This window comes from Trachurus japonicus, chromosome 8 (genome assembly GCF_045865225.1).
Source record: "Trachurus japonicus isolate A0001 chromosome 8, Traja_1.0".
NCBI lineage: Eukaryota > Metazoa > Chordata > Actinopteri > Carangiformes > Carangidae > Trachurus > Trachurus japonicus.
The window spans coordinates 10346292-10490123 of NC_140914.1; the positions used below are offsets into that span (position 1 = coordinate 10346292).

The window sequence follows — 143832 nt, forward strand, 5'->3', positions numbered from 1 at the left end:
TGAGCTCAGGTCACATCTGCCCTTTTCTCACTGTTGATCCTCCGAGAAGAACATCAGACATGTCGTAGAGTCTTGTTTTAAAGAAGGAGCTGGAGAATGTGTTTTTTTATTATTATTTTGAAGACAATTTTCTTTTGAAATGGTGTTTTTCTTAAAAATGAGATTGTATATAGTACAGCTGTGTAGTTAATGACGAGTGAAATGAACCAACAAGCTTTTTTTTGTGTAATGGTTATGCCGTTTGCATCACTGCACACTTGAAATAGTGTTTATATAGGCCTAGTGTTACTATACAGTGTGCTTCATGGACATCTCCCCTCAGTTTTAATGTAGCGTGGTGGAAACGTTTGCTTAAATGACTCCATCTGCAGCTGAAGAAATAAATAACATAATACATAAAACTCAAAGAATTACATAAGAGATATACAGTTAAACACTAACATTAACAAAAATAAACACAGCAAAAACAAATTTACCAGTTATTCTTAACGTTTGCAAATTAACTGTCTGTGGCGGATTTGCTTTTGGCAGCTCTTGTTTGTTTTGTGCCACTGGATCCATGAATTATTCTGTAGGATGTAAACAGAGACTCACTGAAACGTTGCCATCAACCTATGTTTGTTTTTGTTTTGACATGTTACCACCATCAGGAGTTAGATTATGCTAAATTAGTATTGGCAGTTCTTAGCTGCAGTGTAGCCTTTGATGTAGAGACAAGACTTAGAGAAAAGTTAACCTTTTTTTCCTAAGTGAATTTATGGACGTTTATTCATGATGGATGCCAGAATTTATTATTTTATTGGAAGGAAGTCACAGATCTGCACACATCAGTCACTACCTACGCAGTTAAAGGAAAAATACCCCCGTGAGGTGAAGCTTTGAGCTAAACGATAACATGCTCTGATTTAGCAGTAATAACATTTGCTAATTGTCATTAAACACAAAGTGCAGCTCAGAGTGATGGGAATGTAATTAACTTTTGCAGGTAAAGTAATTAGGATTCACCCTCTGGGGACGACGAATGTTTGCACCAGATCCATCCAATCATATTTTTTAGGCTGTGGACCAAAGCCATCTACAGCTAACAAGGCTAAAATTACCCCGAGCAAAGGCTCATTCATTTATTCCGCTTTAATTTCTCAGTAGATGTGACACTGGGTGTGTGTGTGGGTGAGTGACCCAGCTGTTGCTTTAGTACAGATGTTTGTTTAATGTGAGTGTCCTCGAACCACACGCAGTCATCACACCACCCACCCACCTACAGTACCCACCCACCCCGCATAAACGCTCAGTTATTAGTCAGAGTGCTGCTGGGTTTCTGATGAAATGTCAATTACCAGCGTCGCCCATGTGTGGGAAACACTCTGTTTAATTTGTCTGCCTTATCGATACAGGACCAAATATAGCCGCTGTGGCTCAAATCAATCTATCTGCAAACAAGGATCCTTGCATCAGCTTTAATTGTTTCCTCTCTGACTCATCATCTCATCATATCCACCTCGTTTCTATTTGCTCTTCGTCCTCTTATCTGTTTCCTGTGTTTTTCTTTTTACCGCCACTTGTCCTGTGAGTGTTGTCTCAGCCGATTCTCCGTCTTTTTCTTTGTAAACGTGTTGTTGACCAGCATGAGACATTGCAGCTTTTGTTTTTTTTTTGGTTTTTACAGACGTGCTTTGACTCATCTCTCAGATCCAGCGAGACTTCACACACTGTTTCCGACAAAACACATTTTTTTAATCCATATTGCAAATGTAGATATATTACACATATGTTTTCCACTGATTTGACCATGTTTACCCTGCAGCACAAAATGCAACTTTACCAGCTGCCCCTGATACTTCAAATATTTGAGGCAATAGAAAGTGCAGTGGAGGAAACAGACGAAAAGTAAATGCAATTTCTTTTCTGTTCGATTGTTATCAAAATTCTGCAGCGTATTTCCACCGGGGATGTGGAGGAGGCTCCATACAGGCTGTTTCCACTTGACTGGTGAAGGTTATTGGCACTGTATGGAGGCTGAATGAAATACCGGCAGACGTTGACGAAAATCTCCATTTTGCCTGGAATATATATACGGTTGAAAGAACATCAGCTGAAATACAATTTAATGTGTGTGATCAGAAAAGGCAACAGGGATTTATAAGAGGGAAATAAAAATGATGTAATGTGCAGTTCGTAGCTGCTTTAACAACGTGGCTTCTTTGACTACTGTTATTGTGAACAGTTTCATCATACAGTGATTGGTTGTGTGTTAAAATGATTTAAATGGGTTGACAGTTACACCTAAAATGAAAATGTAGTGGAATGAACATGTCTCACAAACTGAACTGATCTTTTTTTTTCACATGACTGTTATTCATTTTGACTATAAAAAAGTATTTAATATTGGTTTATGAAGTGAGAAGAAGTAATTAATCAATTCATGAATTAATCACCTGTGATGTGTGTGTGTGTGTGTGTGTGTGTGTGTTCTGTTTGTATAATCTTGAAGGATCTTTGTCCTTTTGTGTTGATGAATTACTGTGTGACAGCTATTTTAATTGAAAATGACACACCGCAACAGTAAATAATCAAAAGCTGTAATGCTCTGATAGTGTAGTGAAGAGGGGAAAAAAAAGTGTTTTAAAAATTGTTAGTGTTGTGAAAACTGAGACGAATCAGGTGTAAGAGTAAAAATGCCCAATAAATTTCTGTAATGGATGAATGATTTTGTGATTATTAATGAAGGCAAGGCAAAGAATTTCCTGTTGATTTTATAATATAATAATAATACACTTGTGTAACACTATCCAAAATTAAAAGTTTAAAACATAATCATGAAATCATAGTGAAATAAAAGTCTATCATGTGTTTGTGTTTGTAGTTGTAGCATCTCTTTGTCCTGGTTTGTGTTTACCTTTAGGCAAATGAGAAAATGGAAAAATAAAGGAAATCTGTCCAGAACATCAGCAAAAACTCCAGAGCACATTCACAGTGTGACACAAACACCTTGAATCTGTTATCAGAGAGCTGTCAACATGTCTGCCCAACGTTTTCACAGCTGACAATCACTTTCTCACGTCCTTAGGAAACAAAGGCATGTTTACTTTACAGCTCTGTTTCTTTTCATTTACTTCAGAGACAAAAACAAAGGTAGAGAAACACGTCAGCCGCTCGGTTGTGTAACTCTGATTTCTCTCTTTCACCAGAACAGATGGGTGGGAGCTGAGAAGAAGCGCATCGATGGGTGACGTCTCGCTTCCCGCCGGGCTGGACATGATGACGGATGAAATGTGGGAGAACAGCAGCTTCGCCAGCCCTTCGTCCGGGCTGCCGGTGTTTCTGCTCATGTTCAACGGCAGCGATCTGAACGAGACGCTGCTCAACTCCACCAACGCCACCGTCTCGGACGAGGCCTCGGGCCCCAGCGTGGAGGGCATCCTCATCCCGCTCATTTACATCATCGTCTGCGTAATCGGCCTGGGCGGGAACACGCTGGTGATTCACATCGTGCTGCACTACTCGAAGATCGAGTCGGTCACCAACATCTACATCCTCAACTTGGCCATCGCCGACGAGCTCTTCATGCTCGGCCTGCCCTTCCTGGCCGTGCAGAACACGCTGCAGTCGTGGCCCTTCGGCTCCTTCATGTGCCGCCTGGTCATGACCGTCGACTCCATCAACCAGTTCACCAGCATCTTCTGCCTGACCGTGATGAGCATCGACCGCTACCTCGCCGTCGTCCACCCGATACGCTCCTCCAAGTGGCGCCGCCCCCAGGTGGCCAAGATGGTGAACGGCACCGTGTGGGCGCTGTCGTTTCTCGTCGTCCTGCCCGTGGTCGTCTTCGCCAACATCCAGAAGGCGGGAGGCACCTGCAACATCACCTGGCCTCAGCCGGCGAACATCTGGCGGGCGGCCTTCATCATCTACACCTCCACCGTTGGGTTCTTCTGCCCCCTTCTCATCATCTGCCTCTGTTACCTGCTCATCGTTTTCAAGATCCGCAGCTCGGGCAAGAAAGTCCACGCCACCTCCACCAAGCGAAGGAAGTCGGAGCGGAAGGTGACGCACATGGTTGTGATCGTCGTCGCCGTGTTCGTCTTCTGCTGGCTGCCCTTCTACGCCCTCAACATCATCAACCTGCTGGTGTCCCTGCCCGAGGACTACCAGGGCCTTTACTACTTCGTCGTGGTGCTCGGTTACGCCAACAGCTGCGCCAACCCCATCGTCTACGGCTTCCTGTCGGACAACTTCAAGAGGGGCTTCAGGAAGGCCCTCTGCCGCTCCACGAGGAAGGTGGAGAACCACGAGCCCATGGAGCGTCAGCAGCAGCAGCAGCAGGAGGAAGGAAGGAGGGCGCTCATGCCCCGGGAGAGCCTGAGACGGGCCATCAGGAACGAGGAGGAGGACGATGAGGAGGACGTCTCCGAAATGACTGAGATCTACAGGATCGCCCAGAACGGAAACGGCAGCTTCCAGCCTCAGAGCTCGCAGCCGCTGTTCTCGGAGAAAGGGGCGACGCCGGGAGCAACGGACCTGTCTTCACCGGACAAGAAGGACAGAGTCGGGGAAGCAAAAGGGAAAGATCCGGTGAACGGGTCCATGTTGACCGTCCCATTGATTCTCAATGGAGCCAAAAATGGGAGCATCAAAACTCTGCCAGAGGAAAACCAGGAACAGAGCACCTCACTGGAGATAAGTTATTTATAGTGTACAATATGGACTTTAAGCTTATGTTACTTGAAGTGAACTCAGTATTACAATGCAGCCTCTAATCCACAACACAAAGCTGTTTGTAACAAAGCAAAAAGCTCATGAATGAAGATTTACCTTCATACAGAATGTATGAGTGTTTATAATGTTTATATTTTGTGTGTGTATATATATATGCATGGCTGAATGTACAGATCTGTGCCTTTATCTACTGTTATCAAGTATCTTTGTATTTAAACACTTTTTATTCCATAATGTGACAATCATTTGCTCAAATTGGACTGTATTTAAGCTTCACAATCACCACATATTAGTTAAAGACCACACTGACAACATGGCTCTAACTTTATGTTAGATAGAAATCCCATGTCTACAGCATCTGCCTCTTAAAAATGTAGATTATATATTAGCCTAATGTTAATGTTAGATTTATGTGAATGTCTCAAGTTTTGTGTTGGTGAAAAAAAGACTTTGGTTAAGGTTGGAGAAAGATTGATAATGCAACAAATTAATTTGGTATCATTTTGAAACTGTTCTGATGTGTTCACTCACAACTTTATGTCATTATGTTGATTTAAAAAAAAAAAACATAATCAGGGCAGAATTATATTTCATTTGGAGCATACTGTACTGTCTGTGGCTAATGAATATATTTTAAATATAATTTCCTTTACACGTTCTCATTATTTCCAAACATACAGTATATCATCTGATGTACATTACATTCAAGCCCTAATATTGGTTCAGATGTTAATGTAAGTTTTGTTGTTGCTAAAATTGGGACGAGTTGATTTCTCCTTCCTATGTTATAGTTGGAGAACGCACTAGGCTACTTCTGAAAAAGCTAATCTGAAACACATTTTACAAAATTATGTTATGCAGCCTGTGGCTCCAACATCAGGGTGGATTAAGAAATAGCAGCAGTATTGTTTTTATTTGTCTTAATTGCACTCAAAATTAAAATACGATGTTCTCTGATGTAGGCTACAGTGCTGCTTGAACCATTTGTAAGTTTATGCTAAATTGCTACATAGCAAATGTTAGCATTATCAGCTCTTTAGCTATTTAACAGTTTATAAGAAACTTAATTACTTTACCCACTAACATCTGGCTTATCTGAATGAACCTCTATGGAAAACTACACATGGGTGATTACTATTTTAGGAATGTGAGTTATCAAGCAAAACAAACTCTGACTATAAATGACAAAGTGTTCAAACCATAATAGCTTTGTGTGCAGATATGGACCTGATTGTTTCCTCTGTCACACAGATAAAAACTGACACATATTCCCAAAACGGCCTACATACAGTGCATTGTTTTTCTTTATCAGGCGTATTCACCTTAAATGTGTTCACAGCTTGAGGTCAAGGCCACAGCTTGTTTGTATTGTGCAATATAAGCAGGGACGTTTCTAGACACTCTGGAGGCCCTATAGGCAAGATACTGTATATTAAGATAATAATATCTTGAAATATAATATCTTTCCAAATACAAATAAGTAACAGTTTGGACAGAACAAGCATCTACTGACAGCAGAATTGGTGATATCAGTGTTACCATTTGACAACAAAGAATTATTCTACTGCTAATGGGGCGAAATTTGCATGCAGTTATGCAGTGTGCAGCCATTGGCAACATCATGTTGTCACTGATATGAACCAACGTTAGCCATCTCTGGGGACCCCCTTCCAGCTCATGGCCTTAGGCAATTGCCCTGGTTGTCTGCCCTGTTGCAACGCCTCTGCATATAACATGCACAATATGATAACAAAACCCACACATGAATTCAGGCACTTTTTTCAGTCACGTCATCATGCTTTAAGAAGCCAGAAAAACTACATGCACTTTTGAACTGATGTAATTTTTATCAGCTGTTGACACTCATGTTATTCTTTATACATACAGAAAAGCTGTCACACAGTAGATTAACATTTGCACATGACTGAGTGAAGAATATGTCTCACTGCGGGCGCCGTCAGGCTCGTCAAGATCTAGTAGTATCATTATTGAACGTTCTCTGTGTCGTTGATGCAACACGATGAAACACAGGACGGCCTCCTGACGAGCCTGCTCTCATACACTCACACAAATCCACATTGAAACCATGTACTTTTCATAAGTGAGACAGGTCATTACATTTTTCTTACACTAGAGAGATGAGCAACAAATGAGACAAAATAAAAAGTTTGGTATAGGCTAACTTTTGGTGAGAACTGGTACTCAGATCAAAATCCCTATTAAGCCAGACACAGATTTAGGCTTAAAATGTGATTTAGCTAATGGTTATACTGTTTTGTTATATTGAACAAGCACAGTATTTTTTTGACATTTTTTTTCTGCAGTAATAGGCTACATCCATCACTCAATGATAGCAGCAAATCTAGCAGCATCGCAGCATATACCACTAAAAAACATAATGACTATGAGGGCCATAGGTGAAAATAGTTGTTCTGACTTGAATCTGTCATTTTTCTCTTCAGAAATCTCTGTGATCTCACTTTGTGTTTATAAGTAAAAGAAAACTTTTAAAACATTTTTCTGACTTATAATGGAGTTTACAGTCAGTCAAGAAAAACATCTTCCCTGTAAAATTCAACAAAGATATCAGGTTGTTTTTCAAAAAAAAAAGAAAAAGAACATGATGTGCTACTGAGAAAAGCACCGCTCGAGGCTAGATTTTAATTATTTGTGTGAAATATCAATATGTTTTTGAATGAAGTTTACCTGGAACCTCCCCCTCTATAAGGCCAGGTCGGTCCGCTGAGGCCGTGCTCTTTGCTTTTATTGATAAAGGATTTGACAGCAGCTTACAAGTGTGCGTTATGTCAGGGCTGGAGAGCGACGCTTCCTGTCAGAGGGCTGGTTTGATTTACTACAGCAGCTGCCCGTCTGCAGGGGTTACTACTTATTGGAAAATGTCATTTTAAACATGGACGCTGGGCCTCCACTAGACTTTTGGCACATTTTATCTTCCGTACAGTACTTGATTGAATTTCCTTCACTGTCACTGTTGAGAGCCACTGAGATGAATGTGCAGGTAAATGTGACAACAACTCTGCATCATTCATCAAAAACTCAGCTTCCCGCCACTTACTCATGAGTGCTAGCACATCACACACACACACACACACACAGATATCAGTGTGTTATATTTAGCTGGCTGTAAATACAGTGAAGTGATGCCTCTGCTCCGTATGACTGTAGTTGCTGCTGCTGCTGCTGCTGCCGCTCTCGGCTGGTCCTCGGCCCAGACGCCCACACACACCCTTCTGCTCCACTGAGGAGCATGAAAACGTCATTAAAGGCACATTAAAAACAGATTTTCCTGGCTGATACCTTATTTGCCAGGCCCCCGGGGTTTGCAGTTTGATGAGCATGGAGATTTGTTCAGGGCAAGTAGAGCCTCTTGTGTTTGCTTCTCTGTTTACTAGTGGTTTTGCGTGTGTGTGTGTGTGTAGATTGTGTGTGTGTTCAGCTATAAATATGGCCAGTTGGAGCTGCCTGTGTGATCCCCAGGCTCCCTGCAGTGATTACCCACCTGTGCTTACTGTGCATGGAGAGGTGATAGTCAGTTGATGGGTCTGCTGGTGGCACCGCTATGACTCAGTGTGATTCTCTGCCCACAGGCTCTCACCCACATGCAATATGGACAAGGCTCAAGTTAACTCTAATAGCCTATTATTCACCTTTTTTTTTGGCAGGAGCAGCTATGGAAACCTAGAGAAAACACTGCCATCAGCTCAAGAGGATGAACACAACAAGGTCCACACACACCACAACACCACAACAGACTAATGAACACTAATGCGTCCCAATTGGATCGGTTTAAATATCTCCGTGAACCTGCTCATTGTGCTTCACCTTCAACACATTGTACATGCACAACGTAATCAGAATAGTCGATGAATTATCCCACAGGTAAAGCAAAACTGAGTGGGAGTATTCATTAGCTCCTGTTTTCAAAAGGCAGCCAGCAGCCTTAACTCCATCTGAATTGAAGGCTGCTGATTTAAGGACAAACGTCCTCGTCATTGTGGCTGCAGGAGAAAATACACTGTAAAAAAAACAAAAAAACAACCTAAACCTAAAAATTGAAAGCATCACAAGAAAACATTTAAATAACTGCGCCAACAAATGTGAAACTACTACCCAAGGTCCTCTAACCTGAACAACCGCAAAGGTCTTTTATTTCAATTTCCCCACGCCACGGGTGCACCGGACCTGGTTGTCATAGTTACGTATGATGGAAACTCTAGTGAGAGCAGATTGTAGTGGCATAATAATAGGTTATAGGTTAAGAGTTATGAATGATGATTATGTGGGTTAGTAGCCGATACGTGCGGTCCTTCACAATAGAAGATCGTGGCTGCCGTGGTTATACATGGGAATCGACCACTGCTCGCCTGTGTTGCATTCCTCCATCCACCACGATATCCACCTCATGTAGACTTTTATACTACATCACCACTCATTTCCATTTGCTCCTGTCATAATTAATACGACCACTAGGTGTCCCCTCTTTTCTTTTCTTTTTCTTTTTTAACAGGTGCACAATGTTGAGACATAAGACTATGCTTGATGTCACTTGTAGGGTGGTGTAGATTTTGTGTATTATAGCCTACACATTGCTGTTGATGTTGTTGTTGCTGTGCTGCTGCAGTTTAAATATTTTACGCCATAATGACAAATCTGTCATTGAATGTATAAAGGTGACGTACAAAGAAATAAAAGATTTGATTTCAGTGAAACGTCTACTGTAATGTTCCATATTTGATTTCTTGCTAAGTTAGTTAGATAAGATCAACAACAGTATTACGTCTGAACGGTAAAAATCGACAGTTGATTAGCCTAGCTTAGCATAAAGACTTGAAACAGGGGGAAACACCGAGCATGGCTGTGTCCAAAAGTAATAAAAATCAGCTCAAGCTCCTCTAAAGCTCAACCAATTATTTATATCTTGTTTATTTAATCCACATACACCCCACTGCACAACTTAGTTATTGTTGCCATAGTTTTTTTGTGTGTGTTAAATGAGCTGGCTGTATCTTAAACCCACAAAGGAGAAATTAGATATTTATTATCATCTATCTCTGAGCAGGAAAGAGATTTAATCTGTTTCCCAAAGATGTTATGTAAGTTCTTTAATATTTAACAAATACATTATTACAGTAACTAGACTAATTCAAAACACTTAGACTCACAGAGCTGCAGAGTTTAGAGGATTCAGGCTCCTACAGTCTAAAATTATGATGTTTCATCAAACGCGTGAATGAGTAACTCCCCCCACGCCCTCCCCTCCTGTCTGCAGTTATTAATAGAGGTAACAGCAATCAGTGCGAGCAGGGAGGCAGCCCCCTGATTGAACACAGGTGTTGGTAATTTCCTCCCAGTCTCTAATTAACTTTCAGATACATGTATTAAAGAAACACAGCCCCAAGAAAACTGCAGTGAGATGTAATGATTCAGAGGTGGTTTGACCGAGAGGCAGAGTTGACTAAATGCATGTTTTGCTTTTTGTGTTTTTCCCCCAGTATGAGGTCTCACTGCTTGTTTCTTAGGTTTATAGCTAGAGAGATGAACACCAACATGCTGAAACTCGGGCTTTTCCCAGGGACACTTCTGGTTGATTGTCTGGTGGAAAATGAGCTGCTCCCAGTCACAGTCCCTGGAGTTCAACTAAGTCTGCTGCTCGCTCCAAAAGCTGATGAAGCACCCGGTCCCTGCACTGATTTCAGGAAAGTTAATGCAGTTACCAAGCTACACTCCTTTCCCATTTCCCCGTGGCAGACTGTATCCATAATAAAGGTCCCACAACAGTTATTACCAAAATAGATTGCCTGAAAAGATACTGTCAGGTTTGAACAGCAGCTTACCAATGCAATTTAACATTCAAGTTTGACAAATACTGTGACTCAAGATGAGTCGGAGACAAGTAGTGTTAGAACAAAACACCAGATGTGACCTTTGTCAGCTCTTTTATGACAACAAGTTACTATCTTTGTTTCTGCAATAACGCTTTCTGCTGGTCTTTGCCACCCCCAATAGCTTTATAATAACTTTTTTCCTTCAGTGTAGAAGTTGACAGCCTCTGCTTGTGCTTCATCATCTGCAGGAGCACAAGCAGAGGCGGTAACTGAGCCATTTGATTCATCATGTCATGCGTGACTTTTACCAATAATGAACATATTAGTGGTGGCCGTGTGTGGGAGCTCATCACCTCTTGTCTAGATGATCTCACCCTCCTACATATCTGTATATCAGGCATGTGTATATATATAATAATAACACATAATGCATACAAGAAAAAAAGTATTTGCATAGAAGATAATAAATAGAGGATTTGCTTTAAGAACCAGAGGAGACTGCAAATCGAAGTGTCCTTGGGCAAGATGGTGAACCCCAAATCACCCCAATGTATTACGAGTGTATGAATGAGGGTGTAGAAAGCAGTGCTGCTCACAAAGAACCAGTGCTGTGTGAATGGCTGAAAGTGGCTCGCAGTGAAAAGAATAAGTGGAGTCCATTTATCCCCATTGTGAAACAATATCATATCTCAACAGTGAACATATCTCACTATGATTGCTCGATTTTCATTACACCGTGAAGTGGACTCATTCAGAACAGCTGGAAATTTCCTGACGCAATCAGACAACATGTCATATAAATGGCCAATTATGACACAAGTGAATATAAATAAAGCAATTCTACTGTTTCTCAATGTTATTGAGGGAAATATCTTTTGGAGATTGGGGCCATTTTTACATTCATCATGGTGGGAAAGTTTCCTTGGCCCAGATTTATCCAAAAGGAGAGGATCTGTACAGCTGAAGCCATTTCACATTTCAATTCAAAATCCACAAATATGAACTTAATGTGGTTCTTGATCGAGAGTCAGGACTGAGCGAAGTGCACAAGCATTTTTGATCCAACATGGTGGAGCCACTGACTAATGAACACATAATGGCCATCTATAGTGATGCTGCCAGTGCGACTTCTCACAAAATGAGAATACATGAGTAGTAAATGAAAATTACTCTACATTAATCTTGCAATTCTTTACTTGTCCACATTCAAGCCGATGTGCAGATGTAACCAACATTTGGTCTATTCGACAGAAACAATCAGTCACAGCCATATCCCCTTTCAGATACATGATGATGATTATGACTTATGCACACACCGAGTTTACCATCTGTTGTCAGTGCTGCTCCAAAAGTCCCTGAAGAACAACAGTGGGCATGTTTGACATGACTCACGGCCCAGCTGCCACGTGATGATGCAACACGGAAAACATGTAAAATGTCAGAATATCACACCGAGTTAATAGCGGTTATATGCAGTAAGGGTTTAATGTTATTCCTCAAGAGAAAATGTTGATTTACTGTCGGTCAGTGCACATGCCGAAATGACCAGATGTGCAGAGATGTCAGCAACATTCATCAGTCAGCTGGCTAAAACTGACAAACAACTGCTGTTGGTGAATCCCATGAGGAATATTTCCTGTATATGTGATCGACATCCATTACACAGACAGACACCTTCACGGCTATAAGGCCACCTTTGCATCTTAATTAGATCCACAGATTGGTTTAGAAGACACACTTGGTGCTTCAAGAGTGACGGCAGAAAGGATCAGTGTGCTGTGATGCTCAATTATCATTCTGGAAATGTACACAGGTGCTGTGTCTGATTTACACTTCTAAAGCTCTTTTGACTGGACTGTGAGCCTATGTGAACAAGGTATACACCCTGCTTGATTATCTGCAACACAAAGAGTGGATTGGAATTCACTTCACAATGGGCGAAGGTTGAACTGACTTGATTAAAGGACATAAACACCAAATGTATTCAGAATATACCCAGAAAACACTGAGGCTGCACAGTGGAGCTGAACGTTTGTTCTCAGTGCCGGAGCCAGTGCACTATGCAGCAAGTTTTATCAATTAGATCAGGGAGTTAAATAACCTCCCACCCAACACAAACTCGCCTGTAAGCCTTCTCTGCAGAAAAGTTAAGTCATTTACAGAGAGTACGGAAAAAGTTAAGTTTATTGATCAGTTGCCTCAATTTGGCTTTGATAAAATGTGTGTATTCCTGCCATCTAGTGCCAATTACGACTAATCACAACTCTGCCTTTGAACCGATAGTAGTGGTTAAAACTAGCAAAGATCAATATTTTTTTTTAGATAATTATTATTTAATCAAAACTATCATATCTACAAAATGAAATGGCTTGAAAGATAATCCTTTTGTCCAATCTTTAAAGGAGTACAGAGTCAAAGATATATTTGACTTTTACCAAAAAGTAAAAAACTGAAATATAATGGCAAAAAAAAAAACTAGATTGGATGATTTAATCATTCAATTTAATCCTTTTCGATTATCAGACCCCAAAATTGTAAATTCATCATAAACTGTGCCCTTTTTTTATTATTATTGTTGTTGTCAGTGTTTGCTGTTCTTTATATTGAGATGTTATAGCAGTGTGTATAGCACAAGTGATTTTTGTATTTTGTGTTCATTGTGAACATGGTTATTTCTATATTTTTGTTATGCATATTTATTTGGCACAGTTTCCCCTAATTTTAATATTTTATCTCATAACATATTAATGCACATGATTATATGGATGTATATAGTGTGTTTTTTTTTTCTTACGTCTTATCTCGGTTTTGCTCTACCATGCCCTTATATTATATTATTTTACTTTACTTTACCATTACGACAGCTCTAGTCGCCATACGGCAGGAACAACCTCCGTCCTGCTTTACGGCAGTCATCCACTTCCTTTGGCCCCAGCGCTGAGTCCGCGGCTTCGTAACGTGTGGGAACCGGCGAAACTCAACAGCTCGGCTCGGTGACACATCGATCACGGTGAGATCTCGGTGAAACGTGTTCAGGTGTACAAAAGTCTTGTGTTTTTGTTGCATGTGTCGTTAAAACCTCAGATAATCCAGTGAGGCTGTTAGCGGCTCTGTTAGCCGTTAGCTTAGCCCCGTTAGCTCGGCCACCTGGCAGACTGAGTAGCGTTAGCATCATCTGTAGCCACCGGCAGCTAACTGAGTCACTGCCTGAGGAAAAAATGTAACAAAAATGCGACACAAAGGGAGAGACAGAAACGTTTCGACTCTTTTTTCCCCCATTAATATTATGTTATGAGTGCTGTTCGTCAAGTTTTGTGGCGGAGTCTAGTTTCTTCACAGGCCTGGAGGTCGTTAAAGATGCTATTTTACAAGACAACACCCAAATACAATATCAGTCAATATCTTATAGGCCTCACACACTCGGGGTTCACTCACTGTGTAGCTGTCCAATATTATCACTATTACTATATTCTGTGGTTCATTTACCATATGTCAAGAGGTGGTGTGTCGTCTGCCTGTGAGTGTTTGATAAGGCCATTAATAACAACTAATGAATGAGTTACTGACGTGTCAGTGTTGAATTGACTGGTAGATCAAGGCTCCTCCTGAATAACTTTGTTTAGTAGAAGCACAGTGGCCCCTAACATCAAATTTTAAGAGCACAAGCAGAACATTTAGGGGCGTAAATCAACAAGGAAAATATTCACATTTCTTTTTCATTCATGATCCTCACACGCAATGGTCACCTGTAATGACAGATTACACATTTTTTAGTCAACTCTTTCGCATTTCACCAGTGTAAAAAAAAAAAGACAGAAGGTAAATTTACTGGTCGAACATGCATAAGTAGATGAAAAAATTAGTTGCACTATCAAAAATTATGTATAGAGGGTTCAGGTATTATGTGTTTATGAAATATAAACCCTAATTATTTTGTCCATCTGTATCAAATGTTGGATGTACTTGCTGATTCTCGTTCACTGAATACATTTATTGGCGAAGCCCTTATTTGCTAATATATTGCAGTAGTATAGTAGTTGTCAGTTGTATCGCTGTTGTTGGATGATCACGGGTCAGTGATGACTAGCCCACTGCGCAAGCTGATCAGTGCCTATCTGTTGTAGTGCATTGCTGAAGAGCTTAGTGCTGTTCATAGGCTGAGACCCTGTGCACATCTGACGTAAATATAAACATTGCAAACACATAGCTACTGCTTGGCCACATAAGTTTAAGTTTTTGTCTTCTTCCTTTCTCTGATCTCAGGAGATGGCGAAGTTCAACGCCCCTGTGATCCAGGACAATCCGTCCGGATGGGGCCCATGTGCAGTCCCAGAGAAGTTTAAGGACATGCCTTACCAGCCCTTCAGCAAAGGAGATCGTCTGGGAAAGGTTTGTTCTCTCACCTAAAATACCCTTGAATCAGATTATCCTGTGTTTTTTGTTTTTTTTTGCCTAATGCTGTGAGTTGTCTCTCCTCAGGTTGCTGACTGGACTGGAGCAACTTACCAAGACAAGAGATACACAAGTGAGTGACATGTCCAAGATGTTTTCTTTAGGAATATCTTATTTGGTGTGATATATCAGTGAGGATCAATTATTCTGAACCTCATTACTTTGTATGTGTTTTGTCTTCAGATAAGTATTCCTCTCAGTTCGGAGGCGGCAGTCAGTACGCCTACTTCCACGAGGAGGATGAGACGAGCTTCCAGCTGGTGGACACCGCCAAGACCCAGAAGACGGCCTACCAGAGGAACCGCATGAGGTTTGCTCAGGTACGACAGAGAAAATCTACAGAAACATTCAACACTGAAACCTTGAGATGTGTTAGTTTTTATTTCTTTTAGTCTTTTATTTGATTTGGTTGGCTTAACGGGATGATAATTTTTTTTCAACAGAGGAATCTGCGCAGGGACAAGGACCGCAGGAACCTGACCCAGTTCAACATGCAGACCCTCCCCAAGAGCGCCAAGCAGAAGGAGAGGTGAGAATCTGAAGGACAAATGTTTCACCTGCTCGGCTCCACATGTGAAAAAAAGATTTCAGCTAAACCTCAAGTCTTTTTTTTATTTCTTTGTTCTTTCAGGGATCGTATGCGTCTGCAGAAGAAGTTCCAGAAGCAGTTTGGTGTCCGTCAGAAGTGGGACCAGAAGTCTCAGGTGCGTATCTATTGGCTGACTTTATTTCAGACAGAAAACTAAGATTCAATTTCAAAGTCTCTGAAATCTCTGAAAGGAAGTGTGGTGGGAAAACAAAGTTTATGTTTTCTTTTGGAATCAGACTATTTTATGCAGCTAAAACAATGACGATCAATCATTGAGACACCCCTAGAGTGGCTACTCAAAATGAAATGGATTATACTGATTGTGAATGGTTGTTGATACGGCACAGCTGAAGCCAAGAGACTCATCTGTGGAGGTTAGAAGTGACTGGGAGGTGAAGGAGGAGATGGACTTCCCCAGACTGATGAAGATGAGATACATGGAGGTGGCCGACCCCGTTGACATGTAAGTGAAACCGGCCTGCTCTCCGTCGCCTCTCGTTCAAAATGTGTCAGAGATGAGATACAGAAGGTGATTTTTTTTTCTTCTTCCTCCTGCAGCGAGTGCTGCGGCGCCCTGGAGTACTACGACAAAGCCTTCGACCGAATCACCACCCGCAATGAGAAGCAGCTGAAAAGCATCAAGAGGATCTTCCACACTGTCACTACCACCGATGATCCAGTCATCCGCAAGGTCTGAGGCTTTTTAAAAAAAATTATTATACATATAATCAGCTGTTCCAGTAACACAAGTCTTTTTTCAGACACAAAAGATAATAATTAATAATAAACTATTATTTCTATAGCACCTTTTCAAAACCAGGGCTTCAAGGTGCTTCACAAAATACTAAATACAATATCATTGAGATAATAAAGCAATTAAAGCAGATATCAGTGGCACGGCCGTTTCGGCTAATGCTGTGTTCAAGGCAGGCTTTTGAAACCGTAAGTTACAGCTTCAAGTCACAACTACGACTTGGTAGCGTTCCAGGTAACCCGTAGCTCGTGTTTTTACCGTCCTGTTGTCTGTGAAAGTTCCCTATAACGGCCACTCGTAACTTCCGACCCGTGAACTCGTACCAGATCGAACTGGTATGACTTCACAGGAAGGAAAAACACAAAGTACGAGTTTCCTTGAACGCACCATGAGTTAGCAGCCCCCGCCCTTGTCAGGCATCAATTGGTCCTCGTGCTACGTCACCACATTCACGCGCATCCCTTGGCTGCACACACAGCCCTTCATGCCGTTCTCTCCCCTCATTGGATAACACTTGTATCCCACAAGGAAAATTTTCTCCTCGGGTTACAGCAGAGCAGAGTGACGGAGAGACTCGTGTTTAGGCTGAAATACTTCATGTAAGTGATTGCTGACGGAAAATAGGACTATTTAGGACTTATATTAACAAAAACATTCCACTGAATGCTTTAAGACAAAAATGAAGAAAAAAATAATGGAAATAGATAAAACAATAGAACACAAATGCCAGTCGGTACATGTGGGTTTTTAAAAGCTTTTTAAAATGATACACAGACTCAGCTGGAGCTTGTTCCACAGCATCGGAGCTAAAACAGAAAAGGCACGATCTCCCTGTGTCCTGAGTCTAGATTGTGGGACTTTGATGTAATATGTAATATTGCTGCTGGTAGACAGACAGACAAGTGTTAATGTTCCTCATTAAGTATTTGGATCTTGTGACTTTTATGAAGAAGTGACACCAGTTTTTCTTTAGACACGAGACCAACATGTGAAAATGTTAAATTGTCTGAAAAGAGGTTATGAACTCTCTGCTCAGATTTCTAATGCATGGACACTTTTATTTTTAAATAATAATCGTCTCTCTGTCCTTCTCCCCCCAGCTGGCTAAGACTCAGGGTAATGTGTTTGCCACTGATGCCATCCTGGCCACTCTGATGTGCTGCACACGTTCAGTCAACTCCTGGGACATCATCGTGCAGAGAGTGGGCAACAAGCTGTTCTTCGACAAGAGAGACAACTCTGACTTTGGTGAGGCCCGGTTACATCCTGATGGCTTTTCACAGTAAAAGCCTTTCAACTTAGAGTCATTGTTATAAGGAATAAAGTTTTGCATCAAGTGGATAAATGGGGAAAATTTCTGTTCTTGTTCACTGTGTTTAACTGATCGTCTGTAACTCTTCCTCTCAGATTTGCTCACTGTGAGCGAGACGGCCAACGAGCCGCCGCAGGATGAGGGGAACTCCTTCAACTCTCCTCGTAACCTGGCGATGGAGGCCACATACATCAACCACAACTTCAGCCAGCAGTGTTTACGAATGGTGAGAACATACGTGGTCTAAAAACCCCTGTTATACATACAGCGTCTGCTTCAAGATGTTTCTGTTGGGAGAAGGTTTTTTGTAGAAACTTAAACTTTTAATCTCCTGTTTGTGGCTCGTTGACAAAAGTGCATCTAAAACATCGTAAACTGAATTATTTCACAAGGATATATTGTGTGTTTGTCTCTTATTCAGGGTGGAGAGCGTCACAAGTTCCCTAACTCCAATCCATTTGTGGAAGAGGACATGGACAAGAGTGAGGTGGCCTCTGTGGCCTACAGGTAAACACACCGGCTGGTTGGTTGATTGACTGTTTTACATCCATGATTTTCCGGTCTGGCCTTGAGGTCCAGGTTTTATTGTAGACACATGAGCTCTGTCTAAACACTGACATTTATTTTATTTTACAAAAAGTGGATTTTAACCCTAAATCAATTCATGCTAAGATAACAAGTTCACACAAGTTAATTATTATTGTGTTATTTGTGGTTTATATTAACATTCAGTCTCATTAAAAGTTTCTGTTACTGTTTAAATGTTTTATATCTGAAAGAAAGATACATGATTAATGATCGTAGCTCTTCGCTGATCAATGAGGATAAATGATTTACTCTGACACTCACGGCAGGGTCATCGCTTCCTTCAGGCTGACGTGTCGACCTTTTGTGTTTCAGGTACCGTCACTGGAAGCTCGGGGAGGACATCGACCTGGTCGTCCGTTGCGAGCACGACGGAGTGATGACCGGCGCCAACGGAGAAGTGTCCTTCGTCAACGTCAAGACCCTCAACGAGTGGGACTCCAGGGTAAGAGGAGGCGAGAGGGGGGAGCAGGTTTAATGGTGGCTGGTGTTTTTTGTAATCCTTTTAAAGGGATAGTTCAACATTTTAGCAAATTGGCCCATTGCCATAATCCCCTATAGTCATAGCAACCTACCTTTAATTGTCGGTGCAAGCTGTTTTTAGAACAGCGGAGCAGAGCCGTGAGCTTCTCAGAGCTACGCTACGGAGGCTCATGGGATTTCTTGGTTTCACTCATCAAACTCATCAAATACACAATCCAACAACTCCAAAACGCTCTGGTGGACAAGTTGTGACCTGCACATTCACCACACTATGAGATAATAACAGAACGTTACGAGACAGAGTTGTTTTCGAGGTAAATTCATGCAAAACCGCAGATGCGCGTTCCGGTCTGGGGCAGTTTTTCGGCAAGCAGTCTCTGCATTTACCTCGAAAACAACTCTGTCTCGTAACGTTCTGTTATTATCTCATAGCGTGGTGAATTTGCTAAAATGTTGAACTATCCCTTTAAAGCTAAATCATCCATATATGTATGTTTGTTTGTTTGTTACACACACAAAGTGAATGATTGGACAGTAGCAAGATAGAAAACACCATAAGAGAAATTAATAAAACCGACTTTTTAAGTTTAATTTGAACTTGAATTGGGATTTAAGTGTCGACTCGTCTTGTAGTGGTGGAGAGTTTCTCTACAGACTGTTTTACGTTGTTATTAAAACGCCGTCCTCCCTCTGTGTAATCATCAGTATTGTAACGGCGTGGACTGGCGTCAGAAGCTGGACTCTCAGCGAGGAGCCGTCCTGGCCACCGAGCTGAAGAACAACAGCTACAAACTGGCCCGCTGGACCTGCTGCGCCATGTTGGCTGGATCGGAGTACCTGAAGCTGGGGTGAGAGAAGTAGCAGAATAACGACGACGTGCACACACTCGTTCTGCTCTGTTGTTGTAAGGACGAAACTCTTGACGCAGATGTTTATATCAACCATGCTCATCACATCTCTGTTCGGCAGGTACGTGTCTCGTTACCACGTCAAGGACTCGGCTCGTCACGTCATCCTGGGCACGCAGCAGTTCAAACCCAACGAGTTCGCCAGCCAGATCAACCTGAGCATGGAGAACGCCTGGGGCATCCTCCGCTGCGTCATCGACATCTGCCGCAAGCTGGACGAGGGCAAATACCTGATCCTGAAGGACCCCAACAAGGTGAGATAACAGGTGGTGTTGAGTCACCGCTGCTGCTGCTGCTGTTGCAGCTGTGAAGTGGCGGCGCTGAGGTGGTGACGCTCTGTGTGTGTGTTTTTTAATCAACAGCAAGTGATTCGGGTGTACAGCCTGCCTGATGGGACCTTCAGCTCTGATGAGGAGGAGGAGGAAGAGGAGGATGAAGAGGATGAGGAGGAGGAAGGTGAGGTTCAGTGAATCGAAAGGACGTTTGAATAAGACTACAGCTTTTATAACCAAGGTAAAGTGTAAAAGATGGCTCCCATAAAAAGAGACATTTACAATCTGTCTCAATGTTGCTGCTCTCTTTCTGTTGCACATTGATAATATTAATGTAATAATTTGAATTTCCTGTCTGACAAAACAATGTGCAACAGAGTTGCTCAGCCCCGATTCTCTAGAGTTGAACATTTTTAAAAGTGTTATTTCTGAGATGAATTGAGTCTAAAACAGGTTTTCCATCAACATATAGATTATAGATACATTGGTTGTGTGTGTATGTATACGTAAACCGTTTTCTCTTCTCCTTGTTCTAGATGAAGAGAACTGAAGCGTGGAGTCGGCTCCAGTGACCAAAGCAGCCTGCGCCACATTCAGAGAAACAGTTTAATTCCTTTTGACAGTAAATAAAGACAACAGATTGGCCAACGGCTTTCATTTGTGTTGTCTCTTCATTTTTCCTCATACTTATTAAAGGCTACCTGATTATGAATGGTTGACTCATCGGCAGCAGTTTTAGATGTAAGGTTTGGGGCTTTAAGCTTTCAATGAAAAAATGAAAGTGAAAAAAATAATAATTTGTGTCTGTTTTTCATGTTGTTTTTGAGTCAGATAACACTTGAACTTTACTTAGGGCAAAAAAGAGCATATTTTTTCAAGACAGTAACACATGAGGAATCAAAGACATGACTAAATATGTACCAAGTTAACGGGATATATAATTAAACTTAACCCCATTATGATTGGGTTTTAAATATAGATATGCAACTATGAATATTTGTGAGTAATTTCAAACGTAGTATCACTTAGTGGCAAAAATTTAGCACGGAAAACTTTTAATGTGTCTATTGTAAATTATCTTTCATGGCCCTCCTGCAGTATACCCGCACTGCCCACCTTGGCGCTGATGGTACTGACGGCTTCTTGTACTCTAGTGGAGTTTATTCTGCAGCGCCCCCTGCTGTGCGCGGTTGGAAAAAGAACTACACTTTATTAAAGGACCCTAAAGCAGCATATGAACAGCATTAAATGAAATGAAACGCATTTATTAACATCTTAATCACTCATGAGATCATGTTTTGTTTTGTTTTTACAGGCGTTAAAAATCTGTTTTTGTTATGAGGAAAACAAAATCCTGATCCAAAGCCACGTTTCTTTTTTTTTTTATGTTTATAATAAATCTTAAAGGGGAAGATCGAAATAACATCAACAAAAAGCTTGATGGTTTCTATGACAGACGTCCTGATTTGTTTTCCTCACATTGTGACGTGTACACTCCAGCTCCATGTCGGAGTAAATCTGAATGACAGGCTGCGCGCGGCTGATCTGACAGCACTGAATGAGCGCGCGTCAGACTCGGACGGAGCTGTACTGTGCGCATGCAGCAAACCGCCGCCGCCGCCGCCGTATAGACGTCGGTGACGCAGTAGCACGGAGAGGCACGTCTGAGCGGCCCGGGGACAATCCTCCAGATTAGCGCTTGACCCGCAGGATTTACCGGAGAGGCACCTGATTCACCGGAGCGACGCGCCGAGGCCGGGGCAGACGGAATGATCTAGATTCGGTTTGATGCTCCACCGGAGCCGGTTCCTGAAGTTTCTCCCCGTCTTTCACATCATCACCACCACCACCACCGGGTGCACTTTGCGCACATGACTGCAGGACGGGACACTTTCAGAGGAGCCGTCTCCAAGTCACCAAAGTTGACCCATGGCAGGTTTTACGCAACATGCAAAAATGGAAATTAAAGTGTTTGGGAAAGTTTTCTGTCAGAGTCTGTTTTCTTCACCAGTCTTCTGAAAACGGATCATGTGTGTTATTCTCGCTGCCGGTGGAAAGGTCTAATCCCCTCCTGATTACCACACACACAGATGGATTGTATCCTGTTGGCCAGCCGGCTGACACCACCAGGGCCTATAGTCACAGCAATTCAGTAACCGCTATGCTCGCGTCTTGATCGTTGAATTGCAGCCCAGCAGCATCTTCTCATCCGCGGCCTCTCCTCCTGGAGCCAGAATGAGGAGAGCGGTGTTGAAAGAAGCCGCCAAGCGCTTCCCCTGGCTGGCCAATGTCACTTTGTACGGGTGCTTGTTCGCCGGCGGTGACCTGGTCCACCAGCTCATGGCTCAGAAGGAGCGCATGGACTGGAGGCACACTCGCAACGTGGCCATCGTGGCAATTAGTTTCCATGGTAACTTTAATTACTTCTGGTTACGGGCCCTGGAGAGGCGCTTCCCGGGGAAGTCCGCCGGGATGGTTTTCCGCAAACTCCTGCTGGACCAGAGCTTCGCGTCGCCTTTGGCCACCAGTGTCTTCTACACAGGTGAGATAACCCCGAATTAACCTCACATTTATTCACCATGCAGAGATTAGAGTTAAGACTGAGGCTCCTTGTTAATGTTGTCTCTCAGTCAAACACCATGTGGGCCAAGGTGAGGAGTGATTACACATTTTAGTTCGTGCGTAATTACGCACAGATAGTGATCACTTTCCAAACTCTGCGCTAACGTCTCCTCTGTCCTGCAGGTGTGAGCTTCCTGGAGGGCAAAGAGGACGTCTTGGAGGACTGGAGAGAGAAGTTCTTCAACACCTGGAAGGTAAGGAAGGCCTCGGCAAGAAGGAAAGTCACCTTCTCTCCCTCCCTCCCTCACACTGGCTGCTGCTGCCGCCGCTGCTGCTGCTGCTGCTGCTGCGAGCTCACAGCCAGATTAACCTAGATTGTGCCACTGCTGCTTTAGCGCAGTGGGCACGGCGCCCGGAAACAAGCAGGGTAATTCAGTCGTGACCAGTGCCAGAGGATAAAAAAGTCAGCGAGTTTCAGGACGTTTGGGAGCTGAAATCCTTCCAAATGTAAAGCACAGTGTCATGCAAGCTGTGGCTGCCGTGTAATGCTTCATGATCCCGGTAAATGTACAGCAACAGTAACAGCTGTTTCAAGGCTGGACAGGAAATTAATCATCAATCTCTCAGTGGCTGTATGAGCAACTCAAATATTTCAGTTTACTGTAAAGTATTTCTATTGTACTCTCATTGATTTTGTTTGCTATTAATTACTTTCAAACCAGGAAACTACACAGAAGAGAACAAACATCTCTTTTCTTTGAATGTGAAACAAGTCTGATGTCTGGATTGAAGATTGTATGATTTGTTAAGACTTAGTTTAATGTCATTCTTAATTGTTATTTGTGTATATTAGTAAGTTGGGACTTACATTGCATTGTAATATACATACATATCAAGCTGTTGTGGTACTGTGCAGTGCTCCTATATTTAAAAAGGGAGCACACAGTCCATTTAACAGCAAAATAATTTGGTTTACAGGACTTGAGATGGATGAGAAGGTTCCCAAGATCAGTGCTGTCAATCTAAACTATAATTACCTTCACTGAAGCTAAATTAAAAACTCAACATTGATGTTGCAAAACAGGGGCTTTGCAGAGCTGTTCAAAACACTCAGTATGTCCTGTTTTGTCTTCCAGACTGGACTCATGTACTGGCCGTTCATGCAGGTAAACAGTTTTTATTTTATTTTAGAAATGTATATTTTCATTGTGATTTTTGTTGAGAATTAGAGACAGATGGTGATAAAGACACAATGTTTCATGCTAATACTTGATACCTGTGTTGTAACTGTTAACTTTAAAGGTGATTTAGTGCTACATAGAGTTTTTTTTCCTATGAAGTCTGATGCATGTTGTTTGACATTGTCCAAGTTCAATCTCGAATACGTCCTTTATTTTAAAGTGACCTCATATCAGAGTTCAATATTACACATTTTCATGGTCATGTTTACTCAAGTGGATGTTCTCCTTAACATCCATCCATGCCAGGTCACATTGTTTGAACATAACTTTCTGTACATATAACAGCCCATAACAGTGAGGGAAGCTTTGAGGATCCTAGTCTATATAGGAAGAGAAGTGTGTTCCCATTGGATAACCTGTGCTGACCATTTCCCTGTCCTCTTCACAGTTCCTGAACTTTGTCCTGATGCCGTTGTACATGCGGACGGCCTTCATGGGCTGCTGCGCCTTCCTCTGGGCAACCTTCCTGTGCTTCTCTCGACAGAGCGGCGACGGCACGGCCGGCGTGGCTCTGGCCTTCGTCATGGACCCACGTAAAACTTTGGAGGAAATGCGTGAGGCCCGGCTCGCTCGGAAAAGGCAAAAGGCCCAGAGGCAAAACTGAAGGGACCAAGATGTTGGGTGGGGGGGACAATGTGTCAAGTCATTCAGGCCTTTGGGCTTCAACAGGAGGACAGATAAACCAGCAGTGAGGAGAGCTGACAAGCTGAAAAACATCTTTCTGGTGTTTAAGAAAAACAATGTGACAGAATACATTGACAGATTTGTCACATACAGACACAACTGTTTTACTTACTTTTGCTTGTGTTACTGCACAGTTCAAAATAGCTTTGGACCCTTCAACCACTGGCATGAAAATAAGACATGAACGTAATTAGCAGAAAGTGTCTTACTTTAATATATTTGCATTTGATTTGAGAGAGGTCCCAGTCTTGATTAAATATCAGAAAAGTGTGTGAAACAGTTCAGTAATTATCCTGAACTACAATCTTTTAACATTTTCTTCACTAATCCAAACATAATTTCTAAACAACTGGGTTGCAAATGCAAGTTTTGCTGGTTCAAGATGCCAGGTAAACCTAAGGCAGTGTTCAGTCAGTCCGCGATAGGGAGGTGTTGAAATGAGCAAACAAGTTAGAGAGGGTTCCTCTACTGAGTGCTGGAAAATGGGTCGTTTAGTCAATTAAGTAATCAGGGCTCATCCTCAGGGGAGCATGAAGATGCTTAATAAATTTCAGGATAGACCTGGATATTTTCGGTATGCAGGTTGAGTCTCGGAGGCCCTGGAAGGTGTAAAAGCCAGAGAGTCACCAAAATCATTACGATTCCTTGTCAGAGGATCATGAATATCCACAATTGTTCTTATAGCGTCTGGCCCTTGCTTCCTCAAAGGATGTAACAGACCAAATGCCGTAGTTACTGTAAGACCCAAAGCTATGAACAAAGTGGAATTCATTAGTGGGCTATAAGTGCTTCAGGCTGACACACATTGTTTACAGTTGCAGTGATGAACAAACGATGATCTTGCCTCCAACCCACAGCGGTTTTGATCGGCCTGGATCTGTGTGGACTTCTTAATCTAATCTAAACGGGCAGTGGTGTTGTGACGAGGAACTGTGGCTGGTTATTGTGTTGGTGGCAGCGGTGAGTCCACAGCACAGTGAAGCTCCTGAGATGGGATTTAAAGGCTCAGTATCTCTGCTCTACTACACCAGTCGTGCCTTCTCTCGATGACGAAACTGCCCTGACCGCTGGTCTGCAGGCTGGCAGCATTTGGCTGACTGGTGTTGGTCACTAATCAATGCCATCAGATACAGTATGTATACGCATATATATTGTGTGTACAATTTTAAATTCCTGCATTTATCTTGGGATGCACTGATGGATCAGTCTGATTGATCTAAAGATGTCTGGTGGTGGTGCTAGAGTGGGGGTCTCTGATCTAGTTGCACTGATTATATGGTGCTGTCTCTGTATTTGATTTAGTTGCATTGACTTGGAAATGTGTTGGTTGGAGTTGCACTTTGGTGGTTTGTACAGAGAAGCTTTGGGTGGCCTCTTGGGTCACGACTCGCTACCATGTCGGAGACCCCTGCACTAGATTAAAGGTCAGTAAACATTCGGGGCATTGTAAAGAGATACAGCAGGTGTCATCATGGTAATTAGTTTTCAAGACACTTTGTCAGAGAACGATGTTGTTTAAGGACAACATTGGAGGCGTTGATGGTGCTACAAGATGGATTATGTTACCAAAGGGTTACCAAAATAAGATGGAAACCACTTTTGGGGATGGTGGAGAGTTTCTGCAGTGTCATTGGCAATTGTAGATATGCTCCTCTGAATCAAAGTATTAAACATACAGGTGTTGAAGAAATAGTTTGATTTATTGGGAAATTAGCTTGTTTGCTTGCTACTTGTTCAATATCTCTCTTATCTCTAGACCAAATTATGGAGGTAGAGTCAACAGGTGATTGGTGAGCACAAGTGAGCTGTAAATAGGTCCAAAAGTATACAATTCACATTTTTAGGGCATCATCAGCTCCAATAAAGTATCAATAGTTTATACTTTGATAAAAGAGAAAGTTATTGAGTCTTAGTTGGGGAAAGGTCTTTATGCAAGGTGAAGCTAATTGCCTGCCTCCTAGCTGTACAGCCAGAAGAGTTGTATTGATCCTTTTGGGGAGTGTTATTTGGCAATTGGAGGATGTTCCACGGGATCAACTAATGGATGTTGAAGGAATAGTTTGATTTATTGACAAATCATGTTGTTTGCTTACTTGTTGACAGTTAAGTACCACTCAGCAAACACTGTCTTTTTGATAAATTAGAATAGTTTTTGCATTTCAAAAAAGAAATCATTATGGAGTTTCATTAATTGGGAGGAAGATTTTTTTTACCCCGTAGTTTCTGGTCTTTGCATTGCTAAGCTAATCACCTGCCTGCTGTGGGTCAATATCATATTCATAAGAGTGGTATTGAACTTGTGTGATTCAACTTAATTAGCAGCAAGTGAGACAGTGAGAGAGCACATGTCCCAAACATTGTTGAACTTTAACCTCAAGGATCGTAACAATGATGCTAAGCTTATTAGCCAGTTGCCAGGCAAAGGAGCTCATTAGCTACAGAAGGACATGTATCAGTGCATCCCACTTGTGTTTTGTGTCCTAGTTTGACCTGTGTGAAACTACACTATCTCAATCCTGTCCTCTTACTTGAAACATCCCATAGGTTGCCATCAGCCCAGATACCTTATCATGCATCACTCCCAGTTTCCTAAACCAGACCCATCATTTACTCTTCATAAGATTTTAGTGAAGTTGAAAGGTAAATGTCATGTATTACTATTTATCCAAGGCATTTGGATATTCGATTGCTTCATACAGTAATGCACAGTACACATATTATATCAGCAATGAAAACTTTCTGTATTGTACATAATATTGGACTTTTATGGATAAAATATATGGATTTACCTTTAGAGAGGTTCACATGTTCAGTAGTTTTACTCAACCCCCCTGTAGATTTACACAATAACATAGAGATTTGTTTGTCCATGTAACAAAGCTAAAACCTCAAAAAGTATTATGAAAGTCCATCCTAATTATTTTTGTTGCATTAGTACTGTGATATTTTCAGCAATGGGGTGCTTCTATGTTGAGTGAACACAATTGTGTGTCCAATTGTCGAGGGATGGGAACGTTAAACCTGACATGAATAAACCAGAGTCAAACAGCTTTCTGTTGTCCTGCTGAGTTAATGTGATGTTAACGCCACCGATTTTAATAGGATTTGAAGGGAAATTGTGTAAGAGTTAAAGCGATAGTTTGGGTTATTTGATATTTGACAGGTTGTATGAGTTATAGTCACGCATGGTCAGTGAATTGTAGATTTTCTAGTTGTAGCACTGAAATTAGCCTACTATGGAGGTCAATAGGGACCCGACTCAGTGTTTTTGCCCCATTAAGAGGTTAATCCAGCCTTGAACACCATTGAGGTGTTGAACTAGTGCCTGGAGCAGATTAAGACTGATGGAAACAATGAGGCAAGTGAAATCAGGCAATTAGAGTAAGAGTGTAAAGCCACGCCAGCAGCTCTGTGACGCTGTAGTCAGGCACAATGAATGCTCCATAGATAAATGTGTGTACACCGTCATATTTGGAACTGACACAAATGTATTTATGCCTAAATCATAATATTAGACTGATTTTATTTTGATCTAGATGAAAAGTCATGGGGCTAAATAAAAGCAAATAAGCACATTTCTTAAAAATACTAGTCCTTTCAACCAAATTCCCTCTAATATCACCAAAAGTCACGAGAGCGCACGTTCGTAATCTGTAGTCCGTGTGGACAAAACTCTGTAAAAACATGTAGCTCAGATATGAAGCAAGGACAGAGTGGATTGATGTGTGTGTGTGTGTGTGTGCGCATGTGTATGTATGTGTGTGTAACAGCTTTATGCTCTAATGATGGTGCGTGTGGATTAACCAGGATCGGATAGGCCCGGTTAATCCCTCTGAAAAGGACAGAATTGACCCAATGCCACCTCTGACCCCACTAACAGGAAGTGAAATTCCACCAATGGGAGCTAAGGAATTAGTCAGGTGCCATTTAACACGCCCTCTTTACCCTTTTGAAACACAACCACCATACTATACATTATGTAAGAGGCCAGATGCAGAGCAGCAGGAGGAGAGCACTTAAACAACACTTTCCTGCATTCAGGTCTAGAATGAATATTCATAGAAAAATACATAGAAGATAGAAATAAAGTGTGTAAAATGTTTGATTCTTTTCAGTTTTCATCCCTTGGAGTGAATAAAACACTGTGTATCAGTGTTTTGTTTTGCACCCTGTGTACTAAATGGTGTTTGTTGTGTTACTCTATTTCAAATACAACTGTAGTCTAAGTCTAACCTTTTAAAAAAAAAAAAAAAATCTTCCACACATGGAAAAAGGTATTTCCTGGTGTGTATAAATTTTTAAATAATTCCTTTGCTTCTGTTCCCTGTAGATAACACAAGCACATGAGCATAATTTGGCTGCACACTGCAGACTCAACTGAATGACGCATGTGCCCTCTTGTGTTTCACCCACAGCATTACTTAAAGAGCAGGAAAAGCAAATACAGAAATTTCCCTCAAAACATGTAAAAAGCCTTATTGCCATTCATCATTTTTTCATTGTGGAGCTAGGCTTCAGAGGCTGTGTTTTGAAGCTTTGAAGCATAATTTTATACTTAGCAACTTCTTTTATTCCTTCAAATTTGACAGGGTGGCTAATAATATGTTTTTCTGTGGTATTATAAACTCAAAACACATATTTATTTTTGCTTTACCTGGTTTTTGAATATTTTCAGATAAGTAATTATTCAGAACACTAGATTTTTTTTCCCATGTTTATGTGCAATAACAACTTACCGGTATATTAGGGGGAAACCGTGCAGTTGTAGTGTGTAGAACTCACACAGGCATTTGAGGTGTATTTTAAATCTCATGAATCCTACTCATCTTGATGAATGCTAAAAGCTTTTCTCATCCTTAAAAATGTAACAAACATAAATTTAAAGTGGTCTTTAAATGATTTTAAGACACTTTGTTGTTGTTTTGGGTCTAATGAAGTTCCTCCCTTTTTTGTTTGTGTCTTCATCTTGCATCTATTTGCAAGTATTTTTCTCTGCTGTTGGTTTCAGTCTCTCTGGGATTGTTTTGCAACTATTTGTGGAGACTTGAAACAACCCTAATCCTAACCCCACCTCCACAGTATGACCTCACAATAAACTGCCGGAATCCCCTCCTGCTAATGGTTTTTTCCGACACCACCTGAAGGCAACGCCGGCCTCTGGTAATCCATCAAACCCGTCTAGACTGTGCCGATTATGCAGATACAACTATCTCTCCTCCGATTGGACAAGAATCCTTAATCCCACCTCTCAGGCATTTGATTGACGGACAACTGGCCAATAGCAGCGGGAGACACGGCTGTCATCTAACTCGTGATTGGTCAATTGATCTGGACGACTTGAATGGCAACAATGTATTGTTCGACGACGTCTTCCAAAGGCAGCAGCAGCAACTTTGTGGTGGCTAAACTCCGGCAAGTCCCGAAAAACAGTTTTTTCTTTTACCATTTTTAGGTTTTTCCGAATTAAGTTGACAAAGTTTGTCGGTAGTTGGATCAACACATGAGGAGGATTTAGCGACAGATGAACTCGGGTAACTTTGCGTCGAAAGAAGCGAACTGCTGAGGGTAAGTTACAGCTGTGAGTGTATTTATTATCAGAGCTGGGATTTAAATGGTTAACGCTGCTAAACTCCGTCTCACTCTATATTACCTTGCTGTTAATAACGGTTTGTAGATAATAGTTGGGTCTTAACCATGTGTAACGTTTATAAAGCAGGTGTTGCCCGTGATAAACCACACGAAAGTAGAAGTTCCCCGTTACTTTTTTTTTTTAAGGTTAGGTTCCTGTTTTTGAAATGCAGCTTGTTGCAACCAGACTCCATGCAAATCTTATATATAATTTACTTTATTGGGGACTTACGTTTTAATTAATTGACTCTGACTAATTTTGAGGATGTTTCATGAAACCTTGTCGTCTATTCTTCAATTCGGCATTGAGTTTATGTTAACAATAATACTTTTTTTTTTGAGGTTGATACTTAGATAGATCGATATACTTTACTAGATATCCCAAAGAGAGGCTTCTCTCGCACTACGAGAGTAAAACACATAAAGGATAGAAACATCAGTAATATACAATCAAAAACATGAGAATAAACAGGAAACCTCAATATAAGGCCAGACCATTAAGACAGTTATATAGCTATATATTTATAGGCTTATGTATCCTTGCACTAGGGTATCTGATACTTATTCTATTGATATGTCCGTTTAACTTTTCTAACTGAACTCCCCTTTGTCAAAATCTAGGCTACAAACCGAGATTTTATCTGAATTATAATTTGCTGAAATAACCTCAATGTTAACATGAATCATTTGAAATGAAATCCTGTTATAAATCGTTTTGTTTACTTAACTGTTGATAATTAATTGCTAGATGTTTGAACTATTAGTCCTTGGAGGAGGAACTTGTCTTTGAAATGCCCTGTGTTTTATTTGCCCCACAGACAGACAGAAGAGGAGTTGGTGTGTGACAGGTGTGGGTCAGTCCTCCTCCACCTGTCCTGGAGATGGGGGATCCAGGGCCTCCAGAGTTCGGGTCCCTGGAGGAGGAGCTGCAGTACTGGAAGGAGCAGGCTGCCAAGCACCAGCAGAGGTGTGTGTCCTTCCCCCATGTTCATGTTGTTTTTGTGAAAAACAGACAAGAATAATCTGTTTTCACTTCTTCTTTGTTTGGGTCCTTTGTTTGAAAATCGTAAAAATAAAGAAAAAGTTTTTATCTTGTGCACACATAATAAAGCTGGGATGTTTATTTACACTGTATCTTTATAAGAGAATTTACATTTTAGTTAATTTATCTACAGTCTAGATGTTTTTGTGTCCGTAGATAACCCGGCCACTCTTTTTTCTTTGTGTGTAAGCACTTAATAAAGAAATGTATATATACCCTCCATGGATACAATGTGAAGCCCTTATATATGTAACCTATTTATCTTGTTATGAAAGATGATATCTTGTTTGAACAAGTTGCAGCTTGTGCCAACATGAAAATAACTTGTGGGCAAAACACTGAGTCTTTCATTGTTTCTTGGGCTTTAAAGTAAAATCTCCCAAAATAATCAGTGATTTTCAGATTCAGTTTGCAGAAATGTGAGTCAGTAGACACTCCTGCAAGAAAAACTATCAAGACCCTGAATGTGTTTTCCTATTAAACACATTTCTGTGGTGTTAAGACTTTGGTATGTTATCCATAGTACCCACAGGTTGGTGTGGTTTGGTGGGAAAATGTTAATTACATCCAAACAGGTGTGGTTTGGAGTAATTCTGGCAAACCTTCTTCATAGACAGCATCTTTTTCTTCCCCAAACACAAGTGAGAGATATGACCTTTTAAATGTAGACAATCCAAAAATAATCCAAAAACCCGCTCCACTGTTGAAAGTGCTGAAACATATGACATTAATCATCTGTGTGTTTGTGTGTTTTCAGTGCGGAGGAGGCTCAGGAGGAGCTGCAGGAGTTTCAGCAGATGAGTCGGGACTATGAGGGGGAGCTGGAGACGGAGCTGAAACAATGTGAGGCGCGAAACCGCGAACTTCTCTCCTCCAACAACCGCCTTCGCATGGAACTGGAAAACTACAAGGTACAAAGGACATTTATCAGTACTGATTACCGTCCTTTTCCTGTACTATGAATAATGTCAATATCCCATGTCACAGAAAAGCCACTGAAAAATAAGACACTGCCATGGAGGTTGTTTAGAAAAAGTTAATTGAGGAAGTTTTTAAAGAAACACTTCAACTGTGGATGGTTGAACATTTGGTAAATAGAGCAGGTCTGTCCTATTGCATCACTACATGTACTAGTCATGTAATATGTCCTCTTGACCCTCCCTGAAGGCTTTGAGAAGCATCCGTTATACAAGTCATTGTCCCAACATACGATTATAGCCTACACTGCAACATAGAGGTGCTGTGTCAGGGGTCACAAAGTTATTTTAAATAACACTCGACCATCTGAAGTGGATTTGACTGGGAATTTCCATATCTATCAGCTGAGAGAGAGAAGTCGCATTTTATGGCTCCTGTTCGCCTGTGGTGAATGAGCCTCATTGGTGCTCTCTGTCTGAGCACACACACGCATGCACGCTGTCACAGAGGACCGATTCAGGACGGGAACAGGCAGCTGATGCCTCCTGCTCGGTCCGTGTCTGGAGGGGATGGCAGTGCTTCCCATAAAGACCCACTCCAGTAATGTCGCACTTCACTCGCCTCTTTTTCTCCCCCTTGAAGAAAATGTTTGTCCTTCTTCAGAGAACAGGGGTGATACCTGGCATTTTAGGGGCTGGTAGAAAAAAACAAGAAAAGAAAGAAAAACACAAGAACAAAGCTTGAAAATAATAGTGGAATTACTGGAAAAACAAAAATAAAAATATCCAGTGGGGATAAAAGAAGTGGTTGCTACATTTTCCAGTCATAAAGTCTTGTTTATGCTCAGGGCAGTGTACTCGGTGCAAGACTGTGCAGACTTACTGCTGCACTGTGATTCAGTTTTCAGGACAGAACATCTAACACTGCAGGATAATTAAGATATTTTTGTATTTGTCTGCTGGTCAGAGGACAAGCTTGTTCGCCATCTTGATAAATTACAGAAGCACTGAAACTGCTTCTAAATTTTAAAGGTCTCATGTTCTATAAATATAGTTTTCCATGTCTTTTTTAAATGTATTTATTATAAAGTAGGTCTATGTCCTATATCAATTCTGTGAATGTATCAAAGCCACAGTTGACAGAAAAATCCCTACAACACAAACTAAAGCTTAAAACAAGCCGTCAGGACTTCTGTAACTGTGTGATGTCACAAAGCTGTCACCGCCCTCAACTACACCGAAAACCCCGCCCACCTGCACCCAACTATTCAACCTTGCAAGATTTGGTTATACTGGTTTATCTGAAATGTGCTATATTTTTTTTTTTTTATTATATTACAAAGAAAACAGTCAGCCAGCCAATCAGAAAAGAGAGAGATTCAGAGCCTGCTCTCTTCTGATTGGCTGACACCGACCTGTTACTAGAGCGCCAGAAAAAATGTTGAGAGAGGAGAGACCACAAATCTGTCTTTCTGTCTTCTCTAATAATGTAACCTGATAGATATAATCATGTGAAAATGTAATAAAGCAAACATTTTTCTTCATAAATGTAGGATTTATTACAAGACTGTTAATAATAATAGTTATTTTATTAGTGTGGAGGGGAACTCCAGCCAAAGCTAACACAGACTGATAGTTGAGATCTAACGGCCCCTCATGGCTTACACCACAAAAAGCTTATGAAAGCTTGATAGATTTTAATATGTATTAGTTTTGGTGTGATTTCTAACTAAGGCATGTTATTAAAATGGGATAAAAACAACAACTTAAAATTCATTAGTAAGTATTAAAAGTGAAGAGACACACACAGCTGGAGCTGGCAGGTCTTGTGCTGCCTGTCGGAGCAGTCGAATGGTTTTTATCTCAGAGGGCACGTACGTCCAGTATGCAGAGACTTCATGGTATTTAGTTAAAACATGCTGAAGCTTGACTCAGCGTGAAAGAGTTGTGTGATACCCGGTGCTGTGAACTTTTTGCTGTGTCTCCTCAAGCTCAGTGCAAAGAAAAAATTACAAAATGTGCAGGACTCAAGCTGTAACTTTGTTCAATGAGAGTGGCTTTAACGGCAAAGTTTCTGCTTATGACATCGAGCCTTTGAAGTATTAATGTTTGATGTTGATGCACACTGCTTCACCGGAGGATTTAGTTTAGTTAAAGAAGTGACTAAATTAGCAGCTTTCATCAGTTTCTGTTAATCCCTAAGATACTTCTCTGTGATGTGTGGTTCAACTAAGTAAGTCTTTAAAGTTGAAATCTGTGCTATTGCTAATCTTGACAGAGTTTCAGCTCTGCAGCTCAAGCTCAGTGACTTTTCCCTCTACTGTCTTCCATACTTCATATTTTGTCTTTATCTTTTTTTCTCTAAAATTTTCTGTCTGGTCTTGACTCTGCCTGCCAGGACAAGTATGAGACTCAGCACTCTGAGGCCTGCCGGCAGATCTCCACCCTGGAGGGAGACCTGGCCGAGACCACGGCCATCAGAGACCAACTTCACAAATACATCAGAGAGCTGGAGCAGGCCAACGACGACCTGGAGAGAGCCAAGAGGTCAGTTCAGTTGATGAAAAGATGCTTAACACATTCAGAAGTTAAGAGGAAAAAACCCAGTCACTGTGCAGCTGTACTTCAAAACACAAAAAAATCACGTGGCTTTCACAAGATGAACCAATGTTTAGTCATGATTGTAAAACCAAGAGAAAATAGAAATGAGGCGTGATGATCAACAACTCACACTGTGTAATTCTGAACTGTGAAGGACACGACTTATCTACTTCACCATCATCTTCACAGCTGATCGCAGATTGTTGCTGTGAGAGGTGATTGCACAATGAAGCGTTTATGACTCGGAGATCAACAGGGAGGGATCAGTATTTAATAAAAACAACACCGTGACCACGACGATGAAAGAATTAATTTCTTAATTTGGTGTGATTTGCCTTTATTTTTAGCACTTTATTGCACCAGTTTCCAAAAAAGATGTTACTTTGATTAAAATTTTTTTAATAAAACAAAAAAAATATTATAAAAAATCCGTTCGGGAAAATACATGTTGGCATTGTTGCATCTAATTCCTGTGCAACCGATGCAGTGTAGCTACATATTGTAGGACTTATTGCCACGGCTAAGTTTGAACTTCCTGGGATCCCACACAGTCGAGATTTGGTTTTGTGACTCTTTCAAAGTGGAGCTATGAAGAATCTAAAAAAAGAGGTTTTTTCCATCAAAACAAAGTTCCTCTTCTTTTCTAAACATGACAAGCTCTGAAATCCGACCACCAAAGTGGTCAATCATTAACATCACCCTCTGATAGTTTTCCTTTGTTTGTGTTGCATGTTTCAGGGCAACCATCATGTCACTGGAGGACTTTGAGCAGAGGATGAACCAGGTCATAGAGAGAAACGCCTTCCTGGAGAGCGAGCTGGACGAGAAGGAGAATCTCTTAGAGTCCGTCCAGAGACTGAAGGACGAGGCCAGAGGTAGAGCTCAGTGTGATCTCTGTCAGTGTAACAGTGATTCCTGCTGTATAGAAAACCTGGGAGTTATTATCTCATAGCGTGGTAAATGTGCAGGTCACAACTTGTCCACCAGAGCATTTTGGAGTTGTTGGATTGTGTTGATGAGTTTGATGAGGGAAACCAAGGAATCTCATTATCCTCCGTAGTGTAGCTCTGAGCAGCTCGCGGCTCTGCTCCACCGTTCTAAAAATAGCTTGCACCAACGATTTACGGTAACGAACCTACTGCTAAAACTGTAGGGATTATGGCAATGGATTATGGAATAGATAAATAATCAAATCCAAGGTCAGTAATCAAAGTTTAAGGATACTTAGACACAAGCACGAAGTGTTGCTGTTGTTTTAAATAAGAGCAATGGTAAATCCAGCTGATTCTGTGTTGGTGGTTTTATTTGGCTGTACTGAAAACTGTCATTTTATAGTACATATGGCAACCTGTGAGAAAACTAAGGGAAAACAGACAGAATAAAAGCAAAATATATCAGACATGATATGAAAATACTGAAAGAAAAATGTAGGAGAGCTATTTATATTCAGTGTGTGTGTCTCTCTGTGTGTGTCAGACCTGAGGCAGGAGCTGGCGGTGCAGCAGAAGCAGGTGGTCCAGGACAGGAAGCCGTCCCTCAGCGGTGCGGTCAAAGAGCCTTCATCCTCCTCCGCCTCTTCCTCGGTTGGACTGCCCACCCCTCCTCTCACCCCCCCAGACAAAAGGACAGAGGACAAACCCCCGTCCTCGTCCACTCACCAGCCCGTCCTCTCCACCACGACACCGTCCAGACCTCCGGCCGAGCCCCTCGGCACCACGACGCCGTCCGTCAGCAGAGGTCAGTTCATCAGGGGATAAAATCCTCACACACTCTCTGATTGAGGTGGGAGAAAAAATCGATTCACATAAATATTGCGATATCTTTTAAATCGATTTTTTAAGTTTTTTAAATATTGTGCAATGTGCATTTGTTAGCCTTTTTTACAGAGTACAGGTTTTGAAAAGGGTTTAAGTTCACTTTATAATGGAGTATGTTAATTTATAGGCCCCTACAGTATTTGTGTGCAGATAAATATTAAAAATGCAGACTAAAAATCGAGAGAATCTGCAATATCGTAGTATCGCAATTTAAATCGAATCGCCATCCCAAAAATCTTAGAAGAATCGAATCGGGAGAAAAACATATCGTCCCAGCCCTGAGCTGTTGCTGCTGCTCCTTGATCTTCTGCTCTCAGGCTACAAGTGTCTGAACCGTGTTTCTTCTTGCCACCGTGCATAATTTGCTGTTCATTTAAAAAAGGCACTTGACTGTTTATGCGGTTGCAGCTTCTCCTCAGCGGCGACCCGCTGATTATTATTTGTCGTCTGTGTTAAATCACTGTAAACTGGACTCATCATCGGTGGGTTTTGTCTCTGCAGCTGAAAGCCTCTCAGGAACTCCTCTCACCACCTCGGCCAGAATCTCGGCTCTGAACATCGTCGGGGAGCTGCTGAGGAAAGTCGGGGTGAGAACCACACTTGTGATTTTTTTCTTACAAGTATAAAATTAAAAGAAATGTGGGGTTTTTTTCTAATTAAATGATGAGTTATAATCATGTGACGCTGCAGGGTGCTTCTGTTTGTACTGGCTGTGGTTTAGTAAACAGTAAACAAACAGCAGCTTCCCTCAGATCTTAAGTTCACTGCTTTAAAACCAACATCATGTACAAACTAAACGCATAATAAACACACAGCTAGTAATTATAGAGATTCACAGTCACAGATAAACACTATAAACATCTGCTTTTCATCCACTTTATTCACATGCATTTGAATTCTCATTTGAAACAGAAAAAAAATTAAGCAAAAAACTCACAAAAAAAATTGAACATAGACATGTGATGACACGACATCACAAGTGTATTTTCTTCACCACAGCTGCTGAAGATCTCAGCCTCAGGTTTTACTCGTGTTGTTGTTCAGTTTTAGTTTGTTTTGCCGGCACTGATCCAGATTAGATTCTCTCATCATGAACATCAAACACAAACCGATTTAAAAACAGAAACTTGACCCTCTGTTTCTCGCCGTCGCTCGTAGAACCTGGAGTCGAAGCTTGCATCGTGTCGGGACTACGTCAACGAGCAGGCGGCTCATCGCAGAGGTCACGCTGGTGGACAGGGGGCGGCAGCGGCGCAGAACAACTCGTCAGAGACTCATCCCACCAACGGACTCTACAACAAGGGGTGAGCTGGTGGGTCCTGTACGGTGCTGCAGGTTTATGGTGAACAGCTCTCATGTTCAATCTCATAAAGTGATAGAAACATTATTAAAACCTGCAGAGGTTTGTAAAAAAGCTAAGTTAACATCTAATATACTATACGTATATAATGTAATTGTTTATCTGCTTGTGTCCATGTGTCGATCGGTTCCTCCTGAAAGCACCACCCAATTATTGTCTTGTCAGTGGGTATTTTTTAACAGTGTTTTCTTGTTTCCTTTAAAGGCATAGTTCAACATTTTGGCAAATTGGCCCATTGCCATAATCCCTATAGTCATAGCAGTAGGTTCGTTACCTTTATTTGTCGGTGCAAGCTGTTTTTAGAACGGCGGGGCAGAGCCGTGAGCTGCTCAGAGCTAAAAATAGCTTACACTGACAATTAAAGGTAACGAACCTACTGCTATGACTATAGGGATTATGGCAATGGGCCAATTTACCAAAACGTTGAACTATCCCTTTAATAGTTAAACATAATGTCAGTAGCTCCTGTGAGTCAGAAGTATGGACACGGCTCAGTAGAAGCTCTCTGAGTGAGTGTGTGTTGTGTTTTCACAGGCTGGTGAAGAGGTTAGAGTTCGGAGCTGGACCCAAGCTGCTGATGTGAAGGTGAACCCGTCCTCCATCAGCCTCCGTCTTTGATCCCGTCCTCTCTCCGTCCAACCCAGAACCTCTTTAAAAAAACATTCATTTAACGGTACTGTGCGTGAGTTTGTGTGTGTGGTTTCGAAACCACTTCAGTCTCTTCAGGACACGGACCACTGCTCTGACAGGAAGCTGCAGTGATGATGAGATGGACGAACACGTTACCGACGTGGATACTCTTTATTTCTGTTACCGACTCGGATCTTTTTCGGCACTCGCACTTAGCTTGAAACTAACTCACTGGACTGGTGCTGCACCGTCACCACCTCCGTCACCACCTCACTTCACCTCACCTGTTGGGACTGTGCGCTTTTTTATTGTGTCCCTCTACAGGCGTGTTCAGGCTGAATGGAAAGTGAATTTTAGAAACAGTTTTACAGAGTCGATAAAAAGAGATCAAACAAAGATCCGTCCTCTCAAACTAAAAACGTTTCAACCTGGGGGGAAATGTAGTGGAGGAAGGAAAGACTGCATGAAATAGCAGGAACAAAATGACCTCATATACAGTGTAGATGAGTTTTAATAGTCTTTCATTTCCAATTGTGCACACATACTACATACAGGTGACAGATTGAAGGAAAACCCAGTTAAGCTGATCTAACCATCAGTGACCCCCACTGTCGTCTTATTTCTCCTTTACTTTCAGCTTATTTCTAAGTTTTTCCTCCAATTTGTCACCAAACCTGCAGGATAATGATCCAGAGACTACTAACACAACAAAACCTGTGAGGCTTTGAGTTTGTCATTAAACCTGCACAATTGAATCAAATCAAAAATGAGCTTTTCATTCAGTGTGAACAACTGTGAGGGCGGTTGAGCACTAAATACCAGAGGGGCACTTTTATTGTCTTTTTAAAATAACTACTTTTAACCTTGTCTTTTGTTGTCATGGCGCCACACTGCCAGATGACGGCCTATGTGCCTCACACACAGACACGTTTTGAATAATACGTTTCTGATGAAACGCCAAGACTGAAACCGAGAATGAAAGTCTCTTCTTACCAGAAAAAGGATTTTAGATTGATTTTTTTTTTTTTTAAACAGATGAATTAGTTTCACAGACTCTGAATCTGTGTCGTCACCGAAATTGAAGGATGTTTTGAAAAAGTGGAGTTTGGACTCACTTCCTGCTTCCTGCCGTCTTAATGAGCTCCAGTGGAAACAAATGGGTTGAACTCGCCTGAGAAAAGAAAGCGATCGATGTGATTGGCCGACGAGATGAACTCTCAGACGGCCTGCACCTGTCTGTAAGCCTTAACGTTTTCATGAAACACTGTTTTTTGTTTTTGTTTTTGTTTTTTTACCTCTGTGGCAGAAGGTCAGCTGGTTATTTATAGGAATAATGACGTGTGGAAACTTAAACTTTGCCTTTTTTTTATGGTCCATGTTTCCCTCCATGAGCCTGATGGAGGCAGAATTCAACTACAGTTTGTCAGCTCTTTACATTTTGCAGTGATGTTGTCGTTTGTTTGTTTTTTCTCCCAAAGTTTGATAAAAGTTTATTAATATTAAGCGTTTTTGATGTTAACATTTACCTTAAAGTCTCAACTGACCACTTCACTCTCAAGCTACAACCTGAAAATGAGACGAAATAAACCGTAAGTAAAGAGACACTCAGTAGACAATACAATTAAAAACAGTTAAAACCATATCAGATAAACAGTATTGATTAATACGTAACTGGTGTATTTTATTTTTCATGGGCTCCTCGATTTAAATACTTGAAATCCTGGATGCACAGTTGATAGATGTTTATAATCAGTTTAATTGGGTCAGGGATGTCTATTTGTCATTTTTTGTCCAGATAACACTGAATTTAATTTTGCATATTCATGATCCCCTGAGGATTTTGGAGCCTCTACCTTTCGGCCAAACCCCTTTTTACACAATAAGTATTACGACTTAATGGGCAGGTCGACATCTGCTAAATCACATTTTTGTTCCCCAGAGGATGAACCACTGCCACTTTTTTGAGGGTTTCAGCAACTTCCTCTTGGGCTCAAGTACTGTAAGAAAAGAGTAGGAGTTTAAACATGTAGCAGACGAGAAGAGGAGAGGAGGCACCTTCAGACGCTGTGCAGAGCTCTACTTCTGTCTTTGCAGGAGTGAATCTGCTGAACTCCTGTTAATGAGGAGATATGAATACTTCAGTGAAGGCTACTTGTGTTTTATGTTAAAAAGAGAAAAAGTATGTAATAATAGATTGACTCGTAGTGTAATGAACTGTACCTCTACTGTAGGGTTACTAACTGTTAGGTTGAGTTTGCGTAGGTTCAGGTTGTGGTCCAGTTGCAGAGTAGCTGCTCAGGTGGAACAGACTGGACCTTCAAAATAAAGGTCAGTATGTTGAAACAGGTGGAGATCGAGGCTTGGTGGGTTTTGTCTGTTTGTTTTTGGCCCTATGTGACTTGTCTTTATCACAGTACTTACCCAAAGCCTTTATGAAGTGCTCAGACCTGTTCTGTTGTGTTTTTTTTGTTTGTTTGTTTTGTTTTTACCTTCAGTGCTGCTTATGATGCTTCTCAAAAAGCAAATAAAACTTGAAATGGAAAAATAAAATGTCACTGATTTTACTGACAGTAGAAACTGGAAGACGCGAGTGAGACACCAGGTGAAGTTTAATAGCGGCTTTAATAGCACTGGTTCACAGAAAGCAGAAAGTCTGTTGTACAAATCATCTTCATTAAAATTATATATTGTGAGTCTGTTAGGTTTCACACCGCCTGAATATACAACAGTTGGCTTACAAATATAGTTTTACATTCGTACTAACAGCGTCTCTACATATTCAAACCTTCTGGGGACATGCATGAAGATTAAAGTCAGCTCCAGGTTTGAGACACAGAGCAGAGCATCTGTTTTTCAGAAAAATAAATACCTTTCAATAGAGTCATATAATAATTTTAACAAGCCTCAAAAGAAAAATATTTCAACCAATCAATGAGAAGTTGGTTAAAAAAATGTTTTTTTCTGATCTCAACAAATATTGAGCTAAAATGTGACTGCAAAATTTAAACAACCTGAATCAAAATGACTTTATTTTCCGCTAAGTGTTTACATATCTCTTATATTTTCATAATAAAATATGTTTTTTTCTCAAATTCTGGTAAGAAAACTGTTAAAATTTTAATTATATATTTCAGGGTTCTTACGGATCCTTAAAAAGTCTTAAAAGGCATTGAATTCATTAATCTAAAAACAAGGCCTTAATTGGCATTAAAATGTCTTAAATACATTTTTTCAAAGGTCTTAAAAATGTTAACACTTGGTAAGTGGGATTTTATGATTGTAATTAGTCTCAAATCTCAAAATAATTGGTAACATTCTGACATAGAGAAGTTAGTGGCGGCTGTCACCGCTAAATTTCTTACCGCCACCAGCTCCCAAATCAGTTTTTTTTTTTTTCCCCCAGTCATTCATGTAGCAGTCACTTTACCTTGGACCACATAGGAAAGTGGGTAAAATTGTCCCTAACCCTATAATAGATGTGGTGATGTTTTTTTTTGCATTTGTGTTTATTGTGAAGTCGGTCTTAAATTTCATTTCAAGTGGCATTAAAAACGTCTTAAAAAGTCTTAAATTCAAGTTGGCTTAAGCTGTAGGAACCCTGTATTTATCTTTGAGGATCTAAAGTTTGATGTTTATTTGATGCTTCGCTCTGTGACTCGTGTGTCTGGGGTCGTAACTGAGAGACTGACTCTTTGAGTGGGAATTTGTTAAAACTACCTGGAAGATAAATAAATAGAATAAATTCACATAAATTATATTTTATGTTGATCCACAAACATTGAAAATAAAATAAAATAAAATGGTGATAACTTATAGGAGGAACCACAAAAGTTGAATCAGATCACAGACACATTTTTTTTTTATGACTTTGCAAACTTCATTTGAGGAGTTCAATCTACAGCGTGACCATGAGCGATCCGTGATGTGTTGCCTTTAATGTGGTGGAGCTACTTCCTGTTTTTGTTGTGTGTCTGTTTCAGTTTCATTACTTTATTGATTATTTTTCTTACTGAAAAGTGTAAAAAATAATTCTGTTTTCTTTACTCAAGTGAAATCTAATCATAACGTTAACGAGTGTGGTCCTTTTTTACTCGTCGGGGCCGTAGGCGTAGTCCTCCTCCTCCTCCTCCTCCCGGGCCTCCAGCGGGGGGCTGCAGGGCGGGGGAGACGGGGACCGAGGCTCCTCCTCCTGCAGATCCACCGAGTTCTCCTTGATGGTGCTCCTCCGCCCGATGCTGCCTCCCATCCCGAAGCTCCTGCTGATGCTGCTGCTGCCGCCACCGCCGCTGCTGCTGCTCCGCGGGCTGGGGCTACTGAACGCCGCCTCCCCACCACCACCACCACGCCTGGGAACACCCGACACATCAGGAGGAAGAGACAGACGAGGAAGAGGAGGGTCAGAGCGAGGTGAAGGGCAGAGGAAGGAGAGGAGGAGAGAGAGCAGCGAGGACTCACGAGGTGGCTGCGGTTGCAAAGCGAGAATTAAACAAGAAACAAAACAAAAAGAAGCCCCTGAAATGTTTGAGGAGTAAACTTGCAGATTGATGAGGATCAAGGTTAAAAAGCCTGTTGAAAGAAGAGGAAGAAGAAAGAAGAAAAAGAAGGAGGAGCAGCTCTGAAGACAGATCACAGATGTCTGAGGGGAAGAGAGGAACCAGAGGAGCCAGACAGGAAAGGAGCAAAAGGAGATTTCAAATCACAAATCACAGTTTCTACTAAAGTTTAACAGTGTTAATGCAAAGAGTCGCGGCTCAGTGTAAATGTAAATGTTAAGAGCCTCCTCTTTTCTGATTGGCTGCAGAGAGAAACTGAGAGATGTACAGATGCATCTCATCATGGAAAAGTTTATTTATGTCAGTAATTCAATTCAAAAAGTGAAACTAAGAGATTATATAGATCCATTACACACATAATTAAACATTTCATGTCTTTATATACAGTATTTAATTTCTTTTAATTGTAATGATTATGGCTTACATTTGACCTAAAATTCAGTACACTGTTATCTCAAAAAAATGTAAGTATGTAATTACAATAATATTACAAAAGACTAATTAAAAAAGCATTTTTAAAATGGAAATGTCAGCTTTCTAAAAGGTATGTCCATCTCGACGCTCTCAATACTTGGTTAGGGTTTTTTGACTTGGAACTACTGGAAATTAACTTTTCCATGATACTCTAATTTATTTAGATGCACCTGTAAAACTACACTGAGGCGGTTTTTTAAAACCACAAATATATTTTCTTATGGATCGACAGTTCAAATTAAACACGTAGAAAAATGTCAGAAATGTGATCTCTCTCTCTCTCTCGCTGTTGAATAGTTTTGTATTGTTGAACTCCAGCTCCTCCACCTGTCTCCACCTGTCTCCCCTCAGTCTGAGCTGTTACCTCAGCTTGCTCCTGAGCGACGACACCTCTCTGTTCAGGGTGTCGTTGGCCTCGCTCGCCTCGTCCAGCTCCCTCTGCAGTTTCCTCCGAGCCCCCGCCATGCGCTGCGCCTCCTCCTCCGCCTCCTCCAGCTGGTGCTTCAGCTGCTTCACCCGCAGGTTGGACTTCTCTCCCTGTGGACGAGTGGACGACGACGCGGGGTTAAGTGACGTGAGTGTGTGATGAACGATGTTTTTGGCTGGTTACCTGGACGCAGCGGCGTTTACCTGGTCTTTGTACTGCTGCGCCTGCTTCCTCTCGTCCTCCATCTGGATCGTCATGTCCTTCAGCTTCTTCTCTCGCTGACGCAGATTCTTCGCGTTGGCCTGACGCTCCCTACACATCATCATCATCATCATCATCATTTACATCAACGCAGCATTTTTGTTTTCTCATCCCAAACTTTAGTTTCAAAGTTTATTTGCCAGAGTCGCCACCATGTGTGTCCCATTGTGGGTTTGAATTAAACTTTTCAGTCTTAAAGGAGAAGTTCCATTTTTTTACAACTTGGACATTGTTTCTGGTACATACAGTCATTTACTCACCCGTATAACTTTGGTGTCATTAGGAGTCCCTCGGACGATATTTAGATCCATTCGAGAGTTGCGTATATGATCCATATAGTGGGAGTGATCAGGGCACCGAAATGCAGCCTCTAAATAACGCATTATCTGCCCCGAAACTCGCTCTGTTATCGCCATCCGGGGTCTGTAGAAGTCTGACAAATATTCAGCCATGTTGCACAAAACTAGCACTAGCAAATTCCAGGTAAACAAGCCGACCGTTGCAGAGTGAATGAGCCGTGCTGTGGCTGCGCGCGGCACTCAGAGATGACATCATCCAGTTCAGAGGTTAGTAGGTCGATCTACAGACCCAGGATGACGACTCCTAGCGAATCTTAAAATTTTGGTCAAATGAACCAGTTTTGCGGCAGATAATACGTTATAATGCGCATTCTCGGTGCCTCGATCACTCCCACTCTATGGATATACGCAGCTCTCGAATGGATCTAAATATCGTCTGAAGGACTCCTAATGACAAGTTATTGGGTGAGTAAACGACCGTATTTTATGCCAGAAATAAGGTCCAGGTTGTAAAAAACGGCACTTATCCTTTAAAGGAGACATATTACGCCCATTTTCCACAAATTAAAAAAGTTCCCAGGTGTCTTAAAGACATATCTGTGACAAGCTTTGGTCAAAATACCCCAAAATCAAACATCAAAATACCTCAAGAGCAAACATTTCAGCTCTTTTCATCTGCTCAAAACAGCCCTGTTCAGAACGGCTGGTTTCAGAGCCTGTCCCTTTAAATGCAAATGAACCACTTCTACGAGTACCAGGTAGGGGTGGTACAACTAATGACATCACTGGAAGACGACCGAGGGAACAGCTCGTAAAACCACATGGATTTTTTTTTGTCAATTTTTACATTTTGGGGGCCGGAAGGCAAGACAAACACCCAAATATACATTAAAGAGCCTTCAAAAAGTGATATTTCCGTAATATGTCCCCTTTAAAACTCCATTTCCCATCATGCATCATTACCTGCTCTCGATCTCCAGCTGCTCTTCCGCCTCTCTCAGCTTGGCCTCGAGGGCGGCGATGGAGGATTTGAGCTTGGAGCGTCCCTGGCCCTCGATCTCCTGCAGCTTGGCCTTCAGCTCTCGGTTCTGTCTCTCCAGCTGCTGCCTGGATCCCTCCCTGCTCTGAGCCGTGGACCGCTCCGCCGCCAGGTCCGCGCCCATCTGCTCCACCTGCACGGCACCAGGACACCAGAGTTAGTCTGAGCTCAGACTCTCAGACGAACACCGCTCCGGCCTCTGTGCACCACCTACACTGCAAAAACTCAAAATCTTTCCAAGAATATTTGTCTTATTTCTTGTCAAAACGTCTCATTTCTAGTCAAAACTAAACTCTTTTCACTTAAAATAAGACTCATCACCTAAAAATGAACTTGTTTTTAGATAATTTTCATTTGTTTCAAATGTATTTTCACTTAAAATAAGTAGAAAAACCTGCCAGTGAAAGTAGGTTTTTTGTGCTTGTAATAAGACAAACTTGCTCCATTATCAGATTTTTCTACTTATTCCAAGTGAAAATATGCTTGAAAGAAGTAAAAAGTGTCTAAAAACAAGCTACTTTTTAATGTGATGAGTCTTATTTTAAGTATAATGAGATTTGTTTTGACTAGAAATGACATTTTGACTAGAAATAAGACAAATATTCTTGGTAAGATTTTGAGTTTTTGCAGTGTACCAGCTGCTGGCTCTTCCTCAGCCGGTCGTTGAGACTCTCCGTGTTGGACTGCTCCTCCTCCAGCTCCTCCTCCAGCTGACTGATCTTCGTGTCCAGACGACGCTTCTCATCCGACAGAAGTGATCTGAAGAGGAGGAGGAGGAGGAGGATGGAGTAAAGGAAAGGTAGGATGGTAAATATGAAAAGCCTTTTTACTTTTCCACTCCACAAAAGTTATATTACTGAAGGACAATTTGAACAATGGTTAAATTTAAATGGTATCAGGCAGGGATTCCCAAACTCAAATGGGTTTTCACAGTGTACCTAGTAAAATTCAAGAAAATAATTTGCAAACCTGAATTAAAAACATTTTAATAAACAATAATAATTTTAAAAAAAATGTACCCAAAATCCAGTTGATAAATAGACTATGCCTTTAGCTAGGCCGGGAAGTAGAAGGGGTGCACGGCCTAAAAAGTTTGGGAACTACTGGTATAAAGTATATAAATCCAAAACTTCAGATTGGAGGAATGTTGATTATTAAAACTATTCAGCCTCTGGATAATATCTCATGGATTTTCCACTGGATGTTCGTTCAGGATTTTTCCTGCTACCACTAAAATACTAATCACATTTTTCTTTATTCCCTGTAAAGTCAAAGCTCTGAAGATCAAACACCGACCTCCCAGAGGAGTTACTGGCCAGTTCTTCGTGCAGCTCGTCTCTTTCTGTCTCCGCCTGCTTACGAGCTCTCTCAGCAGCTGCCAACATCTGGACAAACACACACACAGACAGACAGACAGGGAGTGGATGGTGAAATACAGGAGGTAAGAAACTCTAAATATAATGTTATAAGAAATGGTTATAAAGAAAGATATTTCTGACGTGCTGGTCTGCAGATTGTTAAAGCTGATAACCAGAAACATGTGACCTCTGAATTATTATTTATTCACTAATTTACTCTTTTTTTATTACTTACTAACATATTTATTTATTTTTAATTGTTTCAATTGTTTCAATTATATTCATATATTGTTTATCGTCTTTTTCTCTTCCTCGATCAACCCATCTTTTTTTTCTTTCCTTTTGTTTGTCTTTTTTTTTAACTTATCTGCTGTGGCTGGGTGCCGAGGGATGGGGGTGGGAGGTTGGTATCTGTTCTGGGGTATGCTGAATTTACATCTGTAATTACTGTTGTATAGAACACTATTGTTTTTCTAATATGTAAGATTCAATAAACAGATAAAAAAAAGAAAAGAAACACGTGACCTCACCTCGTGCAGCTGGGCGATGTCGGCCTCCAGGACCTTGACTCTGCGCTCAGACTCTCTGGCTGAACCGAGCACCTCCTTCTGGGCGGCACGAGAGTCCTCCAGGTCCCGGCTGAGATCCTTCATCTGGCCCTGAGAGGAGCAGAGAGGGGGGAGGAGTCAAGACCAGGACACAAATGGGTTTTTAAACAGTTGTTGTCTCAAAATGCATTTTTTTTTAAAAGACAAACAAAAAATGTATTACAAGTTCCCCAAAATCCCTTGTTAACATGAGCAAACCTGCACAAACTTGCACAAACTCCACCGCTCCGACGGCACATGCATACACAAAGGAGCTGTGGTGGCACCAACATAAAAAATGCATTTAAATGAACTTAAACAAAATGAGCAAGCTTAAAAAATACGAGGAGGCTCAACCTGGATCTTGCGGAGCTGCTTCACGGCCTCGTCGCGCCCCCTGTTGGTGGCCTCCAGCTGGTCCTCGATGTCCTTCAGCTCCCCCTCCAGCTTCTTCTTCCCGGCCGACGCCTGACCTCGCTGCTTCTTCTCCTCCTCCAGCTCCGCCTCCAGCTCCCGCACCTGATGCAGCAACAAGAAGAGGAACAGTTAGTTATTTCCTAAACGGTGTCTTATCTGTAAACGGAGAGATGAAGACGTAGCGGCTGCAGGTCGTTCTCCACCTGCTTGAGGAGCTGCTTCCTCTTCTCCTCGCCCATCTCGTCGTGGGCCTGCAGCTCCCTCTCGTGCTGAGCTTTGGTGGCCTGGCTGTTGACCTCCAGACGCAGCTTGGCGTCCTCGGCCACCTGCAGCTCGTCCTCCAGCTCCTCCATCTGCGTCCTCATCTCCTCCATGATGGCCTCCAGGCCGCGTTTGGCCTTCTCCAGGTCGTGGACCTGATGGAGGACGGAGAGAGAGAGAGGATCAGATCACATCGTCACGTCATCATGTCGACCTCTCATTCCTTCACGCTCCGACATCGTGTCTTACGTTCTTTCCCACGTCGTCCTTAGAGCTGATGAGGTCCTCCATCTCGGCTCGGAGACACTTGATGGACTTCTCGGCCTCCTCCAGCGTGTCCTGGCTCTCGTCCAGAGCTCTGGACAGAGCCAACACCCGAGTCTCCTTCTCCCTCACCTCCGCCTCTGCTCGATCCCGGTCCTCTGCAAACTTACAGGACACGGCTCGCTCCTCTGCCAACATCTGCCCGACGTGAACACAAAGGAGATCGAGATTAGTGCTTCAAACATATAAAATATACATACACGCTCTCCTTAATAATAATAATAATACATTGCACGATTGACTGTAATGACTCCATGCCTGCTCAAAGTGACTTAGTACAGTGTTAAAGTATGTCAATACAACTAAAACACAATAAAAACTTAAATTATAAAAGTTATTCCAGGATATTATGCAGATTTGTTCAGCAGAGCAATTGATGTTGGGAGAAATTAGAGCTCCTTGAACCGCCACCTTACCGTGGTGGAGGGGTTTGAGCACCCGATTGATCCTAGGAGCTATGTTGTCCGGGGCTTAATGCCCCTGGTAGGGTCTCCCAAGGCAAACAGGTCCTAGGTGACGGGTCAGACAAAGAGCGGTTCAAAGCCCCTTATGAAGAAGAAAACAGCAAGGAAGTGTACGTCGCCCGGACTGGCGTTACCGGGGCCCCACCCTGGAGCCAGGCCTGGGGTCGGGGCTCGCAGGCGAGCGTCTGGTGGCCGGGTCTTGGCCCACGGGACCCGGCCGGGCGCAGCCCGAACGAGCGACGTGGGCCCGCCCTCCCGTAGGCCCACCACCCGCGGGAGGGTTCATAAGGGGAAGGTGCCGTGTGATTTGGGTGGCAGCCGTGGGCGGGGGCCCCGGCGACCCAATCCCCGTGCGACGACTCTGGCTTTAAGGGACATGGAATGTCACCTCGCTGGGGGGGGAAAGAGCCTGAGCTTGTGCGGGAGGCTGAGAGGTATCGACTAGAGATAGTCGGGCTCACCTCCACGCACAGCCTGGGCTCTGGAACCCAACTCCTTGAGAGAGGTTGGACTCTCTTCCACTCTGGAGTTGCCCATGGTGAGAGGCGGCGAGCTGGTGTGGGCTTGCTTATAGCTCCCCAGCTCAGCCGCCATGTGTTGGAGTTCTCCCCACTTAACGAGAGGGTCGCTTCCCTGCGCCTTCGGGTCGGGGATAGGTCTCTCACTGTCGTTTCGGCCTACGGGCCGAACGGCAGTGCAGAGTACCCAGCCTTCCTGGAGGCCCTGGGAGGGGTGCTGGAAAGTGCCCCAACTGGGGACTCCATCGTTCTGTTGGGGGACTTCAACGCTCACGTGGGCAGCGACAGTGTTACCTGGAGAGGTGTGATTGGGAGGAACGGCCTCCCCGATCTGAAACCCGAGCGGTGTTTTGTTATTTGGACTTCTGTGCTAGCCACAGTCTGTCCATAACGAACACCATGTTCGAGCATAAGGGTGTCCATCAGTGCACGTGGCACCAGGACACCCTAGGCCGGAGGTCAATGATCGACTTTGTAGTCGTGTCATCTGACCTCCGGCCGTATGTCTTGGACACTCAGGTGAAGAGAGGGGCTGAGCTGTCAACTGATCACCACCTGGTGGTGAGTTGGATCCGCTGGCAGGGGAGGAAGCTGGTCAGACCTGGAAGACCCAAGCGTATCGTGAGGGTCTGCTGGGAACGTCTGGCAGATTCCCCTGTCAGGGAGGTCTTCAACTCCCACCTCCGGGAGAGCTTTGACCGGATTTCCGAGGGAGGCCGGAGACATTGAGTCCGAATGGACCATGTTCTCCACTTCATTGTTTGACGCGGCCGTCCGGAAGCTGCGGCCGTAAGGTCTCCGGCGGCCTGTCGCGGCGGCAATCCCCGAACCCCGGTGGTGGACACCGGAAGTAAGGGATGCCGTCAAGCTGAAGAAGGAGTCCTACCGAGCCTGGCTAGCTCGGCGGACTCCCGAGGCAGCTGACGGGTACCGGCAGGCCAAGCGGACTGCAGCCCGGGCGGTCGCGCGGAAGCAAAAAACTCGGGTCTGGGAAAAAGTTTGGGGAGGCCATGGAGGAGGACTACCGGTCAGCCTCGAGGAAATTCTGGCAAACCATCCGGCGCCTCAGGAGGGGGAAACAGTGCTCCGCCAACACTGTTTACAGTGGAGGAGGGGAGCTGTTGACCTCGACTGGGGACATCGTCGGGCGGTGGAAGGAATACTTCGAGGATCTCGAAGCAGAGGAAGCAGAGGCTGAGGATTCAGAGGTTGATTCATTCATCACCCAAGCTGAAGTCACTGAGGTAGTTCGGAAGCTCCTCAGTGGCAAGGCTCCGGGGGTGGATGAGATCCGCCCTGAGTACCTCAAGTCTCTGGATGTTGCGGGGCTGTCGTGGCTGACACGCCTCTGCAGCATCGCGTGGCAGTCGGGGACAGTGCCTCTGGACTGGCAGACCGGGGTGGTGGTCCCTCTCTTCAAAAAGGGGGACCGGAGGGTGTGTTCCAACTACCGGGGAATCACACTCCTCAGCCTCCCGGGGAAAGTCTATTCCAGGGTGCTGGAGAGGAGAATTCGGCCGATAGTCGAACCTCGGATTCAAGAGGAACAATGCGGTTTTCGCCCTGGCCGTGGAACGCTGGACCAGCTCTACACCCTCCGCAGGGTGCTCGAGGGCGCATGGGAGTTTGCCCAACCAGTCCACATGTGTTTTGTGGACTTGGAGAAGGCTTTCGACCGTGTCCCACGTGGCATCCTGTGGGGGGTGCTCCGAGAGTATGGGGTCGGAGGCCCTCTGCTGAGGGCTGTACGGTCCCTGTATGACCGGAGCAGAGGAGCTTGGTTCGCATTGCCGGCAGTAAGTCAGTCAGACCTGTTCCCGGTGCGTGTTGGACTCCGGCAGGGCTGCCCTTTGTCACCGGTTCTGTTCATTATTTTTATGGACAGAATTTCTAGGCGCAGCCAAGTGCCGGAGTGGGGTACGGTTCGGGAGCCACTTGATTTCATCTCTGCTTTTTGCAGATGATGTGGTCTTGTTGGCTCCCTCGAGCCAGGACCTTCAGCATGCACTGGGGCGGTTTGCAGCCGAGTGTGAAGCAGCTGGGATGAGAATCGCACCTCTAAGTCTGAGGCCATGGTTCTCGACCGAAAAAGGTGGCTTTGCACCCTCCAGGTCGGGGGAGAGTTCCTGCCTCAGGTGGAGGAGTTTAAGTATCTCGGGGTCTTGTTCACGAGTGAGGGGAGAACGGAGCGCGAGATCGACAGGCGGATCGGTGCGGCGGCCGCAGTAATGCGGTCATTGTATCGGTCCGTCGTGGTGAAGAAGGAGCTGAGCCGAAAGGCAAAGCTCTCGATTTACCAGTCGATCTACGTTCCCACCCTCACCTATGGTCATGAACTCTGGGTCATGACCGAAAGAACGGGATCCCGGATACAAGCGGCCGAAATGAGTTTCCTCCGCAGGGTGGCGGGGCGCTCCCTTAGAGATAGGGTGAGGAGCTCTGTCACCCGGGAGGAGCTCGGAGTAGAGCCGCTGCTCCTCCACATCGAGAGGAGCCAGCTGAGGTGGCTCGGGCACCTGTATAGGATGCCCCCTGGACGCCTCCCTCGTGAGGTGTTCCGGGCATGTCCCACCGGGAGGAGGCCCCGAGGAAGACCCAGGACACGCTGGAGTGACTACGTCACTCGGCTGGCCTGGGAACGCCTTGGAGTCCACCCGGAAGAGCTGGAGGAAGTGTCCGGGGAGAGGGAAGTCTGGGGATCCCTGCTCCGACTGCTGCCCCCGCGACCCGGACTCGGATATGCGGTGGACAATGGATGGATGGATGGAGAAATTAGAGCGTGTGCGTATTGGTTTTAAGCCTACAAGTTATATGTACAGTATATCGTCTCCCAGATGGTAAAAGTTCATATTCATTATGCAGAATATGTGAACAATCATTTAGATTGATAGATTTTTTTAGTTCTGATCACCATTGTAGCAGCTCTCGCTATCTTTTCATTGGATTTACTCTGGACAGTGAGAGAGCCGAACCACGCTGCTGATCCAAACCTCATCATTTTAAAAGGTTAACATGATTTAACTATTCACGTCAAACTGCAAGAAGTAAGAAGTGCAGTGTTTGGACAGTTTAGCACATAAAAAATCAATGTCAGAGGTGAAGTGAACAGAGTGACGCACAAGGAGCCAGACACTCTGACACTAACTCAACTGACCTGATCGAACTTCCTCTGCTTCTTCTCCAGGTTGGACACCAGCTGCCTCTGGCCGTCCAGGTCCATGAGGACGTCCTCCAGCTCCTGCTGCAGGCGGCTCCGGCTCTTCTCCAGCTTGTCGTAGGCCGAGGCCTTCTCCTCGTACTCGCCGTTGACCGCCTCCAGCTCACGCTGCAGACGCTTCTTCCCCTCCTCCAGCATCTCCACCGCCCCCGACAGCTCGTCCAGCTTCTTCTTGTTGTCCGACAGCTGCCAGAGGGCGAGACGGAGTTTGTTGCTGCTGCGCATCCTGAAAGATCCCGCTGATTTATCTGAAGTGTGAAGTTACTGACCTGCATGTTGAGGCCGGACACCTGCCTCTCCACCCCCCGCTTGGCCTCGGTCTCCTCCTCCAGCTGCTCCATCAGGTTGTTTCTGTCCTCCTCCATCTGACGGAGACGTCCCGACACATTCAGCTTCTGGCGGGTCTCCTCCGACAGCAGCTCCTGGAGGAGAGGGATGAAGAGACGTCAGTCAGTTCAGTCCCAACTGAGACGCCTCAACGTTCATGGTCTGCAGAGGAGGAGCCCTGCTGACGTTCTAGCGCCACCATGAGGTTCAGGGTTCCCACGCGTCCTGGGAAATCTGGAAAGCCTTTTCCAAAAATTAAACACGATTTCCAGTCTTGAAAAACACATGGAAAATGAAAAAAAAGTCAAATGTCCTGGAAGAGCTTGAGTTGTCCTAGAATTAGCTCTATTTGACTTTTTCAGACCCAACAAGGACTTCTTTTCCAAAGTGCCTAGCAAGAAAACTAGTTTCTACTACTTTCTAGTATTGGACTGCAAGCATGAAGGTTTTCTCTCCCACAACCACAGTCTCCTTGTCTTTTCTACTGAGTGACAGATAGAGGAGCAGCAAAGAGCTGTTTTGGGTGTGGTTTAAAAACAAAAACAACATGTTTGCGCTGATCTATGATTAAATTAATAATAATAATTTCAAAGCATGTAAGAGATTATTTCATAAATGAGTTAGAGCCATAGACTGCACATCTTTAAATCAGGAATAAACATAGAAACAAACTGGTTAATACACAAAATAAGGTACAACTGGAGAAATCATCACTTGAATTGGACGGGAGATGCATTAGTGTATGGTGTAATAACATGTCTGTCATACTGTAGATGAAAATGTCCTGGAAAATGATTTTAAGAAAAGAGTGGGAAGCCTGTTGTGACATCTCAACAGGTGTAACTTCACTGTGTCTCTCACCTGAGCGTCCTGGAGCTGAGAGCTCAGACTGGAGACGTCTTTGCTCAGCTTGATGTTCTTTCCCTCGGCCTCGTTCAGCAGACCCGACACACCGTCCAGCTCCACCTACAGGTCGAGAGAAATGTTCAGAGGAAGAGAAAGAAACTGTAGTTTTATCCTTCACTCTCTTTAGTAGCTCCAAATACAACTCGTACAACAGAGTCTGACAGTATTACAGATTAATTCATATCGTCAGGACTCACGGTCATCTTTGAGACTCTCTCTCCCAGCTCCGTCCTCTGGCGCTCGCTCTCGTTGAAGCGCGAGTGCAGGTCGTTGAGCTGACCCTCCAGCTTCTTCTTCTTGTGCTCCACGTCCTGTTTGGCGCTGGCCAGCGATCGCAGGTCGGCACTCAGGTCTGACGTCTCCTTCTCCAGAGCCTGCTTGGCTTTCTCCAGACCAGCCCTCACCTGGACGCACAGGTGAGTACGGGAGAGTCAGCCGAGTCAACACATGAAGCTTTAAAGGGATAGTTCAACATTTTGGCAAATTGGCCCATTGCCATAATTCCTATAGTTTTAGGAGTAGGTTTGTTGCGTTGTTTTCGAGGTAAATTCATGCAAAACCTCTGATGCACGTTTCTGTCGGGGGCAGTTTTTCGGCAAGCAGTCTCTGCATTTGCCTCGAAAACAACTCTGTCTTGTAATGTTCTGTTATTATCTCATAGCGTGGTGAATGTGCAGGTCACAACTTGTCCACAAGAGCGTTTTGGAGTTGTTTGATTGTGTATTTGATGAGTTCGATGAGGGAAACCAAGAAATCCCATTAGCCTCCGTAGTGTAGCTCTGAGCAGCTCGCGGCTCTGCTCTGCCGTTCTAAAAATAGCTTGCACAGACAATTAAAGGTAACGAACCTACTCCTAAAACTATAGGGATTATGGCAATGGGCCAATTTGCCAAAATGTTGAACTATCCCTTTAAGTCTTCCTTATTTTCACATTCATCTATGTTCATTTTCTGTATGTTTGTGTTTCTGTGTGTGTTCGTGTACCTTCTTGGCCTGCTCCAGCTGCTCACTGAACTCCTCCACAGCCTGAGTGTGTTTCTGTCTCATATCCTGGAATTGAGCCTCGTGGCTCCGCCCCTCTTCCTCCATGGCTTTCTTCAGCATGGCCACCTCCTGCTCACGCTTCGCCCTGTCGAACACACACACACACACAAAAATCACTTCACTTTAACACATCCAACAGTAACACGATCCACAGAACCATCTTATAAATAAACCTCCGCCCGTACGCCGATGATGCCGTTACTTACAGGTCAGAATCTCCTCAGGTATCAGCTTTCCATATTCACCTCCTGAGCATCATTATTACAGGTTATGCATGATAATTATAGATCGTACAGACCGTAGCTCCTGCTGAGCAGCCGTGGTGTCCAGACTGTCCTCCAGCTCAGTGCGCAGAGCGTTCAGCTCCTCACCGAGGTCCCGTCGCGCGGCCTCGGTCTTTGCCCTCGTCGCCCTCTCGGCCTCCAGGTCCTCCTGCAGCTCCGAGAGCAGAGCCTCCAACTCCCGAATCTTCTTCACCGCCGCCCCGTGGTGATTGCTCTCCTCCTCCAAGCTGTGGACACACACACGCACACAGAAGAAGTGAAAAATAGTGTCTCATCTTAACATTTTTAACCCCTTTAACTCTTGTTCACCTGTCATACTGTCAAACACTGCTCCGTCTTACCGGGCCTGTGTGGCCTGGAGCTCCTCTTCCTTGGCGGCCAGTTGGGCTCGCAGCTCGGCCAGCTGGTTCTGCAGGTCGCCGTGCTGGTCCTGGAGGTCGGCCAGCTCGGCCTCCACCTTCCTCTTGGCCTTCTCCATGTCCTGACGACCCTTCTCCTCCTTCTTCATACGCACTGGAGTTTTGATAAAGACATTATGAGAAAACTGTTTAAGCTCATTTGTTTTTCATAACTAAGGTCAATCCTCTTTTATAACCCAAATTGGTTGAATAATTTATTGCATATGCTACCCTAAGAAAAGGGCTTCTAAGAAAAGGGCTCTTCTTTTTGATTTTACTGGTTAAATTTCATATTCATAATCTGAATTATGGGTAAAAAGCCTGACTTCTGGGTCAAATATAACATTGACTCTTGCTGTATCTGAATTTTGTTGTAAAACATTTGAGGACTCTTCAACTTTTCCCCTATAAACCTTATGGTTTGTATTTTGCATGATGAATTATTTGCGGTAGGCCAGTAAAGACAGTAAGGTATCTGCTAACTGACCCTCCAGGTCAGAGATCATGGACTCGTGTTTGGCCTTGAGTTTGGTGAGGTTCTTGGACTTCTCCTCCTCCTCGGCCAGGTTGGAGCTCATGTCGGCCAACCTCTCCTCCAGAAGCTTTCGCTCCTAAAAACATACAAACAAAGAACAAGAGTTCAGTTTTAAACTGAACAAAACATCTGAGCACCACACTGGTGCATGATGATGGACGTGCTCTGCTTCACACCTTCTGCAGCTTGTTGTTCTGGTCCTCCATCTGCAGGATGTCCTCCTCCATCTTCTTCACTTTTCCCTCCACTGCTGCTTTCTCCAGCTGCAGCTTCTGCTGGGCGTCCTCCTGGTTGGCTATGTGCGCCTCCATCAGCTGCAGAAAAACACGGCGAGAGTGGAGAAACTTAACATGTGAGACAGTCAAAAAGCACCGTGGAGGAACTCAACTAAACTCAAATCAACTTTATTTATAAAGCACTTTAAACAGCCACAGCTGGAACAAAGTGCTGCACACAAATAAGAATAGAACATAAGACATAAAACAATAATTCAATTAAATTGTTAAAACAATAATTTAGATCATACTGTACATCACTCTACACTGCTCAGTTGAGGGCTAGGTATAAAAAAATGAGCCTACAGAAACTTTAAGTGGCAGATAATGATGCATAGTACTAAAAAATAAATACAAATAAATTCATATGTAGACTAGATGAGTCAGGAAACAACTCTTAGGGAGCACTGACATAAAAGCCTGTATATGAATTTGTTTTAAATTTGTATTTTTTATCGTGTGTTTTTTAGTAGTCTTTAGTGTCTTTGTTTTGTCAAATGGACCATGAGTCTGCAATAAAGATATGAATGAATGAAAAAAAAACCCCCACTAAAACAAGAGCAGAGTCTCATGCTGGGTTTAAAAGCCAAGGAATGAAAATGAGTGTCCACCTGTAGCTGCCCCTCCATGTCCTTCCTCTCCTGCTGTAGGGAGTTGCTGCGCTCCTCCTCCTCCTCCAGCCGCGCCTCCATCTCATGCAGCACCTCCTCCAGCTCCTGCTTCTTGGCCTCCAGCCTCACCCTCAGCTCCTCTGCCTCCGCGTACAGCTCCGTCTCCGCCTGCAGCTTCGACTCCAGCTGGGAGCGCTCCTCCATCAGCTACAAACGCACCTCAGTCAGTACTGGAAATACGTTTTGTTTTGTTTAAACTAAAAAAAAACAGATGAACACCTGCATGTGTCTCACCTGAGTGTGTTTCTGATTGATGTCCTTCAGCTCAGCCTCAGTCTTTGCCGCCACTTCTTTCGCCGCCTTTAGCTCCTCGTCCTTCTGACCCATTTCCTCCTCTTGCCTGGTCACCTGCAGCAGCGGCTTCACCTGATCCACAGACACATCACACATCAGACAACCACAACTTAGACCCGGCTTCTTTGCAATATGCAGATACAAAGACTTTCAAAGTAAAAGTCATTGCACGCCAAAACCAAAAATTAACTTCAAGGACTTCAAGGACGCTTTATTTGTCATTGTCACAGCATGTAAAAAAAAAAAAAAAAGGTGAAAGGAAATATCGTTTTCCAAATAAAACACATAACATATAAGATATACATATAACAATAAAAATAAATAAAAAATCAACAGTATTTAAAAACAGATTACGAATCTCTTTGTACCATGTAGCATCAACAAACACTGGTGTGTGTGTGTGTGTGTGTGAGAGTGAGTGAAAAAGTGTGTAACCTTAGTAAAAAGTCTCCACCACTGCCAGTTCTTGAGTTTAAGGTAACAGGCGCAGTTTCTCTGGATGACCTTCATGGCGCTCAGCTGCTGCTGGCGTTTACTGAAGGCTCTGAAAACAAGAAGTTGCAGAAGATTTAGGTTTAAAGGAGACATGTTATGCCCCCCTTTCCACAAATTAAAATAGTTCCCAGGTGTCGTAAAGACATATCTGTAACATGCTTTGGTCAAAATATCCCAAGGATCAAACATCACAGCTCTTTTCATACTCTCAAAACAGCTGGTTTCAGTGCCTGTCCCTTTAAATGCAAATGAACCACTGCTTGCCCCGCCCCTTCTACCGGTCCCAGGTAGGGGTGGTATTATGCAAATATGAATCCTAGTTACATCACTGGAAGACAACTGAGGGAACAGCTCGTAAAACCACATGGATTTCAACCTAGGGAGCCTTTAAATTACAGATTTTTTTGTCAATTCTCACATTTTTGGGGCCGGAAGGCAAGACAAACACCCAAATATATATTAAAGAGCCTTCAAAAAGTTATATTTCCGGGGCGGTGCGTGGCGCAGTGGTTAAAGCGGCCGCCCCATGTAGAGGCTACAGTCCTCAATGCAGGTGTCCCCGGTTCGAATCCCGCGTCAGGCAGACCTTTCCTGCATGTCATTCCCCCTCTCTCTGCCTCCCCCTTTCCTGTCTATCTCACTGTCTATCAAATAAAGGAAAAAAAGCCTAAAAATATACTTAAAAAAAAAAAAAAAAAAAAAGTTATATTTCCATAATATGTCCCCTTTAAGTGAGTATAGTGAATGTTATCACTGTAACATGTTTCAAACATCAGTCGTTCCTCTTACTTGCGGGCCAGGAAGCCTCGCGCTTGTGCTTGGAAGGCGATGATGACCACGGTGAGTTTGAGGTCTCTCTCCTCCTCCAGCTGAGCCAAAACTCCCGTCCTGAAGAACATCTTACTCTGACCAATACGGAACAGGTTTGGGTCCAGATCCAGGTGTTGTACCTGAAGGGGAGAAGGAAAACAGTTCAGCCTCCACCTCTTATAATTCCTTGCTCATAATCCACGGAGGATTCAACCATGTCTGATCACTGGGAGCATGAACTGGATCAACAGTAATCAGTAACTCACCATCAGACAACACGCCTGTTTCCCGTCCATGAAGCCTTTAGGGATGGCATTGGCGGCCAGAATCTCATATCTACCAACGAGAAAACAACATCAGTACACAGTGGAATAATGTGTTAAAGAAGCTCTAACACTTAACTGCCCAGATGGCGTGAGTTGGCATCATTACTACAACTATGATTTACACTTCTATAGAATGATATATAGTATAGAATGAAAACCTCAATTACATTTTTCTAATTTTAATCAGGATGTTTTAATATTCTTGCATGGGTACTGGTCTAATCGGTAACCCTTTAATTTACAGGCCGTTAATTACGTGATAATGTCAAGAAATAACAATTAATTGTGTCATAATGTCTAGAAATATCCTGGAAATAACAGTCAATTTCATAGTAATGTTGAGAAATAGAGCTAAGAAATAACGATTGATTGCGTAAAAATAGCCCAGCCCCCCATGGTGGAGAAACAATCTGGCCTTTCCCAAAAAATTCAAAGCATGAAAAAGCATGTGTAATCTTTTGCCTGAAAGACATTACATTACTATGAAATTGACCATTATTGCTAGGCTATTTATTGACATAACCACACAGTAAATTGTTATTTCTAGGGTATTTCTTCACATTATCACATAGTTAATGGCCTGTAAATTAAAGGGTTACTGTCTAATCCAGTAAGTCTCTATCAGAGCAGCCTTGATTGTTAAATACTTTGTGTTTGAACCCCGTGAAGTGAATTTTACTTTGAAGGATTTCAGCCAGTGAACAGTGAACTGAGTTGGTGCCTGCTGCCCTCTGGTGGTCAAAGTTAGGAACTGCAACTGTGCATTTAGATTCATATCCAACAGCTGCTCTCTAAAGCGTTCACAGTGGTGGACAGTAGAAATCAATACTATTATTGATCCTTGCTTTAAGTCTTTCCTTACCTCTGTCTGAATTCCTGGAAGACAATGCGGTTGGGGAATCCCTGTCTGCAGATTCGGATGCCCTCCAGCACGCCGTTACACCTCAGCTGCTCCAGCACCAGGTTCGAGTCCATCTTCCCAGCCTGCAGCACCAACAATCACTGAGTCTACTGTGCAAACAAAACAGATGTAGACGTCTTTCTACAGACGGTATAAAAAAACAACAACATACCCTCTTCTCGTGGTTGGGGATGATGCAGCGGACGAAGTTGGGCTGGGTGTTGTGCAGCGTGGTCATCAGCTTGCCCAGAGACTCTTTGTACAGCTGGCCCACCGTGCGGAACATGCCCTTCTTGGATTTCGTGGAGGTGGGCATCGAGCTCTCGGACATCTTGGTCATGGTCTCCAGACCCACCACCCGATCCGCTGATGAGTGCATCAGACAAGATTTTATACTTCATTTTATCATCGTGAAGCCTCCAGATAAAGTGAAAGTGAACAAGCGGCTCCGTGGAGAACTGACCGTCTTTCCAAAGGTCCTGGATGAAGTTGCTGGAGGAGTTGTTGAGCAGAGCCGTCACGTTGTCATTCAGTGGATCCATGTTCTTCGTCAACCAGTTGGCTGCGTTATAGTCGACCTGGAAATGTCAGAAGAGAAGTCATATTTCTGTCGATGTTTAGAAATTAAAGGGATAGTTCAACATTTTGGTAAATTGGCCCATTACCATAATCCCTATAGTCATAGCAGTAGGTTCGTTACGTCGGTGCAAGCTATTTTTAGAACGGCGGAGCAGAGCCGCAAGCTGCTCAGAGCTACGCTACGGAGGCTAATGGGATTTCTTGGTTTCCCAAACTCATCAAATACACAATCCAGCAACTCCAAAACGCTCTGGTGGACAAGTTGTGACCTGCACATTCACCACGCTATGAGATAATAACAGAACGTTACCAGACAGAGTTGTTTTAGAGGCAAATGCAGAGACTGCTTGCCGAAAAACTGCCCCCGAAGGAAATGCGCCTCAGCTGTTTTGCATGAATTTACCTCTAAAACAACTCTGTCTCATAACGTTATGTTATTATCTCATAGTGTGGTGAATGTGCAGGTCACAACTTGTCCACAAGAGCGTTTTGGAGTTGTTGGATTGTGTATTTGATGAGTTTGATGAGATAAAGCTAAAAATAGCTTGCACTGACAATTAAAGGTAATGAACCTACTGCTATGACTATAGCGATTATGGCAATGGGCCAATTTGCCAAAATGTTGAACTATCCCTTTAAGATAGTAGGAGACTTTTGTGTCATTATTGATCTTCACCTTTCCGGCGTAGTGAAGCACAGAGAACATCAGTTTATCTTTGAGTTGTTTGGGTTTGGAGAACTTCACGTGACTGGCGTGGGTGTTGAGCAGCTTGTCCACGAAGGAAACATCAGTGGCTTTGGGGAACCAGCACTCCTCATCCAGCAGGGCCAGGATGCCTGGGGGGTTGTTCTGCAGGACAAATCGTAACACATGGATGCCATCTGAGGTCGAGTCATACTATTATTGCTTCCTGCTGCAATTAAAAACTCTCATTTGTGTAGATCTTTACACATTAGAGTGGTAAAACTACAAATACTCTTTTTTATTTATTCTGTTTTTATATTATATTTCCTTCTTTTCTTGTTGGATCACTGCATCTACAGTATACATCTATTCTAATTCCTGGTTCGTGTAAATAATGTTATGTGATGTGTGTGTCCTGACCGGCCTCTCGATGAGCTCGATGCAGGGCTGCAGGTCGAGGCCGAAGTCGATGAAGTTCCACTGGATGCCCTCCCTCTTGTACTCCTCCTGCTCCAGGACGAACATGGTGTGGTTGAAGAGCTGCTGCAGACGCTCGTTGGTGTAGTTGATGCAGATCTGCTCGAAGGAGTTGTCCTGAGGAAGAGACACGATCCGTCATTAGATGATATTTAGTAAAATATGGTAAGAAACACTCAATTATTTTAGAGTTCTTTTCTTTCTTTTTTTTCTCAATCAACGATCATCACCTCAAAAATCTCAAAGCCGGCGATGTCCAGGATGCCCAAGAAGGAGGACGACTGTCTCTTACTCTTGTCCAGGGTCTTGTTGACCCTCGCCAGGATCCAGCGGAACAGACGCTCATACATGGCTTTAGCCAGAGCCTCTATTGCAAAATCAGCCTGAAGGGAGGAGGAGGAAGAGGAGGGTAGAGGGAATGAGGGTGTTGGAGTAAAAAATTTTTGTGATCAAGGACTATTTATTTCCAACATTCGATAGTACAGAGTCAAAATCTCAAAAGGTGTTCAACAAGTTACAAAAATGCTCAGCAAAGTGTCAAGATAACTTCTTCAAAATGATCAGAACAGTGATTTGATGCTACTCCGTTATTTCTTAACCAAATGCATGTTATATATTTTTTTACATTTAATTTAAATGTTAATTAATTTGATACATAGATCAACCAACGCTCTGATGGGTGCACACAGTAAATCTTGTTGCTTTGTTGTTTTATGATCTTTGCTTACAACTACTACTGTGCCTGTCAAAACAGGTACTTTGTTTGGCTGGTGTTTGGTGTTGGTGTTCTCCACTGCTCTGTTCTGCCCCAACAGTGTCTTTGTGTTCGCTCCGTCTTGCAAGTGGCCGTTATCTACTCTACCTGACCATGACCCCCCTCTGCTGGCTGGATACATATGCAGACACTGTGGTTTCTCTTGCCAGCACACACTCACTCACACACCCCTCACTTCTCCTATCTCTCCACTCTTACTGAGCTTGTTTTTTTTTTTTCCAACAAGGTCGACAGGAGAAAACTGTATTATTTATTCTGGGAATTGCATATTTGCTGGAAAGTGATGTAGCAAAAGAGATTAAGAGCCAATTCTGAATTTCTTATTGTTCTTCTAGATATTTAAGGGTAAAATATTTGACAAGAGCTTGTGTCTAATTAATTACGTTTGGTTTGTTTTTACCTGCTGCTTGGTCTGAGCCTTCTGCACCACCTCCCTGCCCACTTTGATCCGGGGGGTGAGGATGGCACGGGTGAAGTCGGTCACATTGATGCCCTGCAGGTGACACACTTTCTGTGCAGCTGGGGTTGATGGGAAATGAGATAGAGGAGGAGGTCAGATCAGGTCAGACTGAGGTAAATTAACTTTTGACTTTTAAAAAAAAGTATTACCGGTGTTGTCGGGCATGGTCGCCTGCTCGCTGTTTCTCTCCTTCTCCATCTTGATGTTGCCCAGCTGGAGCACAGTGGAGACGACCTTCAGCATCCCTGCAGAGGAGGAAGAGGAAGGATGAGAGGATGACAGGTAAACAGATGAGTAAATACCAAAGATACACATATATTTTAGCTTGCACATTTTACAACCCCCAGAATTACACACAGTAAATCCTAAAGAACCTTTACAGCCCTGATACTGATGTTGCAAGGACATGAGACCCACGTATGTTCACAGTAGGGGTGGGCGATACGGCGATATTAGATCGTGAAGGATTAGAGTGTGTAGACGATCTGCCAAAGTGCAGAGATCGTAGGATCGTCTGGGGCACATTCTATAAACTGCAGCTCTATGCTGCAAAGCGCAAACAAAGGACATTTGCAAAGTTTGCTAAAAGAGATAACAACAGTTACTTTAGTTTGTATCTTTATTTGGCCCTTTTCAATCAGCTATTTAGTGTTTTGATATACTTACAATCCTATTAAAATGACTGTGTTGAATAAAACAAACAGTAAAAGTAAAAGTAATATTTTACTTTCATGTTTATTGAAAGCTACCTTTTATGTTGCAAGACTCCACTTTATCAGAGTGTTGTTGTTTACCTTTTACAATGTTTACGTTGTTTGCACATGTTGGCAAAACTGCAACTATTTAGATTAAAATCTGTTCAGAAAGGTTCCTTGGCCTAAATTGTCTGTTTTTCTTTTTTCGATTTAAGATCGTGATGAAATCGAAATCGTGACTTCATTTTTAAAAAATCGTGAGATGATATTTTTGCCATATCGCCCACCCCTAGTTCACAGATCACAGTAATTGGAGTCTGACTTTCTATTCGATTTTCGTTGTGTGAATGTTCATGTTGCGTTTCCGTCCGTACCCATTCTCTCCTCCTCGTTGAAGCCCATGATCTCCATGGCCTCCAGAGTCTCCACAAACAGCTCGTCGTCCTCTTGACCAGGGATCTCCACGTGGCCCGCGATCAGGAAACGGTAGCTGCTGAAGTCCTCCAAGAGCAGCTCCTCTACACAACCACAAACACTGTTTTTAAGTTTCCTCTGATGCCAAATGTGGTTTCTTGCCAGGAGCAGCAACACAAGAGTTTATAATGGACTGTCTGAGGAGCTGCTAGCATTTACTGTGACTCGGTATCGGGAAGTGACAGCCCGGGTTTAGCTGGTTAGCTCGACAAAAAGATGAGATAGAGACGCGAGTAAACAATAAAGTTTGATAACCACAAAGTTTTTCAAGACTGGCTAATAAAGAGCTGTTAATGCGAACTCTATGCAGCAATAGCAACATTTATAAATAGCTTAGTTCATTTACATTTTTAAGTTAGAGTTTCTGTTTGTTCTTGGTCATTTCTAAGAAGCTCACCTCTCGTCTTGTCTTTGGCTCCTGCCACCATGTAGTAGAAGATGTGAAACGCTCTCTCAGTATTGGCTTGACGAATACAGCGAGACTTCTCCAGGAGGTCTGAGCAGGTCAGGAGAGGGTTAAGCAGAAAACCAGGTCTGTTCGCACAAAAATGTCTCTTAATGTCACATTATCTGGACATTTGATTTGTGTTAGTGAAGGATACAGGTGTCAATATTTGCTCCAACGAGGAAGCCGGTCACATCAAAGTTGAGCTTGATGAACTTGCCCTGTGGACGGAGACGAAGTGTGAGACAGTTGATAAAGTTAGACACAAAAAGGTCTAATGTTTTTTTTTTGGTCTGTTTGTTTTTTTTGTCAGGTTAAATTGCTTACAAATCGTGAGGAGTTGTCGTTCTTGATGGTTTTGGCGTTTCCGAATGCCTCCAGGATCGGATTGGCCTGCAGCAGCTGCTTCTCAAGCTCGCCCTGCAGCGCACACAACAAGGTTACACCTCCATCCATCCATCCATCCATCCACCCATCCACCCATACATCCATCCATATGTGTATTTTATACTCACATAGGCCAGGGATCCGGGCTGCTGTTGCTGCAGAACAAAAGACAAAAGAGTCCTCAACCTTTTTTGTTTTCATTTTTATAAAGCTCTATATTAAGCATTTTCCCCCGAAAGCTTGAAAACCAACATGACAACTGAAAACACACCAGAGCAGCAGGGTCAGAGGTCAAGCATCCACAAATCCACCCCACCAGAGAGTTGAAGCAAAGAGCAGCTGTAACTTTTAATCATTGTGAAAGATGATCTTTTATGATTCTTCATTTTTTTAGTTAAAGTTAAATCAAAAACCAGGAGCCGCAGCAGCAGAAACACCGACAACATGAATCTGTCCTCACCTTGGCCACGGCTGCAGCCACTGAATCCTGTTGCGTACAGTAGAATATGTGCTTTAATATTTATACTTTTTTTTTAGATGTGCAGTAATATATTCTCATATTTTTTATTGATTATTATCGATAATCAATTGCTCAACTATCAGTGAGTTAACATGACACCGTAACCATCATCTGTAATTCTTTTATATTTCACTATTTAAAAATGTAAATATTTTATAGATTATTTAAGACAAATTAAAGATTAAGGAGTTAATTGAGTGAGAGGCCATTTTTATGAAATATGTCATCCATTTTCTGATCATTTGATTTTTAAAATCTTGTTTTCTTAGCTGCGACTGTGATGATCCAGTTCATCGTTAAAACATCTGGGTGAAGTGTCTGAAAGCTGCAGATGTGTCTACTCACTGGGTTGACTGGGTTTTTGCCCTTGTGCGAGGAGGCGACGACGGCCAGGTACTGAATCACTTTCTTGGTGTTTTCGGTCTTTCCTGCTCCAGACTCACCCCTGGGTGACACGGTGGAGGGGGAGAGAGGGGGAGATGAGACGGGAAGATGACAGGAGAGAGGACAGCAAATATAACTATGGAATAATAATGATAAACTGATGCAGATGTGCAATATTCAGTTCATAGAGGATCAAGTTTGACATCTTAATGATTAATATTTTAAGTTGTAAGTAGCCCATGTTTCCTCTTGGTCTTCTGTTAAAAAGAACTTAATATTTAATATTTAGAGTCTGGACAAATGATGTCAATTTAGATGAACATTAACTGATCCATAAATCCGGACATACATTCATTCATAATTTGCTTCTTAGATCCCCACAGTGCAGATCCTTAAAGCTCAGGGTTAAAACTTAAAGCACTTAAAAGTCCCATATTGTGTAAAGGCAGATGTGCATGTCCTTTTTGATTAATATTAATTCTGTGTAAGTATCAAGGCCTCAGTCCACAGAGAAATTCCCACAGCCTGTACTCAGAAACTGAGCCTTAAAACAAGCTGTCAGGACTTCTGTAACTTTGTGATGTCACAACAAAGCAGTCACTCCTCCCTGCCATGCCCCGCCCACCTGGACCCGCTCTGTCAAACCCTGCAGGATATGGTTTCCTGAAATCTGCTGTATTTTTTATTAAATATAAACAAATATATCTTCTTATGGATCCACGCTTCAAATAAGGAATCAAATATGGAAGGGTTGGGGTTGAGACTTTCAGTACTTGAGCTTCAGGCTTGTAGTAGTTAAGTGATGGACACATGTTTGTGTGTGCTCACATGCATGTGCAGTGTGATGGAAAAAGGTTCAGTATTGTAGGTTTCGACTCACGTGCAGAGAATAGACTGATCCTCACGGTCTGTGGAGAGACAGAGAGAGAGAGGGATGTTAGAAGAGGGGGAATAACGTGAGCTGTTGACTGAACTGAACTTGTTACTTGAAGCTGAACGGACCAAACATGAACTCCTGAGGAGGCGGAGCCGGCCGCTTCCCTCCGACACCGGAGCAAAACGGCCCCGGAGATCTCGCTCAGAGGAGAGAGATTAGCCTCCATCGCTAATATTGTCTAAAAATAGCAGGTGGATGTGGATGCGGAGGCTCCGTAGCTGTGATCTTGCCTCGCTGCTCCATGTATGGCCATCCTCGGGCTGAATGGAAAGTACGGAGGTCTTCTGAGGTCAGCGGCGCCGCACTCTCCTAGGCCTCCGTCAGGTCACCCACCGCTTAACTCCCGGTGGATAACAAAGTGTTTGCTGCTTCATACAGCAACTAAAAACTCTGAGCTTTTGGTCAGTTTTGGGATATTTTGCTCTAATCTAACAGCTTCTACCTGCACCTGATTTGTATAGTTGAGGCAGCAAATACATGAGGGAGTAATTAAAGCAAGTAGACGTTGTTCTCTGTGTGTTTTATGAGTGCCGTGCCGTGGCTGAACTACATTACCCAGAGGAGCCATGTGAAGTGCTTGACCTGTCAGCAGCTATGAACAGGACACAACGTCAGTGCCTGGATCCTTTATTGCCCTTAAACAGAAGTTGAACAGAAATAAAAACCTGCTGTTTGTCTTTTTCAGTCCGTCCACTCGCCGGTCTATACTGGGCTGTGTTTATTTTATTAATATACTGTACATGATGTCCCACCATCTACTCTTTAGCATCACGGAGCTCAGTTCAGGCCTGTGAATCTCAGATCTGCTTTGGTTTTAAAACTTCCCAGAGTTAAAGCTGAGCTGAAGGTGAAAGGCCTTTAAATGTTTTGGTCTTCTCACATGACTGAACTGCAGCAGAAACTGATTTGTTTGACATCTGTGATCCTCAGATTAACTTTATCCCATCTTCTGTTCAAATGGACGTGTTGCCGGTTCAAACTCATCTTCTTCTTCTTCTTACCATTTCATATTAATCTCTTATCTTTAAGTTTTTCTCTAAACCTTTTTATGCAGCGAATTAATGAAAAAAAAAAAGTTTTAATCGTCATTTTTCTACACTGTGAACGGCACAAATTAAATTCTACTCAGCTACATGATCCAAAATAAGATAAGATATAATCAGAAGTGGCTTTCTGGTGAAATGCTACTGAGAAATTCTTTTTATTTTAATTTGGGTGAAGTGACCCGTTAAATCCCAATATAAAAACATGAATATTAATTAATACTATAATAAAAACCAGCTTGATCAGTCATTTCCACACACACACACCTTGCATCATGTTCCTGTAGGCGTTGTCTGTGATGGAGTAGATGTGTGGCGGCACCTCGTGGCGTTTCTTGCCCTTGTACATCTCGATGATCTTCTCGGAGTAGATCGGCAGCATCTTGTAAGGATTCACCACCACGCAGAAGAGACCCGAGTACGTCTGTCAGTCAGGGTGTGTGTGTGAGAGAGAGAGAGAGAAGACGATAAAAATCATAAATAAAAAGCGGCCAGCAGCCTCACAACGTCTGATATGTTAAAGTTAAATACAACTACACTATAAATACATTTATTGATTTCTTCCAGGATGCCATTGTCTAAATTCCATGGTTTTCTATAGGACCTTAGATCTGCAATAATACTTATTTAAGAGAAATGTGGCAGCTACACCCTGTTTATCCACCTTTCTCTTTCTCTCTTCTCTGATTGGCGTAAAATTTTCCAAGTGATCAAATAAAAAATCTAGCAGATTTCAGGCCAATATTTAGCGAAACCAAATCCTCCAAGACTGGCCCGTGGGTCATGCTGGGGGATTCATATTTTTCTAAATGATGGTTCTTATTTCTCCTAATTTCATTAAAATCTATATTTAGGTTATTAAAAAAAATCTATAACTGCATTAAGTTTAGAAGTCACAGCTCACGTCCAGGAGATCAGTTTATTTTCTTTGGCTGCTCCGACACCGTCTGCTCATATAAGGACCGGAGGGACTCGAGGTCTTAACTCGCGGTGATCTCCAAGGCCGTTTGTTTTAGATGCATAACACTTGGGTTTTAATTTTTACATCCTGTACCTTATTAGACTTTGTCAGACTGACTGAACAAATACAAACATAAGCTGTTGATCCTCACAGTTAAATCCTGAGAGCACAGTCTCAGACAAAGTCCTTAAACAAGGACTTCTCCACCTCAACACAGAGTCGACCGACCTGCTGACCTTGGAAGGTTTTTTTAATATATTAAGTCTGACATGTTGATCTAAAAGTGCTGCTTTCTTTTCTTTTTTTCCATAATTTTAAATTTCTATTTTTTGACAGAGGAGCAACGGGTTCATCGGTGTCACTTTGATGTTTACTTTTAATTACTGTACATGTAAACTACCCTGAACCAGTGACATGCAGACCTTCAGACAGGAACACACAAAGTCAATCACTGTGAGCTTTTAAAAAATGTTTCCTGACCGTGAAATATTCATGTTGTATACGAACCGCTGAGTGATGGAACTGTATTTGCTTAGACCATGTCAGTTTTTGACAAACTTATACCTTGAAAACAAATTGGATGCTTGTGAGTGAATGGGTTTGTTTCTGTGTGTGTGTGTGTGTGTGTGTCTCACATAGATCAGGCTGGAGAAGTATCTCTCTCGCAGGTTGTGGAGGACGGAGGCTTCGTTGAGGAAGGTGAGGGCGGCCATGTCCTCCACTTTGCTGAATTTGGGCGGGTTCATCTTCTGGATGTCGTCTTTGTTTATCGTCACTTTATGACCATTGGAGAGCTCAACCAGCACCTGCAGCAAATCGGTGATGAAAATTAGGGGTGGGAATCTTTAACTACCGTATCTCACGATTCGATTTGATTCTGATTTTTGGGGCTACGATTCGATTCAAAATCGATTTTCGATTCAAAACGATTTGATTCATAATGATTTCTGCTTCAGTCTATCGGTGTGTAAAGGATCCTCATGATCTACTCCAGTCTGCTTTGCAAGACAGAATGACTGAAGTGTCTTTTTCACATTTATTGAGTTTTAAACATGTATCCATGCTTAGATGGAATTGTTGAAAGTGTTGCATAAAAGCAATATCACATATTGCTTAAGTAACAAAATTAAAAGTGCCTCTTTATTAAAAAAAATAGTGCAGTTAAACATGCTGCCTTTTAAATTCTAAGGAAATGGAGGCCGACAGCCAGCAGATATGTTTCATTTTTTTATTTTTTAAAATCGATTTTGGGACATTTTATATTGATTCTGAATCATATTAAATGAGAATTGCGATTCTTATGTGAATCAATTTTTGGCACACCCCTAATGAAAATGTTGTATGTTGATGTTCAGAGCTATGTCAGGTGTACATTTAGTGCTTTCTAGTAATACTGCAGAGATAATACTAGTTTAAAAGTCCCTTTACTGACAATGACATCATCTGGTGTACATTACCTCATCCCCCTTCTCCTCCCTGACGTTGGCAGGTTCGAAGCCCTCCCTCTCTGACGGCACCCACACCATCTTCTTGGCCGCCCAGTCGGCTTGTGCCACCCCGCTGTTGCGAAAATCATTTTCCAGAAACAGGTACTTGTTGTCGTCAGGGGCCGGGTCAGCCATGTTGGAGGTGTCGCTGCTTGCGGCTGAGTGGATCTCTGGCGGTTCACAGGCGGCAGAGTCGATCTCCGGCGGTTCAGAGGTGGTCGAGCTGCCGTCCGAATCGTCACTACTACTGACTTGTTCGGCCTCCGGTTCGCTGACGGGAGACAAGTTGACCTCTGGCCTGCTGATACGACAGACATGACAGAACTCACACACTGAAAATGAATGGGCTAAAGTACAACAGAAGACGTTGAGCAGGACAGTGTCAAAGCCTGACACTGTACACAATATTTTACTGTTTATACGAGTGAGGCTCCTTGTTAAAGGAAGACCAATGTTAAAACAAAGTCACTACATTCCTCTTTAGGTAAAGAAGGAAAATGACGACCAGTGGGCTGACATTCGGGAAATTACATGAAAAGCTTCCACAGCTAGAGTTGGCTGAACTACAAATTTGAACTATTTGGTACCTAATCTGGAAGTTATTAACTATACGTTAGCTAAAGTGTAAGTTCAGGCAAGATATAAACTCGTAGATATCTTAAGAGTAAATTAAGGCTAAAGTTGTAAACTAACTGACTGATATTAGTTATTTAAACTGTAGCATATGGGTTAAATTAGATTATAAAACCACCTACTACAGTGACAGTCTACTTCAGATACTGTGCAGGTAAGAAATTGAAGTGTAATTACTGCTACACACTAGAATAGTAGACAAGATGTGAGTCACTTTAGATTGTATGAAATAATGCTGCACTATGATTCTGTGACACTTTCCACTAATTTTAGAAAACTTAGTTGCGGATTTTGCAGGGTAGCTCAACAACAACCCCCTGAAAATCTTTGCTGGCCTCCAGGTATTTAACTCATTTTGCTACAGTGATGTACAGGTGCACTCCAGGAATCTGTGACATCACTGCTGGGTGTGGCTGCAGGTGCAACGAAGCATATTTCTAAGCACAACCATCTGCTGACTAAAGGCTGTGGCGACTAGTGTCAAAAATATAGAATTTAAATTAAAGTATTCATGCAAGCAACAATCAAACAGTTAACAAAAGACTTTTACGCTTAACTAGATCACATTTTAAATCGTCAATTAACAATCAGGTGAAAAATAACACACAGCACCAAGCAGAGGAAACACACATCTGCCACAGCCTGCTGGTATCTAAAACAGCCTCTTACTTTCCACCTGATCACACAGAAGACTCAGAGGTGATAAGGACAAAACAACATCAATAAAAATAAAAAATAAAAAAAATGCATCAGCTCATATTCTTCCTCTTTCTATGACTCAAACTGCCTTTGCATCCCAATGAAACAGATCATACATTTGGTTTCAAGTGAACTGCCTGACAGCAGTCGGCTGATAACAGGCACATTTCCATAAGTTTGCATGGAGCTACTTACTCACTTATCCTTGTTTCTCCATGCAGGTCACAGGGCTGCTTTGACCTCCCATTCAACAGCAGGTAATAAAACATGAAAAGCAGCAGCACACAGATAATAACCCCTGCAATCAAACAAGTGAGCTGCCATGCTGGAATGCCCATGTTTGGCTAACCCTTTGCTCCTGGTAGCTTGGTAGCCCAAAGAGGGATGCTAGGGACTTAACAGGCATACTACCTTATAAGGTGCAGTGTGCATGTGTGTCCAGCCAAGCCTACAGTTTACACCAAAATGGTGACATGTCACAAGGTGCATCCATGTGTGGCCACTGGCACACAGACAAAACAGACCAGGTAGAGTCTATGTGAGCAGGAATCAATATAATTTCCAACTCAGATTTCTGCCATATGTAATGGGAAATATAATGTTTTAAATTAATATAAATCACTAAACAGATTAAAATACAATCCCTGAGCTTTGTTAGCTGTTGCTATTAGATTTTGAATCATGATGCAACACAATTTTGTTCCATTTGTTTCTCTTCAACAGAAAATGATAATACAATATTGGTTTTAGTTGATTTAAAGTGATGGAAATGTGCCTTCAAACTTTTTTTTCTCCATCCTCCAAAGATGGTAGCTAATCTTCCTGGTTTAAATTACAGTTGGACTTTATAGTTAATTCAACAGGTCATTTCCATAGAAGTAGTAAAAGCCTCCACCTGTGTCCTGCATTAATGCTGTTGGGTTTAATTTCAGCAGTTTAAAGTCAAATTAAAAGAAAAAAAAATCCTCATACTCACTGTGCAGAGCTTCAGTCCTCAGTGCTGATGAAGGAGGCTCAACTCCAGAGTCATGTCAGGTAAGTCAAGTGGTAATGATAGTGATGATGAGGATGATGATGGTGGTGGTGGTGGTGGTGATGATGATGATGTCGTCCTTCCTCCTCCTCCACCACAACTATTTAAAGCGGCCTGCAACACCTGGGGGTGGAGCAGCGCGCGTGACCCGCCTCATTTCCATAATTGGCAGCAGCGCACGAGCGAGCGATCAAGAGGGGGTCAGGTCATCTGCCTTCAAATTAAAAGCCTTGAAATGTTAGCAAGAAAGCAGGATGTTTAATGGTTGATTGTTACTGGATGAGTGCTATTTTTGCATTAAATTGTGACATATAATCTAGATTACACTGTTCACACACATGCACATGTAATATTATCCTTTTTTCTTTTAATAATAATAGCATTTACACCAAAAATAGGCTATAGGTTTTGAATAAGAATGATTTTGGCTTTAGCAGCTACTTTTTGATTTTGTTTTATCCCTGGCGTTTTATAGGCTAACAGGCTGTGAACTTTGAACTGAATCTACTTTAACTTGGTATCACCTTTCAAAAAAAAAAGAGAGGGAGAGAGAGAGAGAAGGGGAAAGAGGAAAAGAAGAAAGAAAAAATCGTATTAAAACTGGTGCAAATCCTACCTAGGCTGAGTTACTTTCATTCTTGTGTGTGATAGCAGAGCCAGTCTGGTGATATACGGTTTTCTTGAGGAAATGTTTGCGCGAAGGGTTTGTCCCCGCGGGCTCGCCGTAGTAGCCTCCTCGTCTCCATGGTGACCGTAGGAAACAACGCTTGTTCCTGATTTCCTCCCGTCTTGCTTACTTCCTACTTTATGAGACTTCTCTTTCTGTCCTAAAAGTGAAATCAATGTCTTCCACTAGCCCTGTCTCTCCGGAGGAGGAGCAGGAGGACTTTGAGAAGTTTTTCACCGTGTTTGACGGCTCTTCTCCGGAGGACGTGTCCCACGCCCGGCAGCTGTGGAGCTCCCTCTCCCTCATGCCGCCGCTGGAGTCCCGGCTGGTGTCCGCGGACATCCGACAGAGGCTGCCTGTGTCCCGGCCGCAGCAGCGCAGCAGCACCGCCGCCGCTGAACCACCTAAACCCCGCAACCCAGAGCCGCCGAGTGTCCCTGGTCTCCGGCAGAGACAGGAGGAGGAGAGGCGGCGGTACGAGGCCATGGCCGACCAGAGGAAGGAGATCCTGGCTCTGCTGAGGAGGCAGCGGGAGCAGAGGATCCAGAGGGAGCTGCTGTCTGCAGACTTTAAACCAAAGGTGAAGCCCTGCAGAGAGAAAGTGTTGAAAATACAGAAACCTGCAGACTGTGAGGACGAGGACCTGGTCAAACAGCTGCAGTAGGAACAGTATTATATATATTATTGACTATACAAAGCCACTCTGGACTAAATACCTCAGAATAAAAGGACAGTTCAAAGGTGCTCTAATACTTAACTGACCCCTTTCATTTGAACACATATGATGGAAATTGGGATCAGACATTTTGTTGATGTTTAAAGTGAAAGAAGTAAACACCTAACCCATACAACAAACATTATAAAAATGAATTTGTTCATTTAATATCGGCTATTGATTGATTGATTGAAAACTTTATTGAACAACATTAGACAAGTGTTCAAAGGGATAAAAAAAACACAATAAAGCCCAAAGGCTTGTTTCCATTGTGGTCCTATTTGATGGTAGATGGTAGGCTACACATGGATTTAAAACAAGGAAGACAGGCACACAACACATGGACTAAAAACATGGGGGAGACACTAGGCACATAGACTACAACACTGAAGAGAAAGAACAAATAAAATAGATAAAACAAAAGATTAGGTCCCAAACAGAGACAGCAAAACATAAAGCAGACACACAAACAAACAGTACAATATTAAAAGCAGAGATTTTAAAAAAAAGTCAACATTCACAGAAAGCTGAGGCATTTGGGCCTAAATCAGGCTATGGTAGTTTTTACGGCTCAGTTATGGCACTGTTGTGTGGGCCAGATGTGGCTCGGATGTAATGAGCCGGGCTTGAGAGACTGAGACTCTTAGTTATCTGGACTTATTGTGGCAGTTGTGGGCACAATACGCCAACTATCTCCTGCATTCAGGTTGTGTGACAGCCACTGACACAGGAAACAGTTTCTGTGATGAAAACCCATCAGTCAGGAACAGGAAGTCTCTTTTCTGGTTGCAAATTGGTGATATTTAGGCTACCGAATGAGTCTTAAACAGGATGCACAAACCATTTTGGATTTAATAATGTAAAAAAAGCTCTCTGCTGGGTCTTTAAATAAAAAAATATTAGATGTCAACCTGACTCCTTCAGTGGTATCACAATCAGTTTGCTTCAAACAGCGTTACATAACATAACATGAAGTGGACCTTGTGTGGATATTCAAATTCCCAATGTCCAGTGGAGAAGGCGCAACCATAAAAGGATAATCAGAGGCCTACCGACTGTTGACTTTAACTAATTTGGTTAAAGTTTTCAAAGAACACCCAGCACACAGAGGCCTGACGTCCACTGTATGAACAACCTGTCTGCACAATTAGCTTCAGAGTGACCTCCATCTTTATCTCCTCCATCGGATCAGCGGCCTCCCTCTGTGCTCAGTGTAATGACTGTTTAGTTTCCTCAGTGATGATGAACAGCATGTGATAAACTTGGAGCAGCAGTATCCCAAAGAAATTTAAATCAAACGCAACTGGACTTTTGTTTTTTAGAACAAGAAAAAGAATAACCAAGTCCAGTTGCGTTTGATTTCAATTTCTTTGGGATAACGATGACCTGTCCTGGACAAATGAGAATATTCACAGGCTTGGAGCAGCAGAAATAATGTAGTTAATGTGTATTGTTATGAAAAATATAACCTTATTTTCTCCATTAGCATGAGTTGATTTCTGTGTTTATGCTTTTTTTTTTTTCCAGCAGCACCTGAAGTGACCTTTTGTCATTGTTGTTGGAAGTTGGTGCGATGATGGGAATTTGCCATAAGGTGTCAGTAGAAGCTCATTTGTGTGCATGCGTTGTGTGTGTGAATGTGTGTGTGTGTAAGATGGTTAAATCAATCTCAGAAATTAAAAAAAAAAAGGTGAGAAACTTTAGTTTGGACCTGTTTACCTACCTTGCTCATAAACTGCTGTCTCTGCGTGCTCCTGAGTTAAACCCCCCGACTTTTCGTCACTCTGATAAAAATTCACCATAAAATGCAGCTAGACTCTGAGGCGGTGTCAGCGTCTGATATCTCAGCCCAGCAGTCTCTTCTCTCCAGGGTGGAAAACGATCGCCGTAATATCTGTACGCCAGCTGTTGCTTGCTCAGTTTGCTGCGCTTCATTACTGCTCATATGAGAGATGGAGCTCTGAGGGAGTATTATGGTCAGTGGGAACTGATGTTCCTGATATTTAACTGACATTTCATACAGAGCCTCGGGAGACCCCGCAGCCTGATACAGAGCTGATCTGATGAATGTTCAGCTGCACAAAGTTGGCAACATCTCGCTTAAAGTCCAGCGATATCTCCTCTTGTCTGTCGAGTCGACCTCCTGTTGAAAGGGTGCACCAGCTTTAAAATATACATCAAGGGTTTTATAGAACTCTTAAATTTTGTAAACAGTATTTTCAGATGAGTCGAAAGCCGAGCTCCATGTTTTTGGCAAATACAGTCTGATGTTATGGTTCAGTGATGTTTTCTATTCTTCCTTGTGTTTGTTGTGAATTCCCTCTGGCACGTACTGTGAATGCAATATTAACTTTTCAAAAATAAATAACTTTGTTCTATAAAACATTCAGCATCAGCTGTTTACTCGGACATATGCTGGTTGCTGGTGTTATCCTATATTATTTTTGTTGCCATCCACAAATCCCATGAAAAGTCAAAAAATTAAACTGTTAGGTTGCCTTTTAATACTTCAGTCCTCCGTCAGATCCAAGCTCAATGGTCTCTACTGAAGATTTAAATCTTAAAATGCACTTTGGAGAGTTTCATCTCTAAAACATCTCTTTCTGCTCTTATCAAACAGACAGCAGGAAACACAGGGGAATGAATCATCAGAAGCAACCAGGACATTTAAAAGCATCTTTCTAATGTTTATTATCGACAAAAATGAAATTTTCTTCTTTTCCAGTGGGCGCAGCCTCTGTGATGTCTCCTATAGGTGTCCTGAAGAGTGAGCTGCTTCCCCATCATCATCTTGGCACTGCCTGACTCCGCCTACCTTACAGCTACTCCATAAATGGGCAAAGAGAGATTCGGAGCATTACATTTTCAAGAGGTTATGCACAACTTTGAGCCTTTAGGGACTTTAACAGGTGAGTCATATAACGTTTTGTACGGGAGTAAATTAGCTAACCATTTAACTTTATTTCTGCTGTAAAATCTCTTTTTTATTTTAGCTTAACATCTACAGAGATTGACTCTTTTTTGGGGGAAGCCCCTAGTGGCCATTAAAGGAACTGCATTTTTTGTCACTTTTACCATATGTTGCTTAGTTTTTAGCTGTGATTGCAGCATGGCCGTATGGATGGTCCAGGCTAAAATTTCTCAACACATATTTGATGCATTGCTGTGAATACTTCCACAGACACAACGGACTAACATTGATCATCCTTACCAAGAGGGTCACATGCATTTTCACAACTAGCCAACAAGCTATCTCCAAGAGCACAAATAGCTCATAAAATTGAATGTACAAACATGTAGATACTGATTGATAGACGTTGTAGCCTAATTAGTGACTGTATTTCACATCAGCTTTCCCCACTTCCTTCATCCACATAGTTTGTATTTTCAGCAGCAATGTCCACACATGACGATCAGGCTTATACAAGAGCAATGTTTGTATTGAAAAAAAAAACCTCTCTCATTGATCACTGAACCATAAAATGCCATGTTAGCTGGTTCAACAACAGACGTGTTGACATCAGGAATCTGTGACATCGTCAGGTGTTCGGGACAAACGATCAATACTGAAAGATGGCGACCAGACGTGATGAATGATAAAGAGTTTTATCAAATCAAGCTACTTTCAATCGATTCGCTCTTGACTTCAGCGTAAATGAAAATGTGGGAGTGAGTTTATCAGTGTGGTTCGACTTTAATCATCTGTTTGTGACACCTTCGCCCTGCAGCGACGTGCAGAGAATAAGAAAGAGCAGGAACCAGGAAAAAAACAAAAAACCTGTTGATCACAAGCACTTCATTCCCAAACCGTCACCACAACAATGGAGCTGTAATTAAAATGGATGGCTGGGGCTGTGTGTGTGTATGTGTGCATGTGTGTGTGTGTTGGTCTAGCAGTGGCATTACTCTTTATATCACGGTGGGGCAGCTGCTCTGCCAGCTGATGTTTACAGCAAAAAAAAAAAAAAGCTTTTACTCTTATTTACTTTGTTTTTTATTAAGTAAACTTTGGCATATGGTCATGAGTCTACACAATAAAAAGACACACACATCGAAATACACACCAATCAGGCTTATAGACGACCATCTGAGAGGCTTGACACAATCAGCACGCAGTTTGTTTTTGTCAGCCAGAACGGATGTTGACACTCAGCTTTGAACATTAATAATTTTGAGGATCCCGATTTACATAAACCATTAACTTTCCCTGATTTTAAAGGAAATGAGGACCCAACAAAATGTCATCTCTCTCCATAAATGTCCTTCGTCTCAAGGTCTGAAGCTCAGTCTGGTCCAAACAGGGACACAAACACACAAACACATACACTGATAATCTGTCTCATCAATAATGGAATCAATTTAAACTCCCATAGACTTTTAAACCTGAAAACTACATTTAACGTGTTTAATAACTACCTAGCCCACTTCTATCTTTGAAAAGCAGATCTGTGTTTATTGTTAATGTAGCTGACAAGTTTGTTGTTCCAGGTGAAGTAGCAGTTGTATATATTTTTAAGGAAACCTACAGCAAATTAATACCAACTTGTTTTTGGGGTTTTCTGCCCTCTAGTGGTCAAATGGTTTGTTGCAACAGTTTTTATGTGTGAACCTGTTGCCGTTCTATCTCTTCAGATCTGTCCATACATCCATAGATCCATCCATCCAACCTGGGTTAGACATCCAAGAGATTCAGACTTTTTTTAAAGAATAATATTTGGCCCATATAAACCAGTACTTCTCTTCTTTTTCTGACCTGTCATGCTCGTCCCCGGTTAAATGATACAACACTTGGAGCATCAAAGAGTTGCTCCCTGATGCAACTTCACAGTAATAGTGCAGTTAGGAGCTCTGTGGAGTGAAGACCATTGGGCAAATAAACTTTGGGTGGGTCGACGTCAGCGGTTGCGATCATCTGTGGGGGTCAGTTGATGAAACAGTCAGGGGTCATGGCGGCGGACAAGAAAACATTTCCAGATCTATGGTAACAAGCCATTTATCAGTGCACCACGGTAGACTGACGTGCTTTATTTACTGAGATGGAGAGGAACATTGAGACTATTTATGGATTTGTCTCCAGTGTCTGTGTCAACCTGTTGTGTAATACAAGAACAAAGACGCATGAAAAAAGAGAAAACAATAGCAAAAAAAAAACACTTGGTGCCAATATAGCAGAGAGGGACACAAATCACTGGGACACAGTCTCCCCAAAGGCACGTCCCTGAGCTTGAGTTTAAAGGGAGGTGATATACAACTGTCTCCTCTCCTATAAAAGCCACATACCCAGCGGGATGTTTTACTGTTGATAAGTACCAGGAGCGGTCTTGTAAAAAGTTTCACTTTTAATGAACAAGCTCCGTGGCTGCTCTCTGACTTTGAATCGTCCTCTGGGACTCGCCACGACCGTCTCAAAGCTCTCTTAAACTGCTGCTCTGCTCTTTCGTCTCAGGGGGATGTTTGATGGAGCAGCAGCCTCAGCGTACCTGTGACACATCGGGCAGTAAAACATTTTACTACTAATACAGAGACATCTTTGATATTGTTTCTCTTGATCTTGTTTCTTGGCTCGAGATAGCAGGAACTGGTTTTGACGACAAACACTTGTGCCCGGTCTCCGCCTGGACAAATCATTGGCTCATTGGTGAGCTAAATGTTTAACAAGGCATTTACATGGCTTTGTGCCTCAGCTCAAGTTGGATTTAATGAACTTGTAACTTAACCAACTGCTTGAACATAATTTCAAAGTGTCTTCAACCCTTATTTTATGCAATAGCGCATCCAATAATGTGAAAATGATGCAACAGTAGCTGCGTTTTTGTTGCAGTTTTGCACAAAATAGAAACAATTTTATAGCACAATTGAAAAAACAGAACTATGAAAGGTCTGTTTTTCCATTAAGTGATATTATATATGATGATTGCATCTGCCACAGTTCACATATAGTAATTAATCAAAGACAATGAGGGGGTTCTGCTGGAGATAAGTAAGTGAGCACAGTTTTTAGATGTAATTTGACCTAAATGCTGAAGAAACATTTCCATTTCAGTTCTGCAGAATATCCTTAATCTTAAAAACTTCATGCAAATACATAACTTTTTTTAGATTAAAGCAGAAGTGAGTGGTCCGGTCGTTTTCGCTAATGCTGCGTTCCAGGCAGGCTTTTGAAATCGTAAATTACAGCTTCAAGTCACAACTTACGACTTTGTAGCGTTCCAGGCAACCCACTCGTGTTTCTCCGACCTGTTTTACCGGTGAAAGTCACTATAACGGCCACTCGTAACTTCTGACCCGTGAACTCGTACCAGATCGAACTGGTACGACTTCACGGTCGGAAAAATACGAGTTTCCTTGAACGCACCATAACAGTCCTCGTCCCTACGTCACCACATTCACGGCGTCCCTTGGCTGCACACACAGCCCTGCATGCCGTTCTCTCTCCTCATTGGATAAAAACTGTAGGATACGATAAATGTTTTCTCTTCGGCTCAGAGCAGAGCAGAGGGACTGAGAGACCCGTGTTTCAGACCAAACACTCTATGTAAGTGATTGCTGTCGGAAGATATAACTATTTAAGACTTATATTAACACAAATATATCACTCACTTCTGCTTTAACATTTTCATGACTCATTTTTACATTTAAATTTCAAATTGTGCATTGAGCAAGTTAATGGAAACACAGCTTCTTCTGTATTATAAGGACGAACCAATAGTGAATTATAAGGTGAAGCTGCAGCTCCCACCAGCTTTATGGAGCCTTAAAGTGAGTGTCAGCTCATTGTATATCTGCTCAGACTGACACGACTTTACTGTTCTGGTTCACTCTCGCTGCACAGCAGAGCCTTTTACGATCAAGTGTTTTACATTGTCAAAAAAACAATGTTAGTTGCCAGAGGCATCTGAAAAGCTTCTGAACTCTGTTTCCCAACAACTTCTCAAGGTAAAAGACTGACTGAGGTTTTGCTGTAAACTTATTACCTGTATTAGAGATTATGGTTTTAAATACAGCCAATTAAATACCCTAACCCTTAAGGCCGCACCATGGTGGGATTGGCTCCAGCCTCTCTATGTCCGTCCTGGGTGAGGGATCCCTCCTCTGTTGCTCACCCTGAGGTTTCTCCGATTTTTCCCTGTTAAAAGGGTTTTCCATGGAGTTTTTCCTCAGTCGATGTGAGGGTCTAAGGACAGAGGATGTTGTTACGATGCCATGTAAAGCCCTTTGAGACAAACTGTTTGTAAAAACGGGCTATACAAATAAAATTGCCTTGCCTTGCCTTGCCTTGCTCACAGAATCAGTGCTATGACTAATGAATGAATGCTGTTGGAGAGGAGATCAGTAAATTATGTCATGTCATGCTATACTGGTCTATAAAAGTAAAAGGCAATGGAGGAAGTGGAGAGTTTAGAGACAGCATTGTCCAGTCCAGTCTTGTTTCCAATGTGTTTTCTCTAATCACTGTATTCTCCTTCACAGGATCTTCCCCCTCAGAGGAAGAGGATGCTCAGTCATCCATGTTTTGTGGAAAAATCAAAACAACAACAACCCTTCGTCCTGCGACTGCTTCTCAGTGTTCTGTTCGCTTTGAAACCTCCAGCTCCACTGACCAGATACATAAAATGTCACTGTTAATAAGAACAGTTATGCATCGATCGCCCTCTGCGGGGAGAGGATAAGAGGTGAGTCTGGGGTGAAGGATGGGCAATTGAGTTCATGAGAATAAGGCGTATTGATCACTGGGATGTCTCACTGGAAATGAATTGTATCATTATAAATGCCTCCTTGTTCTTGATGCAAACAGATAACTCGTTTCCCCTTCCTCTTGATTCTCTCTGTTCAATTTATTTGTATTAGTGATGTCGGTAATGTCACTGCAAACAGTGCTCAGTGATGTATACCCAACCCCAGTGCGGTGTGTAAAAGCTCTTGTTTAATATTGTGTTGTCATTAATAGAGAAGGTCATACTGCACGCCAAGCCTGTTTGTACCGACTGAAAAATGCAGGCCCACCTTGGGATGAAGCATTACTATCATCAAGCCCCATTAAGCCCAGGGGCAGCACGGAAATATGCATCTAATATATCCTCCAAGGACTGAGATGGTTTTGTACCTCATTTAGTGCCAAACAAGAGGTTCATGTCATCATTTTAGGGCTGTACAAATACATCATGTATCAACTGCAGAAAGAACAATTCAAGTTTTACCCACATGTCATCAAATATGCCAGTGTAAGTCATTATTTAAAGCTTCCCAGGTATCACAGGTCGATGGCAAGAACAGTCCACAATCTGACAGAGAGAGGGCAAAAAGATGAAACTAACTATGGCCTGATTCATTGTTCATCTTTCTGAGGTTCAAGCCCGACTGAGTCACAGTGGTGCAGCTCGACTGTCCCATTTCGAAGGCTTCTTCAAATTAAGCCCTCTGTCCCCCGGTCCGATCCCCAACCTGTAAGATTCATTGTGTAGTGGAATGAAAGCCAGCACCAACAAGAGAGCCACTTACAAAAGTGCTGTTACACTTTTATATGTAAGTTTTCGGTTTCAGCTCAGTTCAACAGTTAACAATACAAGCGTTAAAACCAAGGACCTTGGATGTTGTCATGGTTCCTAGTTGACAGAAGCTGCGTGATCCAACAATACAAGCGGTAAGCGAAAATCCTTTGCAGAGACTTTCTCATTTTAATTCGTCTTTTGGCTTCGTCCCACAGTGCATGCAACTCCTGAATTGGAACAAAAATGTCTGAGTGGGAAGAACAGGTGATCGAAGGGCGGCCCGAGGACACCTAGTGGTTGGATGGAGGAACTGCAGTTCTGCAACTGAACGGCCAGGACAGAATATTAAACCAAAAAGTAAAGATTCAAGGGTCAGATATTCCCCTCAGGCGCTGGTGGAGACCAAAAACAGAGCTAAAAGAGGCTGAGATTCTTAAAACTGACACGTCAAAATTATGTTAATATTGGTTGAAATAGTTTTTGACCTTAGAAAAAGCCTCACTACCCAAAAAGCCATCTGTACTCTAAACATTACAAACAAAGCGAAATCTAAATATAAAATTGAGATAATAACAATATGCTAATCTAATTAAATGTCAGCTGGTGATGAAGATAAAAATTAAACACATCTCCAAATGTCAGTGCCACACTTCATCACTTTGTTTTATTTTGAAAACATAAACTTTATGAAGTTGGTTATCTGGATCAATAATCAATGAGCACTGTATTTATATAAATGAATTGACATTTTACCTTCTCCTCCATCAGTTTGAGCTGTTTGAGATTCATCATTTACTGCGACACGTCATTGGGTGTAAACATGCTGTAGATGACGTTTCCTCCTCTGGTGCCTTCAGTGTCTGTGCAGCTCTGTGTGTTTTATTGGGGGGGAGATGGAGGTTTTCTGCGCCTCTCCTTTGTTATAAATCCTCCATCTCCATTTACAATGTCCAGCCATGCAGTGAAACAGAAGCTTTAACTGCTTATTTAATCTTCCCACTCTGCATCTCTGCCGGCCATTACAGCTCCCAGAGTGCATTCATCACGTCCGTCTGTGGAGGTATTAAGGATCAGAGAGAGTCAGTCTAGTTGACTCATCTGTGAACGATGGGCAGGGAAAGGGAATCGATGACTGCAGGTCAGCACGGAGCACGCTTCTTCTTTAGAGGTCTCCACAAGTCAGGAGTTCAGGTCATAAGGGCTCATTTGTTCTTATATATTCTTTGCTTTCAAATTATGATTTCATTGCTATTTTGTGCCCTTGTGTTATTCAATTTGTTCCCCTGGATTAAAAGACACAATGACCAGAACAGGAATGAGCAGTTGCTTCATAAAGAGATGTCAAAGGTAACACTAAAACAGCAAAATCCAGAGTCTATCCACGTATACAGCCTTCTCAAATCTGTGGACAATCTTGTGCACCACCTGATTATATTTGAATGCATGCTTGTTTCCCTTTTTTGAACTGTAATTAAAACATTTAAAAAGTCTATATAATATATAAAAGACTGCCCTCCTGTGAAGAAGAGCCAATACTTATTATGACCCATAGTTACATTTTGTGTTTAGGTGCCATCTGGTGGTTGGAGTTATTATGACAAGAGCAAAGGTAGAAGTGTGGTAATGTAATTGATTTAGTGATAAAGAAAACTAGTTCGCTCACAGTTTTCATACGTGTGTTCTTCCTCAGTAGAAAGTAGGTCTGGTGACTTGTTAATGTGTCCTGTGGATTGTGAAGGGCAACTGTGGTGTTGTCTCTGGAAACACATTTCTAATTTTTAATAACTGTTGAATTTAATTCAGTGACACTAAATTAAAGCTGCTGGTATGGCTCAATACCACTAGCTGTAGGTGAAAATGTTGTTTTAGCATGGCAGCAATTTAATCCAGTAATGATGCGGCTGCTCGAGTGTGACCACTTCTATATAGGTTAAATACATTGTATGGTTTTACTGGAAGAAACTTGAGGTTTGATTGGAGAAAAGTCTTTAATAACACAGTTTTCACTCCTCTGTATGGAGATCTAAGAGCCAAGTTGAAGAAGTGTTTTCTTCTTTATTTTACCTCTTATTTCTTCTTCTAAATTTTGTATTATTTGGTCAAATAAAGATAGAAATTTTTTGTTTCACATGGGATTGCACATTTGAAACTGCTTCGGAAATTACCTGATATGTTGTTCCTCAAATGGCAAATCCATTAATGAGTGATATAAAAAATCTTATTTGCAGGATTAAGCAGTGAAGGCTGTTTCTGACCCTGAGGTCATGGTGAAATCCGATGACATCGATTTACAGTTTGTACGTGATGTGTTTAATGTGCTGGAACTGAAGTAAAATCGGGAAAAAAAGACAGGAAACAGGGTGTAGTACATAGATAAATATATGTAAGTAAATACATTCAAACAGAATAGATTTATCCAGTTGTCAAAAGCATGTTTACATCAGTGCACAGAGGATTCATGACCCACCACAAACCATCAGTTTACAGTCAGGCAGCACGAGGATTTGGAACTTGTGTTTGGATTATGTCGACCCCAAAACCTCCCCCGTTGCTACTGCAACTCCCAGCCAATTTAATCCCTGCTGTTTACAATCCATGCTTTATATAACCTCGGGCTGCGTATAGTACACTGTAAGCATCCAGGAGAGACTGTAGTGTCCTCAGCAGCTGCTGCTTTTCTGTTTGACTTGTGGCAAATGTCAATATCTGATCCCAAACATGACAAGAACAACCAGATTTCTTTTTTTATTTAAAGCTGTGCTAATCAATATCTTTCTATTAGGAGTAAATCAAATGACTATGTGTCATACGAGCAAGGTCACTCATACGGACAGAATTTCCCCCTGACCTTTTACGCCTCCTTCAGTTCCTTATTTTGGTTTTTCAGCCACCAGCGTCCCTGCTACTTTCTTCCTCTCACTGCAATCAACAATCAACAATCAACCTCAGTATAGTGTTTACAGCTCGTTTGTCCTGCTCCCCAACTGGTAAATAATAAATGCATGGTGAAATATAACTGAAAATGAACCTTTTGTCCAGTTTTTAGCCTGAAAATTGTTGGTTTGTGTTGCTCTAACAATCAGTAGTGGCCAATACACAAAGTATATCCAGCAAATTTGAGCATGTGTTGCCAAATACATGATGAGGGTGTTTCCCAAATTTGTTGCATATTTTGCATGTTTTCTTATAGATTACTCCATGTTGAGGCCCTAAAGCAAAAAACTTTACACAGAGAGCTCTATTTTGTAGTCATGAAGCCAATGAACACAAGCATACCTCTGACCACTGACACAGCTGCAGATAGAGGTCGAGAAGTGAGGGATAAATAATTGCTGTGGATTCTGTGATTATATTTATAACTTGGAAAACCTTTTGCTTTTTTGTGATCTGTGGACCTTTCAGACTTAAAGGAATGTAACTAATGGAGGAATGGACAGATAATCACATTGTACACTTCCTAAACAGTGGGCAGTCGACACCCTCTGCTGCTTTTTGCTGGTGCACAAGACTGGTAGATATCAATAAACACATTTGTGCCTATTAGTAGCACAAAATGAACAGCATAATTGAGTTCAAGAGTCTCTCAGTGATCTAAGGAGGTACAGCCTAGAGCGACTTCTTGAATCGCAGCCTGTAGAGGTGGATTCAGTTAATTCATACTCGCTAGGTAGGAAGATCGTAACCTTTAACCTCACCTACAGAAGTCTGACTGGTCGTCCGGCTCACAGTCGTCACTGAGCGCAACTCTGAACCTCAACTATGAGAATCAGTGAGTGAACAGATGATGTGGGCAGTGATTCAGAGGTTTGGTGTCAGGCGACACAGATTTGATGTGGACAGCCCGACTGTGATTTGTGCTGGATATCACCAGATCAATAAGAGCAGAAAATCAATTTCACTTTAGGCCAGTGATGTACTACCCTCTGCACTTGGAACTATACGAGGAGACACCTCAAACATCGTCTAAACAGATGGACTCAACACTATGACGTGCTTTCAGCTGTGACCCCCTTCAGTCAGTGTCTGACCCGCTCAGCTTCAGCTTTTCTAAATATGGAGCCCTCGGTTCGGATTAGGATTTATATCCTTGGTATATCCCCATGAGACTCACATACAGAACATTTATGCAGTTAATTTCCACAGAGGTCAGAGGTGAACAGCTCCCTGAAGCAGCCACAGGTTCAGTGGCTCTCCAAGGACACTGTGTGAATGTGGAGCACATTAACTCGTGGAGAGGGATGACCCTTTGACCTCTCGTAGATGAGGCTGTCCGTCAAATCTGTCCACACACTTGTGGGCCGTCAGTTAAAATAAAATTATAACCCAACAAAAACAGCCGTCAGAGTAGCGGCACTCTCTGTGAAATATTCATGAATAAGAATGAAGTTTGGTACAAAAATGTATTTTACAGTTGCATGGTCTTCATATACAACTGTGTGTGTGAAGAGACTGATTATTGATATGGCATTTAAACTGACAGCATGCCTCTACAGAAGTGCTTGTTAGATAGATAGTGGATGAGTGTCTTTTCTGCCTGGGGCCCAATGTGTTGCAATGTTTTTACCAAAATCTTAAAGGTTCCATATTTTCCATGTCTTCTTTATTTATATCATCAAGCAGCTCTAGGTTATATATATAGATACTGTGAGAGTACCAAAGTCTCAGTGCACAGAGAAATGCTCACAGTCTGTATTCAGAAACTGAACCTTAAAATGAGCCGTCAGAACTTCTGTAACTTTGTGATGTCACAACAAAGCAGTCTGATTAACCCAAGCCCCGCCCACCTGGACCCACCAGCCAACCCTATAGGTTTTTATTTCTCTGACAATTAAGGTAAAATCTGCTATATTTTTATTCAATCACTCAAAAAGCGGTGAGCCATCAGACGAGAGCCTCCTATCTTCTGATTGGCTGACTGACCTGTTGTTACCAGAGCACCAGAAAGAAGCAGGAGAGATGGGATGTAAAACTACATTACGATGTTTTTTAAGGACATCAAACCATAAATATACTGCATTGTCTTATGGAGCAACACTTCAACACGTTGTAAAATATGGACCCTTTAAATTTGATGGAGGTAACTAAACTCTAATGAGATGTATAGCTGTTGGCACTGAGGGTGGTTAGCATTTTTGGTATGAAGAAAAGAAAAATACTGCTGTTTTACAAATAACGATCAGCAACAATACACAGATTAAATCATTATAGGAGAACAAAAGGCAACCACGGGAAAAAAGGAGGTGGTTATACTTTTGGTCGTTCCAAACTCTTTCTTAAGCTGAAAGTAAAACGTGAAAACCATCACGAAGCTGCTGAGGACAGACGAAGCTGGATGTGATTCAAACCTCTGGTCAATATTCAAGTTTCACCTACAGGATCAACACAGCTGAAAATGAACAGACATGTTGTTTTACAGAACTCATAACACTAATTTTCACATTCAGTGTCATAAATAGGACATGGCCTGGTACAAAAAAAATAAGTGCTATGTGTAGCATTTTATGTTTATCAGGAAAAAAACAAAATCCATGAATAATTTAATTTCCTGTCTAGACGTAGACGATAGCCTATTCCCTGTTTTCAACTCCCCTACATGGCATCGGTCTCTGCGAATCTCCTGTCAAAGATGATCCATTTGAGTTTTATGATTTCTGAAAAGCTCTTCCTTGCCCATTACTTTTTTTTTTTGTTCTTATGCAGGTGGAGGGCCAAGCAAAGCGACCAGGCACCAATGTTAACAGCTCCTTGAGATTCTCCTCTTAGCGACTGGTGCTTGTCCATCTATTTTGCCTCCAGAGCTTAAAGGTGATGAATGTGAGTACACACACCAAAGTCATTAAGTTAGAGATGCCAGAGAGAGTTTTTACTATAAATGTTAAAGGTGAGACCCATACATGTGGATTTAAACCCATACAGGTGCGAAATTGGTTTTTACGGTTGTGGTACAGGGAGATCAGGGAAGAAGCAGCCAAGTGCTTTATCTGTTTTATAAAAGTAATTATTAGTTAAGTTAATGTTTACCTTTTGGGAGAATAAATTACACATACCTTCTCTGACAAATGTCATGTTGACTTTATAAACAGAAAAATGGACCATGATTCACACACTCAGATGAACCAGCTGCTAATGGAGGTTAGCTAATGTTGGCAAACATTAGTTAGATATTGCTGTAGTGCATCTATGCTTCTTATGTTATGCTACTATTTTAGTTATCCTATCACTTCTGGTCACAACAACCACTCTTGGCAAAATCTTCAAAGGATTTTAAAAAGCTTGTGTACGTTTTTACCTGCTACATCACTAACGTTAGCATTAGCAGCTGTATTCGCCAGTCTAGAAGAAATGTTGTGAGTTGAGCTATAACAACACCAATGCTAACTTTGTCTTTCACCTGTATTTCTGTCAAATCTTGTCTTCTGTAGCATCCCATCAACCCTGAAGAAGTCACTGACTTGGAAAAAGCAACAATGGCTGCAGCTTTTGGTAAGACTGGTTAGCAAAATAGCTGTTATATGTTGCTAAATTTAGCTATGTAGCATTGGTAAAACATACAAATTGTTCCATTAACAATTCAAAATTGACATTATTTTTTGTTTACTGTTAAAATACTACACATAGCACTGTTAAATATGCTGAAGAACACCTGATTTCCATCCAAGAAGTCACAGATCTCAAAGTGAGTGAGTTCAGTCAGTTTTCACATTTAACATTCAATTTCACTTCATATATAGGACATACTGTATCTGTCTAATGCTATTTGCTTCTTCCACGGCTCCTCTCGTCAAATCTGTTAATTGTCTTCTTCAAACAGAAAATAACGGCTGCTGTGCTTTTGATTTTGGCGGGAAAACCAATAGCTGGGTCCAAACCTAAAGGAGCAGTCCACCTCATCCTCATCCTCCTATATCACATCGCATCCCACACGACTCTCTCATCCCTGTGGGCGGCTCAGCACTGCTCCTCCCCCAGAGAGTCTGTGTTATCCCCCAGGTCTATGGAGGCCGATGCAGCTCTCATTTTGCTCCGTCCCGGACCGGGACCCGGACCCTGCCCTGGTCCCGGACCTGGACCCGGGCCGCCAACAACGATCCCACCTCTGGCGCCACTGTGGCCGGGGTAGACCTCCACGGTGCTGGAGATGGACTGCAGGGAGCGGTCCCGGAAGTAGTGGAAAGCCTCCTGGTCCAGGTAGTTCTGCTCCTCGCGCAGGCCCTGCTCGAACAGCTTCCTTTTGTGCCTGAACTCGATCACCGTCTTAGTGTAGGAGTTGAGGGTGGTGACGGACGCGGCCATGCAGCAGGTGAAGGAGCCCCAGGCCATGCTGGTTAGAAAGGGACAGAGATGATGAGGTGGTGAGGAACAGCCACGTGTATGTCAACGCTTGTGAGGAAGGTAATTAGTGTTTAGATCACAAACAAGTTTGGGACTGAAATTCATGTTCCCAAGAGAGTTTATCCTAATTTGAGCCTTAGGATATTTGCATGTAGCGTAAAGCCCTGCTTGACTAGTCAATATAATTTAATATAAGCATAATAAAAGAGTCAGTTCAGATTAACTTTCAGTTTTGTAAAGTGCAGTGGCCATAAAAGCTCAATGTATCTTCTCAATATGACAACACAATCAAAAACACAAACCAATTGCAGGTGAACACACCACAATGAAAGTGTTTCCAGGTTACTTACCAAAAAAAAAGTGACAAATCATACACTTGCTGTTCAATGTTTTATGACTTTTGAAGTTAAAAGCATTGAACACATCCATGTGAGTGCATCCCAGCCAGGTGCATCACTTTTTTGCATCCCCTTCATTAAACTGTTCCAATGAGTCTTTGCACAGGTTGTCAATTTGATCAAATGTTTTAGCAGATTTGTTTGTGTTTTGTCTATATACATTGGTTTTCCTGAGTTGCAGTGCACCGAGCTCTGTGTCCACCAATCAGTGCAGGTGTCCTGAACAGTGAGGTTATAGCTGTGGAGCTGCATTCGTGAGACTGATGCAGCGGTGACTCCACTTCTCAGACTTAACAGCTGTTTCATTGTTATATTTAGACGACTATGGAAACAATCAAGTCAGCCTGAATGTTTTCAGAGAAACAAAGTTCAGCCCATTATCTGGCTACCAAGGTGTGCAATTTTTACCCTGATGGTGCTGCCAGACAGGAGTGGACTAAAGGTTATTCATTTATTATGGCTCAACTCCTACTGGGGATCATTCGTGTCCACAACAACAGCTACACTGGCCGGTGTAGTTGTTAGTGTTTTGGATGGACACAGGAGTAATTAACATATTTTCAGTACCTGTCACCGGCTCGGTGGAAGTCAAGAGGTGCGTTATTAGCCAGATGGAGAAATTTCCTCTGGGAATGAAAAAAACATCTGTGGTGATTCAATGAATACTCTGAGCTCTTCAGTCCTGACCCTCTGCTCTAGTTAGTGTTAGCAGGCACATAAATGATGAGCCGCTAATTGATTGAGAGACTGTCAGGGCTCTGGGGTGGAATGGGTGAGTTATTAGTTTGTTAATGGGAGCGATAACGGCCCATCTTTACAGAGTCAGACTCTTTATACCAAGAAATATGTCAAGAAAAGAGCTGTAGATATGATGAGCGAGAAACAGTATGGAGGGAAAAGACTGATGCACTTCATCATTCTTTATCTTTAAGAACAGAAAGCCAAACGTTGCTGTAATTTGATATTTCACAGTTTAATGTCGGTCGACAGACACCATCAGTCACTTTCCTCTTTCCTGCTACACTTACAATAAAAAAACAACTTCAAAGTGATAATCAATCATAATAACTGCTAAGTAAAACATATAACCACATAGATAGACATCAGCTGAATGAATATCGTTTCAAAAAGTGACCAGACTTTCATTTCTGGTGTGTTAAATATGATGCAGTTTGATGTGTATGTATTTATTATAGACATATTCAGGATGCCAGTGGTCGTCTCAGGCTGTGAACGTCTCAACACTGTTGTGAACAAAACATAATAAATGTAGAACCATGGATTTAAATAGATAAAATAAACAGTAAGAATAAAAAAAAATATTCTTGCTCCTGGAGTTTCTGATTGAAGCTCTGACTTAATGATGGATGACAGAGGAACAGGAACATACATAATCCCAGATTCAGCGGCCTTCAGTTTTTAGTTCACACTTGAGGTGAAGGTTTTTTGTACGTTCCCTGGTCCTGTTTCCATCTTTAGTGAGGCAGGTTACGAGCTTCAGGAGAGCTTTGAACACAACATGTGAGTGCACATTAGCTGTCCATCGTCCTCAGAATAGAGCACATTCAGACTCTTGATTCGTCCTGAAGGAGCCTTTTCGACTCCAACAGAGGTTAATCATACCTGCTGAATTTATTCCACTTTAACCACTGAACGGCTCCCTCGTGGTGTTACAAGAGAGGCCCTCACTCTGATGACTGACAAGAAACATCGGCTTGGAACAGGAGTGGCCACTGGTGCAGGTTTTATTCTTGTTTTCTGGCCTTTAAGTCTTTACTTGTGTTAGAAAGGTCTGATTCCTTACAAAGAAACATAAAAGTTATTCAGGTGCACAGTTCAGTCCTGACCTTCAAAAGCAGCAGCTGACAAAACACTCTCCATATTGACCATATTAGATGATTTTCCTCAGGTCTTTTAGTCACGGATGAAATTCGAGGCTCAGTTCTTAAGCCAGCGTGAATGTGAGGTCTTCAAAGTGCTCAGAGAAATTTGAAAACTGAACATTGACAATATGAAGACAAGTGGGTGAACTCCATCTGCTCCATCTAGATTATTACTACAGCAGCAATAACAACAACAACAAAAAAATCAAAGGCAAGACACTGGCTCCTGTTCATCTCTGAGTCACTTTCTCTCTTTGATCCACAAGCGACCTGAGCGAACTCAGACAACAGCTGCAGCACGATTCTGCCTTCGAGCAGAGAGCAGGGAAGGTCAAGACAAGTCTCGTCTGGCTAATGATGTCAAAAACAACAGCAGTGTGTACCTGAACACCACCTGCTGACACACTCCCACACACCTCCAGTAAGAGCAACATCCTTAAAGACCTGATTCAAACAGTGCATCAGTACAACATTTATACTAATTATATACACTAGGGCTGAAACATGGGATTCTTTAATTCTGCAAATTACTGCCAGATATTCCTCATGAATATTTAAACACATATCTTTTTGCACTGCTGTAAACTCTTGGAAAATCTAAACAACATATATACACAATAAAAAATAACTACAAAAGACTGAATAAACTCAACACTGGCATAAGGACGCCATTTCTAAATGAAACCCAGACAGTTCATCTGCAAAGTCTGAAGGCACAAGAATGTGTCCACACTGACCAACACATATGTTGACAACACTGATATGTCCGAGAAAGGTTTGATTCATTCAGCTTCATAGGTCAGGCCCCGGTACGGTATAAATGTATGTAGCAAAATGAATCAGGCCCATGTCTGGCCCATACAGTATACGTCCATATCTGGGCAAATTCCAGCTGTTTTCGGCTGGTTTTAAATTATTCTGTGCACCAGAATTGGTCCAGATGTGCAGGCAGCACTGGACGGTCATACTGTATTGGGGTCGTGTTACTGGGTTTATAGTGGACTAGAGAAAAACAAGCATGTAGCTTAAGTTAGGACTGTATTTATTTTGCTATCTGACAAACACACTCTTCTCAAAACTTACAAAGAGACTTTACAGTATTATTTTTGACTAATTTCCAAGCTTTTTCCCCTCACACTGTTTCTTCAAAGTACCACAGGAAAGTTTAGTCTGTGGATAAAGTAGATCCTATAGCATATAACGTACACACTGGTCAGTTACAACAATAAAACCAGCTAATCTGTTTTATTGCCTGATTAGTGTATCTGTATATAAAAAAGTCCTTTCTTCTCTGTTTTGCTAATGTGTTTTAAGCACCCAATCAACAGCAAGCAATCACCAGCACTGATCTGCCACAACATTAAAACAGGTGACTGGTTTTTAATGTCTCTGCTGATTGGAGCGTGTTTCACTTCTGAAGATCGTTAAGTTACTGCAACATTTTACTCAGAGTCATCACAAACCAGAAGAAAGAAGAAATCCAGTGTGTGTGTGTGTGTACAGTAGACCTACCAGAAGGACCAGCCGTAGTCCCAGCTGTGAGGTCTCCAGTCTTCAGGACCCAGACTGACTGTGATCTGAAACACCTGAGTGTACATCATATGGGCCACCATACCCAAGAGACCTGCAACACACACACACACACACACACACACACACACACACACACACACACACACGCACACACAGTTACTGCATCAAACAAAATGTCAACAAGCTGTTGTTGTTAGAGCTGCAGCAGGGGAAGTGCACTTTCTCACAGCCTCATGTGGCAACGTGAGTCTGAAAGACTTCATTACCCAGAGATCATCAGGATTATAGGACGGCAGAGTCCGACTGAAACACTTTCACTGACGGGTTGAGTGGTGATATTTAGGTTTAGAGCAAAACAAATAATGTTAAAGGGATAGTTCAACATTTTGGCAAATTGGCCCATTGCCATAATCCCTATAGTTTTAGGAGTAGGTTTGTTACCTTTAATTGTCGGTGCAAGCTATTTTTAGAAAGGCGGAGCAGAGCCACAAGATGCTCAGAGCTACACTACGGAGGCTAATGGGATTTCTTGGTTTCCCTCATCAAACTCATCAAATACACAATCCAACAACTCCACAACGCTCTGGTGGACAAGTTGTGACCTGCACATTCACCACGTTATGAGATAATAACGTTAGGAGACAGAGTTGTTTTCGAGGCAAATGCAGAGACTGCTTGCTGAAAAACTGCCCCTGACTGGAACCCGCATCAGCGATTTTGCATGAATTTACCTCTAAAACAACTCTATCTTGTATAACATTCTGTTATTATCTCATAGCGTGGTGAATGTGCAGGTCACAACTTGTCCACCAGAGCGTTTTGGAGTTGTGGGATTGTGTATTTGATGAGTTTGATGAGGGAAACCAAGAAATCCCATTAGCCTCCATAGCGTTGCTCTGAGCAGCTCGCAGCTCTGCTCCGCCGTTCTAAAAATAGCTTGCACCGACAATTAAAGGTAACGAACCTACTACTATGACTATATGGATTATGGCAATGGGCCAATTTGCCAAAATGTTGAACTATCCCTTTAATGTTATCCATACAGTATATTGTATTGTATATCTTCATTTATAGTTTTATATGGAGTCAGATCAGAGTCAGAATTAATACATGCACATTAAAGCATTTTAAGATTTAGATGTAAATGACTCAGTGTTCAAAAAAAGCCTCGGCAGGTTTCTTCTTTAACACTGCCAACACTCACACAAGATAATCTGCTCTGATAATCGCCACAAACACAACAACAGTAAATCATGAAGCTCAGCACATTATCAGTAATAAATCACAGCACATGTAATTATCATAATTAGTCATTCCAAAGTATCAATTGATTCAACATGCCCACACATCTGATCAATTAGAGGTAGGGATGTAATCACTCATAAACCTACAGTAAATCAAAAGGCCAGTGTGAAGGAGTCGGTGTGTGTGACATTAATGCAGAGGTTATACATCACAACAAGCGACGCACACACACAGACGGTGTGTTTTGTGTGTGTGTCACGTGGAAGTGTGGTGGTGGGTTAGAGCCACGTGTCTGTGTTTGTAATCAGTCTCACTGAGGATGTGTGTGCCTGTGTGTGTGTGTGTGTGTTTAGCTTCATGCCACAGTAAATAAAACTCAGCTGCTCCAGATTTATAGTTCACCATAAAGAGAGAATAATTTCTCCTCGACCTTGACGCCATGACGACACAGATTCCTAGGAAATGTGTGTGTGTGTGTGTGTGTCCTTTATCAGCTTTAATGTGTTTGGGTTATACATTTGATTATGTCTTGGAGATCATCTGTCACATTTACTGACACAATTAAATCTGTAATGATGCAATTTGGTTTTCTTGAATCTCCTCCCTTTTGCTTTTCTTTTCTTTTTTTTCATAAAACTTAAACACGTCCACAAACGGCACTGACAGAGAAAAAAAAAAAACTCTTTATATCTTTTCCCAGGAAAGGTTGGATTGATGTTGACAGACAGATTAGTTTGGCAAAAACCATATACACAAAACATCGTTATATGGGCAGATATTGCAATTGTGCACGTTCATTTTCAAATTTCATTTTAACTTAGAAAAACAACAAAACTGATGTTTTGATCATTGTTGAATCTTGTCCCTTAAAGGGATAGTTCAACATTTTGGCAAATTGGCCCATTGCCATAATCCCTATAGTCATAGCAGTAGGTTTGTTACCTTTAATTGTCAGTGCAAGCTATTTTTAGAACAGTGGAGCAGAGCCGCGAGGGGCAAATTCAGAGACTGCTTGCTGAAAAACTACCCCTGACAGGAACGCACATCAGCGGTTTTGCATGAATTTACCTCTAAAACAACTCTGTCTCGTAACGTTCTGTTATTATCTCATAGCGTGGTGAATGTGCAGGTCACAACTTGTCCACAAGACCGTTTTGGAGTTGTTGGATTGTGTATTTGATGAGTTTGATGAGGAAAATCATGAAATCCCATTAGCCTCCATAGCGTAGCTCTGAGCAGCTCGCGGCTCTGCTCCGCCGTTCTAAAAATAGTTTGCACCGACAATTAAAGGTAACGAACCTACTGCTAAAACTATAGGGATTATGGCAATGGGCCAATTTGCCAAAATGTTGAACTATCCCTTTAAAGTTTTGACAACATGACTTTACAGTATGTCACAAAAATAAAATAAATAGAGCTCCTGTGATTTGAATTGTACACTTGGCCATTACATCACGATTCGTTCATAGTTACACTGCACTCTGTATCTTTATAACTAATTCAGGCCGGACCGTCCTCACTCAACGTGTCATCAACGACTCCTCCAGCTTCAGCAATCACTTCAACATCCACTCATGTCAGTGGCAGGTGTGACCGATAGTTTTCATCAGCTAATTAGTATGTTTATCATGATTAGGGGCCACCGTGGGACGACCTGCGGCCGTTGCGTTTTACAGGAGGTCGGTGTCCATGGTAACCACTCGGTTATCAGTGTAAACCCTGTAAAAACATGTTAATCAGTGGTGCGTTCAAAAACGTCCTCGGGAGAAGGAGAAGGGGGGAGGAGGGGGGGAGCAGTGTGAAGCGTGGCGGAGGCTGAGCCAGAGTCTTGCATAACAGGTTTAAACATGAGTTTGGAGAAAAAATCCCTGGCACCCGACGCAGCGGCGGCTTCCAGGGGATAACCTCTGACCCTGGACGACCTCTCGCAAATCTGCATCAGTCTCTCTCCGCTAACCTCGTAATGCTCCCAACACGGTGTCTGTCACGGCTGTAAAGTGGATCCTGCTGCTGCCAAGTTAAAAGCTTTAACGTGCTGTTTATTTAAATTAGTGATTATCATTGTTAACAACTGTTTAACCAGATCCCGCCGAGATTAGAGATTATTCTGCTCTGCACGGACGATCTGGTCAAGACAGAAATGTTTACAAGTCGTCTCTCGCAGGACAGTATAGGAGAATGTGCATGGATTCATTTATGTGTGTTTCTCTTTGTGTGTGTGTGTTTCTGTGTGTGTGTGTTATCAGGCGTCCAGCTTACCAGACAGCACGGTGAAGACGGCAGCGAAGGCGTTGAGCTTGAGTCCGTCGATGACGTTGCTGGAGTGGAAAAGCTCCAAACACATGAGACTGAAGCCGACTACCAGCAGCAGGATGTAGAGCACCTCCGACACCACCGACAACCACAACACACCTGCACACACAACATACCGCTTTGTTACACACAGAACACGCACACAGACACACAAGAGCGAACTCAAATATAGAGAGTTCAAAGGTTAGATGGTTTAAATACGTTTGTTAACACCAGCTCAAGACTCTTATTTATTCTACAACGTAACAGTGTAAGGGTTGTATATCATTAGGATTTTATCGATACCATTACCGTTAACGATACTCCTTATCGGTACCGATACTTATCAGTACTCTTATCAATACTGCAACATGTAATTTAGAGTAAAAATAAAGACGTGACAAGATGTTAAAAGATTCAATCGTTTTTTGTTTTTTTTATTACCACAAGGGGGGTAACACCAGCAACATCATCAAAAAACTGACAGCAGGGAAGTTGTCAACACCTGAACTGATACGTCTTACTCTTAAGCATTGATCTCTGAGGCCTACCTGCAGGTATTGTTGATGTGAGTTAAAATTAGTTAAAGTTAAAATTATCTTTTCACATCTGGTGAATAAAAGTTGTGTGAACAAAATGTGTCACAGAAGTGATTGAAAATTGTAAGTCATGTTGTCGACGAGGAAACCGGAGTGATGCTAACTTCAAGGTCAGCCTGTAAAAATCTGACTTCTGGCATTTTATTGACCTGTCAGGATGCTACAGTTTGCTGTTGGGCCAAAGAGACAGTTCATCCTTTCTAAAAAAAAAAGCTCCAGCAAGCATCCTCTTCCTCCTCTTCCTCCTTCTGCGATGCTAAAAGGTGCTAAACAGATGTGCTAATTGCCGCCCATTCTGATGAAGGAACACTATGGCCGCCACAGGATAAAGCCCAAAGTTTTCGTCCAACTCTTTTTAATCATCTTCCTTTTGATGATTTTGATCTTCTAAACGAACCACAATGTTCAGCATCATGTTGTAATTTATGATGAGTCTGATCATCCAGACGAAAGACTTAAGTCGGAGTCTGTTGGAGCAGGTGTTGTCATTCAGAGCGCAAACAAAGAGCGGGATTGGTGCCAGAGGAGAAACAACATCAAACCGAATACAGTGATGACTTGTGGGAAAGTTCCCACTCTTATTCTGACTCTTATGTTTTTACCTTTCGCTCAGCGTCTGCGTCTCAGACATGCACACTAATACAGAAATTCACAAAAAGAAAAAAACAGAGAGTTTGGATTGAAAGAGCTCCTGGACTCTGGAGGTTGGTGTTTCCACTTGTCAAACATCTGAAGCTTTTTCACTCTGGGAGAAAAACCACAGAGAGCGAAGAGTCAGAGAACCAGGAGGAGATGGAGATCTGTCGGAGCCGAGCAGGTTTAGACAGAAAGTGGACTCAGAGGACTCGTGGTCTGGACGCAAGACGTTCATTAAACCAGACACTCGTGTTTCTGATAAAAGTAAAGTTTGGGAACTGTTCCAGAAGAAACACCTGAAGTGCCGGCAAGTCCATGTACGTACAGTACATTTACTAAAATGCTGCACTGAGCGTTTCCATTTCATGACACTTTCTACTTCAGCTACACTACATTTACCTAGAAGCTTTCGACCTAATAATAAGGAGAGATTTTGATGGATTTTGTTTCACTCACCATGATACAGATGTGTTGGTTTTAAATAATAGATTATACAAGACAGAGTTGTTTTTGAGGTAAATGCAGAGACTTCTTGCCGAAAAACTGTTTTATTTATTTACCTCTAAAACAACTCTGTATCATATCGTTCTGTTATTATCTCATAGCGTGGTGAATGTGCAGGTCACAACTTGTCCACCAGAGCGTTTTGGAGTTGTTGGATTGTGTATTTGATGAGTTTGATGAGGGAAACCAAGAAATCCCATTAGCCTCCATAGCGTACTGTAGCTCTGAGCAGCTCACGACTCTGCTCCACTGTTCTAAAAATAGCTTGCACCGACAATTTAAGATAACGAACCTACTACTAGGGATTATGGCAATGGGCCAATTTGCCTAACTATGTCGAACTATCCCTTTAACACATGTTTCATTTCATGAATTTAGAAACCTCTGTTTCACTTTAATTTAACAGTAATTTGATATCCATCTTATTGGTTGAAGAAAAAAAACATCTCAACTTTTACAACATTTCTCACCAGCATCTGTACTTTTACAAACCAATCAATTGAATCAATTAATTAATTTACAAAATAATCAGAATAGACTAATCCATAAAGAAAATAATCCTATATTGGAGCCAAACTGAATACAGTACCAGTACTCGTGCTCAGTCACTAACTGTGCATGAACATGGACACAGGATTTCTATTTGTGACATGGTGTTTGTACATGATTGATTGAAAATTATTTTATACACTCATGAATTTCAGTTGAGATTCACGGTCGATGACATTGCTGATGCTTCAGAGAAATTGATTTTTGAGCTAAGATGCTACTGTTTAATAATGAATATTCAATGACATGGACCAGTACCACATACTGGGCATGATGTCTTTTTAATGGTCTATATAATCTATTCATGCAAACACAGAAAACATGGGGCAGCCATCTTTAAGAGTCAAGCAGCGAAAGGACCTCGTCACCTTCTTCCACAGTCTCTCTCAAATTTTGTGTGAACCCAAAATTTCTTTCCTATAACACGTTTTTTTCCTCCTGGTAGAAATCCAGTAATCGGCTGTTGCTCCTGGTTGCACCATGTGCGGAGACAGATGTGAACATCAGCCCTGATGTCTGTTGTGTTTTGTCTCCTCTGGGGGACAAGCTGAGGGCGGGGAACGTTTGATCGTCCTTCCTCTTGTCCTGTCGTCAGTCATTCGTCAGGAGCTCGAAGAGACAGAAGCTCCTGATGAATCTGAGCAGGATGATGATACATCTCTGCTCTGCAGCCGGGACATGACACTCAGAGCTCAAAACAAGGTGAGATATTTGTTTCTGATCGACCTGAAGCAGCAGCAGCAGCAGGAGGAGGAGGAGGAGGAGGAGGGTGCATTTGATATCTCCACCTGCTTGTTTGGCACACACTGATTGGCTCTTTACTGTATGTGTATGTGTGTGTGTGTGTGTTCTTTACGGTCACAGAGAGAGAAATAAAATCCCATCAGAGCTGAGAGAGAGACATTATGCAGGATGATGAACACGTTTTACAGCCTCCTGCTCTGGAAATGTGAACACGTTTAGAGCAGAGTTGGGTTGTCGACTTGTCGCGGTGCTGTAACCGAACCCGCCCCCGGGATCCACTCACTCTCATTACACAGAAACTCTTGATTCTTCTCTCCACATTTTTTGTAAATTGTAAAAAATGCAGAAGCGCCTCTTTAATCGTTGAAGCTCACGACACTAAATTAAACTGATTATCCTCTGCGCTCCATCGGGGGATGGAGCTGATGTGGAAACACAACCTGCAGGCCGACTTTTCAATTTGAACACCAGTGAGCTCGGGGGGAGCTACAGGATCCCTGAAGAGCCAATATCGATGGCTAATTTTCCATCACTCTTCTCTCTAGGCAAGAGCTTATTTCTATATTAAAGCGTTTCACAGAATAACAGAATTTTAAAACAGGGGGGGGAGAGAGAGATGACAATGCAGGCGGCAAATTTTAATTGAAAGCGCCGGTAAATCTCGAGGCAGGGCTCAGATCCCAGGAAAGTTTTGTTCCACATTTCTCAACTTTCAACAACTTTTTGCTGAGCCACCGGTGTAATGCCGCGATCTGACATCGTGTCCATCTTTATGTCTTCACCCCTTCCAGCTATGGGGCTGATTTCCATGAATCAGAAACTAAAATAGATCCTGTTTCCTACCAGTGTTCAAAAGTAGGGAAGAAAAGTGAGTCTTTTACTGATAATATTGATGCTTATTTTAGTGTTTTATATGCATGAAGTTCACATTTTATAAAGCGACAGGACCAAACTGAAGGGATTCTGATCAAAAGTGTTCATTTAAAGGATGTGCTCATTAATTGACAGATTTTTTATATTCAAATAACTAATATCAATATTGATTCAAAAGAAGAATATATTAAATTCAAATGATATTTGTAATTTATCAGTTTATCAAAGAGAGTAGCCACTCTCAGATCTGAGGATTTGCTCTTTTTTCATCTTTGGATCATTGTAAACTGAGTGTATTTGGGATTTTGCTGTGAGACCAGAACAAATGATTTGAAAATGAGGTCTGGGGCTAAAAGAAAAATAATTGATCATCTGTTTGTCTGACAAAGATCCACTTTTCAGTTGACTGTGTGAAGCGCCAGGAAACTTCTCACACTTGGTCTCGGTAAAAGTTTCTTTTCCACCAGACATCTTGATTGTTTCAGTGAATTTTTCCCAGACTTTATCCATTTCCATCGAGCTTCTATCTTCAGCATCCCAGTGACAAATATCCACCACGAGGATTTTTTTCTACTGGTTGGATGATTTGACCAGCAGCAGTAGTGATTTCTGCCTCAAAAAATATTTCAAAATAATATGTAGGAAGAAAAAAAAACTGCAAAATCTCTCTCTGTCTGTTGGAAGTCAGAGAAACAAGGCCACCGCGGCATAATTAGCTCCAGCATGTTGTTGCAGCGTGGTGAAAACCAGCAGGAAGCTCATATCTACAACGTCCCACGAGACTGTGAATGCAGCATGAGGAGGGGCTGATTCATGGAGAGAGATACAGGCAGCAGACAGAAAGAGAGAACACCTCGACATAAAACTGATAACACTGTGTTTTATGATACAACGCGGCGAGAGATGAAGACTGAGATGACGAGAGCGGAGGAGGATCGTTCAGAAGAGGAAAGGAAGGAACAGGAGAGAGAAGAGGGAGGAGAGAGAGAGAGGGAGGATGAGGAACCTCTGGAGGCTTCGGTGATAAAAGCAGCACTAACCACTTTATGATGTCAAGATTCAGAGTTAATGTGAAGGTTTCTCAACTCAGGCCACCTGAAGGAGAAACAGAGTCCGAGCAGCCGACACCTGAACAACAACAAACCTGAACCTGACTCCTCGGATCAGGTGAAATTACACCACAAAAACTCAAACTCTTTCCAAGAATATTTGTCTTATTTCTTGTCAAAATGTCTCATTTCTAGTGTGGAAGAAAATTCTTATTCAGTGTAGATCAAAACCTCATGAATGTCTCTGATTCATTCACTCAACACACCTTCTTGTCTAGGTCTTTGTTTCTCTGATACAATTACCTTTCCTTCTTACTCTTGATAATTAAGTTGTATGTCTCATGCTAATTCCATCAGGACCTTGACATGCAAATGCCTTTGTTTCCCTTGTAACCCTATGTACCCCCCCTTCCTTGTAACTGTATATCTGTCCCCTTGCCCTTCATTCTGGGTCAGTCTATTGTCGCAGACGCGCTCTGTGTCAGTAGGCTCACCGTTTTCCGGATTACTATTAAATTCACCACACCACAGCATACTTTGGGTCTGAACTGCTGAATTTCTACAACAAATGGTGCCGTGACCCGGATGGCAACACACTTCCAAGGAGACTCCTTCTTCCAGACCAGAGGATCCACCAGTGACTTGAGAACCCAAATTAACTAGAGGTAAGGGAGCCTTTTAAAAACCCAATTGTGGTCGCTGTGTGGTCTGATGGCCTGTGAAGTTGGAGTCCCAAAGAAGTTGACGCCATCCGATTGTATGTAAGTCTGCTGTGTGGTGGTGAAAAGAGGGGTTAAAGCTTTTGTGAAATATGGAGTAGAGGTTACTCCCCAAGGTTTGATTGATTAAAAAAAAATTGAAAGAATTTATCCATGGTTTAAAGGGTTGAGTAGTGGGTACTCCCCGGAGGCTGAGTAGTGGGTACTCCCTCTTAAATGAGTCGATGCTTTCTCTCGTGAATGTATAGAAATACTAGGACTTCATAACCCCACACCAGGTTTTGAGGTTACATTGTTTTTCTAGCCTTTAGAATTTGACTTGCTCTCCTATCGGTAAAGCATTCCAGGGACGGGAATACTCATAAAAAATGCATGCTATGTGTCTAAGTACTTGTGAATACTTAGGAAAACTCGAATTTCATTCCCCACAACACAGAGTTTGAGATTGCTTGTTCTTCTAGCCCTAAAATCGATGATTCTTTTTAGTGGTCAAACTATTCCTGGGAAAGAAAGACTAATTCCGGCCAAGAAAATTAAAAAAAGAAAGACAAAAAAAAAAAAGGGGGGCCGAAGTGCAGCTGCAACGGAAAATAAAATGGGCCTTGTATATATTTTATGTTAACAACCCTTAGTAGAACCCCAGATTTCCTTTTGTGTCATTTTGTCTTGTTTTTGTTTTATTTTGCTTTCTACTATTAATAAGTAAGATTGTTGAAAGAACTGGGAAATGTAACATGGTTGAAGGTATTGAAATGTGTAAATTTACTGAGAGAATTGAGACGTGAATATTTATGGAAAATTTGATGTAATTTTACCTTGGGAGATCCAACATAATAGAAAATGGGAAGTTGTTTAAGTAGAGGGTTAGAGAGAGATTTGAGTGGTCCTGTAAAGTACATGCGTGATAATTATGGTAAAGAAAGCATTAAATTTGTTGCAATTTGGACTAAAATAACTGTAGATGATGGACTTCTAAAATTTCCCCCAAAAATAGCACTTTTGATCGAACGCGATTTAGAAACCTAAAAGAGAGGTTAAGCTCTCGTAGAGATAGAAATAAACATTTCTTCTCTCTTAGACTTTGGAGAGATGAAAGTCGACGTCGCCATACAGACTCTCAATTGGCTTCACTTTCTGATCAAAATAAGAAATTGGTAGCTCAATTGGAAGAAAAAAAAAAGACACAACGCAATTGGAAGAAAGAAAAAAAAAAAAAAAAAACACAACGCAAACAAAAATTAAATTAAACGATCACACAAATGTAACTTCTAAAATTAAAAAATTTAATATTTGAACGGTAACAAAAAGTGAAATGAGGGAAACGTCTGTAAATCATGAAATGTTAAAAGAATGTTTACAGATGGCGAAAGCAACACAAGAATTGCTTCTTTAAAAAAAAAAAAAAAGAAAGAAAAATGTAACTCACACTGACACTACAGCACCAAGCTCGTAGATTTCCTTTTGTTTGTTTCCACAGTTGGCAGCTTTGAAGCCTGGATCCTGACCTTGAAGACATCCCACCGATTCATCCCTCAGCCCACCATAGAACTCTACGATACCCAACAAGACAAGAGAAACCGACTCCTCCAACGTGACAAAAAAAAAAATAATAATAATAATAATTCAGGAGCAGCTCATCCTAATGCATCTGTTCAACTACAAAACTCTCCAGACCCCTCTTCTACAATTGCACACAGACTGTGTCATCCCAATCAAGATACAGCCTTCAACATGCCCACGACTGAAGTATCTGGACCAGAAGATACAGAATTTGGTTTTCTGTGTAAGGACTTCTACTGACATCAACACAGTCTGGAAACATGGACAACCCAGTCATGAACGCTGAAGAAGAGGACGTGGCCGACACAGAAAAACTGGGGACATTGGGACATTGGGTATGAAAACTTTCTCACAAGAACATCATCAACTGAAGCAAACAAAGACTGAGGATGATCGGGGGTTTGTCGAAGGGAAATGGATCCTTGCTGACAAGCTTGACCAACCTGTGAAACCTGAGAAAGGTACTGCACCACATTCACACACCCATAAAGTGTATAGATTATACACATCGCTACAAATTGTGTTTGAACACTGACACTAGTTATGAAAGAAACTGAGAAAAAATTATGTGTTGTGTTCATCAGGTCAAAATAGTTACAGATACCATTTACCATCCCACTTAAAATGTGCAGATGGACCAAATGCCCCATTAACCTGATGGCAGATACTTGATGTGCAAATTAGGCCTTTGTCTGGTCTCAACCCCAGAATGTAGCAAAACAAACTGATCTAATTTGGAGCCAAATGTTTTTCACACTACTTTGTTCACCACACCCTAGACCCTGCAGTATGCATATCCAATGGAAATTGCAACCCTTAACGGCCTTTTCCCAAGCTTGTTAACAGAAGCCAGAAAACAGTTTTTGACACCAGAGGAACTGCATTGAACCTCTTGTGTCACCAGGACCTGATGAGACATTTGAAAAAGGTTGGTTGGGAAAGAGAGTTGATACTGGAGCACACATCTACCGGACAACACAGATGTGCTTTATCATTCTCTCTCACACCAATTCAATTTTGACATGTACACCACAGACCATTTGATTCTATACAGTTACACTTGCAATTAGAGACAAGATTGGGACCCATGTAAGAAAAAACAATGTAAGCGCGCAGCCAATTGGCAAGAAAACATCTGAGAACTATTCTTAAGAGTTTTAACATCTGTTTGTGCACACTCAAAGAAAATCCAGCTGGTAGTACCTAAAACACTTTTTAGGTTTGTTTGTTTGTATGTTTGCATGTTTGTGTGTTTGTATGTTTGTTTTTGTCTGAAACAAGTTAAAACTATTTTCAGCCCTACAGGAGGTCCCTAAGACACTGTGGGTTGTCAGTCACTATGATGTTTGGCTCATATGAAACCTATTGTGATCACTCCAAAATCAAGAAGCTATCGATTTACATAATGCCAGTCTTTGAGTCTTTTAAAGCAGTAGGAGTAATTGTTCCCTGTAAAGACTCCCCAGTTGGCACACCTTTGTTCACCTCTCCACAACACGATGACTAAAATTTGACACTGTACTTTTAGAAATGTCCAACATTACTGTCATAAGATGCAATATTTTTAACCCTATCACTCTTTTCCCCCCCACCAGACGATGGAAAAGAACATAACTGAATTGCTATCTTCCAACAGGTTGACTCCTGACTGGACCGACAAGAATAACCATTAACAAACTAACAAACTAACTAACTAACTAACCTGATTTGGTTCTTTCTTGTATTAGATCTGTTTAAGTTCACTCTCCTCTCACTATTTTACTCCCACTTTGCTAATGTGACACATGGGTAAAACCATGTGTCAAAAGGGGGGATATTGGATGTGTATGTTTTGTTTAGACAACAGATGCAGCAAGTGAAAATCAGCCTTTTCACGACCAACGTCCACACCACTCCATGATTTCCAGCTGTGAAGATGGTCACTGCAGGAAGGAGCCAACAAAGGGACCAGCTGTGAACCAAAGCAACACAAAGAGGAACTCCATGGAATCAACAAGGACCATCCAGATGCATAGGTCCTTCTCCATCACACCTAAGACCCATCCAGCACATCTGAGGAGCAACACAGGCCTGATGGCCCAGAAGACGAAGAACCTCATTGAAACAACTTCACCTACCAACAGAGCTGAGGAGCAATGCAGAACCAACGACCGCATTGTGACACCCACATCTCTGTACCCATGGCTGGCCCGAATGTCACATGGTTTCTCACATGTGAACAAAGGAGCAATGTGCCAAAATGTGTTAAAGGACTGGTATGCACCAGGATTTACATCCTATGCAAAAGACTATTGTGAAAAATGTCTAATATGTCAACAGCATAACCCAGGGAAGACAACGCGAGTGGAAATGTCAACACATCCACCACCCCGGGGCCCTTTCGAAGCCCTACAAATTGACTTTATCCACATGCCAAAATGTGAGGGATATGAATATGTTCTTGTATGCATTGACATGTTCTCCAACTGGCCTGAAGCCTGGCCTTGCAAGAAGGCTGACTCTACGTCTGTGGTGAAATGTTTACTGAAAGACATTGATTCCACGGTTTTGGGATTCCACAAAACATCAACTCCGACAGAGGAAGTCATTTCACAGGACAAATAATGACTGAACTCTAAATCAAACATTGGGAATTAAACAAAGACTACACTGTCCATATCATCCACAATCCTCAGGGTTGGTTGAAAGACACAATGGCATCCTGAAGAACAAATTAGCCAAACTGTGTGCTGAAACGGGACTGAAATGGACAACACTTTTGCCTCTGGCCCTCATGTCAATGAGGTCCTCTCCTATCAGAAAACACAAAAACTCACACCTCATGAAATCATTACAGGGAGACCAATGACTGTACCAGTTCAACCTCGGAACTTCAAAGTGTAAGACGGTGCACAACCTACCGACAGAACACTCTCAACAGGATCTTCAGGTGAATATGGACAATTTGCAGACATGCTTGGAAAATGCTCTATGCCACTTCCAAAAGGGATTTATTGGATTTGTGGCACAAAAGCTTTTGAGTATCTACCAAAGAACTGGTCTGGAACATGTGGTCTGGGCCATGTTGATTCCAGCTATGAGAGTACTCCCAAAACCACCTGAGGTCCAGATTGTTAAAAGAGACTTGTATACACACACGCAGTCCACTTGGACAAGATTTTTTGGTGCCCTTATTCCAAACTATGGTGTCATGTCCACTCTCGACCAGATAAGAGATCTTTCTCATGCTGTTGAAGATCTTGCCAACACCACTGCCAAGGGTTTGTCACTACTTTCACAGGAAGTAACTGCCATTAGAATTATGACTTTACAAAATCATGCCGCACTGGACTATCTTCTAGCATCACAGGGTGGAACTTGCGCCATTATTGGAACAGAGTGTTGTGTTTTCATACCTGATAACAATACTACCCTACAAGTGATAACTAACCATATCAACAATATTGCAAATCAACTTCATCACCCAGATACCCCGGGTCTTTTGGTTGGCTTAGAAAACGAATTAGGATCAGTGGGTTACCTAATTCTTGAAAGTATGCTCCTTGCTTTTGGATTTGTTTGTTTTATTGGTCTCATAATACATTGTGTGAAATGTATTCTCTGTTACTCCATATCTAGAAACACCACTAACATCATGTTATCTACACCTTCTCAAGATCCTCCAAATGAGGAAGAGGATCCTAACTTCTTGTGCAATATTAGAATAGATTTTGAAGATGTCTAGATGGTGTATTAATTAAAATTGGTTTAGTTTAAACTTTTACACTGTGATCTCTAATGATCACACTTTAAATTCCCTTTTCCTGTATTTCAATTCTGGTAATTTTACTTATATCTTCTCAATTATTTCTAATACTACTAAAATTTAAACATGTTTACAAACTGTTTTACTAAATTTACTTTGTATTTTTTGTTTTTACCTCATGGACACAATTGGTATGCTCATTACTTAAATTTCATTTGGATTGCGTCATTTTACTGTATGTTAGATTTTTCTCTCTTTGATAATTTCTCTAACCTTCTGATTTTATTTTTTTTCTTTAAAAAAAAAAAAAAAGGATGGATTGTGGAAGAAAATTCTTATTCAGTGTAGATCAAAACCTCATGAATGTCTCTGATTCATTCACTCAACACACCTTCTTGTCTAGGTCTTTGTTTCTCTGATACAATTACCTTTCCTTCTTACTCTTGATAATTAAGTTGTATGTCTCATGCTAATTCCATCAGGACCTTGACATGCAAATGCCTTTGTTTCCCTTGTAACCCTATGTACCCCCCCTTCCTTGTAACTGTATATCTGTCCCCTTGCCCTTCATTCTGGGTCAGTCTATTGTCGCAGACGCGCTCTGTGTCAGTAGGCTCACCGTTTTCCGGATTACTATTAAATTCACCACACCACAGCATACTTTGGGTCTGAACTGCTGAATTTCTACAACACTAGTCAAAACGAATCTCTTTCCACTTAAAATAAGCACAAATTAACTTGTTTTTAGATAATTTTCCCTTGTTTCAAACAGATTTTCACTTGAAATAAGTAAAAAAAAAAATCTGCCAGTGAAAGCAAGTTTTTTGTGCTTGTAATAAGAAAGAAAAACTTGCTCCACTATCATATTTTTCTACTTATTTCAAGTGAAAATATGCTTGAAAGAAGTAAAAAAAAGTGTCTAAAAACAAGCAACTTCTTACGTGATTAGTCTTTTTTTTAAAAGTATAATTAGATTTGTTTTGACTAGAAATGACATTTTGACTAGAAATAAGACAAATATTTTTGGCAGTCTGCCTGTCAATCAATACAACACTTTGATCAAAACAACTCAACAACTACAGGATTTTAATGTTCTCCTTGTGCCAACTTGAGACAACGTGACTTTAGGCCTGATGTAACGTCACCAGAAGATCCTGGTGGTCCCCGACAAAAGTCCCTGATCTGAGTCAAATCAGCAAATATCACACAACTCTCCAAAGATTTGATTATTGAAGCTCATTGACCAGAAGTCCCTTACTATACATGCTGAATACCAAATGTGTTGCTGTTTATCCGTCTACAATGAACTCTTTACGACTTCATGGCCGCCTGAACACACGTCAGCAAGTTGTGTGGTGCGAACACACAGTCTATGGGTGCAAAAGGTGCAGCTATCTGAAGTCTTTAAAGTGGGACTATGCAAATCCAGTCACTTTTTCTTTGTTTTGGTTGTTTTTTCCCTACAGACCGCTAATACTTAATCACTGATAGAATTTTGGGTTTCAGCTAAAAACTGAAGGCCATAAAACGTGTTGTCAAGGTTACTGGAGAAATGGAGCCAATTGGATGCGTTGTGGAATTCCTCCGTAGGCCGTCTCACTTTGATAATTGCAATCTACGACAGCGATAATAAATGAACTGGGATAATGGTGTAATAAACAGGTTCATCACATCACATGACTGGGTCACATGGTTTCTTCACCTGTCCTCCAGCAGCAGGTTGGAGTTCAATTAACAGTTTTACTGAAGTATAATTAGGTTTGGAGAGGTGATTTAGCTCCAACAGAGGATCCATGTTTGCAGTTTTGCTTCTTAATACACCCGATTTAAGTGCAGGTACATTTGTTTTCATTGCAGTGAGTAAACACTAAACACCTGAGTGATCAATTGGCTCTAAACATCATTTGTATTTCCCCCTGTAGGGTTTGTGCAGAAAAGTTTAAACAGAGGTCAGAATCAGCTGTGGACCGAATATTAAAGGGCCTCATTCAACATTTACTCTCATTACAGACATACCAATAAAGCTAATTTGAATCTGAGAGAAGAATTGCATCATTCCCTCTACTGACTGTCAGATGTGATTTCTAATGAAGGTGCAGCGTGGCGGTGAAGCGCCACTCCGCCGTTACCCTCTGGTTCCTCGTTAGCTGCAGATTTCATTTCCAGCCAGTCGATGGAAACAAACTCCAGCGGCGTAAAAAACGCCTGTAAGGGAAACTCACAATGCAACAATATTGACCAAAAATAATTTTCTCCCCTGTTTCTGTGTTATTGAATATGTATCAGCAGGCTGAGACTTCATTAAAACCGAAGACGGCAAATAAAAAAACCTGTTTTTCAGGGACTCAGCCAGCAGGTCTGATAACAGGAAGGAAGCAGCTCATCAGACCGAGTCTCATCTCAGATGGATTTAATTACATCTTTAATTACTCCGTGAGTGCGTGTGCGGTTTCGTCGGTGACAGTTTTCTGTGAGTGATGTATTTCTGACAACGTCTTTCCAGGCTTCTTCACGTCAAGGATCCAGATTTATTCGACTTTAGACACACAGGAAACCTCATTAATTGATGAATGGATCGATAGCAAGTGTCAATAATTTGTATTAAAATTAGGTCATTCAGGTTATTTTAGCATTTCTAGTCAGTTATTAGGGTAATTGGAGATTTGTGTCAGTACTACCAACTACATTAAAATGAATCAGTTCAATAAATAACTTTAAAAAACTAGAACTGCTGCCTCATGGTTTCAGATTACAACCCTGTTTATCCAGAGTGGTTTCTGTGAAATCATTACTGCCTCTGTGAAATCTTGAGTTATGGCAAGAGGAAAGTGTTTTATGAGGTCACACTGACATTGACCTTTAAATACTACAGTAAATCTTATCAGTTCATCTTTGAATCCAAGTGAATATTTGTGCTTTAAAAAAAAAAAAGACATTAGATGACATTATCTGTATCTATTTTTGAACTGGACTTTTTTTTCTCAATCGTTTTTAGACTTAATCAGATTATACAGGAATGTTACATTAAAGTAAATATTGTTAATTCTGGCAATACAGCGGCCTTCAAAGCATCACATAAATGTATAATATTGCCATATAACAAGTTCAGGTTCATTTGATTTTAGGCTGAGAGTAAAAAAAAAAGTACAAAAAAGTAAAGGGTCATCCCATTCACACATGATAATAAAAAGATCAAACAGAAAAATATATAAAAGTGTTCCAGCACTGATCAAAAACGCTAAATAAGTATTAAATACCAGTAATCAAAACCACAAAATAAAACGATCTAAGAACCATGAATAAACTACAATTAGGTCCAAATAAAATAATTATGGAATATTTTTCTAACTTCTCATCTGTCACTCTGACAGAGATCCTTCATTAAGGAAGTGCATGAAATAAAAATGGGCTTTTCTCTTCCTTTTCAAAATGATCTCAAATGACTTCAAAAATATTCTGATCTATCTCATTCTCATCTCTGTGCCTTTACAAATGTACGTATATTCAGATTAAAGTACACCCCTAGCAAATATACTGATCAGTAGTATGTTCACAGCAATAAAAAAAAGTTTGTTTTCCACCAAAATATCTGATATTGCAGTTCAAGTTTCTACTGTCGAGGCCCTGGTGAGTGTCAGGCGAATGATTAGTGGGACCGGGTGTGAACAGGGTGGGCGGGGCGGCTAGGTGAAGGAGACGGAGATATGAGGTCTCGGTACATCTGGTCTGGGAGTTTGGGATTGAGGCAGAAACATGAGACAGCGACACGTGTTTGAAACGGTTGAGTCAGTGAAACATACGGCGATCATAGATCGTAGATCGCATTAAATCCAGGCTTTAGCGCTGATTCTCTGAGTGTTTTTCTTTTTTCCATGTAAACAAACCGAGTTGTTTCCATTTCAGTTTTCATTAAGGTCGGACCTGGATGTGACCGAGGAGGAGCAGCTGTGCGTTATAAAACCCAGCAGCGAGCACGTCGGGCTCAAAGGAAGGCAGATTAACATATTGTATCCTTGTGTGAAAAAAGGCAAGGTCGCCCCGCTCTATATATCCCATCATCCACCCCTGCCTGCTCTTCTTCCAGATGGCATTAACAGATGAAACCATCAGAGAAGTTTCATTATTAACTACCTGCGCCGACACAGAGAATTAGAGGCAACGCCCACATCAGACCAAAATTATTCCCTTTCTTCTGGACGCTCAGATATTCCTTTTATGAACCGTGAGATACAAACATCATGTGTTGCTCTTATCTGTGGTTATAGAGGGGGCGGCAGCTTGATGAGGGCCCCGGGACCCTTCTCATTATCAGCTATCCTGATATTCTGTCTGTGGGACTGGACTAAAAAAGAAGGTGTGGTTCTGATCTCAGTGCGTAGATAAAGAGAAAACAGAATTATTAATCACAGTTCAAAGCAGCGATGAAATAACACGAGATAAAGAAGAGCGAGTGGACTCGTGATGGAAACAGAGTTGTTTTCTTATGGGTCAATTAAGTTAAAAATCTACATAAAATTTAGATGTGAGCACATAAAGCATCAACCCTTTCATTTCATTATGGGAACAGGTTCCCATAATAATCCATAAATCAAAACTGACAACACACCAGAGAAGACAGAGCACGTTTGATATGAATTACAATATGTCGCTTTTCCTCTGCACCTTCCTCCGTCAATTTCATAACAATGAAGTTCACAAGATAAAGTTAAAAAAAACAAAACAAAACAAAAAACTGTAGTTCATCTAATGACCACTAGAGTCTGGCTCCAACTGTGAGTCCATCTCCATAGACTCCCATGTTAAAGGGATTGGGTCACAACTTCACAACTTCCACCAGACCATTGTGGAGTTGTTGGATTGTGTATTTGATGAGTTTGATGAGGGAAACCAAGAAATCCCATGAGCCTCCGTAGCATAGCTCTGAGCAGCTCACGGCTCTGCTCCGCTGTTCTAAAAGTAGCTTGCAGCGACCCAGTGACGAAGGTAACGAACCTGCTGCTAAAACTATAGGGATTATGGCAATGGGCCAATTTGCCAAAATGTTGAACTATCCAGTAATAAACATGTTTACAGCCTTTTACAAAAAGAATTACGACTAATTTCCTCCTTATTGACGACTGTAACTCACCTGTTTACATGTTATTAAGGATAATTGGGGGTGTGGCCTATTTGAGTGGCGGGGGCTCATGTAATTCTCACAAACCGAACCAGCATGCCAAGTCTCAGCTCCTCTCAGCAACAGCAGAGCAGCTTGTCCATCTTTATTTATCATCTGTGGTCTCCAGTGACTAAAAAAAATGTACATTTATAAAACTACTCTAGGACTTTACTCAGTGGTGGTTCAGGTGTGTGGAGGAAGAAGTGCAGCTCTTTTTCATTCTTCACACAAACACCTCTGTCACTTTTAGAGCGGGCAGTCGAGTGCAGCTCTTTGAATGTGAATGTGAGAGAGAGAACGTTTAATCTGAAGAGACAGGTTTCTTCTTCTCACTGTCGACTCCTGGAAATTACATTCAACTACTGAACTCGAATACTGGATCTCAACAACGGCCTTCCATTGGTTTACAGGTCAGTTGGCTGTTTAGGCTAAATGTAAATAAACAGGTTGTGTCTGAGGTCACTGGAGGATCTATAACTCACCTGAACCAGAGCAGAAAACACTTTAACACCTTGGTATATACTTCTATCTATGCAAAGTCCTTAAAGATCCTCAGATTAGACAAACTGGATCGAATCTGTGGCTTCAAAGTGTTTTTTTCTGACTCTGAAGGTCTCACTTCAGGCCTCATATTCTCTTCACGCCCAGGAAAAGAAAAAAGAAAAAAAAAAAACATTCTCCAACTTTGGTTCAGGATCTTTTTCTACTTATTCAAATTCATAGAGTTTCCGCTCAGGAGAGGAGAGGAGAGATGGTGGTGGCCCAGGAAACCAAAAACGCCGCAGGAGCCTTTGAAATGTGACAGCCTAGTCGTGCGGCTGTTGCACAATCTGTCTTTGAACGCAGCCTCCAAAAGCTCCTGTATGGAGGCACAGCTTTCAACCATGTGTGTGTCCGTCCTATAGCTGCATGGGCATCGGCTTCCTGTGTTTTTCCTCAGTCACACCTTGGACTTTGTTAACTCCACACCCAACTCTGCTACAAACTTTTTTTCTTTGTTTTTAGCTCTGTGTGTTTTTTGGATTTCTCACTAACCCTGTTTTTCTCCTGCTTCAGGTCCAAATCCCCGCGGCCTCGCCACCCTCAGCCCTCAGACTCGTTGTTTCACTTGTTTGGGTTTTGTTTGCCTGCCTGCCCTGCTCCGAGGACTCGCGTCTGTTTGCCCTGCCTCCTCCTCCATTATCTGCTCAGGCCTCTCCCGTCTGCCTGCTGCTCCCCGCTTCTCCCCATGCACGTCTTTTTTTTTCGACCGAGCCTCCATAACTCAGCTCAAACAAGCTCTTGTTGTTGTTTCACTCCACCTGTTGTTTTTCTGCTTTTGTGGGCTCAGAAAAAAAGACATCAGAGCAAATATTGATCAAGTCCTAACCATGCTGACCTCTAGATGTTTCCAAGTATTAGCCAAGCTCCAGTTCCCTGAAAAAAACAACTCCCTGAACTCAAAGCTGCAACCTTAAAACAAAAAAATCTCCTGTTCTCCACCGCTGACAGGGATTTCTTTTTTTTTTCTTCCGGAGCTGAATCTTTAGGAGCACCATTTGATTTACACAAGGAACGTGTTCCTCTGGAGAGTTGTTGGAAAGCTGATCAGCAAATTCAGTTTTATTCTCTGCAGTTTTTTGAGAATCACGACCAGACCCTGAGTCCAGGAATGAAAAGAGATGTTTCTATGTTTCTTTTTTTCTTTTTTTTTTTCCTCCACTGGTTTCACTGGGCCTGATGAACAGGTGGGGAGCGGCAGGGAGTGGCAGTGATATCTAATGACCGTCATTACTCACCTCTCTCCGACGCAGGGGCCAGATCAATGAAGCTCCGACACTTCTCACCTGCAAGAGGAAAGAGAGGAAGGGGTGGGATAAAGCGAGAGAGAGAGGGAGAGAGGGAAAGGGAGAGGGGGATGTAAAGAGGAAGTGGAGAGAGGTAAAGAATTCAAGGTGAAATTAGCTGGAAATAAAGCAGAGATGAGGAATAGGCAAAGAGGAGGAAGAGAGAGAAAGAAAGGTGAAGAAAAGGTGGAGAGGACGAAATGATTAGAGAGAAGGAGAAAAAGGATGCAAGGATTTGAATTTATGCAGAGGGTGGAGAGAGGAGGATAAACAGAGCGTTAGTGTCAGTGTGTCAGACTGATTTTAAAAAAACAAAGCAAATGACGTATCGCGCTGACAAACAAAGACACAATGACCCGAGAAAGTCACGACTCTTTTATTTCATTATCAGTGCTTTTATTTTGTAGCAGACACGTGACAGGAAGTGGTCGTTGACCTTGTTCTGACACTTGTGACGCCAGAAATTCACGAGAATAGTTTTTCTTTTAGTTAGGTTAAGTTTGACATTTTAGGAAATACAATTATTTACTTTTTTATCCAGACTCTGGTTGTTGTTGTTTTTTTGTTTTTTGATTGATTGTGATCCAACATCACATGCAACTAGGCTCAGGATCACTAATTAATGATTTTATTGTTAAAAACTGCTTATTAGGAGGGAGAAATGCCTTGGCAAATGATTTATTATTATTATTTATTAATTACCACCAACTAATTTTTTAACTTTGACGTTAACACTGACAGTTTTAATGATAATTCATGATAATGATGATTTTTTTCTCTATGAGCTGTGAGTTTGTAATGAGCTGATCTCTGCACAACAAATCCATATATGGTCTTATTAAAGACATTTAAAAACATTTTGGAAAATTGGCCCATTGCCATAATCCCTATAGTTTTAGGAGTAGGTTCGTTACCTTTAATTGTCGGTGCAAGCTGTTTTTAGAACGGCGGAGCAGAGCGGTGAGCAGCTCAGAGCTACGCTACGGAGGCTCATGGGATTTCTTGGTTTCCCTCATCAAACTCATCAAATACACAATCCAACAACTCCAAAACGCTCTGGTGGACAAGTTGTGACCTGCACATTCACCACGCTATGAGATAATAACAGAACGTTACGAGATAGAGTTGTTTTAGAGGTAAATTCATGCAAAACCGCTGATGCATGTTCCTGTCAGGTGCAGTTTTTCAGCAAGCAGTCTCTGAATTTACCTCTAAAACAACTCTGTCTCGTAACGTTCCTTTATTATCTCATAGCGTGGTGAATGTGCAGGTCACAACTTGTCCACCAGAGCGTTTTGGAGTTGTTGGATTGTGTATTTGATGAGTTTGATGAGGGAAACCAAGAAATCCCATGAGCCTCCATAGCGTAGCTCTGAGTAGCTCGCGGTTCTGCTCCGCCGTTCTAAAAACAGCTTGCACTGACAATTAAAGGGAACAAACCTACTGCTATAACTATAGGGATTATGGCAATGGGCCAATTTGCCAAAATGTTGCACTATCCCTTTAAAAACCTCTGATACAACCCATAGGACAGTCTCCTACAAAAAACCCTATACCAAACTTCCGTTGTCATGGATACAGTAGCCTAATAAACACCACGGCCACTGTAATACCGGTGACCTATGATCCACAGATCATCACGATGTTAGAATTGTATTTTGTAGCATTATTTGTCACTATTACATCAATAACACGCTCGACAGTTCATGGTATTTTTTTTTCTCCCATGATGCATCAGGGCGCTCTCCTCTCCTCTTCTCTCGGCTTCATCACAGTTATTTCTGGCCGCAGAGAGTTGATCAGAGCTCGGTGGGCCTGCTGCAGGTCACAGATCACCAGCCACAACATGAGCTATAACTCAGCCTCTGCAGTGTCACAGGCTGCAGGCAGACCCATCTATAACCAGCCTGAGCAGCCGCCATAAAGCCCCGGCCCCCAACCCCCGACTCTCTCTCTCTCACCCCCCAAAATCACAACATGCACCAAAGTACACTCTGTTTCCTGGACACTGAGGATGTTCTGAGCTTCAGAAGCTGAAATAAAGTGAAACCTGCAGTCTGAGTCTCCGCTGAAAACTACAGAGGAATACAACAGGTGATTTGACTTTCACATGAAATAAAACACGAGTGTGGTAGAATTTACTTGTAAAGAGGAACTATGACGGATTTGTGGCTTAACTTTGCTACATTTTTACTTTAATTAAACAGCTTTGGATTAATTGTGATGGTTTAATAAATGGCTTAACTTGTTACGAGGGAGAATGGAGGCTTACGTCACTTATTGCGTCTCTTGTCTCTGCGGCACCACGCCCCCGTAACCCGTAATCTCTTGTTTATGACGGATAAAACTACACAAATATACACGTCGTAACATTGTGTATGATATGTAATGTTATTTACCATTTCATTGATTGATTTCTCACCTGCTTCGCTCTAAACAAATGCACATGGCCGAGAGGAGGGTTAGCAAAACAGCGGAAAAGCGACCGGACTTACATAGTTCCTCTTTAAACAATCTTAAAACCTTTCCTCACCCTGTTCTTTGACCACACTTGTTCAAACACTGCACTCACACTGACTGGAGGAGGAAATTTGGAGGATAATGGTCCCTATATAAATTACACTGGTGACCAGGACAACACAAAATAAATAAACAAATATTAAATAGAATTATATTTACTTATTTTAATTCCCATTATCATTTCTTCAGAGCAGTTGTGAACACATTTTCTTTTATTCATGCTGTATTTATGCATGCAAACACTTATGGTGACCTCCTGAGTTTAGCAGCTATTACAACACTGCAACACTATTATTATTATTATTATCATTAATGCTATCTGACTAAATTTGACTTCAACTTTGTTTATAGTTTGTTTTGTCTTCAAGTGTTTGACTTGAATTGAATTTGAAAGTCTGTAACGAAAACAAGCTGCGCAATTACACTTAATGGAGACTGATGAACAACAGACCCACATCTGCTGTCACCACATCTGTATTATTAACACAATATAAATTGGCCTATTAAACTCCACAGGATTGTAATCAATATTGTATATCATTGCCAGTGTAATGAAAGGTTTGTTGTTTTATGTTTAGCTTCTTGTTACCTGTTGCTCATCTGTTGATTTCCCCAACTCCACCTGTCAACCAGCTGCACACTTTAATCCTAAAGTTTACATTTTCTTGCATTTTACCCCAAACTTTAGTTAAACTAAAGTGATAATAACAGCAGATTAAAGTTATGACATAATGACGTAATATTATAAATTCATGCTATTTGGCAAATACTGCAGAGGAACTCATCTGAGATGGTTGTAATTCATCTTTTCCAAGGTTAAGGCTCGAGGGAAGTGAGGAGAGCGGAGTGGGAAAAGCAGATGAATGTGCTCGCGTCTTGGTGAGCTGCAGTGAAAATGGGCCGGAGCTAAAAGGTGAGCAGCACAGCGTCTGATTAGGACATGAATCTAAAATGTAATTAAAGAGTGAGCGGGCTCGTCTGTGACCTGACGACAGGACTAACTAACAGCACAATCAGTATTCCTACGCCTCCCCATGTACACTGCACACGGGACGCTCAGAAACGTCAATCAAACAAAAAATAATAAAACAAAATCCCAGTTTCACAGCTCCCAGTCTGTCGGGTTGTAACAGAATAGATAAATTTCCAAGGAGCTTCAGGTGGTTTCAAATGTCTTTTCTTGTGTTTTCGCTTCGCTCGCTCATCCACTCTCGCTTTCACACTGCTCATTCATTATTCCCTTTCCCTGCAGCCGGCAGCTCTGCAGTCTGTTTAATCACTGATCCCATGTCATTTGGGGCTAATTGCAGCTGTAATGAGTATGAATGGTTTTTGCGAAACAACAGCTAATGTGCCATTACCTCTACACTTGTGTCGCTCTGCATTATTCAGCTGTATCTGCCGGGTACATGTGGGACTGAAAACTAACTTCAGGCAGAGGAAAAGATTTGTGTGGTTATTTTACCTCAATTTCCTCACACAGACACAAATGTATTTATATATTTTATAAAGACTGATGTCTTTTTTTATTATATACTATTTGTTTAATACTGTGAAAATATCAAAGCCTGAGTCCACAGAGAAAAACGCACAGCCTGTATTGAGAAACTGAGCCTTAAAACGACCCATCAGGACTTCTTGTAACTTTGTGATGTCACAACGAAGCAGCCACGCCTCCTAAGCCCCGCCCACTTAGAGTGAGAGTCGCCATCCAACCCTGAAGGATTTGATTTCTCTGAGTGTTTTACCTGAAATCTGCTTTAATTTTACTCATTCATTTATAACAGTCAGCCAATCAGAGGCGAGGTTTAGAGCCTCCTTCCTTCTGATTGGCCAACTGACCTTTTTTTTCTCCAGAGCTCCAGAGAGAGAAGCCTGATAGAGGAGATATAAAACAACACTAAACTTGGTTCTTAAACACCACAAAAATATCATCTTATGGTGAATCTGTGAAAATGTTTGTATGGTATTTATGGTAAAACAATGTTGGGACCTTTAAAAACCTGATGTGAACCAGAGAAATAAACCCAAATCCGGCTGGGTCTTGGGTCCAGGTCAGGTCAGAGACCTGTGATGTGAGGGCTTCAATGAAGAATGAAATGTGACCACTTGAAGTGAAGTGAAGTGAACTTTGTTTGTGTGAAATCTGTTTTGGGCACAAAAGCTTGGGCTACTGATCAGTCCATTGCTTCAAAGTGTTAAAAAAGACATTATCGTTCCTAGAAACAGAAAACCACAGAGATCAACAACATCACGCAAGTGTATTCACACTGACATACAAGATGCTGGTTTAAAAAGTTATGAAAATAAATTGCTAAGTTAAGATTTCACTTTGCTCTATTGCATTAGAGTCCATGATTGCTCAGCAGCTGGAGGCTGGAACAAATGATAACTTAAAGCAGTTGGATTTGCATTTTGGAATTAGAAATCTCTTCCCTGATGGGAGAAGTTTGTATTCTGACACGTCTCATTTTGACCAATCAAGGTCCAGAGTTCTGCTTGGAGTCTTATTAATTATTCTTCCCAACTGGCAACAGACCAGAACTGAGCCAGACACAACAACAGTCACTGGTGAATTACAGGCTGCCACTGAATCACTTCAGTCTAGGCTAGAGAAACTACTAGACAAGAGATTAAACAACAAATCTTACACTAACGACACACCAGTAGACTGCTAGTCTAAAACTATTATTATCATCATTATAAAAGTAGTAACTCAGCCAAACATTATGAAGCAAAGCAAAGAGTGCAGACGCTCTCTCTGTATCTCTAAAAGGAGAGATGCATACTGTAAACTCCCAGTTTGCAGCACAAAGCTTAGTTTGATGGAGAACTTTGTGCAAACTAAAGCCTCTTGCTGGAGCAACTCCTCATTACTGTTGTTAAAACAGTATCGAGCTGAGCTGCTTACGAGTCTCCGCGCCAGTCGAGCCAGATTGTAGTGATGTAACGAGGCGAGTAAGCCGCGCCGAAGTGATCATCGCAGCAACACTGTGTCTCAACCTTAACCTTTAATTGCCTTTCATGACCTTCTGTGACTCTCTCTCTCTCTCCTTTGACACAGATGTGACAGCAGCTGGAGGAACGATGACGGAATGAAAAGAGAAAAAAAAAACTGCAGATATAAAAATAAATCCAAAGAGGTAATAGAGATCAGGACCTGTACAGAGAGAGAGACAGCTGCTCTGACTCAAGTTGTTTAATCATAAAGTTTAAAGTCATTGTAGAGCAGATGGACGGTGACACAGGAGCAGCTCAGTGACACTGATGAGGTGAAACGGTCGAGCTGACCGGCGCTTCGTTTACACTGGGACTCCGACAGAGGATACAGTGACTGACACGAGCACCAGTGGTGGTGGTGAGGATGATTAATGATTTAATGATTTAATTTCTGTAATTATCTTTAATTTTTAATCTGCAGCTCCTCTGATTAATTTCTGGTGGCAGGCAATAAACTGACAGAGAGTTTCAGCCACAAAGACATAACGGAGGGGGCTGCAGCTCTGAAATACATCATATGTAAAATATATAGACCCAGTGGTGGACAGTAACGGGGTAAATTTACTTGAGTACTGTACTTAAGTACATATCCAGAGGATTTGTACTTTACTTGAGTATTAGATTTATTTGGTACTTATTACTCTTACTTGAATACATTTCCAAGACAAATATTTTTACTTTTACTCGAGTTCATTTCTAGGAAGGCTGAAAAGTACTCGTTACTTTCAGGTCTGCTCTTTTTTTTCTTTATTTTTTTTTCTAAAATCCTATTGGACACAAGCTGTGTTTGTCAAAGAAGGAAACCCTGACCCCTAAAAGCAAGGACATCAGTGCAGGTGGTTTCAAAGAGTTAATTCTCAGAAACAAGAGTTAAAAGGTCCTTAAATTCATTTAGAAAAAATTATAGTAATTCATTGATGTGAAAAATAAGAAATGTACTCTTACTCTTCCTCTTACTTTTACTTAAAGTAAATTTAAAAGCATGTATTATTGGATACTTAAGTACCTTTAAAAGCAAGTACTTTTTTACTCTTATTCGAGTAACATGTCGACTGAGCTACTTTTACTTGTAACGGAGTAAATTTTAACCAGTAGTGTTTGTACTCTGTCCATCTCTGTATAGACCCCCCACCCCACCCCACACTGGCCCCTACCGACCCCACCCTCCATGCAAAACTGCCTTCGCTAAAGAAAACAGGCTAATAAATAAATTCTGTCTAATGATGCACATTTTTCAGACAAGCAGAAACACTTACTTTCATTGCGCATCATCATCAGGAATAATTAAGTAGTGTTTGTGTTTAATATTTAACTACGGTGGCCCGGAAAGCTCAACGCACTGCAACTTAAAAACACATATTTGACACACCTGTCGACACATGCACTGAAAAAACAAAGACAGCACATGTGGAAATATACACAGATAGTTAATTTGCAGCGCAGTTGTTGTGATGTTTTTTGAATTTGCAGCATGTTTGTGTTTGTGTTCGTGCTTTGAGCTCTCTGCATATGAAAATATGACGCACCAAAGCAGCCTAATAAGTGATTTAATCTGTTTTTCTTTTCAACATGCAACAGGTCCAACCTTTGTTTCGTCCTCAACGCAGAGGGAAGTGTCAACCATCTGTTGTTTTCTGTCACATCGCACCACACCGCCATCTCTGTGGGAGGTGGTAGCTGAAAAAGTGTGGGTTTTTTGTGTGTTTTTGTTTGTTTGTTTTTTTTGTTTTTTGCCTCCAGGTTCTGGCAACAGACCAGAACTGAGCCAGACACAACAACAGTCACTGGTGAGTTACAGGCTGCAAACACAGACTGCCACTGAACCACGTCAGTCTGGACTAGAAAGTTAAACAACAAATCTTAAACACGACACACTAGTAAACTTAAGTCTAACAAATATTATTATTATCATTATAAAAGTAGTAACTCAGCACTATCACTTTCATTATTGGCTATGTTAGGACTTTTGTTTTTTATGATCTCCTGTTGTATTTTTAAATGATTTTCCTTGTCTCCCTTGTGTATTTAATGATACAATAATAAAAGCTGCAACTTTCCAAAAACTCTTGTAACTCTATTTTAACAGGACCAGATCAAACTCACAGTAGTTTTTTTTCCTTACTGTGCTCATTTTGTCCAAGTTTATCATTTCTCATTGTGCACTTCATAACTTCTTTTTGGCTTTTGACTTCTTTTTTAAAAAAAAGAAAAGGTTGAAAAAGGTTACTGTTCTTCAGTCCTTTTGATCACAGTCTTCACAAAGAATGAGTGAACAGAAAACATACCTGTGCATATGTTTTATGCACAAGAGCACGAAGCCTGTAGTAGGTAAGTCTGAACTCGTTCTATCTCAACAGCCGTTGCAGCAATGTGGATCCTAAAATGTTTTACAAAAAATGAATCAGGAGACCATGTGAAGACATGTACAGACCAAAACGCACCTGGAGAAGCTTTCCTCCGAGGCCAAAGTGTCCCACGGCCACGTGAGTTTGTGTATTTTAAAGATAAAGACCCGATGTTATTTCATATTCTGAGTCGTAATGTTTATGGATCAGTGAACCTGAGATGTGATTGGAATTCACCACTGCTCCCAACAGGCAGCAACATCACTAGAAAATTATTTTTATTTTTATTTTTTTTACACTTCTTTGATCTCGCAGAGGGGAAAGTGTTGGTCTTTGAGAAGATACAGTATCTATTTTTGTCTATTTAACAACTAAAGACCTTCTCCGTTTATTTCACAGCTTCTCCTTCAGGATTTTCAAGTGAGAACAGAGAGTTTTCTGTCAGTCTCAGAGTCCATGTAAAGAAAAGCGTGTTTTGTGCTGAACAGAGTTGAAATGAAATGATGCTACTTTCATTGAGAAGCATTTGCAGTGATTTTATCCATATTTTTATCACCGAAAGGGGAACTATGCAAGTCCTGTCGCTTTTCCGCTGTTTTGCTAACCCTCCTCCCGGTCATGTGCATTTGTTTTCAACCAAAGTAATCCATGGAGCGGTGGATAACGTTATATATCTATACGTATGTGTATATTTGTGTCTTATCTGTCATAAACAAGAGATTAATCCAATTAATCCAAAGCTTTTTAAAGCAGATATCATCGGCACGGCCGTTTCGGCTAATGCTGTGTTCAAGGCAGGCTTTTGAAACCGTAAGTTACAGCTTCAAGTCACAACTACGACTTGGTAGCGTTCCAGGTAACCCGTAGCTCGTGTTTTTACCGTCCTGTTGTCTGTGAAAGTTCCCTATAACAGCCACTCGTAACTTCCGACCCGTGAACTCGTACCAGATCGAACTGGTATGACTTCACAGGAAGGAAAAACACAAAGTACGAGTTTCCTTGAACGCACCATGAGTTAGCAGCCCCCGCCCTTGTCAGGCATCAATTGGTCCTCGTGCTACGTCACCACATTCACGCGCATCCCTTGGCTGCACACACAGCCCTTCATGCCGTTCTCTCCCCTCATTGGATAACACTTGTATCCCACAAGGAAAATTTTCTCCTCGGGTTACAGCAGAGCAGAGTGACGGAGAGACTCGTGTTTAGGCTGAAATACTTCATGTAAGTGATTGCTGACGGAAAATAGGACTATTTAGGACTTATATTAACAAAAACATTCCACTGATATCTGCTTTAACTAAGGTAAAAATGTAGCATAGTTCAGCTAAAAATACTGCATAGTTCCTCTTTAAAGTAGCACTATCGTAAATACAGCAGTAATAGCAATAAAAAAAAAAACTGAAATATGTAATAAATCAGTCCAGGGGAGCCATATAACTATCTGTACACAAAATATAGCCAACGGTGTAGTGCTTGGAGCAAATGCAGAATTCCTTTTTGTTACGAGACAAGCCGGCCTGGCGCTTAGACCCACCTCCTGAACAGCACGCTATGTAAAGAGGACAAGGATGTTTATATCTGATACGCTGCACCACTGGCCCCATCTAGTGGCCGAACAAAGAATTGTAATTTGCGATAGTGCTACTTTAAACTTAAAAAATAAAACCAACACTGAGGTATCAAACACAGCAGTTCCTCTCATGACCACTAGAGGCAAGTGGCTCTAAATGTGAATCAATCCCCATAGACTCCCATGTTAAAATGTCCAACTTTACAGCTCCCCAACTCTTTCCTTATTTTTGGATTAGCCGGGAGTTAAATGGAGTCAGGTCAATGCCAAGATGGTGACGGTGCAGCAGTAGCAGCCCACTCTGAGCTTCAAATCCACTCTTCAAAAACCTGCGTGTGACTTCACATTTTAAATCGATTAATCGAACAGCCCTAACATCCATCTATATTTACTCTCTGTGGTTGTAGCTGCTAGCTCAGCTGTGGAACAACTTGGTGTTATTGAGGTTAAAACAAATAAAAAACGAGGTGGGCAGGGCTTGAAGCAATGACTGCTTTGTTGTGACGTCAGAAAGTCACAGGAAGGCCCGACGGCTCGTTTTAAGGCTCAGTTTCTGAATACAGGCTGTGTGCTTTTCTCTGAGGCTTTGATACTTTCACAGTAGGCTATACCAAACCTGATTTATAATTTAAAAAAACAAATGGACATCTTTGTGTATACAACACGGGGCCTTTAATGAATGTTAACTAATGGCTGGAGTCTAAGTGTGTCTGTCATCTCCTCTCCTGCTCTCATCCTTTCAGGAAACATGAGAGGTGGCTCACAAAGGGATTTTTTTGTTCAATCCAGACAGAGCGAACAGGAGAGTGAAGCTGGAGTAGAAGATGAATGAATGAACGTATGACAGAATGAGAGGGAGAGAGAGGGAGAGAGTGCTAGAGGACCACCACTGTAAAATGTTAATTAACATAACTCTCTGCTCGGTGATGTATGTGACGTCAAACCCTCTCTTTATCCTGCACGGCCAGACACAGCAAACAGTAATAAATACACTCTGAAGAATGCCGTCCTGCTTGTAAAAGCTCGAGGGCCCGGGCCAATCACACTCAAAGGGAACTCAGTCTAAGACGAGCGCATCTGTCGGATCATTCACATTATCATCTATCCTGGTGTCAAACCAGAGCCACTCCAAGTTTCAAGCTGAGTAACTCGCAGCAACATTTCCAAAAAATGTAGCTACAGTTTTTAGGTCAAAACTGTTTTTCTTATCATCTTGCTCAACAGAAGATAATAAGACAACGACAACAAAGATGATATAATGTTGGAAAAGTACTTATCAAAACCCAAATCACAACCTTTGCCTGAATTGCAATGCAAGCCATGACTGTTATTATGGTAGCTATGGTGATGGAGGTAGGTACGCCACTCTTTGGTTTGTTTGTTGGTTATTATATGACAACCATGACAACCAAGGTCCAAGGTATGCCTGCTGCTGCTGCTGTATGGGCGCTATTTCAGGAGACGTGGTGTCTCAGGTGCAGCATTCAGAAACAAGAGCCAAGAAAAAAAAACTGTGCACTTGTTGAGGTGGCTGGATTCTTTGAAGACCACTGGTGTCAGATGTTGCTTTAGGACCCATCTGCACCAGGTCAGGTGGAGTCAGTGGGGGAAAAAAACAAACAAACTGTTGGCTTTCCTGCGTGGTGTCAAAGCCACATGAGAGGCACGAAAGGCAGGGTTTCGTACAAGAATGAATGACGAGATGTATCCGTTTCAAAAACAAAACTTCAAGAAAAATCTATTTACATCCATCACTCCTTCACTCCATAGAAAAACGATGTGCTCCCTATCACTGCTCTCACATCCAAGTGAGGCCGTTGGTCACGTAATCTCCCTCAAATGCTACACTATAACACATTGATCAGAAATAAAAACTATGAAATAATGAAATTCAATCTAAATATCAATCTATTTCTACATCTATAAATTATGGCTCCTACACAAACAAACATATTTTTTCCATAATTTCATACAATTAACAGAAAATGCATAATGGCAGCTGTAACCAGGGATGATGCATTCAAAGCCCCTGGGACATCAGGGTGTCCTGCTGTGAAGGGTCTGTCCACAAACCAGCGATCAGCGCCACAGCTACTTGAAAACAGTCACATTTGGGGTGTGTAATGTGGTCCCTGCATGACCACTACACCCCACTAGATCATCATCATAATCATCATCATCTCTGAGCTGTTTCTATAGAGAAGCTTCTTTCTCTGAGATGTAAGATGTGGTAACTTACTGCTACAACACACACACATTTCCTCCTACTCTTCATCTCTGTCTCACTAAGCTGTTCATTTACTCACTAAATGCTACCTGCCAAAATACACACACGACACACACAGTCAGCAGCAGACTCATGATCAATGTGTCCACTGACACCTGCAGCACCAGTGTAACATCCTCACAAACACTTTCTCCACTTTTTTAGGTGGAAAACCTGATGTGGATTAATCTGCCACTGAAAATAGTCTATAGTTTGTTTGTTAGAGCAGCTTTTTAAGGATATTACTGACTCTGTGTTTTAGAGATTTATGAGTTCACATGATAAAATTCTTCTGGTCCAAAAAAAAGAAAGAAAGAAAGGATATTAATCATCCTTTAATAACACTTAAGGCAAAAGAGAAAAGCTTCAACTGACAGGATATTTTTCTTATTGACTAATCTGATCATCATTTTCTTGATTGTTAATCAACCATTTAGTCTGTAAAGTTACAGACTTTGATAAAGAGGGTCCATTACAGTTTATCACAGTGAAAGGCAACTGAACAAAGTCTTTCCAAGAATATTTGTCTTATTTCTTATCAAAATGTCTCATTACTAGTCAAAAATAATCTCTTTCCACTTACTGTAAAATAAGACTCATCACCCAAAAATGAACTGTTTTTTTTTTAGATAATTTTCATTTGTTTTAAACTAATATCAGATTTTTCTACTTATTTCAAGTGAAAAATGCTTGAAAGAAGTAAAAAGTCTCTAAAAACAAGCTACTTTTTAATGTGATGAGTCTTATTTTAAGTAGAATGAGATTTGTTTTGACTAGAAATGACATTTTGACTAGAAATACGACAAATATTCTTGGTAAGATATTGAGTTTTTTCAGTGTAATGTTGCAGACCCACATATTTGGGACCAAAATAAATGACTGAAACAGCTGCCAGTTAGCTACTTTTCTGTCAATCAACTTGATTAATCATCTCAGCTTTAATGAGAAACCAACAGTTTCAGCCACCGGCACCGTAAAGAAACACATGCAGACTCAGCTCGGTTCAGCTCAGTCCACACCACAGCTAAAGAGAAATAAACATCGCTTTACTGTTGAACAAAGTGTGATGTATCTCCGATGTAGCTACGCACAGAGATTTTAAAGGTTTGTTCCGTGCGTAAAAATGTACAAATGGGGGGACTGAGCTTTGATCTAAACTCGGAGCAACAGCTGATCCTACAAACATCATCGCTTCTTTATTGCCACTTCTGGTTTGTTTTTCCTAACAACTAAAGTGTGACAGCTACACACACACACTCTCTCCTCATCTACCAGCTCAGCCTCGCGCTGACTCCCACCTGCCTCGTGGATGTTCTCCTCGCACGAGTACCAGATGCCGGTGTGGAAGCGGCGGAAGAGGAAGCGGTCGTCGCCGGTCTCCCAGCTGTAGTGCACCTTGTTCTGGTCCGTCTCGTTCACGCCGTAGTCGATGCAGTTGTGGCGCCGCTGCTTGCTGCAGTTGGGCTTGGGCACGCGCTGTGTGCCCTCGCACCAGTACGTGGTGATGAAGGCGGTGGTGGAGAAGAACAGGGCCACGAGGTTCAGACCCACGGACAGCAGAGCGCGACATTTCCGCGTCGTCTTCATGATCTCGGTGCGAGCGAGGAAGTTCATCCAAGAAGGAGAGAGACAGGAGGAGGAAGAGGAGGAGGAGGAGAAGAGGCAAGGCAAAGGCAAAGGCAAAGGCGCACCGGAGGAATTACGCGCGTCTTTCTGCCTCTTGTCTCCTCTTCTTGGTGCCAGGTCTAAACCCTCAGAGCAGCGGAGAGAAGTGACAGGTGGTCCGGACTCTCCCAGGGAAGAGAGAGAGACTGAAACTGTGCGTTATAAATAAAATCCTCCTCCTCCATCTGACACAAGCTTCTTCTTCCAGCCTCACCGAGAGGAGACGGTGAACTGTCAGAGAGCAGGACGCTCACTGAGGAAACAGAGCATCTCTCTCTCTCTCTCTCTCTCTCTCTCTCTCTCTCTCTCTCTCTCTCCTGCTCTCTCGCTCTCCCTCAAGGTTCCTCGTCGTGCGTCATTACCGTGACCGGACCACTAGAAGAGCTCATACTACCTCCTCTGAGGACGGACATCCATGTGTTATTTTCAGAGTAGTAGTGCGTTACTCTTTCCTTATGTTCTATGTGAAGATAGATGGATGAATGACTCAGGGTGTGGGTTTGTATGCAGATGGGATCTATAAGGACTTGATGGTGTGGAAGACTCATAACATTGAGAGTGAAGGATACAGACTTTGATTCATTTATTCCTGACATTAGAGATGTCAGGTGACAAAAACTACTAATACTAAACACGAGTAGATATTATTATATTAAGTGTTAACTCTCCTTCTGTCGCCTTAGCACAGCCGTGTGAGATCAGGTGTTCCTCAGGGTTTTGTTCTTGGTCCCCTGTTCTTGTCTATCGTATTTTAGTTGAGGATGTACATCAACACACATCGCCATAGTTGAAATCAAAGATCCCTAAACAACATGTTGATCTGACAACAGCGACTTATACCAAGGTTGCTTTGGGGAGTTTGTGTGAATCTGTCTGTTACTTCAGCACCACGGACAGCGTCACGGTTTTAACAGCACAGTGAGGTCGTGAGACAAGACAGCAGGTGAGCAACAGCTGCTTCTGCCTTTTTATTTTTAACAAAGGGGTCATCACCACCCTCCACCCCCCGCCCCAATCACCTACTGGAACATGAACCTATAGCTTACAACTTACTGTGTTCACCGAACAGCATCATGAGTGCAGTACGTCTGCTTACAGCTAACATCTTTGGAAAAAAAATGGAAAAATCTGTCAGGATCCCCAACAAATATACTCTATCATCACAATCTATAAAACTTATATTGATATAACTGAACTTTTAATGACAGGGCGACTCTTTAAGGTATCACATGGTACTGCAAACTGGTAGAAAAGTAACAGTACAGTAACAGTAAAAGTGTCATCAAGGAAATATGTGTATCGTAAAGTGGCTGTTCTTTCAGTTCTTTCATTCATTTAAATTGAACAATAATAAAGTGAAGTTTTATCCTATTTGGCCACTCATCAAAGCTCTCTTAGTGCTCTCAATGCTCAGTGACCACCTCGTCTTGTAATTTTAAGATGCCTGATGGGAACCAAGGAGTCATTTTCAATCAACCTGAGTTAAACATGTGGCTCATGTTCATTTCTATCAACCCCAGACTTACGCAAAAGTGTACATGGATTAATGCATTCTTTATGTATTGATTATTATAATGCAATTTATTCAGGTGTCAGCCAGATCTTTATCCACCTCCTTCAGCTTATACAAAATGCTGACTCTCATAGTTAATTAATTATTAACAATAATTATATTAGATTTCAGCTGACATTATTTTTACGTAGAATTTTATATATTTTAATTTGGCACTTTGCTATATGAATAAGTAAAAAACACATTTGCCTTAAGGAAACTGTCTGATGGGATCACACAGCGTTGTTCTCCGGGTGTAACGCAGGTTGCAGCCTGTATTGGACATCAGCAGCTTGATGCTTTACATCTTGTTTTATGACAGTTTAATACACTGTGTCAGTCTGTCCCTGCAGGGACGACGCTAAATTCTCAACTTTAGGCTCAAATACATCAATCACATCACACGTCAAACACCTCTCACAGAGACTAAGGGTGAAGGATGGATTTTTTTTTCTTTTCCTGCTGCTCTCAGGGAAACCCCTGTCCACCACGACACCTGTAATGATGGAACACACCTCCGCTGTGTTTGTTTTTGCAGGTGCATCGTTCTTGATGAATATGTAGAAACCGGCCGGCCCTCTAATCGATCAGCCAGCGGAGAGCTCACATCTCCAGGCATGAAAATCACCGACGACAAGGCTGAGCCGCCTACCGCACCCATCCATCACCCCTCATTTTATGGTCCCCACCTCCAGATCAATACTGTGTGTATGTGTGTGTGTGAGAGAGAGAGAGAGAGAGAGAGAGAGAGTGTGTGCTGTATGTGTGATGTGATGTATGCCGGCCCAGGCTGATTCAGAGTGACAAAGCACCTCAGGAGAGTCAATAAACAGCAGAAAACGGTGTGTTGATAAATGAGTGATAATGCCGTTGGATTTATCTGCAGTCAAACTCTAAAGCTGCTAAAATGTTAATGGTCATTCAGTGTAATGACTCCAGTCCACTTCAGCTCATTGTCAAATACCACTAACACCAGTTCCAGTTCAAACACACACCGTGAGAGTCAAGAAGAAGACTGTCTTTGAAGGCAACAACACCAGATTTAATTGTGCCCTGAAGCAACTTGGTGCTGAAGGTTATGCTACGATTTGTTAAGCCTCAAAACACATGGTGAGTTTTTTTCAGCCACTAGGGGGTCTCTTTATCAAAATAATAAGAGAAAGACCGAGTTTGGGGTTGCCGTGAAGAAGCACAGGATCATGGGAATTGTTGACACTGTTACTGTCTCCTGGTTTAGATTCCTTCAGTAATAACAATTACCTTAACCACCTTATTTTCTCATTCTTCTATGTCAGTAAACAGTGTGCACTCTGCTTATGGACTGCCACTGTGTCACAATGTGGACGAGGAAAAGAAAAAGCCGACCAAGTAGTAATCAAAGACTTTCAGGGCGTTTGTGTCACGCCAAGTGAAGTAAAGTTATTGTTTGATGTGCGAGGTCCCACCAGTTTCTGCAGCTTCAGGCCATCAATTTGTTTTTGTTTTTTATCTCAGAGATGACTTCCCACACAGAATATATTTTTAAAAAATGAAAAAAGAAAGAAAATCATCCTAAACCCATGCAGGCTCACCGGAAGAGGCCACCGGCTCTCATATGTCTCCTCCGGAGGGGAAGCTGCCGGGGTCCGAGCCGACATTTGAGCCCAATTTATTCCCTCACTCCTGATGAGGGACGTTGAAAATACGTTGTGAATAGATGCACTGAAATCACAACTTTAGTTTAACCCGTTAATTAAACTCTCCATTGAGCAGTGAATGGAACATTTCATGATTTTAACTAAACCAATGTGAATGGGAAAATATTGTCATTGGTTTCTTCTTTTACTACAGTGGATGAATCGGTTTCTTTTAAGCTCCTAAAATAGCTCTGAATCATTTTAGCTCAGCGAATCCTCTTTCTCCAGGAACACACACCTGCACACACACACACACACACACACACACAGAGCAGCACGTATATTTTGCAGCACTGTTGGATAGATGCCCCTGACAAGATTTCCCATTGGATATATGGGACCATCTGTGGGTTCGCATCAGCTTTGTTTGCCGCCTGAATTAAATCCCGGCACCAGCCAGTAGATCACGACGTCCGAGTTAACACAGCTCACTGCACAGCAGCAGCCTGTAACAAGATACACTCTAGGCAACACGCACACACTCACACACACACACACACACACACACACACACACACACACACACACACACACACACACACACATGCATCTTCAAGTTGTGTGTTCAGGGTTTTAAATGTTAGGAGCAACAAACTTGAAGCTCTTTCTCATGCTTTGTTTCACTCTGAGTATTTGTGCACACAGAGAGAAGGACTTAGTTTAACACTGTCACTGTCTCTTTGTGTCAGTTTGTGATGTTTTCTGTCTCCTGAAGGACAGAAAACATCACATGACGCTCATGAAAAAGGCAGATTTTCATCCTGACAGTCATCACAACTATAGGCAGCGGTTTCCCCCTGAGGACTGACTTTATAGTGTGGAGTTGTGTTTAAAAGAAAACTCACAACACAAAAATGAGCATCAAACCTTTGTCGTCTTTTTGAACAGCACGACTCCAGAACCAGAAAGAAACTTGGCACGACACAACAGTGTGGTTATAATAGATGGTGTGTGTTTTTTGGGGGGTAAATTCAGTCCCTATAGAAGAGAAACGTGAACACAACATTAGCATGCTAACTAAAACGTCCTCCAGCCTCTCGTTTCTCGTTTCTTTCCCACAGCGCTGCTCAGAGAGTTTATTATCACCTCTTTGTAAAAAGAAAAAGAAAAAGGCCATGCCTCTGTGCAGGTTTCCTCTCTGTTTCTGCTGTGCCTGATCGTGCTCTGTGCATGGGAACTCAGCATGCCCACACTTTGTATGCCCCTGAACGCATCAGCGAGTAAGACGAGTATCAGATGGACGTGTCTCCAGAGTGTGTTGTCCATAAAAGTGTGAGTCAAACATGCACATGTTTGTTTGTGTTTATTTAGCTGCGAGTGCATTTTTCAGAGTTAATGTGTCTCTTGAGCAGCTGCTTGTACGTGCATGCTGCTTGTTGCTATTTCTGTACAATGAGGCTTTTAAAGTCAGTAATTACTGACTATCACTCATATGTTGGGCCGTTGCTTCTTTAGTACTTACAAAGTGCTACTTGCTCTTCTGGCTGTTATCGGTGGATACCTATGTCATTCTTTATTCACATAGTTTTAGCTCATACTGTTGTGTCCTGTTGCAGAACCACACACACAAAGAAACTATTGTGCAGAAATGTATTACATGACATATACAAATGTCCCTATGAAAAGTCATGTTAACTGTATATGTGACCTTTTATCACATGCATTCTTTTAATATTTGAAGATATAAGATTATAACATACACAAAACACAATTGTAAAATGTAACTTAACAGTGAAACTTTGTTTGGACAATGGTTTCATCGCACCCAGGCACGCGTCAATTAATAAGCTGCATCAGCAGCGGTGAGCTTCTTTTTATTGGTTGGGTCAGAGGAAGAGGAAGGTCACTACATATATTATATTTGTTTTAATTTCTAATAAGTTCCACGTATGCTTTTTACATATGTGCTTTTATTTTCATATGTACATTGTATAAGTTATATATAGAAATTCGATTTATGTAGTGCAGTATATAATACCTAACAGTAACGACTATATAATGAAGTAACCTTATCATGAACAAGTCAGCGATTAGTGCAGAAAATCAACCTCAGAACTGTGTTTTAATGTCGATCAAAATACCAAAGATTAGAGTTTAAAACGTGGCGGCCTCTGTTCAGTCAGATCTGTGAAGGTTGTTTCTTGCACTGAGCCACAGCGGCTTCGTATCATGACCTGTAACGACAAGAAGACAGGGAGGACGTGTGTGTGTTAGAGAGAGTGAATGCCCTCCAGCTGTTCCTGGAGGGCATTTTCCTCTCTATAACATTATTCACTCCACTCTCTCTCTCTCTCTCTCTCTCTTTCACACATGTTAGTCTTGTCTTCCTATCTCTAAACCTAACTCCGACCTAAACCTTAAACAAGGCAGGACGAGCTGCAGCTGGAATTTTAACTCAAATCAGATATGAAACAAATTTATTTTCCCTCCACTGGCTCCTGATTAGATTTTAAGGAGCATCAATTGACAAACCAAATCCTTAATAGGTAGAAAGACTTCACATGTGTCTCATCCTCTGAATATACAGTACAGCTCCAGTATCAGACATTTAACTTATATTTAAATCATGACATCGGGCACCTGTCTCTGTCCTCACCTTCAATGAATCCATTAAACCCAGCGTGTATAATCCTGTTCAGATGTTTTAGATCTCCTGGAATCCTATCCTCATCTTGTCCCTCTGTTCATGTTATATATTTACATCAATATCAATCAAACTTTATTTCTATAACACTTTTATAAGAGAATTAGAAGTGCTTTACAAAATAAAAACATCCCATCCCACCCACACAACTTTAAAACCAACAGACAGGAAGCCAGATTTTAAAAGTGGAGTAATGATGTTGCTCCAGTAAAAAGCTCTTTATTACTATTACAACGGTCCAAGCACAGAAGGTGTCATAGACTGTAACAATTTGTGAGTCGTGACGTTGGGTTGTACGTATTAAACCTAATTTGAAATGTCCTCTCTACTCTTTCTTCTTCCTCACAAATATAGTAATGCGATTTTGCACTAGATTTAACAACAACAAGGACAAGATCATTTGATAAAAGGGGATGTAGCCTACATTTGACATTGGGGAGTATTTCTTCTTTTTTTTCTCAGATATTTGCAGGATTTATGGAAAAAAGGGAAGCTCTCATTGATGCTGCAGGACAAAGACCATCGTGGACGACTTACAAGATCAACAAACTCCTGATGTGACTGACAGACTGACCTTATTTTCTCTGTGAGACAGTTGCATACTCTTTTTCAGACAGACAGATGGACGGACAGCAGGTGCCGCGGGTTTGGACACAGGTGAATCATGGGAATGATGCAAACTGTCACACAGACATCCGCACTGCAGGTCGACACCACCAACAGGAAGTGATCAACATCTGGAGATGCCAGAGGTGACGAAGCACACTCGCTGCTTTTGACTCTGTACCCAGGTGTCACATTGCTACCTGTCACTTTGAGAAAAATCCCCACTGTGTCTCTTTCTCTCTCTCTCTCACACACACACACACACACACACTCTGAGTGTCAGGGGAGAAACGGTTGTGTCTGCGGGGACACACACACCTTGGGCCGTTACCCACAGGGCTGCTGGTTGAGTGGCGTCAGCCGCTCGGAGCGACCTTGGCTGAAATTGACTCTGTTGTGAACTAAAGTGGATGTTGTGTTTAATCAGAGTCAGCGGCTCAGCTCAGCGAGTCTGTGTGAGAGAAACCAGGTGTCATGACCCGACACTGTGAGGCTGTGAATACTGAACACGAGACTTTGTTTAAAATATCTAATTCTCCACTTTTACAGATTAATTATATATTCATGTTTTAGTTATATATTCAGTATTTAGATAAAAAGGACTCAATGAAAACAGTCAGTTGTATCAAGAACCTGACTGGAGTCCATCTGTGGTAAACTGAAGAGACTGTACGTAGTGACTTACACCTGTGTGTATGGTCCCAGATTCACACATCACAAAGCAGATAAAATGAAATAAAAGAGTGGAAAAACCTGCACTGTTCCTGAAATGGTTGTTTAAGACTTTGACCACAGGAAAGAAGCAACAGTTTGTCAAACAGAGGCTCTGCAGCGATGGAAACATCTCCCATGGGATCACCTGCTCAAATCTATAGGTGAGCAAATCCTGTAGAGACCAACAGTGGCGGCCTTTTAACCGGCAACCAGCCGCCATTAATTGTTTATGGGGGTTTGCGGCCGCCCTGATGCGTTCTGATAAAAAAAAACAATCACTGCATCTCTCTTGAAGCGAACAGAGTTTTATTTCTGTCAGGTTCGCGGTGTCCACAACTTAAAACTTGAGATCAATCATAGAAAACTAAAACAAAAAAGTTGTGGCTCTTCATGTCATCATTTCCTGGGAGGATGACCTCACCAACTAGTATAAACATTAAATGTTTAATAATTGTAATCCATTGTTCAATAATATTAATAATAATATCAATAATTGAAAAAAATCTGCAAAAATGTCTCTAATACCAACTCTCTTCAGGAAGACTAGACACTGGAACTGAAGAGGTTTCTGAGAAGTTTAATCAAGCATCGGAATACTTTTTTTTTAAGATATCAGCTTTTGATTTTTAATAAACTCAGTGCAGACTGAAGAAAGGTAGGTATGTTTAAGACTTTCTGCTATTGATAACAAGTACTATCTATCCACTGAATGTTAAATATAAATGTAATCCCTGGGAATACTCCTCTGTGCTGAACGTTTTTCTTTGGGCAGATTAAAATGTTGGAAACCAAAACCTGACTGTTACGTCCCACTGAAGCTTCTCAACAGGCCCTGATGGAGTAAAAGTTTAAACCGTTGTCCAACACTACTCACAAGGTTTATTAATGTCTGAGCATCCAGACCAGAAGGAACCAGCAGCGTTATTTTTTTCTTCATACAAGAATTCAAAGTCATGAATATCCACATCGGATTATTGAGTCATTGTTTATCCATATTTCATTCTGTACGCCTTCATCAATGGTTGTGGTTGTTTTCGTTAGCCTACTGGCTACTAAATGGCGGACTTTCGATAAAGATCTATTTCACTCCAAGAAGGTCATGTGAAGCTTTATGTGTACAGTTTTATTGATTTCTAGTTTGTATAGATGGATGTTTCCATTGACTGATCACAGCAAACTGGTAGCACAAAGAAATTAGGCCAAACTGAACTACACAACTGTGTAAAAGCAATTTCATTATTATATGACATGCAACTGAGTCCTTAGTATTTGCACAATATAATAATATAAAGTGATTTCTTTAGGATGTGACAGAATTGAGAGTCTGTTGGTGCCGCTGAACCTTGACGACTCATCTTCATGAATTCCCACAGAAAACTTTATTAAGTTGTTGAGATACAGTAGTTGTTGGATGCCTTTCCTTTGGTTGGCTGCACTGCTCTCACTACTAGTGAATAAATAAAATAGAATAAACTCGCCATGTACGCAGAGTTATTATTACACACAGTCATTCAGAGCAAACACATTTACAGCCCAGTTATTATGTGAGGATGCTCACCGTCTCTGAATTATCTGTCGAAACAAGATAAACAGGCTCTCAGCACTGATTAGTGCTGCTCGGTCCCTCGGTGTGTGTTTACTTCAACTCAAACAGGTTTTTATTACAGCCACCCCAACTGTCTGAAACAAGAAAATGAACTATATTCTTGATAAATTCATGTGGCTCTGTTGCTGTCAGCGCAACACAAAGTCAATAAGGCAGCAGAGGAAGTCTCTCTCTATCTCCTCGGAGATTACTCTCCTCACCCTCGGGTTCAGAAAATACTTTTTCAGGTTCATAAATAACGATTAACTCTTGGAGCAGTGTGATTTCCTTCTTTTCTTTTTTCTTTCTTTTTTTAGCCTAGTTTATTTATTAAATGTTTGAAAACCGATCCACACGTAGGCTGCAACAGTCCCACAACATCTTGCGTTAAGATAAAAAAAATAAAAAAAAGTAGCCATCTTTGCTAAATGTCATCACTCGGGCTGGGTAAACAATTACGTTAGCCGGCGTCTTCATAACAAAATATTTTAAAAGATACGTTAGCCTGCATTAGCTGCACCTGCTAACTGTAACGTGAATGTTGATATGATGTCGTAATGTAAGATACTGTAAGAGAAAGTAAAACTGTGGATAGTCAACGCACATCTGAGATACATTTACAGTAACATTATTCAACCCTGGAAGATGTTTTATTTTTAGCCGATATCAGATGTTGATCATTTTAGCCATTTCTGAGATGTTACATGTTCCAAAGTGCTTCACATGAAACAACCCTGACAAGTAGCAGCAGCGGGTATATTCATAAAACAGTAGTGCTGCTGCAATAAAATCAACATTGTGCAGCACTTATAAACACAAAATAATTAAAGACAATAAAACAACAGACAGTAAAAAAGTAGTAAAAAAAATGTATCAATAGTAATAAAACCAAGTTATTGAAATGTCTTTCTATAAAAGGGAGTTTTAAGACGTCGTGACTTGAGACAGAATTAACCTGTAAACATGTTTACAGGTTTTTGTTCATTAGCTGTTGTTGTCAATTAAAGCCAATTAAAGGGAATAAAATATTTATAATAATCTGTTTTTTAAGCATATTATGTTTAAACATCACATTCATATGAATAATAATAATAAACTGAATATATCTCATCAAAGTCATGACATAATGTTCATCTTCATTATTGTTTTTCTTTTCTTGATCATTCAATTCATTGTAAACTGACACCGTTTTAAGAAACACACATTTTGAAAGTGCAACTTCTTGACCAGAGAAGAACCTGAATTCCTGCTACTTGGTCACATTGTTGGACACCTCTCACTTACAGCACCTGCCACTGACACACTTCTCAAAAAGAAGAAAAAAGAAAAACAGAATGGCAGTTTCCTGTGAAAATAACTTGCGAATCAATTCCACGCTCAGCAGATTTCTCCTGGTTGTGTTTTTCCAATTAAATGTGTGGATGGGTGCAGGGAGGTCGGGGGTGGTGGTGGTTGGAGACGGAGGTTGGTGGTGGTTAAGTTGTTTATTTTGGCCAATAAATGACATTTATGCAAATTCCCTGAGGATGGATTGCTGACAGTGGCGTGTGTGGCGTGTCCGTGCAGACGTTTTAACAATAACTGTGCACATGTGGAGCTCCGTGTGGCGGTGAGATAGCAGGAGCAGTGCTGAGTCTCCAGCAGCGTTACAGTGGAGGTCCAATGGATCACATGATGCACACAGGTCAGAGGTTTAAGGCCTTTGGTAATTGGTTTAAAATTAGGAGAAGAGGCTGTTGTAATTAACACAAGAATGGCCTTCAGGGGGAAATGCACACAACGTAATTTACAGCGTAACTTGTTTCATCGATTATAACCTAAACCTGTCAAATCAGTCTTACAAATAAGGTGAAAGCTTAGGTCTGACCCCAAAGACTCGCCAGTCTGGTAGAGAAAACGGTTTTGGTCTCCACAGCTGAAAAAAAAAAAAAAAAACCTGAACAGGGAATATGAATTTTCCTAAAACGCCCCTTTTTTTAATATTCTATTAAAGGGATACTTCACCCAAAATCGATAATTCACCAATTTTCTATGAAAAAGTTGTTTGGAAAAAAAATATTTGATCTCTGTTTTTAGCCTTGTTGTAGTAGCTCCCAGTGGCTGCACGAGATTTGCTGCAAGATTTTCTTCTGTGTTTATATGATACATCCAATGGTTTACAATGACGAACGAACATCTCACAGCAAATCTTGCGCTTGCGCTTGCGCATGCGCACAAACATCAACAGAGCCACTGGGAGCTACTGCTACAACAAGGCTAAAAACAGAGATCACATTATTTTTTTCCAAACAACTTTTTCATGTGGCGGCTTCAGGACACTTGGGTCAGTACAGACGAGCAGCATGGAGGTATTTGGATGTTTCATAGTGTGTGTTTTGGATGATTCAAAAGTGAGCTCTATCCACCACCATTATATGAAAATCCGTTGCCAGCTGGACCCCCCCTGGAACTCCTAAAGCGTTTTGATGACTCTGAAAGTTTTCCAAGTCCTTCCTTGGCATGACGGTGAGTAGATGATTGGTGAATTATCAATTTTGGGTGAAGTATCCCTTAAGAGCTTATAGATAACAAGAAAGTGTAAGCATATTTGTCACAAGCAAGCAAATATGCAGACACACTGTACTGTTTTTACACCTTTTTGGATTAGCTGCAGTCAGGTGCAGTCAGGTCGCGATAGCGCAACAGCCTGCTCTGAGCTTCAGAAACCTGACGCCCATGTTTTCAGGTTTGTACATATGCACACTGCCTGCATGAGATGTAGCTCACAGCAAAATAAGATCTGCTGTTGTTGCTATATTGATATCATACCAGCAAGAATATAAATATATTTTTAATCATTTTAAAGCATCTGCATGTGGAGATTTTTGAGAAATCCAACTCTAAGTAGCCAATAAACTCAGTGACGCAGCAAACACGCAGGCCAGCAGCAACAGATTAGTGATGCAGCTGCTACACACACACACACACACATACACATACACACAACATGTTCCCAGCATCAGGTTGACACAAACACCACTGCAGCAGGATGATCCCCCTGTGTGTGCTGGGTGTGAGAGTAATAGATAATTAGCCATAACAACTTCTCAATTTAACGATATGTCAGGTGTGTATCCGTCCGTCAGCGGCTCACGGTGCTTCATGGACAAAAGAAATGAATGAGTTACTTGCAGCTTTAAAGGTTGCGGGAAAGCGTTAACTGACAGTTTTGTGAATGTTTTCACAGAGAATGAGATTAAAGAAGAGAAACACATTGATGGCAGTCAGACGGCTTGTTAATCCTCTCTGTGACCAGCCACTGACTTCCATAAGCTGCAGACGAGCCAGTGAGCGTGTGTTTGTGTGTGTGCACAGATATCAGTCCATCTGTCTGTCTGTGGACCTATCCACACTATAACTGTATTCAGTGTGTGTGTGTGTGTTTTCTGCCAACACCCCAGCTCATCCCCACTTTTTCCTGATTTCCCCCCGGTAAAGAACTGTGGCTGTGTGCTGACCTGCAGCTCATTATACCCTCGGCTGAACCTCCTCTTCATGCCTCCCTCTCCTAATCTAATGGGACTCTCTGTCTGTCTATCTGTCTCTGGCAGCCATCCGTATCTGGGTTCCACCAAAATGACTTTCTGAAGGCCAATGCCAGTATTTCCATTATCTTAAACCATTATCTTCGACAGGTTTTATGCCAAAAGTTTTCCCCTAAATTACAAAATATGTTTTTTATTCTTGTCGAAGTGGAGGAATCTGAATTTAAACCGCATATTAATGTATGTACCAGTGTGAACGAGGGGGTTGTGGATGGATGGACGGTTCAGCTCTGGCTGGAGGAAGTCAAACTGAACCAATGTGACACAAACAAATGTAAAGTAATGATGCAAACTGCTGTGAGTCGATATAAAATGGCCTCAGAGTCAGTCGCCGTGGATTCTTCTAATTGGGTCCACACAACTTTTATTATCCTGCACACACACACACACAGCATACGAGCCTCATTAGCTATTTCTCCATGCAAATGATCTGGCTGCAGCCGCTGATTATTTTTTTATGATCATCGGATGTTTTGATTTGTAACGAGACCTCTTGCCTTTCAAGCGTGCGTGTGCGTCTGAAGCCCCCTCCCACTGAGGTTCATTTGGGACGGCAGTTACGGCAGCACATCACCGAAATACTATAAAGAATAATAATAAGTATTGTGTGTGTCAGAGTCTGATTTATCCGATTCCTCTGAGCCACTGCGCTCCATCGTTCAAAGAATATTAAAACACATCAGAGGGCTGCACTGTATCACTGGGTGACATGTTCCTTCATCACTGTGAACACACACACGCACACACACACACACGCACACACACACACACACACACACACACACACACACACACTGTGACATGTAGTTTAGTTGGACTCAGTTCAACACACACAGTCCCGCTGCTTCACATACTCACTGTAGTACCAAAATGTGGGCCTTGGGACCAGGTGTATAGTACTGGGCATAGCAGACCTAATTGCCAAACTTTAAAAAATGATATCTGCTATGACAGGTTATGTTGTCTTTATATCAAGTTGCCATAATAAGGACATCTCAAACAATGTTAATTTGCATCAAAAGTAACATAACTTACTGAATTACACTTGACGACAGCTGTCATAAGTATTCACTGATGTTTATTACAGGTGTCATGTCATGGTTATGACAGTGTTACCAAAATTTTTAAGACTCTGGGGGTGTATAGACCAGAAAAGAGCTGAGGATCAAGGTAGACGGTGGCCTAGAAGTTTAAAATCCAATTTGTTAGGGTTATTTTCACTCCACATGTTGCACCAGATGTTTTAATTTTGCTTCTTTTGGTACCCTTTAATTTACAGGCCGTTAATTACATGATAATGTCAAGAAATAGTCAAGAAATAACAATTAATTGTGTAGTAATGTCAAGAAATAGCCTACAAATAACGGTCAATTTCATAGTAATGTCATGTTTTTCATAAAGGCAAAAGATTACACATGCTTTTCATGCTTTTAGTTTTTTGGGAAAGGCCAGAATTTTTCTTCACCAAGTCCTTGCAACTGATTATATATGGGCTATTTCTACACAATCAATCATTATTTCCTGGATTCTCAACATTACTATGAAATTGTACGTTATTTCTAGGCTATTTCTAAACATTATGACGCAATTAATTATTATTTCTTGGCTATTTCTTGACATTATCACGTAATTAACGGCCTGTAAATTAAAGGTTTACCACTTTTTTTTATTTTGGAGGGGGGGTGGTTTATTTGCACATGAAGCAACATGATCGAGCATTTAGTTCCAAACTTACTCCAACTCCACTGTGTCTGTGGTGCTGAGCAGGTGGTGGACAACAGAGCTGGGTCATAACTGCCCTTCAGTCATTTTCTGCTTCGGAGCACAATGTCTGCCATTTGACGGCTTCACCTGCCTCATAGTAAGATGCTTGTGTAGTGATGTAAGTGCTGTGGCATCAGTGTAACTCCAGTAACTAACCTTCAGAGAGCGGCGCGGCACAACAGGCCCGTGCTTGTACTTCAAATCACTGAAGTCATAATTTAATTTCACACCTGCCGCTGTTTCCATGAGATACAGATGAGCTGTTTCTCAGGTGGAATGGGACTTGAACGGCTCCAGCACCTGCTGCTCTGTCTCGTCTCAGCTCGCTCCGACTCCACTCATCTATTCAGCTCCACAAGAGGAGAACTGGTGCTTCAGCAGGGAGGATCCCTGAAGGACCGGTGTCGGGCAGTGACACCACACTCGTATGTTTAAAATAACAGCAGTGGATGACACTTTTAAGTAAAAAGCTTAAATTCAGATATCAAAGTAAAGTTTGCGCAGATTTATGGTTTTATGTCCATGAGTAGTTTGATAATTATTTAGGTCTAGATTAATTCTGTGAAAGTATCAGAAACGCACTAAACCTGAATTCAGAAACTGAGTCTTAAAACAAGCCGTCTGGACTTCTGTAACTTTGTGATGTCACAAAAAGCCACGCCCACCTGGATGCACCATTCAATCCTTTGCAGGATTTGTTTTCACTGCGTATTTCACCTGATACCTGTTATATTCTCTTCACAGCTCCGACCAGTTGTTTGAAGAGCCCCAGAGAGAAAGAAAACTGAAGGAGGTGTAAAACTGCACCGAGATTGTTTTTGGTTATTAAAACCCACAAATATATATTTTTATGGATCCACACTCAGGAGAAGAGTAAGATATGTTTATAAATATTTGTTGCAAAGCTCGCAGTCGAACAACCATCTCACACATTCTCTCTTTTCCCTTTACTCTCATCTGCTTTAGCCTTCCCCCATGTCTTCTTTTGCATCATGTCATAAGGTATGAATCAAGCTTTATTTTTCACGCTTGACTCTAATGAAATGACTTGACAGAAAATGGAAACACAGGGCAGTTGGATTAGTTTGCTCAATGCTGCAGGTAAAGATTGTAAAAACACTGAAATGTTGCATTGTGAGCGAAGAAATGCAATCACTGCAGGCTGCATTGGCGACTTGTAGATACAGCAATGCACGGCACATGGTGATAACATGCAGAGAGCATAATTAAACCTTCCAATATGTCACCACTGTGCAGTGTGTGTGTGTGTGTGTGTGTGTGTGTGTG

The 143832-nt window shown here is 41.8% G+C and overlaps 7 protein-coding genes across 9 annotated transcripts; 5 read left to right on the forward strand and 2 right to left on the reverse strand.

The window, feature by feature from the left end:
- The first annotated feature begins 3191 nt into the window (after positions 1 to 3191).
- Positions 3192 to 5011, forward strand: sstr3a (somatostatin receptor 3a). Its single transcript, XM_085783694.1, has one exon. The coding sequence runs from the start codon at positions 3223 to 3225 to the stop codon at positions 4690 to 4692; it is 1470 nt and encodes a 489-aa protein (XP_085639820.1). The 5' UTR covers positions 3192 to 3222; the 3' UTR covers positions 4693 to 5011.
- An 8474-nt stretch (positions 5012 to 13485) lies between these two features.
- Positions 13486 to 20569, forward strand: eif3d (eukaryotic translation initiation factor 3, subunit D). 2 transcript variants are annotated; one of them, XM_085783699.1, is made up of 16 exons: positions 13486 to 13572; positions 14826 to 14951; positions 15042 to 15087; positions 15198 to 15334; positions 15458 to 15543; positions 15646 to 15718; positions 15951 to 16066; positions 16162 to 16294; positions 17458 to 17605; positions 17765 to 17895; positions 18091 to 18176; positions 18570 to 18699; positions 19443 to 19585; positions 19707 to 19899; positions 20008 to 20101; positions 20454 to 20569. In XM_085783699.1, exons 2-16 carry the CDS (start codon positions 14829 to 14831, stop codon positions 20465 to 20467), a joined length of 1653 nt encoding a protein of 550 aa, XP_085639825.1. In that variant the 5' UTR covers positions 13486 to 13572; positions 14826 to 14828; the 3' UTR covers positions 20468 to 20569. The 2 variants fall into 2 exon arrangements, with proteins under 2 accessions (XP_085639825.1, XP_085639824.1); XM_085783698.1 differs by having other exon boundaries at positions 15646 to 15717; positions 15944 to 16066.
- A 1369-nt stretch (positions 20570 to 21938) lies between these two features.
- Positions 21939 to 24392, forward strand: mpv17l (MPV17 mitochondrial membrane protein like). The gene is made up of 4 exons (XM_085783708.1): positions 21939 to 22459; positions 22663 to 22733; positions 23616 to 23645; positions 24109 to 24392. Exons 1-4 carry the CDS (start codon positions 22153 to 22155, stop codon positions 24322 to 24324), a joined length of 624 nt encoding a protein of 207 aa, XP_085639834.1. The 5' UTR covers positions 21939 to 22152; the 3' UTR covers positions 24325 to 24392.
- A 5370-nt stretch (positions 24393 to 29762) lies between these two features.
- LOC146982636 (nuclear distribution protein nudE homolog 1-B-like) lies at positions 29763 to 39156 on the forward strand. Its single transcript, XM_085783707.1, has 9 exons — positions 29763 to 29969; positions 30851 to 30999; positions 31832 to 31985; positions 34390 to 34538; positions 35331 to 35467; positions 36069 to 36329; positions 36911 to 36996; positions 37568 to 37713; positions 38304 to 39156. The coding sequence occupies exons 2-9, from the start codon at positions 30914 to 30916 to the stop codon at positions 38350 to 38352; spliced, it is 1068 nt and encodes a 355-aa protein (XP_085639833.1). The 5' UTR covers positions 29763 to 29969; positions 30851 to 30913; the 3' UTR covers positions 38353 to 39156.
- A 3202-nt stretch (positions 39157 to 42358) lies between these two features.
- On the reverse strand, positions 42359 to 70428 carry LOC146982637 (uncharacterized). Of its 2 annotated transcripts, none has more exons than XM_085783700.1 (42): positions 70144 to 70428; positions 69322 to 69492; positions 67993 to 68149; positions 66626 to 66653; positions 65707 to 65806; positions 64970 to 64996; positions 64782 to 64874; positions 64612 to 64675; positions 64407 to 64505; positions 63910 to 64053; positions 62990 to 63085; positions 62781 to 62899; positions 61836 to 61988; positions 61549 to 61722; positions 61120 to 61293; positions 60328 to 60442; positions 60037 to 60230; positions 59826 to 59947; positions 58904 to 58973; positions 58617 to 58777; positions 57768 to 57876; positions 57273 to 57404; positions 56979 to 57185; positions 56269 to 56406; positions 56045 to 56168; positions 55501 to 55672; positions 55174 to 55386; positions 54816 to 54960; positions 54029 to 54235; positions 53787 to 53891; positions 52868 to 53020; positions 52536 to 52784; positions 48325 to 48537; positions 48018 to 48230; positions 47755 to 47916; positions 47341 to 47469; positions 46749 to 46837; positions 46088 to 46211; positions 45377 to 45585; positions 44057 to 44165; positions 43791 to 43963; positions 42359 to 42745 (listed from the first exon to the last, which is right to left on the reverse strand). In XM_085783700.1, exons 1-42 carry the CDS (start codon positions 70306 to 70308, stop codon positions 42487 to 42489), a joined length of 6060 nt encoding a protein of 2019 aa, XP_085639826.1. In that variant the 5' UTR covers positions 70309 to 70428; the 3' UTR covers positions 42359 to 42486. The 2 variants fall into 2 exon arrangements, with proteins under 2 accessions (XP_085639826.1, XP_085639827.1); XM_085783701.1 differs by having other exon boundaries at positions 42413 to 43035.
- Positions 70429 to 73380: 2952 nt separating this feature from the next.
- hoatz (HOATZ cilia and flagella associated protein) lies at positions 73381 to 76208 on the forward strand. Its single transcript, XM_085785591.1, has 2 exons — positions 73381 to 73785; positions 75451 to 76208. The coding sequence occupies exons 1-2, from the start codon at positions 73381 to 73383 to the stop codon at positions 75460 to 75462; spliced, it is 417 nt and encodes a 138-aa protein (XP_085641717.1). The 3' UTR covers positions 75463 to 76208.
- A 12599-nt stretch (positions 76209 to 88807) lies between these two features.
- Positions 88808 to 128389, reverse strand: gsg1l (gsg1-like). Its single transcript, XM_085783696.1, has 5 exons — positions 128054 to 128389; positions 115007 to 115054; positions 97060 to 97212; positions 93535 to 93646; positions 88808 to 89730 (listed from the first exon to the last, which is right to left on the reverse strand). Exons 1-5 carry the CDS (start codon positions 128367 to 128369, stop codon positions 89358 to 89360), a joined length of 1002 nt encoding a protein of 333 aa, XP_085639822.1. The 5' UTR covers positions 128370 to 128389; the 3' UTR covers positions 88808 to 89357.
- Between the last annotated feature and the right edge of the window lie 15443 nt (positions 128390 to 143832).

Coding starts and splice junctions, on each gene's coding strand:
- sstr3a (XM_085783694.1), top strand. CDS start 3,223: ATGGGTGACGTCTCGCTTCCCGCCGGGCTGGACATGATGACGGATGAA.
- eif3d (XM_085783698.1), top strand. CDS start 14,829: ATGGCGAAGTTCAACGCCCCTGTGATCCAGGACAATCCGTCCGGATGG. Junction 14,952..15,041: donor AAGGAGATCGTCTGGGAAAG/GTTTGTTCTCTC, acceptor GTCTCTCCTCAG/GTTGCTGACTGGACTGGAGC. Junction 19,900..20,007: donor TCCTGAAGGACCCCAACAAG/GTGAGATAACAG, acceptor TTTAATCAACAG/CAAGTGATTCGGGTGTACAG.
- mpv17l (XM_085783708.1), top strand. CDS start 22,153: ATGAGGAGAGCGGTGTTGAAAGAAGCCGCCAAGCGCTTCCCCTGGCTG. Junction 22,460..22,662: donor CACCAGTGTCTTCTACACAG/GTGAGATAACCC, acceptor TCTGTCCTGCAG/GTGTGAGCTTCCTGGAGGGC. Junction 22,734..23,615: donor AGTTCTTCAACACCTGGAAG/GTAAGGAAGGCC, acceptor TTTGTCTTCCAG/ACTGGACTCATGTACTGGCC.
- LOC146982636 (XM_085783707.1), top strand. CDS start 30,914: ATGGGGGATCCAGGGCCTCCAGAGTTCGGGTCCCTGGAGGAGGAGCTG. Junction 31,986..34,389: donor TGGAACTGGAAAACTACAAG/GTACAAAGGACA, acceptor TCTGCCTGCCAG/GACAAGTATGAGACTCAGCA. Junction 34,539..35,330: donor GACCTGGAGAGAGCCAAGAG/GTCAGTTCAGTT, acceptor TGCATGTTTCAG/GGCAACCATCATGTCACTGG.
- LOC146982637 (XM_085783700.1), bottom strand. CDS start 70,308: ATGGCTGACCCGGCCCCTGACGACAACAAGTACCTGTTTCTGGAAAAT. Junction 69,493..70,143: donor GGGAGGAGAAGGGGGATGAG/GTAATGTACACC, acceptor GATTTGCTGCAG/GTGCTGGTTGAGCTCTCCAA. Junction 44,166..45,376: donor CAGCTGGAGATCGAGAGCAG/GTAATGATGCAT, acceptor GATGATGTGTAG/GGAGCGTCAGGCCAACGCGA.
- hoatz (XM_085785591.1), top strand. CDS start 73,381: ATGTCTTCCACTAGCCCTGTCTCTCCGGAGGAGGAGCAGGAGGACTTT.
- gsg1l (XM_085783696.1), bottom strand. CDS start 128,369: ATGAACTTCCTCGCTCGCACCGAGATCATGAAGACGACGCGGAAATGT. Junction 97,213..115,006: donor GGCCCCTGCGTCGGAGAGAG/GTGAGTAATGAC, acceptor TTGTGTGTGCAG/GTGTGTTGTGGTTGTCGGTG. Junction 89,731..93,534: donor GACTACGGCTGGTCCTTCTG/GTAGGTCTACTG, acceptor CTTTCTAACCAG/CATGGCCTGGGGCTCCTTCA.